The 123,664-nt window shown below is 44.5% G+C and overlaps 1 protein-coding gene across 1 annotated transcript; it reads left to right on the forward strand.

The window, feature by feature from the left end:
• The first annotated feature begins 34,559 nt into the window (after nt 1-34,559).
• On the forward strand, nt 34,560-115,049 carry LOC115312077. Its single transcript, XM_029970990.4, has 3 exons — nt 34,560-34,622; nt 107,313-107,598; nt 114,844-115,049. The coding sequence occupies exons 1-3, from the start codon at nt 34,615-34,617 to the stop codon at nt 115,003-115,005; spliced, it is 456 nt and encodes a 151-aa protein (XP_029826850.1). The 5' UTR covers nt 34,560-34,614; the 3' UTR covers nt 115,006-115,049.
• The last annotated feature ends 8,615 nt before the right edge of the window (nt 115,050-123,664 follow it).

Genomic DNA, 123,664 nt, shown 5'->3' on the forward strand with positions numbered 1-123,664 from the left:
ACCACTTCCCGGACCAATCACAGAAGGGCGTCTAACTACGTCACTGCCGCTTCCTGGCATTTCGGCCAATCGGGTGACAGAACACCCATTACGTCACCGCGTTCTTCTGCGCTTCTAGCCTCTTTCGCAGTTCAACTCGAGAGGCGCAATAGAACGCACCGTAATGATTCATTCCTTAGGTGTTTCTTTTTTTCACTTAAACGCCGGAAGTGTAAGTGGGCTTCAAACGAATGAAGAGGATGCCTTAGTTCGACGTGAGCGCGTTGGTGAATCTAACCTCATAACTAAACGCAGAAAGTTTTTTCTTATTTATGATGCATGATGATGAATGATGGTGTACTGTCCCCTCTGATACGATTTCGTAATCGGGCGAAATCTTTTTAAACTGTACTTTATTTTACATTCGCGCGCGCCGCAACTTTTTTTCTTCCGCCTATGCTATACTTGGACTCGCATCTTCGACGTCGCCAAACCCTGCGCTTTTTTTTAATTCTTTCTGACTACAAGAATGCAGACTTGTGCGCTATCCATTACGAGTAATACAATGTATTTTAGTCGATCACTTTTTGGAGTAATTTTGTAATCGTTTGAACATAATTATTAGGAAAGTAATCACGAGAATAATTTGATTACTTTTGGACCTACTAAATTTACCTGTGACAGTTACTATTTCTTCCTTCGTTTTCTAATTGCGTCCTTTGTTTCCAGGAGTTTCTCACAAATAACCCCAGAACCAAATCTTTGATAGGGGGATGGTTTACCAAAATGAGTGAATTAAGGATATGAGTATCTTATAATTTGGTGATGCAATTCGGATAACTGAACCGAACAGAAGACCAGTTTTTAAACCGGCAGAAAATCTGTCGGCCTTAAAATCTGAACTAATTGGAAAAGAATCGGTTGTACTTTTCGAGTAACGGCTTATTCATTTTCTTCTCAGTTGTCAAATATACTAATTGGACTCTTTTTTAACAACGAATAATTGTAATTGTAATTGATTTTACCCTTTTTGATAACGCGTACAAGACTACAAGAATGTACGTTTTCGTCAGGTGTGTGTTCGTGTGCTCCTACACTCTCAAAAAAAGGCCCGTGCGTCTACTTTCCCGCACAACACTCGGAGAGCCAATCACCGCAACTTACGGAGGCAGCTCAGCGAATGACTCTGCCGAAACATAAGTTTAGACCAAAAAACGCTTTCTGAATTGTGACATTAAGCAATGCAAGCGTGACGTTTTGCATTGCTTAATGTCACAACTCAGACTGCGTTTTGTGGTCTAAACATATGTTTCTGCACCGTCATTCGCTGAGCTGCCTCCGTAAGTTGCGTTGATTGGCTCTCGGAGTGTTGTGCGTGAAAGTAGACGCACAATATTGTTTTAGAGTGTATCCGAAGACGGTTTCAATAACGCTTCCAAGTTCATCTGCTCTTTGCGCCCCTCGTTTGTTTGCTTACCCCCCGACCTCTACCAATGACGTGCGTACCGGTTCCTACGCGTCCTCTATGTTGTTCCCTGATTGGAACATTCCTCCTTGCGTTCCGATACGCGAAAGACGCATTGTAGAACACTTGCTCGCCGTATGCACCCTTTTCGAAAGTGCGCGCCGTCTGGTGGCTGCTGCGTCAACTATCCTAGTCCGCCATTATTTGGGCACGCATTTTGAGCGCTCAATGGAGACGAGGGCAGGGTCACGTGGTTCGTGGCCAAGAAATGGCAACCGCCAGTGTTGCCTGACGGACTTTTGGTTGGGACTTTCGGAAAGGGTAGATTCGTTACGAAACTCCACGACTTATGCAAGTGAACCGAAATGTCGAGCTCACAGAACAAGGCTGGACGGATAGGCGGGACGCTGCAAAACCTCAAAAGCATCACTCATACAACGATATCTCTAACGGATCGCCGTATTTTTGGAAAAAGAAGTGCGCGATTGAACACGGCCGACAAGGTCGAACCAATCGTCGGAGCTCGAAGTTGTGACGTCACCACAACCCCTGCACAAGAAGCAGACGAACTTGTGGAGCGCAAGTTCGTCTGCTTCTTGCATGGGAACAGACGAGGAGACCAGCTTTACGAAGCGATTGCGTATGCGCATGCCGCCTTCCACAGCTGACGTCACCACCTTGACCGAAGTCTGCACCATATTGGTGCATAGACTTCGGTTTCGTATGAATGTTAGCCAGTGGTAAGTCTGTCTGCTTCGATGTGCCGTTGTTGAGGTTAATATCTTGGTCAGTTGACTGCGACCTGCTATTTCCGTGGCCCTTGAGGTCCGTCATTTTTTTTCTCTCACTTTTTCTGGGTTTTTTATTTTGCTAATTCTTACAACGCTTATGCCATAATCTATTGCTATTTGAAAGATTTGTGGGTGTCAGCCTTCCGTTCCTTTGTATATTTTATCGGTTCCATGTTTGTATGTTTTATTGGTTTCGTGTTTACAACGTGCTGTACCCTTTATCTAGATAAAAGAGTTAAAGTCTGAGCGTGGAAAAACCACCGTCTGACAAGTGCCCGTGTTAAACGCGCAAACACTTCCATTAACGCGTCCTAATAGAAGGCGTGACCCAAGCAGATTTAGTTGTTTTCTTTTATCACAACAATTAACTACACATTACAGAACACTCATTCTCCGCCCAATGTAGCCCTAGCGGTCCCAACCAGATGCCAAAGTTTCAGAACTAATCGTTACCTTGATCAAGCGTTATAAACGATTTTCAAAAATTTTCAATGATAAAATGGCGGCCGATGTACGTCTTGCAATACACAAAGCTCTATGGCGTCACTTACCGAAAATGTGTGAAACTTGGCTTCATTTTCCCATTGAAAATTTCAGCAAATCACTTCTGGTGGGGATCTTTCAGCAAATCCCTTCTGGATGGGATCTCTAGCGTTATAATTGGGCGGAGAAAGAGCCTTCGGCGATGCATAACTAAATTTTGCGATAAAAAAAAAAGCCTGTACATTTTTTTTAGGGAGACACCCTGTACACTTTTCTTCAAACGTTTTGAAGGTAAGTCTGGAGCTATTAAATAAGCTAGGTACGCTTTTAGTTTTCTTGGGGGCGCCGCCATTTGGGGCATTTTGGTGCTTTGTGCACAGCAAGCTAAATTGGCGATTGTTACAATTTTTAAATTTTCGACTTTCCGAGCTTTACATATGCGGTATCAGGAAGCTCCGGCGATACTGTTTTAGCATTTTTTGGAGGACGCAAAACCGTTTCTTGCGATTTCGAACAAACCTTCACACAACGTGCAACAGTGCTTTTGAGCAGCTAGGTGGCGCCAGCTACCGGCCGTTATAAACGAAGGAAGGAATTGACATGTATTGAAAATCGGGAGCCCTATACACAAGCCTACATCCTAACATTCAGGTTGTCTTTTCGTGCGCCGCCGCTATAGCTGGTAGCCTGCGGGATCTTCAAGGAACTCCCGTGACGTTGATTCCGATGGTAATTGGAAGGCCGATGAGAGAAGACGCAGCGCGGCAGGCTCGGGGAGCCAGAGGGGAGCGCTAGCCTAGATGCTGAGTCCAAGATGGTTCTCAGGATTCTGGCCCTCCCCTCCGCGTCCCCGGTCGGGCAAGCCAACTCCGCCATAGAGCTTGATCTGTCCGTTACTGGCAGACGCTCGATGACGGTCCGTCGAAGTGCTGCTAGGGCTTCGCACTCCCATACCTCGTGAGAGAGCCCATGGGGATGGCTCCTGGCAGCTTGCAACGCTGACATCCAGGATTGGGCAGGACGGCGTAAGGGCCACAGTTTATCATACACAGTTTGCCCACTGTAGAATAAGCCTGTGGTAATCGCAAACCACGTGATCGAGGGCCTTGTGTGAATAAAAGTACATTGTAGAACTAAACTCATTACATATTACTCACACAGTATAAATTATATTGATAACCTAATAATTCAAAAAGAGCGAAAGTTTCTTAAACAATTATTTAAACTCGTAAAAGCGCCCTCTCACCACGGATGGGGTAACTAACCACATTTTATGCTTCGTTTTTATTGTTTTGCTTTTCAAGATGGCGGCCCCCATGGCATTTTCTGTACCCGGTTCTCGCGTCCGCTTGCGTTGCGCTTTCGCTTTATTGTGACGTGCGCACCACTGGACGACAATCACAGGTAATTTATTCACACAAGAGTTATTTCAAGCAGGCAAATGTTTATTTTCGCTCTACATAGTACAATTTATAAGAAAACTTTACAAACAGCACATGCAATGATGCGGTTGCTGACGGGTATTACGAACATACACGGTAGTACAAACAGTTTGAATGTTAGCCTTCAAGCTATGTGCATAAATAATGATAAACCTAAGGTCAACAAACATAGTCTGAACACGTAGAAGTAAAGTCGCGGTAAAGGTATTTCAAAACAGCTATTCATAAACAATGCAAAAAAAAAAAAAAAAACTGCACAGACGCGAGTTTTACATAACGAGTGCGATTACAAACCAGTTCCTTTAACAGTAACTGCAGGCTAATGTGGTAAAGAATAAAGCTGTGCTTGAAGGTGCATTTGACCTGCCTGTCCTTTCCCTCCCCAAGATGAATGTTCAACACACCTGGGGGGTATGTTCGACGACAAATGTTTCGTTTCTCCTAAAAAGAAACGGAAGTGATGGAAGTGAAGATATTGCGTCTGATTGGTTAGAGGCTCAAATGATGAAAGTTCCCGCTTTCGTCGTTTGAGCCTCTAACTAATCAGACGCGATATCGTCACTTCCATCACTTCCCTTTCTTCTTGGGAGAAACAAGACATTTGTCGAACATTGCCCGCCTGGTCAGTTTTCTATGAGATATGTTGGATCTAGCCAGTCAATTTTTTCAGCACAATGTTTAGCTGTTAGGTTCGACGACAGCGCGCCTTTACAACTCTCCGTCTCCTGATCTGCCTAACGGGGCTACTGGCCCTTCGACAAAAATATCACCTATCATCGACAAACCGCAAGCACCTAGAATGCCACTTTCCGACTGCAGCATCACCATTGAACATTGTAACCCATGGAAGCAACCTCCTGGCTCAGCATTCTTCACTCATCGCCCTCGCCAACCTCACCTAATCTCGTTATTGCTGATCACTGGTGAAGCACACCCGCCAGCAATATGAAAGTGAACACCTTACCTGGATTCTTGCCCGTTTTACGGCTCTCTAAAGCTATATTAACTCTCAACGTCTCAAATAGTATGTGGCTTGGGGTCTAAACTTTGCGTTCTAGCCCTCTTCTGGAACAGAGCTTGTTCCAAAACTTGCAGGAGCGTCAAAAACAAGAAGAGGGCTGTTCACCTTCATATTGCTCACGGGTGTACCTTCAAACTCCGGCTCACGTCCCACCTGCCCCTGCCCGTTTCCTGTCTGTCGACAATGTCGCCACTCTCCAATGCGACATTTATGATTTGTGGTTCCACCAGAAATGTGAAGATGTATCTCTCGCTTTGTACAGACGCCTCTCGTCATTATCAACTGAGTGGCTCTGTGCGGCGTGCCAGCTCCCACCCCTGGCCGATGACCTCTTTCCATCCCCTCAGCAGCACGGAGCCCCTGTGTACCCCACGATCATCGCCAATTCTACCAAGTAGTCCTCCGACTCGCCTCCGGCGAGCGACATCGGCAGCATTCACCGTTCGCATGACAACTCCGCGTTTGGCATAGTTGTCGTGTGAAAAGTGCGCGATCGGGGTCTACAGACTCCAATCCCGTTTGGTTTTCCAACATTTGCTTCCTAAAAAACAACCTTCCTGACTTTAAAGCGCTGAAGTAATCTTTCCCGAATACGATATTCGCTGTGTGCGAGACATGGCTGGACGCCTGTCTTTGGTGGGCAATTAATGGGGAATTGATCAATCTCGCACAATTCTCTTTATTCCAGCAAAACTGTCCCTCCTTGTGGCGAAGGAGTCCGTCCTCGCCACGCCATAATACCTGCCCTGCCAACGTCTCGACCACCTCACCCCTCCGGGTCTAGAAGCCATCTTTGTCGAGGTATTTTGTAAACATGGAAAGCTTCTTCTGGTGTCTACCTACTGCCCACCCTCCCTCCGTGAACAATCGTACGCCCTTCTCCAAAAGAGCCTACAGCGCGTCGACCCCAGCAAGTTCTCTGCACTGTTCATCTGATCCACTTGATGACATGCTGTAAGACGTATTGGAAACTGCTGGCCTCACCCAACTTCATGATGCCTCATTCTACATTTCTCAAAACAGCAACGCTACATTCCTCGACCTCGTCTGCACCAATAATTCCACCTTATCCTACCGCTGCACAGTAAAATCCAGCCTACCAGGCAGTGATCGCAGTGCTCTCCTCACCAATATCCATTGCCCTAAGCGAGGTGATCAAGCCAAGAAGTTCCAGCAGTTCTACAAAACCGATTTCCCTCATCTCAATCAGCTCATCCACCTTGCTCCCTGGTTCATCGTGTTTGATCACCCATCGGCTGACGAGGCCGACGACCTCTCACTCAACATATCAGCAATTCAGCACAAATGTGTTCACCCTAAAGATCAACAGGAGGCACGGCAGCCTTCCATAGATGACAAAGGAGATTGCAGTCTTAATCAGACGTAAACACTGACTATTAAAAAAAGTGCCTCTAAATCCCACTCATCTTTACCAAGCCCACCAGGCACGTACCGAAGTCAAGCATCTCATTCATATCTCCCATAACGATTACCTACCAACTAAGAGCAAAAGCAACCTGCCAGCCCAAACTCTTGGGCATGTTTTCACTATAAAAAAAAAAAAATGTTCCACGCGCCGGTCTTCACACATCACGGCAGGCCCTATTCTAATCTTGACAACATTGCACAGCTCTTCTCTTACCACTTTTCTCGGGCTGTAGCATTACTTGACCCTACCGCACCTAACCTTTGTCCCACCCAACCCACAACTCAGCCAATCTCTTCCTCTCTTCCATAGTCATTCTTCAAAGTGAAACCTACGAAGCCCTCGCCTGTGACAACTCCTCTCAACGCCCTGGATCAGACAGCCTCCACCCTGCATTGCTTAAATCCTGTGCTGGCTGTATCTCCCCCGTCCTCACTCGCCTCTTCAACGATTTTCTCTCCCACAGCTCTGTTCCTAAATCCTGGAAAGTTGAGTCAGTAACGCCACTCAAAAAGGGACACGGTCTAACATCCACTTGTGACGGAGTGTTTTACGTGACGGAGTGTGACGGTGTGTTTTCTCAAGTCTAACATCCACTTGTGACGGAGTGTTTTACCGACTCATTCGGTGCTGTGCGTGCGGGCACGTGTGTGTGTGTGTGTCGCACCGTGGCGTTCGCGCCAGATTACAAAGAATCCTTGCCTCGCGGCCAGGGGAAGAAAAGAGGACAAAGAAGAGGGACAGCAAAAAAAGGGCGGTTCAGCCATCGCAAGCCTTCGGACGGAGAACGTTGTAGCAGTTGTCTGTGTCGCGAACTAGTCCTGGGTACTGTCTCTCCTCAACGTCGGGGCCCGATGTTAAGGAGAGACAGTACCCAGGACTAGTTCCGGCACATAACTTTATCTAAACTCTGCTTGAGTTCGCGACGCAGACAACTGCTACGACGTTCTCCGTCCGAAGGCTTGCGATGGCTAAACCAAACAATGGAGCCCCCGCCAATATGGTTTCCGCCCGGCAGGAGCTGCGAATCGGCCCTTGCAGCTTTCACTTATGCACTCAGCACCAGCCTCGACAACCGAACTCCGTGCGAGATCGTCCAGTTAGACTTCAGAAAGGCTTTTAACAGCGCAGACCACAGCTTGTTCCTATCCAAACTCCAACAGATGGGAATCTCCGGCATGAGGAATTAAAAATTTACATTTTCACACTACCTTATTCTTCAAGGGCTCTTTTCGTGATTTAGCACAAACTGGAAACACTACTAACAGGTAGGGTGTCCACTGAGCTAGGTTATGTGTGCCATTGCATGTCAAAGGGGCTTTGAGAAAACTAATTGAAGAACACTTTGTCCAAGCTCAAGAGAAAAAATCTTGTTCTTGACCACTGGCTAACACAACATGATGGGAGCAACTGGTTATTGTTTTCTTCCGGTGACTTCAGAACGAGGTCTACTGGCACGACAACCAGCTGTGGTTGTCGTGCTGATCTCTAAGACAGATCGTGATGAGGAAGAGCTAGAGATAAAATTTAAAAGCGCAAACAAAGACGAGGACAAAAAGGAAGGCGAACAGGACGAGCGCTTACTCTCAACTGAACATTTAGCGCTTTTAAATTTTATATCATGAACCAACTAGCCCGCTTCGCCCCTTTAGTAAGAGCTAGAGCCCTCCCAGCCACTGTTTTTCCCAGATATGCAGAACTACCTTTACTGCACTTACCCAACCATTTGTTATATGAAGAGTTGCAGATTATTGTCAAGTGACCACTTGTGGCTGCGACATTCATGATTGCATAAGAGATCATAGAATAGATGCCAGAACCCTCATAAGGAATGTTATGCCGCAATGTCAATTTCGGTGGCCCTATTACAGCTATAATCTGTTTCAGCCTAATTTTACAAAGAAAAGCACTGCAGCTTTTTGGAGCTAATCAGAGCAACGAAGCAAGTTTTGTGAGAGCTCTCCGTAGGAGGTGTATACTCCCACAATATGTTGTCCCGTCCCTCAGCCAAAAGTTTCGGTTGTCTCGTTGGTGCCGTAGCTTCGGTAATGCCCTCTAAGCTGCAGAAGGATGAGTCAATCTAGTTCCAGTAACAGTTCACCTCACGTACGAATATGACCAGAAAATGCTCATGCCACCCAAGGATGAGGGTCGACAAATTTCCCAGCGTACTGTCTCCGATTTTCTTCTTGTGGCCCAGATGATGAGCTGCCTCTTGAGTTTCCTCACTTCATCCCCCTGGTTACTGATGGTCCTTGTCTCTGGTGTCTGGCCCTTGCAGCTTGCCTCCACACGTTTGTCGCCCTCGTGGTATTCTCTGTGATTCTCCGAGGAACCATCGTACTGGAACAAGAAAGTAACAGTATACAGTGAATGGACGAAGCGAGACACACCTTATACTCAGGGGCAGATCCAGAACTCCGTTTGGGGGGGGGGGGGGGCAGAAAGTTTGTAAGGATGCTATTCTCCCCTTCTTTCGTGTGCACCGGGGGGTCCAGCCATGTCAAATTGCCCTCCGAGATGGGGGCAGGGGGGGGTCGACTTTGTTTGGGGGGGGGGGGGGGCGGGGCGGGGCGGGCGGGCGGCCGCTTTTGTCGCCCCCCCTTGGATCTTCCCCTTGGATCTGTCCCTGCTTATACTTCGAAATTAGATAAGTACTGTGGGTCTTACTGCATGACGTGCCAAGCGGAGATAAATAATGTCTGAAGCTTGACGGGGGGAGGGGTCTCGACGCATGCTGGACGACAGGTGCCAGATGCTGCCATTCCCACAGAATATCCTGAGCTGCCAGACGCTGCCATACCCACAGGGTATCCTGACGAGAGAGAGAAGACAGGTGTGAGTCCAGGAAATTGGCATGTTTGAGCAACACCTTTTTTAGAAGTGGTTTCCCGTTAACTCCCTTCAAGGGACATCCATCTGACTAGTTAATTTAGATATATCTTCAATGTACCCAGTCAACTTGCTTAGCCAAATGCAAATATATAACAAGTGGTAAAGTCACTTTTTATAATGTTGCATGTTTTTTTTTTTTTTTTTTTTTATATCTTATGCTATGATGCCAACTTCTCTTTTATGATTTTACAGATTAGCAAATCCAAGGTTCGGTCCTGATCCGCGTCATTTGCTACGATATTTATATTTTTCCAGTTAAGTGGTGTGAAAGTTTCGATACATGGAGGTTGCGCGTGAACAAGCAATTCATTACGTTCGACCGTTTTACAAGTCACGTCCGACGTACATACGACTAAGAAATTAATCGAGTCACATACACTGCGTTGGAGAAAAGACGATCGTGCCATGGCCTGACGCGAAGGACAGCACGAGCACTTTAAAATTTCGAATTTTTTAATATTTAAAATGTTTGCACTCACCGGCAACGAACTTGAAGCGGAATCCCCGGAATCTCGAACGGCGAAGTGAGTCCCCGGCTTTTTGGCTTCTTGCCTGAGCAGGCCCATTTAGAACACATTCATAGCGCGATTCGGTAACTCACGTGACATTAAAACGCCAAGCGAGGATCCAACCGAAAGGGAAATGTACTAGGAAAGAGAAATTCGCAGAACAGCAACACCGACAACGCCGACAACGCGACCGGCGACATGGCTTCGGTTAGGGCAATGAACTTTTTGAAGCTAACGGTCACTGCTCGATTTTTTATTTCCATGTTAGTTTATCATTATTACCTAGCTTATTATGTTTTCTAAAAATATTAACATTAACGCACTCAACTTAGTCAATTGCGATTCTTTTTGACCCTGTTTTTTTGTTTGTTTTTGTTTTACAACTTCAGTTGTCGCCATCCGGCTTGAGGAGCGCTGTGTATGCGCGATTACCGGAAGTGGCCTTGAGTGGGACCACTGGTTATGATTCCACTGTGGTAAGGGTCAATACTCTCGAACTCAGCACTCTTGAGAGTGCTGAGTTCGAGAGTATTGATCACTCGAGGGGTGATGGCCCCACCCGTCCGGATCCGGTGGAAGGTGACGGTTTCGCGCCGCCTGAAGCTGTTGTCTGGGATGGGATCGTACGTTGGCTGCAAGGGGGTCTTAGGACTCCCGTTGTCTTCGCAGCTATTCCCTTCTCATTTCTTCTCTCGGGTTGCATTCTTCTAGGCCGTTATGTCCGCCGGTGTGGGCTGGTGGCTAAAAGGTGGGCCGGTTTTGAGATGCGTCTGATGGCCAATTCGTCTGGGCTCGCATCGCACCGGTGCAGTACGGTTCGTGGTACAGGGAAGGCTAAAGGGGAGAGGGGAGCTTCCTTCTCTCCCCGTTAGCCTTCCGTGTACTAAAGTGGAAAGAGCTTACTGCACTGGACGGGGGTGGTGTGCCCCAGATGAATAGGCCATGAATCTCGTTCTCTCGATGTGCGGGAACTCACCTGGTGTCCAAGGTCAGTTCATGGGACCTCTGCAACCGCGTGGCCGAGGCGTACAGCTCGTTGGTGGTGGCACTGCACGTCGTTCTGTGTTTTGGGTGGATGTAGGACAAACTGGTCTCGGACAAAATGGCCCCGGAAACAATGGTCCTGGTCAAAACGGTCCCAGACAGATTGATCCCGAGCGCAAACCCGAACAAAATGGTTCCAAGTGATTTGTTGACACTTTGGGCGCTCTTTGAAGTGCCACTGAACTGCTGCTCTGAAGCTTTATTCAACACATGCGTAATATATATATATTAATGTATTTTAGGTTTTTTTGTTATATATATAAGGAAAGAACTAAAGACGCCCAAAAGGTAATTTGAGCTCTATTATCGCTCACTGGGCTCTATGGTTTCTATTCGCATAAGTCAAAGCACAGTTTGACATGGTGGGTGGGAGTCAGAGCATTGTACAGTGCTGAAGCTCGAAAGTCACTACAGAAATGCACACGTGCACACTAAAAGCGCAAGGTCGTGATGTACTCTGCGATTGGTTGGACTAGCTGGTAATAACATGCACAAAAAGTCGACGAACTTCATTAGTACGTTTTGTTTTCAGCACTGCTTGGTTGGTCCTATCAGCTCGAATAGCGCCGGCCGCATTTTGACTTTATAGTAGAATGCGCCGTCTAAGAAATGCCTGCGCGTCGACTTACTCGCAAAACACTCAAAGAGCCAATCTCTGCGATCTACAAAATCAGCTCAGCAAATGATGAAGCGGAACATCCGTTTAGACCTAAACATGAAGTCCGCGCTGTGGCACTACACAATGCAAAGCGGCATGCTTGCATTGCGTAATGTCACAGTACAGACTTCATTTTGAGGTCTAAACGGATGTTCCGCTTTATCATCCGCTAAGCTGATTTTGTAGATCCCAAAGATTGACTCTTCGAGTGTTTTGCGGGTAAGTAGACGCACTTGCATTTCTTAGAGTGTAGTGTTAGCGACGGGCGCGACCAGAAGCGTCCCTGTGGTCGGCATTCGCGATTGACCAAACCATAGCTTCCTGTATACTCATAATGCTTCCCCAATCGCCGGCTCACGGCGAGGCAAATCTGGCCAATCACAGCGAGGCAGACTTTGGTCGTGACGTCACGAACGGAAACCGTAAGAGGGCGCCACCGAAACATCTCAACGCTAATAGGTGCGGGAACAAAATTTAAGAAAATCTGACATTTTTTATAATATTGGATTAGCGCAATATGGCGCTGCAAGAAAACGCATGCACATGATAATTCGGGCATTGTCATGCACAGACTACATATTTCTGTCGGCGTGCATGCGGTCATATGTCGCTACTGCGTGATGAACGTTAAAGACCCCAGGCAAGCAGTGGTACTTCACTGGCAAAGTTTCTCATTTATAGCTTCATCCAGTGTCGCCTCTCCTCAAAGGCAGACCGGCCTTACACTGTATAAACACGAACATTAAACTTTCTTTCTTTTTTTTTTTTTTTGTGATGGCGTGTTATGGAACGTTTTTCTTCTCGTGCTGATTATGTCAAATATTATAGACACATTATTTGCTATATGGACTTATATATTATTTCTGTAATGTGCTTTTCCATTCTTGGCTCAGCTACTGGCATGCAATCTGTCTTGCATTGAATATGTAGACTTTAAAATGGTTATAGCGTTTCATAACGTAAGTCTTCAGCAAAGCATCTTATTTTTTATATTACATATATATATCAGGGTGTCGAACCGGAACCGAACCGAACCAAAAACCGGAACCGAACCGGTATTTTTTCCGGAACTGAACCCGAACCCGAACCGTTATATTGTTATCGCGATGAACCCGAACCGGAACTGAACCGGAAAAAAATAACGGTTACCGGCTCATGTCAAAACGGTTCGGCCACGCGCTGTTGACAATGAATGTGCTATCAATGCCATTTGTTTTTTAAGTGCCGTCAACCGACACACACCTCGCTTACATATTTTTCTTCTCCACTCAGTCTTAGGAATATAAACGGTGCATCCATGAATCTTGACAAACGCTGCATCCATGAATCTTGACATGGGAACCTGTATTGCGCTGGTCGCGGCTTGCACGGAAAAAAGAAAATTGGAAAGCTGTGCAAAAAAAAAAAAAAATCGCGTCACGGGATTTCATTTTTTTACTATCTCGCAAATCCTAAATGCTGCTGTGTGCTCATTTCATAACACGTTTCCAGAACGCGCGAGTTCTTGAAGCTTGCTTCCATCGGAATGAGAAAAGAAAAGGCTGTGGAGTTTGATAATAATGCACCCGGTTTCGTATAGGCACTTAGAAGCTAACATATTTGTGAGACAGCGAACTCTTCTATATTAATATTTATCCTACTACGTCCTTCTGGCGTTGCGTTCGGTGAAGCGTTTTTTATATTCCGTATCTTGTTTAATGAAAACTTCTTTAAGGGCCTAATTTGAGTTACCGAAGGCTAGTTCAAATAAAGAAAGCTGTATTTTCTCCCACTGTTCCTTCAATTGCTTACACGCCGAGGTGGCGGGATAGTTAGCGAGTTCTACTTGTAAATGGGTTTGTAAAGAGGTCGCGGATTTTACAGCTACCGCGGCGGACCCAATTAGATGAAGTCCGAATGCGTAAACGTCTGTGAGGTAACCTTTGAGTGCACATAAAAAAACCATTCCTGGTAGAAATCCCTGAGCCTTACACTACGATGCATCTCGTTTCGTATGTGCTGATTTCAGATGTTTTACTTGTAATTTATTTTGATGTTGCAATTTGTCATTTATAATTTCCGAACCGGTTTGCGAACCGGTTCGCGGATCGAATTAATCGAACCGGAACTGACCCGGAACAAAATAAATTTACCTGAACCTGAACCGTAACCGAACCCGTATTTTTTTCGGTTCGACACACTGACATATATATAAATAATTTGCAGAAAGTGCAAACAATTGACTAACCCCCAAAAAACAAGCGAATTATGCCTCAAAATTTCCCTGAGACCATTTTGTCCGGCTTGGCGCTTGGGACCATTTTGTTCGTATCCCGTTTTGGGTACAGTCGTTTGCATCCATCCATCTATCCATCCATCCATTCATCCATCCGACGGATGAAGTATCGTTACACTGAAGCCCAGCTTATTTAGCGCCTCTTGGCACGTCTATTCACAAAAGTGGCGCCCAATCGTGGGTGAGAAAGATACATTTTGCATGTCACAAAACGTCAAAACGTGATGTCGACTACCAATTTCAGCATTTTGCGAAAGACCCAGCTTACTCACAACCACTATGTTGTCATAAAGTAACGACGACACAATGGGGAATCAATAAAAGTAACGAATTACGAGAGAGCTTGTTGAAAGTCGTAACGCCTAACGTTAAAATCCTACACAGGTCATACGGTAACTCCGCCGACGCGAGGGTCTTAACGTACTGGCACAGACGCTCGCGCAGGGAATACGAAACAAATAGAATTGGAAATTCCGCGCCTAGAGTGTTATTGCTACCATTAGCTCGCGAAAGAATGCGCGTGCAAAACGAACAAAGGCACTTGCTCAACTATCCGAACACACGACCACCGTGAAAGGTAGACACTGGCACGATAAAAAACAACAACAACAACAACAACAAAAATACACTACACGAGTTGACGAGAACAATAAAAAAAAAAAAAAAAAGAGATTCGTTTGAAACGAAAGTCAGAAGAACCGTTGAAACAAAACAACCTGACCGTTATTTTTAGCAGACGGCGGTGTGAAAAAGAGGGAGCGAAAAGCCGTCTGAAGGAGTCACTTCCTCTTTTTAACCTCCACGCGCAGAAAGAAAGGGTGAAGGAAAACATAACCTCTCAAAAAAACTAAATGAAAAAGAAAAGAAACACGACTGGAAGGCGAGCAACAATGGGAAAGAACTGGCGCTAATCGGGTGAGCTGTCACGGCTAGCAACCGCGTGCGACTCAGCAGCAGCGCTTCCGTGTTGCCAGCTGTAATTTGTTTTGTAAGCTGCCTTTAGTCGGTGCGTCGCGGCTCCCGCTTTCATTTAACATTTCCCCTCGCTTATCGCGTGTGTTAATAATTTTCCTTTGCCATTGTAGTGGCTGCGGTGTGTTTCGCGCGTTTGAATGGGAGCGGGAGGCGTTTTAACCTTGAGTTGACCTTGGGTGACCTTCAAAACGAAAAACTTGCCAACATCTCTTAGGGCACGTCAGATTCAGGATTTTCGCGGACATCACTTTTAGACTTCACTATTTTTTCATGAACCATAGAGTTGTGGGCTGGTTCTGAACAAAGTATAATTTGTGTGTTCAACCCATGCACTGTGTGTTCAAGCCTAGGTGTTCAAGCCATAACATAAAAGTTAACATACATAACATAACATAGCAGTTAACATAACACACATAACATAACAGTTAAGTTTTTGCCGTTAAAAAAAGAGAACTTGGCAACGTCGCAACACCAGCAACACGGGCCGCCCGCGTTCATATGCAGCAAACCGAATCGCTACAATTTGCCATCATCATCATTAGATTTTAATTTCCTTGCGTTATTTAGACACACGGTTACCCGCTATAAACGTATTTGTTTTTAAATATATATTTAAATGGCATTAAGACTACTAACTAATCTTTCTGAAACGGTTTATTCCCTAAAAACAATCCACTTCAAACCAGAACCAAGTCTTTAGTTGTCATCATCACCGCCAGAGGGGTGTCACGTGAAAATATCGAGTTTCTGATTGGCTGCTGCCACATCAAACGTCTCCGAGCTGCTTGTCCGTTTCGAGCCGGATGCGATCAGAGGGAAATTCGTGTCGCAGCGCCAGGATCTAGGGAAAGCTAGGGAACTCGCCAGCAACACCGAAATCACTGGGGAAGTTACCCCGTCTAAAGCGGTCGTAAAAGTGCGCATATTACGCAAAGAGCAACAACATTTTACCAGGATTTAAAATCTTGTATTCATGCTAAGAATAACAAGCAAAAAAGCAACAACTTGACATTGGACAAAATTGCTGCACATATGGTGACGGTCAACTCGTCGTGAAATGTCCTCGCTAGCTATTACAATGACGTTGCTTGTGTATTTGATGAAGGCATCGGACTAATTTTATTTTCCCAGATAAAACAAAACAAAAACAAAAGAGTTTAATGTCTTCATCACTTTCTTCTCCTTCATGATCGAAATGCGTATCTTAAACAATTTCTGCAGTGGGTAGCCTACCACCTTGATGGGACATAATGCAGCGTGTTGCCATGGCTGGAGTTCAGTCAACATACCACTTAACATCGGGAGTACCGGAACGTTCAGTCTTAGGACCGCTTACTTTTCTTAGTTTCCTTAAATATTATCACAAGCGGAATGTAATCAAATATATACCACATATCTGGGAAATTACAGCAATCTCGTCTTCGCCGAACAATGTCAAGTTTAGTCACGCAATGAATATAGCGAATACAATAATTTTTTAAACGGTCAGTTTTCACAGTACGAGAAAAGTGAGACTGGCTTGTTAAATTTCTGTGCATAAACAACGCCGCCCTAAGCGTAATTCGTTGCTTGATATCGGCAAAAGTACGAGTTAGGGTTCAAAGACTCCTGAAGAAGTTTCCATCCTTTTCGCATGAAAAGAAGCTGCAGGTACACTAGAAGCCTTTCTTTTCTTTTATTTCCATTTTTTTTTATATTTCCGTATTATAATGCGCGTAAATACAAGCCACGGCAGGGGGTGCGTACGTCGCATGCTGAATATCAAATCTTTTTAAAAGTTAATGGCATACGGGGATACAGACGCACGCAAAAGCCAATGAAACCAAAGAAAAGAAGAAAACCTGGTCTTAGCTCGACGACAAATATCGGTATTAATTTGCCGTAATTAATCGCAGCAGGAACCTTTTCTGGTTTTCGGTTCAGCTCCCGCTCTTGGAGGTTGGTCTGCAATGAGAGGGCGTGGCTTGGACGACGCCATTTTGGGACATCGCAGACGACCTTTTACGGTGATTAGTGGCCTTGACGACGAGCAGACGGGAAAGACAAAATCGATTCAGTGGATTTTGAACGACCGGAGCACTTGCTTGGCTTGACTTTTTTTTTTTTTCGGTTTCTTCGACTGTGCGATTTCTCTTCGACTACTGCGTTTATCCGGTCCCAGCGTATCTGGTTCCACGTAGTTTCGCATCGTTTTTTTTTAAACGACGGCAGAATAATGAGTGTCGCGTCGTCTGCAATTGAGCATTTCGATTAATTGTGTGTTTTGGCACACGCAAGCAGACAAATAAAAAAGCTTCGACGAAAGTTAAAATCCAAGTATTAATTAATGACTGAGAGTTCTTTCCGTTTTGTTTGTGGTGGATACGTCGATATATATATTGGTGTCTGTGTATTTCTGAAATATATTCATTCGCAGACGATGCGGAAAATTATGTTCGCGGTATAATCATTAAGACATTCCAACGTAATGAAGCAAGGAGATCCAGACTAGTCTGGAAATGCGCTGCCCGCATCTCATGGGGGAGAGGGGGGGGGGGGGGGGGAGAGTGGAGTGAGGGCCGCAAATTATGTAGAGTTTTTCACGGCGTACTGTAAAGTGGTCGCGTTAATTCATCCAGTGAAACTTGCACACGCCATTTATGCCAAGAAGGAAGATATGGTCAATAATCTGCAAACTCTCCTCATCTCTGCCTTACCTTCGTAACCAGTTTTTACGTTCACTTTTATGTACTTATTAAAGCGATAGCTTTTAATTAAATGGGAAGCCTAACGGGCCTTGCTTGCTCGTGTTGCTGTTGGTCACACTATAGCACAAGGCCATGGAAGAGAGTATCAGAAACTGAGCGGCGGGCGCCCCACCGTTGGTCTGACGTCATAGCACATGCAACCAATGGCGTTGCGGAGTGAAAGGGAGAGGGGGAAAGCGGTGCGATAAAACTTCACTGTCCCTCCTCTCCCGCCGCTGCGTGGGAACGCGGCCTGCGTAGTAGGAACTGCGTATTAGGGCTGTCGCACCTCCATTGCAGTGTGCAGAATGTCGAAGTCAGGCGATTTTCGTATTGATTTATTTAATTTAAAGATCATTTCTGGGATTACATAGCGGAACATCTTCTAGAACAAAAACAAATGTAGGTATGTGCAACATGGTAATGAAAAACAGATAAACAGATCTGTATTGTTATACTTTGTTTCACCTTAAGTCCGGACGCCGCCGACGCTAGGAGTCAATCAGACAGCATCATGGTGTTCGTCATGTTTCTGTTCGTGTTCTATCATCGCTGAACCAATCACAAACAAAAGAAGCCCAGTGATTTGCGCTTTTGATGCTGCTTGATTGGTGTCATTAGCTCGTATACTCAGTTACAGGTTAAGAAAAGTACTCGAGGGAAAGGAGGGCTGGGCAGGAGGAAGCAAACGGAATGCTGGAGAGGAGAGAAGGAAACCTCATCCTCTCTCCAGCGTTCCGCCTGCTCCCTCTTCCTTCGAAAACTTTCCCTCGAAAATTTTTCTTAACCTATAACTGACCATAACGTCGACTGCCTCTAAACTGAAACTGAAACGAAGTGTAGTTAGGATCGAAACGCTTTATCGCTACGCTTGCACCTTGCGTTTTGGAATGTGTAACGAGTTTAATTTGGAAAGTGTCTTTTTTTCCCCTAGTTTAATGTTAAGGCTCGAGAAAACTGGTCTTTAAATAAAGATTCAACAGCAAAAAGAAAAAAATGTTGGATACCCCGAAATCTCCTATTCCTTTTTATCAACTGAGGGAAAGTCGTAGCAACATGACTTACGGCGTTCACGCGAACGCTACACAGATATTCCCGTATACACTCACGATATATGCGTGTACCGCGTTTCCCCCCCCCCCCCCTTCTCCCCTCCACCCCCCCACCCCCCCCCCCCCCCCCCTCCCCCCCCCCCCCCCTCCCCCAAAAGAAATTACGTTTTTTTTATTGCAAAAACAAAGTACACACCCTGCGCTCAGCCTCCGCCCTTATGTAACGCTAGCAGTCGGAGGCAGATGCCAAAATTTCAGAACTTGTAGCTTTCTCATTCTAAAGTTATAAGGGATTTTTATAAAAATTTCATACGTGAAAATGGGCCCCGTTTTCGGTAACTTGCTCCATTCAGCACCGTGTATTCGAGCCTCGAGGGGCTCTGTCGGCTGCCATTTTCTCATTGGAAATTTCCGGAAATCGATTACAACTTTTGAATAAGAAAAAAAAAAACTTGCTCTGAAACTTTTTGCACCTGGTTTAAACCGCTGGCGCTACGCTTGGGCGGAAAATGAGCCTTCGGCAATGTTGCGGTGAGAAAAAGGAAAGCAATTGTAAATTTTGGCGGTACATTTATTATATTTTACCTCTAATTGTTTTGCCATTACTTCCACTCGTGTTTAAATGGCTTGTTTCTTGAGTCCCCTAATATATTTTCTTAAAATTTTATCTAGGCGTTTGTAAGCAACCACGCTTCAGAAGCCAATCTGGCCACTGTGAGTGAAAAACACTTTGTGCACCAGTCTGGCAACAGTGGGAACGGCTTAGCAAGGCTTGGCAAATCAGAAGATCTACACGTACACACTGCAAGATGGCGGCGCCCAGAGACCGCACTTGCAAACGTCTAGAGTTCCATGAGCTTTCGAAGCAGACGATCTGTGCCGCTCTTTGTACTGCTTCTTTGGGTATTCAGTGGTTTATTATTAGTAAAGTAATAAATTAATAAAATGTGGCGCTTAGAATTGAGGGAACACTATTCGGTATGTGTTTAGACGTTTTTTTTCCTTTCCTTTCGTTCTGAGCAACGGAGGTTTCGTATCTGGTATACGGGACAAAAAAAGATAATAAAACGTTTCAGCCTGGAATATGCGAGAAAATGTGGGTGAGGCAATACAAGAATGGGTGACAATCACGCATTTTTTGTGAACGCCTTTAAGCGGTGTGGAGAGGCCAAAACGATGTTTTAACGTATATCAGAAATGACGACATTCAAGATGGCTGCGCCCTTGTAGAAAAGATGTATACATGCAGAGTCACTCGTGTATACGTAGACGAGTAGTTTCAACTTGGGGAAGTATACTAGCCATGTTGGAACACTCACGCAAAAACGTGCCCAGAATTACAGAAGCACGACCGAGCACTCTCGTTTGGTACGTCAAAAAACCCCACGCGCACATCGAAACAAAGTTAACAGCGGTTTGCCGTCGGAAACGAAACCAAAACTAATTTGTTCGTCCTGTTCACAGCAGCAGCAGCGGCAGCGACAGCAGCAGCAGCAGCGCTCACAAGCAAAACAAAAACAAGATAAGTGTCGTCTCAATCGGCAAGGACCATAAACATCGCACGTCAAAAAAAAGAAATAAGAAAAACAAAATCGCCAAGAAGGAAGACAATATCTACAAGGCACAAGAACTACAACACGAACGAATCCTAAACACACGCACAACCCAAAACGCAAAACAGTAAAGATAACAACCCGGAAATTACTACAGCAAGTAGGATGTATATTCACTGAGCGAGAAAAAACCCGAAACGACGTATAACTTTCGTAGGCCATTTTCTTCGCGCGTAACCTTCAGTATTATTTCTTCCTTTTTTATTTCTTTAAAACCTTAGCTTCACTTTCGCATTTTCCTTCCCGCTCCCCCAACACACACACACACACACACACACACAAAAACACACACACACGCACGCACACACACACACACACAACACTTTCCATACTTGCACCGTCTGCGTTGGTGCCGCAAAATAATAATAAAAAAAAAGTTATAAAGCATACTTCGTTTAATTATCTAAGTTGGACCTGAGTGAAAGTTGGGAGTGAGGCGCCTACATATAACGGCGTGACGTCACACTGTTTGGACCCCTCTGAGTGTTTCCGCAAGCTGGACCACGTGCTGACGCTAAATAATGACGAGCTCTGATTGGCTTCCGACGGGCTGGCAGCCTTGAGCGCGGTTCAAGTCACGCCGGATTGCAATTCACAGGCGTGGCGATCTGTCAGAAGGTGCGAGGGCAAGGAGAAACGTTTTACGAATCGGCCACAAGAGAGTAATTAATCCGAACGAGCGCCTAATTCGTTTCCGAGGTTCGAAAATGTTTTCCAATTTGGTCGTGACTTGTCTCTTCCGACTTCCTTGGAGTAATCTACAGAACTTGATCCTAAGAATGATGAAGCACGGTTCCTGAGAGATAGGCTTGCCCCTGCTTCGACTACCTGATTCCGTTCAATTCAAACTCCGCGCGTCTCGTCACTTGCAAGGGTAGGCTTTCGAATCCCAATCTCGCTTTTAAATTCGAATAAGGCTCGTCCAACCCCTCCGCTTCCATTTCTATATGTTACGTTTTGTTTGTTAGTTTTACGTATGGCCGTATTTAACGGACGCGGGTTGTATGTTCGATGATTTTATTGTGTGTGTAAATGAAAAATGAGAGTGATAACGTCATATAGACAGAAATTATGTCTGAATGTTTTGCTTTGAATCCAAGTGAAGATTGAGAGTGATGATGTCACGTGGAAGAAAATCATGTCTGTGTGTTTGTTTGTGAACAAAAGTCACACGAATGTTTGTCTGCAAGCAAACGTCATGTTTAAATGCTTGTCTTTGAGCAAACATCAAACCTGAGTATTTGAGTGCGAACAAAAGTCATGTTTGAGTTTGAACAAATATTATGTCTAATTGATTTTACGCGAACGAGCACCATGTCTGAATGCTTTCGTGTGTACAGGCATCACGTCTGACTATTTGCCCCTTCCAAAAATTGCCTGAAGTTCGCCTGCGAATAGACTTTATCCACGAATGTTTGTTTCTGAACAAACATTATGTCTGAATGCTTTTATGTGAACCAAGATCATGCCAGAATTTTCGTCTGAACAGAAGTCAATTTTCGTCTGAACAAATTCGTCCCTGAATATTTCTCGGTGAATCAACCCATTGCATTGATGTCGATCGTTAAAAAACGTCAGGTCAGAATCTTTTTTTTTTTTTTTGAACAAAAGTCATACCTGAAATTAATATGTGAACGAACTTTGTGCCTGCATCTTTGTCACTGTGAACCAACACCATGCATAAATGTCCGTTTGAACGAAACAGCAGCTATGAATGTTTGTCTTTGAACAAACCTCATTTTTGAAGTTCATCTGCGAAAGAACGTACGTCATTCCTGAATGTTTATCTGTCAGCAAATGTCATGCTGAATGTTTGTATTTGAACAAACGTTATGCCTGCATGTTTGGATGTGAACAGACCTCAGACCTGTATGTTTATTTTTAAACAAAATCCAATAAGCCTGAAGTTCATCTGCAAAACAACTTCATTCCTCAGTGTTGGTCCCTAAACAAACCTTATTCCTGACGTTCGTCTTGAATTACCTTCATCCCTGAAGGTCTGTCTGTCAATAAACATCATACAGAGTGTCTTATGTAAAAACTGTAGTGTCTGAATCCTCCTTCCTTCGTTGAATATTGTATATTCGCCATCGGCACTTCTAAATGCTCGTCCGTACAAAAACGACGTGAGTTAATGTTCGGCTGTGAGCAAACGTCATAAATTAATATTTTGCTTGTGAACAAACATTCTGTATGAATATTTGTTTCTGAAGGAAAACTGGGGTTTCTTCACGGTCTAAGTTTTAAACAGCAGGGAAGATTGTTGGTACTAACTTGCGTCCCCTCACCTACTCTTAAAACGATATTTGGATACATTTTTTTTTGTTCACACTTTAAGTTAAAAACGCCAAACGCTATAATAGAGTGCACTCTTCGTTATTGAAATGATCTCCATGTGATGATTTAAGCGCCCGTTCCTTGTCACTTTCCGTCAAGTACGCGTATCAATTAATCTTCTTTTTTCGTAAAACATCACGCCCTTCCTGTCAAGTTATGCGAACGCAAAGAAATTCGCAAAAGCATGCGGTCATTTAACACAACTCCCGTTCAAGCAGAATCCACTAGAGGACACAAATCAGACAAACCGACCTCGAAGCAAACGCGCACCTTCCCGAGGTTGGCGAGGCGCACCCTATGCGAACGCCACCTCTTTCTCAAAAATACTGACCCATAAAATCCAGTCGGTCGCTTTTAGCCTAGTCCTTACTTCGCCCCATTACATTTTCTTTTCTTTTTTCGCTTGCCTCTGTGTGTTCATAAAATCATACCTGCATCGGGTTTGGCAACGCCGACTGTTCTGTCAGCGTTGCCCGCATGGCTGTCCCTACAGCATCACGTGCAGAAGGGGCGACGAAAAGCTTCCGAAGGCTCACTCCGCCTCTGCGTGTGTTAGGGGAGAAGGGGGGGGGGGGGGGGGCGGGGAGGGGGGGGGGGAGGAAGGAAAAGAAGCAAAAGGCAGGGCGGGCGCATAATAACGCCATGTTTTCCTGCACGAGGGGGTGCTGATCATTCCTTAGCTTTCCAAACAAGGAAACGTGTTAGGGCGCCGTAACGGATACTTTATTCAACAGACAGCAGATAGAGGTTGGCGGGCATCGGCAGGGTAGATCCTATTCCCAATACCACCCCAAATTGGTCCATGCACTTTGTAGACCATTTCAATGATCGCCTTCCGCGCGCGTCCATCTTTGCCTGCTGGGCTGAGGAACGTGCCCCGGGTGTGGTGTGCTGAGTCGCTCTCTTCTGCGTCGTTAGAGAAGCCTCGCATGAGTCCAAAGTCCACCGACTCGCCGTTTTTACCTGGTTGATAACCACTGGAATGGTGTATATATATATATATATTGCTTTCTATTGGGAACAGATGGTAGCCCGGATGGGAGCTACTTCTAAAATCTGGTTCACACAGCACCGCTTCCTTGCGTTTTCTTACGTTACGCATAAGTCCCCGAGATACTCCTGTCTCCAATGTCGCGTGCCAGGCTAGCTCTCCCAATTGGTAGCCACGCTTAATGTAAAGCACGGATGTTCCGGGGACGTGTACGAAAGCTTTCGTAACGTATATAATGTAACGTAAGATAACGGGGCTGTGTGAACCAACCTTTATGCGTATGCAACTAAGGTTTTTTTTTTTTTTTGAGTTGTGTGAAGATTAAATTACCCAACATATGTCACGACTTTGCTCATGACTCGCAATGCAAAGTTCTGGTGTCACGATGTAGCGATGAATGTGAAGCCGTGGTTCAATGGAATGTGACGTCACGTGACCGCTTAGCGTTAGGTCAGGTTGCGTGGCATGGCGTCACGAACAGACAACGTGAGCCACGCCGTCATGGAAGCAGACAGAAAGGTTTGCTTCGATTCCATGCTTACTCTTATACTTTTACTTACAAAGGTTTGCAGATTGCGTTACAGGCGTCATTTTTGTTTCCAAATCAAAGCAGGCGATATTTGGTGACAAATCTGCTCGTGCTCGCTGAAGTATTTTTAAAAGACTCTCATAAGAAACTACCTTCGTGTTGCGAGTTATTTTATGCAAAAACAGGGGTTTTGAAGCACGGCGACATTAATTCGAAACAGTCGAGCAGACAAATTCTGTCGATCTACAGACGACAAAGATTGGCACTCTTTGACTAATGTAGTGACCTTTTGAACAGTTACTGACGGCTGCAAATTCTGTCTTACTATTCCTGCAAAAAAACCCTAAAGTTTCTTTACAGTACACTTTACACAAGCGTCACAAAGGTCAGTTTTATTCATTCCTCCCATACACCTGCGTGTACTGCCTAATGTCAAGCAATGGCCGCCGGCGGTGCCACCGTCGGGCACCTGATCCATTCGACTACACTAGCTATCAGTGGGCGCGTGCCACTCGACCCATTGGCGCACTAACCACGTGACCACGTAATTCATAGTTATGCCATATTCGGCTAAATTTATCAGAAAGTTGTCCCACTAATTTGAGCTGATGATGGCGCGGTGCGCCTACGCAAATTCTTCCTTCGCTACGTTTATAATGCACTCTGCATCAATAACAGACAGCGTAATCCTCGCTGCAGCCAGTTATTACTGAAACTGAGCCAGCTTGGGTTGTCTTCATGATAACCACCTGATTCTTTCTAGCCAATCCTGGCGATGCGGTAAGGAAAAAAAAGTTGACTATGCTCTGCCAGCCAAAGCCTCCGTATACGGGGGACTAGAACCACTAAATAAGCTCCATATCAGAGTAATGACACTTACCGAAATAGGTGCTTAAAAAAACATGGTTAAACTTGAGGAAGAAAACGAGAAAGGACGGACGGACGTTTTCTTCCTCAAGTTTAACTATCCATACCAACCCGCTCGTTCTGTCCCCAAAAAAACATGGTTGCCAGTTATCTGAAGCTTTATCTGAAATCACACGAAACGCTTTTCCGTCCTCCACGAATGTTAAAAAGTTTCGCGACAGAGCAAAGTAATATTGCATGAGCTTACTAACATCGAATCTAAAGCTGAGGAAGTCGCACTTTTGAATCGATCGGTAGTTGCGTCTGCTTTGTACTAAACACCAAGATGGCGGCGCTTACAACAATTCCGGGAACGGAGTGCCGATACTCTAGCGTACCCCATTTATTGGCTTTATAGGTGGGACCGATGGAAATCGAAAGCCTCTCGGTTCATTAGCCGTGCTCTCGGAGGCCATTACAAAAGCCGTAAATTCGGAAGTTCCCACCTGCTTTTTTTGTTTTTTCGCTTACACCTTTCCTGCCTTTATAAACGGCAATGAAAAAAAAAAAAAAAGGAAACAAGAGGAAGAAGGCTGAATGCGGTAAAGATTGAGCACCCCGAGCTCGGAGAAAGTTGTTTATGACCCTATCGGAAAGCGGGCGTTTGTTAAATTTAAAAGGCCATTTGTTGTGGCCGAGTACCCTATTTGCATATCAAGGGCTTCCGCAAGGGGCACCAAAGTGCTCTCGGCTACCTCATCGCAGGATAGATGTTCTAGTCGGCTCATGGCACGCTCGATTTCGCTGTTTGTTTTCTTTTGTATGATCTTTCTTCTTTGTTGTTGCATGACGCTTATTCTGTTTTACCCTTAATTCTGGAGAAAATGTTTTTTTACTGTTCGTGGCAAGTTAGCGCCTGAAGGCTGCGAGCCTTAGTTGCGTATCAATGAACTACCCTCTTTTTTAGCACAGTCTAAAAGGGTGTAGCAGCTGATTGTGTTTTTTTTTCTTTTTTATTGGAAGAAAGGGGGGGGTATTACGAAGCTTTTGATTAAGCCTAACGATTGTAAGGTTCCAAAAAATACTCAAGAAGAGCTTGTCGCCATCTTATTTCCTCGTCTTCTTTCTGATTTTTCTCTACTTCGTCTTCTTTCACACTGGTCTTCTCCACTGATTCCCATTCATTTTCTTCTCTCGAATAAAGATCGAGAGAAAAAAAAAACAATTTTAGGTAGAAATCTTTTAGGGCTATCATACTCTGAAGTAGAACGAGCTTTTAGCATTTATCAAAACACTAAAGATTTAAATCCATAGACGACGCTATTTCTAAAGACATGAAAACAAAACAAAAAGAAAGCGTGATCGGATCCTTTTCCTTTCAAAGTGGGTTAGAAGAAAAAGTATGATCCTTGTTTCGAAATTGTGCGTTACTTGAGTCTTTCCTTTAGAGAATCTTTATAAAAGACAGCCGCTGTTGCACATCCTGTTCCTTGTTGCGATACATTACGCGCCAAGATGTAGTTCCTGGATTGTCTCAATAGGTGGACAAGTGTAAAATGCGGGTGGCAGGAAAATATACGAAGTCATCAGGAAATAAAAGGGATTTTATAATTCAGTGAAAAATTCAGTGACCGAAATGTGTCTAAAGGTCAATTACATAAAGAGAGAGTGAGTGAGGAAAGGAAAAAGTGAGCCGAGAAATTTTCATAATGTTGTAACTGGATCTGCACAATGGCAAGTTGGCCGCGCAATATACGACGTGTATCGTGTGTTTCTCTTTGACGTTTTTTCTATTTTATAAAGTTGTGACAGACTACCGCTAAACTTCATCTCACACAGCTCAGCAGTGCTGGCAATGGCGCGAGCGCGAGTGTGTGGCTTTGGAAAGTACCTTCTTTGTGCAAGTTCTCGTTCAAGCGAACCGCTTAGCAGAGTTAAGTTCCCGAGCTTGTGCCTTGTAGACTATATTCAGTTGACTGTAGACAGTATATACTTTAGACTTGTCCACTGTAGACGTTGTATGCAATGTAGGCAGTTCTGTGACACACTATAAAGCTACGGGTCAGGAGGCTCAGCTACGAGTCAGTTAAAAACCATATGGTGTATAGATCCCAATTGAGTATCACATTATTTTCAGGCCGGTATGTGCAAAGCCCGTTCGAAAGTCAAAACCGTAATGAGTTGTATTGTGTGAGCAGCAACGTCTACCCAATCTGCCACATGTCTAAATTCCGTTTCCGTTTGAAAAGAAGGAATTATTAAAGCCAGTAGTAATCGGGAAAACAAAATACTGTCTTTTCAGATGCAATCTAAAGCGTCAATTTCTAGTGCAAATTGTTTGTTTGTGTAAACCATTGGAATATTTTGTACGCCGCCATCTTTGTGTGCAAGGCCGCGGATTACCTTTAGAGTATGCGCTACATTTTCTAATATATCGTACGTTGTGCACGTATCACCAGCTTACTGCATTCGCGTAAATCGCTGGAAAGAAAGTAACCCATTTTCCCAACTTTCTTTTCCAGATGACAAATGAGTTTAATCGCTGCTAGAACATTGCAGACCCAATTGGCCCGTTCACTCGATATTCTTTTCTTAAAGAAAATAGTGTGTACGTCGGCGCAGTCAGTATATCCTCTGATGATTTACCCTGGCGAGAGAATTACATGAGTGTATTCTTTGAACATCCCGAACGGTACAAGTACTTACATCGTCTATAATTCGTGGGATTTTTGGAATGTTTATTGGAAAAATGGTGTTTTTTTACTTTATTCTCAATAAGGTAATATTTACTTTCATTTTAAATGGATTTCTCTCGCAGTTAAAGAAACCCTTTTCAAAACCATACCAAGCAACCTTGTCGGGCGCCATTCTTACGCACGAAGCCTGTGATTGGGTCCCAGTCCTTACCGAGCGCTGACGCAAATATCATCCTGTTCCGGGTGCGTGTCCAAAAAAATGTGGAATCTGGATGACTAGCGAAGCAGCTGCCAGATGGTGCGCATTTCAGAAAAGGTTCCATTACCATCGTCGGAACACTACATCTATCATCCTTATATGTTACGCTATGTTTATTTACTTAATGTTCTGATACTAAAAACAATTATTCAAATTATGAGATTCATTTACTTCTCAGGAAATTCAAGGTTGGTCACAATCTGGTGCCAAATCCTTTCTAAAATTTTGTACAATAAAACTATGCAAATGTTTCACGTGTATGGAATAAAAAGTCTGCTTCGAAAAGTGTACTGGGAGAAAATTTTGAGTTTAGAAATAGTGTGTTAAAAACACCTCTGACCGTGCAGTCCTGCGCGTTCTGACTTGAGCACCACTAGACAAAAAGTAGAGGGAAAGTATATTTTAAAAGTATGCTCGATGATTCAGCAGTACTTTGCACATTTATAAAAGGGAGCAGTCAGTATACTTTCGGGGATTCGAAAATTATGGCACTTCTGAATATTCGTAAAGAATTATTGGTAAAGGTGTATAATCAGAGTGCTTCAGGCATTCAATCAATATTGCAGTTATATGTCAAGTGTAGTCTTTGTTCTAGAAGTGCACGATTAGTATACTTCAAACGGTATTTCATGCCTATTGCGGTTGAAAATGTACTTGTTGTGTACTCTTCGTTTTATAAAACACAATTAGTATAGCTCATGTATCTAAAATAGTGCATTTTGAAATATACTGTCAGCGTAACTTTTGTTTCATTCAAGTGCGAAGTTGATATTCACCAGACAGTCAAATAATACTGCAATTTACTCGAAATACCTCTTAATTATAAATTTCATAAAAAGGACGAAATGATTATACTTAATGCACACTGGACTTCGTAAAAGTGCATTAATATTATATTTAAGAATTCAAGAAAATGCACTTTGAAATATGCTTCATGAGTACTTTTTTATTTAATTAAATTCAAACATTTGTTTACTGAGGTATGCAATGAATACTGCAAATTACTCAAACTATATTTCAATCGCAATTATGTTTAATGAAAAGTCGCAATTTTAATATTTGAGACATTTAAATATGACTTGAAATATATTTCGAATGTACTTTTGTCTTTTAAAGCCGCATAATTATAACATTTCAGGTAAGCATAACATAATGCACTTAGAAACATACTTAACGTGAACTTTTTTGTACATAAAAGTGCACTTACTATAGTATACATCAAGAACATTGTAGTTCGACATGCACCTTGTTTACATTTGGTTACCTCGGAAAGGGCACTTAGTATAATTAAGGTATTTTAGACAGATTGCAGTACAAAATGTATTCCACGTGTACTTTGCACAGTGTATACGCATCGTTTACGTTCGGTACTCAGTTACTATTACATTTCAAAACATATTTCAGATACACATTTCATTTCACCCAACAGTGCCCAATTAGCATGCCTAAAAGTCAAATTTGGGGGTTTTACGTGCCAAACCAACGACGGGCATCTGGCACGCCCAAGCGGAGGACTGAGGATTAATTTGGACCACCTGGGGATCTTTTGACGTGCAACCGAAAGCTCGGTTACACGGCGCCTCTTCCGCAATAAGCCTCCGTCAGATTGCGGGCACCTCAGCCGGGACTCGAACCCGCCACATCGGGATCCGTAGGCCAGCGCTCGCGCCTCGGAGCCACCGAGGCGGCTAATTAGCATGCCTATGCTTCAGGTATTCAAAAATACTTTAAGCGTAAAATTTCGTATGCAGAAGCGCAAAATTGGTATAATTATAATGATTGCGTTTTGCCAAGGATGTATTGCCTACCCGGGAGGCCTGATTGAGCCCTACGTCTCGTGTTACCTGGGCCGGAAAACTAAAAAAAATAAACAACCGCTTCGACCTTGTAAAAAAAAATTGTTTTTTTGTCAAAGCCGCCAGTCTGTCGCCGGTATACATGACAGCAATTTGGAAAGCTACCAAAGCACTCGCCGTAGAGACGGGACACCGGAAGTCTTTCGCTTTAGGCATGTGTCGTCCCTCGCGAGACAACTTTATTAACCCGATCATTTGCATTTCGGCGACGTTTATTTACATTGAGCCCGCATTTGTACCGGCACTAGGGACGCGCACCAATGTATTACAGCGAGTTGCAAGAAAACAGCAACAAAAACTCCAATTACGCCGTTAATCGAAGCATTAAGGCAATTTGATGGGGGTTTCGAGAGACGGCACATCCGTGTGCAAACATGTCTTGTGCCGTTCGCACGTGGGCGCGAAAATGTGGGCACGTGTTGTTTTGTTTATTTTTGGTTTCTTTGGCGGACCTCGTTTAGCACTCCTTGTTTTTTTAGATAGCGATCGACACCAAGGGTCTTTTTTTTTTCTAATTTTTATCGGCATACTATATCACTTTCATCCTCATGACTTTGACGTGCTAAACACTGGTCACTTTTCTTTATTATTATTTTTTTTTTAATTTGTTTACGATGGTCCTTCGTTGGAATTCGGGAGGTTTGCTCTTCCGGGAGAGAGTTTTGTATATTGTGTTTTTGTTTTGTTTTTTCTACCGTCGTCTGCGGGTGGTCGTTAAAGCGACGATTTGCTGAATGTTGACAGCACTTCTCGCTACTTTATGACGACGCTGACACACACGGTTGCGGGTTTTAGGTGCATGGCACTGAGTGTTGTGATGCCATGGTTGAGGACATTGGTGATGCATATTATATGTGAATTCAGACATACAACTTGAAAAGCTTAGAGGTTTATAGTTGAGTAATATTATAAAACAACTATTTTGGCTTGTTCGTAACTGCTCAGTCAAGTAATGCTAGGACAAGGTAAAAATGAGAAGCATTAGGTTTGCGTATAGCCGGGAATAACGTTCCAAACTTGAAGAACGTGGTTAGTTCCGATAGATGTTTATTTCTTCTCACTCGAATATATTCACTGAGTGTTTGAACGAATGGTCATACACTCAGCCTTCAAACAATTAGTGTTCAAACCCCCAATGTTTGGACACTCAGAGCAAATGTCCAAACACTCAGCAAACCAAGAAAACTCAACGTAAATCATAAAAATAGCGCAACGCCTTTTGTGCACCAGCGACAGTCTCGCAACAGTTGTGATTGCCAGACGGGATGCCAAAAAGCACGCCGACACGTCAAACGAAAAACAAAAAAACTCCTGGCATTCCGCTTACCGCCAATTCAGTGTTCCAATAACTGGCTTTAAAGGGAATTTCGGCGACCTTGCCAAGGCCGTCGGATAATACGTCGTCACCTCCCTTTCCCCCGTCTCGTAGCGTCATTCGCCGATTACCTCACACTCCTCTCCACGTAATCACCCAGGGTTCGTAACTCACGGGGAGAGCCGCCGTGTTTTTGAAAGTCCCCGCCGAAATTGGCGGTAATAGCCGGTGGGGAGGTTGACGGCAGCTCTCGCGCCCGCGTTACTTGTTTCCACTTGGAGTGGCAGGCGGCGAACTTTACAGAACAAACTTTTCTTAGGTTTTTTTTTTTTTTTTCTTTTTTTTTCTTTGTAAAGTTGATGTCGACGGCGTCATAAGGCAGGCTATACTTCGTTTCACCACAAGTGAGAACGTAGCTAGCCAAAGGCCAGAGGGCGTACAAATGTGGACGCACAAAGAAAACAAAAATGCGAGGTCACCCTCATTGGTTTAGCCGTAGTTGGCAGACTCACAGAAAGACGACGAATGGCGTGACGTTGCACTTTTGGTGCTGCTAGATTGGTCGCATCGACTGGCAAAATCGGCTGCGCTCTGACTTCTGGAATCCGAGACCTTGAAATCTCACTTAAAAAGAAGGCCGTTCTTACCACAATCTTGGGGCAACACTCTGGAATTTCGCGTGAGGGGCAATTCTTGGGGCAATCTTGGGAAACCATTGGAGTGCTGGAGACATCACCCGCGGTACCCAAACTTTGCATTATTTGTGTTTCATAAACGTATTCCTTGCGTTTATTTTTACTATTTTCTTCTTTGTGTATCCGCGTGACGTCATCTGTTTTTCCCCATGTAGACCTGCCTGGAAGTATCAATTCCTAGAGCAATCTTGGGGAAACACTGGATGCTTCAAATATCACTCCAGTGTGCACAAACCTTGTATTATTTGTACTTTTATGAACGTTCTGTGCATGTTTTGACTCTTCTTATTGGTGCATACGCGTGATGTCGATGTTTATCTATGTAGACTTAGAAAGCTCAATTCTTAGATCAATCACGGGGAAACACTGCATGCTTCAAGTGTCACTCCAATGTGCCCAACCCTTGTACGTATTATATGTGTTTGTGTAAATGTTTTTTTTTGTGTGTGTGCGTGTGGGTTTCATTGTTTTTTTATTGGTCTGTTGCCGTGTCGTCGTCAGTTTTTCAGCTATGTAGGCGTACTTGTAGATATCAATTCTGAGAGCAATCTTTGGAAAACACGGAATGCTTCAGATGTCACTCCAATATGCCAGACCCTTAGAATATTTGTATTTTCAAACTTTTTTTGCGCGTTTCTTTGCTCTTTCTCTATTGGTTTACGCTGGTGTCGTCGGTTTTCACATATATAGGCCTATTTGCAAAGATAAATTCTTAGATTTATCGTAAAGAAACACCGGATGCTTGAAATTTCACTCTACTGTGTTGAAACCTTCTTTCATTTTTTTTATTTTTCTTAACGTTTTTGTTAACACTATTGGAGTAAGCGCGTGGCGTCGTCAGAACGTATCACATATGTGAACCAACTTGCAAGATCCAATTGTTACATCAACTTTGAGGAAACATTGGGTACTTGAAAAGCCACGCCACGGACCCAAACCTTGTATCATTAGTATTTTCTGGAACTTTTGGTACGCTTTTGTTTGCTCCTTTTTCATTGGTGTATGACGTTATCAGTTTTCGTCTGTATACTTGCACGTAGATAGGTGCAAACTACTTTCGGGGTGGATTAACTTCATTAATTTGGAGTAGCTGAACTGAACTACTCTTTGACGCAAAGAAAGTTCAAACCGCCGATGAACCTACATTTCATTAAATGAATCTCGACCATTTCCCTTGTTACTCTGAATTATTTCAGTGTTTTAAAGTAACATAGCATCTGGGCATTTTGTGCAGTAATTAACACACGGAAATACACAGGGCTTAAGTGCGACTAGTCTATTAATTAATCAAATGTATTTAATTTTCTGATCAGCTAGTTTGTTTAAATTTGAATATATCAATTACGCAAATGTTAAAGTAAAACGAAAGTACAGAGCATGAGCGCTAACTTATAAGTTTGGGACAATAAAATGAAAGTGAGGAGCAACAGAAACAAAAAAAAACAGACAGAAATGAATGAAAGAAAATTTGTTAACTAATGCAAGCACCACCCTTGAATATAACCCCCTGTGCTTTTTCTTCGATTATAATTTTGTTTGGTAGCTATGCAATCAAAAGAAGAACGTCCTCGTTAATTTATATTAGCTCAGAGTTCCACAAACAAAAGTAGCCCAATAAATTTAAAAAAAATTCTAGCCTACAATTGATACACCCAGTGTGTAATCTTACATTTTTATGTTCAATTAAGAAAGCAAGTTACGCGGAAATAAGCGTGGTTAATTGGGACAGTTTTATTACATTAATAGAGGCTCGTGGTAAACAAAACCGCCCAAAACATTTTTTATATTGTGAATTAAGATCGCAAAGCCCAACGCTTGAAAATATTTTCGGAAAAATAATTCCGTTTCAGACAAAGATCCAATGAAAGCTGTCTTCAACGATTTAACATGAAGGGCTTCGCCACATTATTTATCTTTTTACTATACTCAATTCTTATTGGGAGTGACATTGAGCAGACGTTGATAATTGGTGTGACACTAACCACAGCGTACGTCCCAATCCTTAAAGAGGAAAGATTAATATCTTTGCTGGAACCATATCGATTGCTAGGAAACAAAACTATTTTCGTAAAAAGACGGGTTTGAGAAGTTTTTAAGAACTTCACCTGTCGGCAATTGCAGACGTAAAAGCGCTAACTCGGGTTTGTTGCAACTAGATGAATAGTGTTGGTTTCTATTAACGAAAGAAGGACATTAAAGACAAACAGAAAACACATGCTTTCGAGCCCGTGTTGCCTGTGTTATCTGTTTGTCTTCAATGTCCCTCTTTCGTTATCTTAAATTAGATTAATAGTGGTGCATTTTATCAAACGAGACGGCCGGATATCACGTTGCTGTCACTTTTGAGATATCGCCCAGCATCCAACGGGAGCCTTCTGGTTTCGGTTTCGAACTTGGCTACCTAAACGGGAGCAGACGAACTCGATCCGTGACGTCACGCCACGACCGGTCCAATGGGGCGATCCGGTTTGAACGACGGGGCTTGCTGATTGGTGGGAGAGCTGGGAGAAGACGCGGAGAGCGTATGAACGAAGAAGGGTGAGGAGGATGACGGAGCTGAAAGCGTGTGGTCTGCTCGAGCAGAGATTTTTCGCTACGCGCTTCTCGAAGGACTAGCAACGACGGTGGCTGTGTTGTTGTGCTTTCTGCTAACGGAGCTGGTGTTGCGCGCGTGCCTCGAGATTTGTTTTTCATAGCGCCGTGCAAAGCGGCGAAACCTTTGTTGGAAAACTCAAAATGTTCAGGTAAGTCCAATGTTCTTCTTTTTTCTTTTTTTACATTTGAAAGTGTTAGAATTGTTAACATTTCTTACAGGTGTCTTCGGGCATAGCGCACTAGTAGTTTCGAAGTGATATGTGACATTAGTTACGTTAAATATGGAAGACAGAAAACTATTTATATGAGCTGCTTTTGGTAGGCACATTCTTTCGAAGGATGCATTTTCACAATTGATTTGTGCAACTATTTCGAAGTTTATAAAAGAGTTCACTTATTGCTGTGGCTGTTTTATGTTTCATGAAAACGATATAAAATCTCAGGGCCTTACTCACCTGGATAGATATTTGTTGCCGCATCTGTATGAAACGCGAAAAGTAGGCATTATTGCACTCCCAAAAGTTAGCATTCTGCATTTGTGTGATTTCTTACATGCATTTTCAAAGATAAATTTTTTGTGTGTGTTTCTATCGTTACACAAAAGTGTATTTTCTACTTTGTGGAATTGATTCAGAAGATGTCCGAGTGGTGCAGTTGAAGCGAATTTGTAGAACCTTATTGTCATGATGACCGATGTTCACTTGATTCACGATTTTTTAAATTAAATTATGTTCGTCTTTGTTGTACTTATGCAAATAGCAAATTAGACTAAAGGCATTCTTTCATAGACCTCCTAGTTTCTGGCATTCGTAATCGCGTCCAATAATTTTGAGATTGCAGTTCTTCCCTTGCTATTTCTTTTAATTGAATGTAGTTTAGATCATGTAAGCGTCGATTACCACCTGTTAATAAATCGCAAAACCCATCATAATCGCTTCTTCGACCTAAGAATCTAAGCCTATCAATACTTTTGAGTGAAGCTCACCACGTCTCATAATATCAAGGAGTATCGGAATTTGTGTGGACTTGCAGTGTAGGCCATCTCGGGATGTGGACTTGGCGAAACGCCGCTATGGTGCAAGCACAATTTGAGGATTTTGAACGTTCTCTATTGTCAGCCGTTTCAACCTGATGTTTTCGACTACCACGCCACGTTAGGCGATTCGGTCCGACAATTTCTGTGAAGTTAGCTGACGTCACGGCATTGGTCGCCGAGTGTGAACACGTCAGTTGCAGATGTCCAAAAAGGGATTATAATTAAACTTATAGCACAGACGTCGCCTTTCATCAATGCGAAAAACTGAACATTTCAAAACAAGTCATGAGTGTCGCTACAATTATATTTAATATGCTATTATCACCGACCGATGTTGAAACGATATCAAACTGAAGTGTTACGGCGTAGGTATTGGAGGAGTTTATAGTGTAAAATGTATCTATTCCTGGAATGTGGAACCAACTGGCATATCAGTTCGTAAAATTTTGTGGGTTATCCACAACAAGGCTATGAATGTAGTGTTAATGAAAACACACTTTTCGCCTTGATACAGATGAAAGTTACTCCAAGAGCCTAGAGCTTAATTAAGTCTGAAATATATTTGATACTGGTCACAAATGTAGCGTCATATTTAAAAAAAATGTAAGTTGCTACAGTTGGCTGCTAAAACAATTGCATTGCTTTTTTTCCATAAAATTATAGCGCGGTACTTTCACATTTTGCTGCTCTAAAACTTAATTCATAGATGAGGTCGGGTCAATCCAACCTATAATTCAAAAGATGAAATCGAAAGGTGAGCCAGATTATGCGAATTGACGATATTTACTCAAATCGTTTGAATATCAGATTGCTTTGAATCTAACTGCACAAGTGCATTTTCCGTCATTTTTTTTAGAGTAAGTATTGTTTTATTTGTTTTGAATTTTATAACGTTTAAAGTTTTATATTAGAAAAGAAAAGAAGGCGTTCTCGCACGCGCACTCGTGCCCAAACAGTTCAACAAAGAAGTGCGCAGAATCAGTAACAGTCAAACCGTTGCCTTGAATTTCGTGAGTTCAAACGGAATTGGATGGATGCTTCACATTCCATCGTCCGTCTTGGGAAAAAAGAAAACCTATTGTCGGTTTTTTGGTTGTTGTTGCTGTTTTTGTTTTGTAGTTTATACTATTTTTTGAGGTGCGTGGTTCGTGGGAAGCGTGCGATCCGATTTTCACTGTTTACTTTTTGTGTGGTTTACTTGCCATATTTTTGTTTTTTTCTCAAAAATGATCAGATGTTACCGAAAAAAAAACAAAAAAAGAAAAAAAACACGCGCAGGGGTAAACAAATAATCGAAGGATACGCCGTGGGCCTTTGGGATCTATTATTTATTTTTTTACTCCGGAAGGCGGGTCTTTAGAACCGTTATTCGCATCGACGCGAAAACGATATAACAATAAGAAACTTGGACCGATACCTAGATGAAAAAAGAAAGGAAACAAAAATTTGAGATGTGCAGTGGTGATTGACGGCAAGAGGTCACGGGAAGTGCTTTGAAATGGAACCGTTGAGTTGCTTGTTTCTTCGTCAACTAAAATTTCAGACGCGTTTTATTAATATATATATTTTTTGCGCTCGGTACGTCTATCGTATTATTTCGAATGGGCTGTGTTTTTTTTTTTTTTGTACCTGGGTAGTAGGTAACAATTCCCCCGCACAGGAAAGCGTTCGAAATGTCGATATCCTTACGAACTCTATTTTTCTTTTTATCTGTCTATGTTTGCGTCTGTTTGAACTGGAAAGGTGACCGAGGGGGAAGACGTTGGGGATCGTAGGAGGCAGTTCTCCGTAGCAGCGCAGCACAGTGCCTGAATATTCCGTCTCTTCTTTTTTTTTTCTTTTTACGCATTTTAACAGAGTCACTTGGAGAAGGTGCTTGGTGCACGTCGAACCCCCGAATTCTTTTTGTCCATGATTGCGTATATGATATCCTATGAAATTACGCAATCTTCGTTTTTTTGTTTTTTTTTTATGCGTGCGTGGTTGTAACAATTAATGAACTTGAGAAGAAAAAAAGTCGCGCCTGCAAGCGCCTTTCTGCGGTTTGTCATGACTGTTTGTTGGCTGTACCACGTCAAGGTCACGTTGCGATTCACTAATATCTATAATTACCGGCACTCTATTGGGTAAAGCACATCTAGAAAGTACTTGAAGCAAAGTAGAAAGTAAATGGCAGGTTGGTTATGTACTTCAAGTAAGGTAGTAAGTACACCGGGCGCAATGTAATTGAAGTTAGGTATAATAAATACAATGTACTTGCAAAGTAAAGTACAAGTGCTTTTACACGCAATCTTTCATAATGCTTTTTCATTCCCTTATACCGTGTGTGTGTGTTTAGTATTTTTTTTAACTGGTATGCATTAATTCGGGGAAATCATCAGTTATTTTTGGAAATGGCGGCAAATATTAGATAAAGGTCAAGTGGTCCCAGGGTAGTTATTTTACTCGCGTTCATAGACTATTTAAAACAAACAACTCACAAGGCACTAATTTGTATTAGTCTTATAACCACCATTACTTCACTCTGAAAAATTACCAGATGACGTCTCGAAAGGTGATAGCGCGTTTTCACATCACAATTAATACGCAATTTTGGTTAAAGGTTCACAAAGAGTAATTTCGTGACACAAGTTTTAAAAGTCGAAATTTGGGGAATGTGTTTTGAAGTCGGGAGATATACTTTCCTCAGAAATTACCGGAAAAAAATACTGTAGTAAAGTACAAGTACATACTCAGAAAATGCACTACTTCAAGTAAAGTATAAGTTTTCTTAACCTATTTGAACTAGTTCTTTAAGTACAATGTACTTAAAGTACTTCCCAACACTGCCTCCCTTGTATAACACTGTGCAAGGGCAAATACACTTGGTTACGCACGTGAGCCCATGGAACTTTGCTGAAAATTCACGTGCAGTTTTCTGGTCATTGAACTGTAGACCTTGCTGCTTTCACGTTGTAAAAACAACATTTCATGGACTTTTGTTTAGACTTGATATTCGTAAAATATATGCTAATGCAACGAAGGACTGCACGCTTTTCTTTTTTTTTTTTTCGTTGTGTGCTCAAAGCTTTCTATTACCTGTGTTAATTTTGAAGTTTGTAAAGGCCAGTCGCCGAATATTTTTTTATTGCTTTACTGACTAACTGTAACAATTTGCGAAAAAAAATGTTTGGCGATCATTTGTAGAAGTAAACTACATTTGGGAATGTGAGCGAGATGGCAATGATTGTTTAAATTTGTGTTTAATTCGAAGAAGACCGCGAAGATAGGGTTAAGTGTATTTTTGTGCGGATTTCCTTCATACAGAGTTCACGGAAAGTGAAAAGAGCAAAATAAAATCTTATCGGCACATAAATACAACCTTACATGCCTGAACAAAAAGCTTTCAGTTGACGTTTCAAAGCTTTTCGAGATGTGACATCCATTAGCGCAGAGGGAAGGTTGTTAAAAGTTTGAGGTACGTAATATAGGCGAATGCATTTCCCAAAATATGTGTTGATGCGCATCGGTGGTGAACGGTGTTGGATCTCGAAGGGCCCGACATACATTGTTGGGGTTTTTAAAAGTGTTATCCCAGTAATGTCCGATTATTATCTCGAAATGTTGGTAGAGAGAGGTCATTAAACAGGTTATCAGATGATTGGAGACTCGAGCCGTATGGCACGCTTCGCAAAATGCCTTTTAGCAAAGAATTCAATTTAGAGTCTAATTGGTCCGTTCACTGTCCGAACACGCCATTACCGAAGTATGCTACACACGAGTTCATGCGCCAAAAGTCTTCTCGTTGACATGGGAAGAAACATGCGCAGGTTGCAGAAAGCGGCTTGTAACTTTTTAAGATGTAGAAAGCGTTAAAGTTCCACTATAGATCACAATCAAAATGGATTCCTAAATATTTTGTGGTGTTGACATGGTCGATTGGCACGCAGATGCACGATACACAGTTTGACGCGTGCAATACAAGTGGCTTGTCTAAGAGAATCGATTTTAGCGGACTACAAAAGCATAACAGTTGCGTTTTATAAGCGTTAATAATAACAATAATAATCATTGTTTATGACTTGGTGCACCAGAACAACCGTATGATTGTTCTGGGAATTTCATTTAAAAAATCAGTATCTCACCGAGATTCGCGTCCTAAACACGGTACAGCCCATAGTCAAGATTACTCTTGATTTCATCACTTCATTAAAACATGCTAAGATGGCGAGTCTAGATCTTTGGGATAGACTTGCATCCGGGTTAACGGCGTGGTTCCGTTTTTAACGAAATAATCACTTGCGTAACAGGATACCTGAGGGGCAAAACGCGACAATCCGGCATTCCATAGACCAACACGCGGCTTTGACGTCACGCAACTGCGGTGGTGCTGTCGACGACACGGCGCATGCGCAGACGTCTCACTTCACGCAAATTCAGTTTCTGCGCACGCTCAGTGCCCACACCTGGTGTGGGCAAACGCGGGCTTGTTTGTAAACAGCGTGTCGGTCTATAGATGACGCACGTGACATGGTCCAGCCGGCGCGTAAAGATTCACAGGGCCCAAAAGGTCAGCGTTCACGGAACCGTTACTAACTTTTTACAAAAATAAAATGTCACGAGAGAGTCTTCGCTTCGATAAGTTTTGTAAACATATATAGCTTTTTAAGAATGTCGTCCCAGTCGTAATATCACCTTTTACCAAGGTACTAATCGTAGACAAGACAAATAAAACGCTTCTGCCCATTTTTTATCCGTGACGCATCCGTGGCATTCAGCGAGTTCCATATCACACTATCAAACTCAAGTTTTGTACCTACGAGAGATCAAAACATGTCTACAGTGCGTAGTGTTTTTTTCTTGCTGTTTTCTAAAATTGGTCGTTTATATACTGAACACAAGGTGTAACGCGCATAAGATGAAGCAGGGTATCTCAGACAAACGATTTGTACAATTGTTTTTTTATGTACGAGGTTAATGTTTTTTGTTTTTTTTTTCACGCATGAGGTTAATGTTTTTTCGTTCTTTATGCTGAATTTTTCCCTTTTTTTTTAGTGGATGAATTTCCTCGAAGCTATCATTGACGATTTTTTTTTTCGGCCAGGGTTAATGCCTCCGCTATGTTGTGTAATTCTTTTTTGTTTGTTATGTAGGTTTTTGTATATTTAATAACGTGACATATCTATATGGGCGGTTACTTTCACTTCCTTTCGTTCTTATGAGACACTTATCTCTTCCATAATATGAGTTCCCGTTTTATCCACGGATTATCTCAGCCTTTAAAACTTATCCCACACAGCATTCCTCTGCCAGGTAGATGCAACCTCCTGTAGGCCACGGTTCATCTAAAGATACCTTAAAAGTGAATAAATTAACAAATACAAGAACAAATATATTTGTACTTACTCTTTAAAAAAGAACTAAACAGAACTTTTCGCTTCACTTTGGCACTCAGTTTTAGCAGTCTGCTAAAAGCGATATCTCGTTGGTCCTGACTGGAGAGGGCAGCGTTTGCAATAAAATGGCGGACGCGAGCTCCTGCGGAGAGTGGTCTCAACTGCGCATGCGCTGCGTTGTCGCGTGGCCAATAGGACAGCGGGTTGAGACACTTACAGACGATCAACGCGTTTTCTGCTGCCCCGTGTGCGGCGCGGAGCGGGCGCAACGGATCCGTTTTTTCAAAAGTCCGTCAAGCAACATTGGAGCGGTCGCCATTTTTGGGGGCACGAGAGCGTGCGATTGGTTCCGAGTCCTCACCGAGCGCTGACGCGACCCTCGTATCCGATATACGTGTTCAGCGTGCCCTCAAACAATCCTCAACTCGGATCATTGGAACAGCAGCTACTAGGTGGCGCGCGCACTTTTGAAAAAAAGAGTCTATTAGCGATAGTTACCATCTATGTTAAACTCTTAATTTATAATGCATCGTTCAATTTGTGTATATCCTTTTGTCGCCTAGTGTTGGCAATCACGATAAGTACACACTTTAATCAACTTTTTTTTCTTTTTTTTTCATTGCGGAAGAAAGCAATCCGAGTCGTAGCCAGCCTGTTGTATTACGCACACACTGATCCCTTTCTTTTTAAAAGCATAAAGTAAAAAAAAAAGTCCGAGAATACTACAAATATAAGCTTGCGACAGTATACGCGGTATCCCTAAAACGTTTTAACCACCCATTACAGCGGCTTTCTAAGCTAAGTGTTAAAAAATATGGTATATGGAGTGCTTAGCGCCGGATCCCTGAGTGTACCTCGTCCTAGAACAAACTATGGTCTTCAAATGGTACAGTGTACACTACCAACAGTACTAAATTTTCTTTTTTTTAAAGACCAACATGTTTGTATTCATGCACTTAATAAAAAAAAAATACGGGAAATGTTCGCCTCTTATTTTTAAATATTTCTCCCGCCATAGCACGGCCTGTTCCTTTCATTCTTTAAAATGTTGCGTGAACTTTTCCTGCCCGCCGACCTCCGGTTAGGGAGCGGGGGCTTCGTCCAGCTGCACGTTTTGCAGCTTTTTTCCCCTGTTTTCGTCACCCGCATGTAAAGAAACGAATTGAATTGAATAGTTATACGATTCCGAAAATACGACTTTCTCCCGAGCGTATGTAGACACGGGGTCAGGGGGCCGCCCAAGCGATATATGGATTTGTTTTGTCGCGTACTTTCTTGACATTCCTAAAACAGGGAAGATCGTTTTTTTTTTTTTGCTATTTTAAATAAAGTGTTGGATGACTGACGAAAATAGCTTTAAAGGGCCGCCAAAATGAATTTTGAGATTTTTTTTATGGCGCAATCTCGACTTACGCGACTTGAGCCTCCTAGAAAACTAGAAACTTCAATCATGCGTGGCATTTTGTTTTCTTCTTTAAAGCGCGAACAAAGGCCCAACACCCCTATTTCTAAAATAAATCTTTGGGGGAAAAAAAGGAGTGGGGGAGGGGGCGTTTGGGATGTTTGGTCCCGTTTTGATAAAGAAAAAGGTCACAAATAACTCTATCTTTTTTTTTTTGTAGGGTTATTAGGTCCCGTAGATTGATGGCCTTTGCATCATCAAAGGACAATTTTGAAATCCACCTTCAATGTCCGTTTCGAGCCGCGGTCTGCCGATGTTTCGTCTAAGGCACGGTTCTTCCTCGTATCACTGTCATTTTGCATTGGTCATAGAAACACTGTCTGCAAGCACGTATTCCATGCACTCCTATATATGTACGAGGCAACAATCAATGCTTGGTGCTTGTCCGCAAGTAGTTCTGTCATCGTGTCCGGAGCTAACAACGTGTCATTTGCGCAAACTACGAGCAGTGAGCTTGGCTAGGAATGCGTTTAGTCCTTACGCAACATTACTTGCGCAAGAGGGACCCAAATATAGTCACACGCATTGCCACTAATCAAAAAGCCTTTTTTTTTTGTCCTACGTAATTTTAAGAATAGAAAGCGGATGTTCTTTTTTTGTTTTTTTTCTCAGTCTCTCCTTCGCAAAACGAAGATGATGTGTGGAGGGGATCGTATTGTTTCTTCGCGTTGTCGACGACGTTATCTGCAGGACTTGGACATCATTGAGCCTTTCGCGATCCCTATGGATGTCGATGTTTACACGCGGCTCGTACAATGTACGCAAGCATTAGATTTGGGCTCGTGACGATCAGTGCCTCGCGACAAGCATTTGGGTAGAATAAACTCTGCTCGGTTTTTCTCAATTTTTCCTTTCTCGCGACTGCCAATGCGTAAAAAAAAACACAAAAAAAAAAAAAAAACAACTAGCGCGTATTTTAAAAGTTATGAATGTCAAGGAATAACTCTAAGCGGTATTTACCGACAGTTCGAGGATTGTTGTTGCATCGTCCCTTTACGCAGCGCAACATGGCTCGACTGGTGTCGTTACCCTGAACCGCAGCTTATTTTGTAACTCTGGTTCATCCATATTCGGTGCACGTCTTCCTCCTGTCAGACAGCGAACAGAACGGCTCGATTTTTGTTTAGCTTACTTTTTTTCGTATGTGTGTGTATGTGCGCACGTTAGCACGGCGGTGCCGTGCGCTGTTCCTCGGCGGCGAGAAGCCAAGCGGAACCCCAGCGGAGGAAGGCAAGCGCTTCCGACGCTCGTGGCTTTATGGCCACTGCAGCCGTGACCTTGACCGGGGCGCGCGGTGGCCATTCCAACTCCTGGGTGGTGCGACGAAATCAAAGCAACTTTCGAGGGATCGCACAAACAAGAAAACGCTCGCTAGGACGCTGTAATTTGGGTAGTACGTTTAGCTAGGTGACGAATTCAACTGCTTGAGAAGTTATGATACCGAAAAACACGCCTGACTCATCGACAGTTCCACATAAAAATTATACGTTTTCCTGGGGACCGACATGAGCCTAAGTGTTTTTCGTGTCAGATATTTAAAAAAAAAAGAACTATTTTGGGAAATCATTCGGATTTTCGTATAATAAGAACGGGAAAGAAAGGGGAACGAGTATTTCCAACTTTGTTCTTGTATCCTGGTTTGTACAATACATTTTGTTTAACGGCTCACAGAAACATGTTTTACTTGGACAAACACACACCCACAAAAAAAATCATCACTTTATAATTAAAACAAATCAGATTTATTTTTAATTTACGTCAAACCTATTTGATTTACAACAGATGACTTGAATTTAAATTACTGTAGCGAGACTACATTGACTCTTCCTCGCTGCATGTATCTTTAAGAATGATCCATCAATCAACTGATAACCACATGAAAGAAAACATTATTGCAAGTTTAAAGTACAGTTTAACTAATAACTTTTTATTCATCTATCCCATGGCATACTAGAGCAAACAATTTCCTGGGTTTCGTATAGCTGGAAATCTTTACTTGATTTCCTTTAGTGTTTTGATTTGGTTGCAATACCGAGCGCTAGTTCGTCTGATTCTTGCACAGGGGATTGGGCTGATGTCAGAACGCCAAGTTCTTATTGGCTGGTTGCAAAAATAAAAATAGTGGGTAGACCCGATTCCCGAAGGCATTGTGGTGTACTCACTATCATTTAGTCGGAGCCAATCATAGCTCGGCGTAGTACTGACGTCACCGCCATTCCTGCAATAGAAGCAGACGACTTGCACTCCGAACGAAGTGTAAGATAGAAAAAATCTCGATGTTTCGATTTGCTTAGAAGAGAACTTCTTTCTGCTCGCGTTCATCCTGATGTAAACCTTCCTTGCTTGGCGACTCTTTGATTTGAGTACAAAACAAATGCAGATAGAAACCGATCAGCGCAGATTCTTGGACGAGTTGTTAAACTGGGTATTCAAAAACATGGTAGCGCTTGAGAAGAGGACAAAGGAGCAGACTGAACAACACGGAGAGCTGACTTAAATCGTTTAATGATGGTGAATTGGGAAGTGTATATACACTGCGATCATTGCACTTTCAGTCAATCACAATCGAAGCAGACGCGATCAAAGATCTGGTGCAGGTTGTGTCAACATTGCCTTCATTGTCCCGATAGTTAGAGATATCGTTCTTTCAAGCGGCGGTGAGGCCTGGGATTGGCCGAAAGTGCAATGATTGCATTGTATCTACTTCCCAATCCACGATGAAGTCAGTGATTTGCCGTTGTCCAGTCTCTTCCTTGGTCCTCGTCTCAAGCGCTACCATGTTTTTGAGTGCGCAGATACAGAGCATCAAATTATAGAAAAAAAAAATCACTAAATAACCTCTATTTGCGGGCAATGTTGATTTAGATTATCATAGTAAAACTGGTATGATACAAATCGCGCCTGAAATCATGATTTAAATAATCTTCATGTATATTCTCCACCTTGCCTGGACATAAGAAAGGATCGATTCCATGTCGGTCTGTACGTAGGAATATTGTAAGTATGATAGCATTTCTCTCGGCCCTTCTTCTGGCCACATCCCTCTGTCCGCCCGTCCGGCCATCCATCCATCCATCCGTCCATCCCTATCCATCCATCCATTCTACACAGGCAGACGGCAAACCTGGCGTTTTTGTACGCGCACGGGCACGGTAGTTAGTGCTCAAATAACCGGAAGGCCATAACCGGTTAGTTCCGCCTTCACTAACGCGCCTCGGGGTGTCGTCGATGGTAATGATCTCCTGATTGTTGCCCCCAAACGGCGAAGCGGAGAGTTCGCGAACCCCGAAAGTAGCAGACGTAACTCGCCCAGTGTTGACGGGCTTCGGGATGGAATTCCGTTAGAACCGGCGCGATCGCCAATAAGACAAACAAACAGACGATTGGAGAAGCTATATAGCCGCGCATGCATGCAGGCGGAAGACGGACGAGGGGTAAAAAAATGGAGAGAGAGAGAAAAAAAAAAGGAAACTGGCCGCCGCTCATCGGCGTTCGGTCCGTAATAATTAATTGCGTAGCTCCCGAGATTGCCGTTAATATTCGTGTAGCTACTTTCGGCAGCATCCGGACACCAAATTTGATTGTTTTTGTTTTTGTTTGTTTTTTCTCACTCGTGTTTCTGTTTTGATATTGTCTTCGGTCGTGCGACTGGGCGCTCGATTCCATTAAAAGGGTTAATGTAAAAGAAAGGAGAAAAAAACGAAAGAGCAAAAACTGCGTCGTCCGTTTTCGATTAGTGCACACTGTGTTAATCGCTTTCTCTTCTTCTTTCCATTCTAATAAAATGGTATTAGATCTTGACTGGTCCGAGGAACTGAGAAATGCATCTTGAGCGAACTAAATCATTCTCGACCAATTTCCTGGGTGTCGAGCCTACCTTGAAGCACGCCATGCTCCATGTTGCCTTTTCCAGGCGAAAATGATAAAATCCAGAGGACTGATCGCACTTCAAGATTAGGTGGCGAGCGGAGCGAAATTTTTTTTTTTTCCCTTCTTGAGGTCTAGATGTCTGTTTCTATATTCGTATATACCGTCCAAATAATTAAATAGCTTCGATAAAAAAAAAAGTGGTCTAGCCACCGAAAGCAAATTTTCATTGCATTTCCCTCGCAAAAAGCAATACACGAAACGTATACCAATTTTGTGGTGTTATGAAAAGAAATCTTATACATTATATTTTTAGAGTTCACTGTAAAACAAAGGAGTATCACCTTACACCCTTTTGTCTCATAAAATACACCCCGAAACTTCAATTCGGCGTACAGCCCAGTATATTCGCAGAGACGGCCCCAATTTTTACGAGGGGCTTGATAACGGTGCAAATATAACTTATTAAATAGCTAAAGTACGTATCAAAGGCCACAGAAAGAAAACATTGAGGTTTTGCAGTAGGGCCAAGAAAACCCCGATTTTTTTTGTTGTAGTCAATAACATGAACATTAGCTATTTTAATAAGAGGCTTGATAACCACACGGTTATCAAGCCTCTCTTTAAAGTCGGTACCGTCAGATATACGTCAGTGCGCTGTGCGTCGAACTAAAGTTTTGGGGTGTATTATACGGGACAAAGGGTGTAAGAATACACCTTGTTTTTCTGAGAGTGTACCATCAATACCTGAAGTAGGGTGGGCTGGAGAGGGAGGTGTGCTCATTGCCTGGTTCGGCATAGGCTGGAAGCGATGGTGGGGGTGTTCTCTGCTTTTCCGCATTGTGCCAGAAACGGCACTGTTCATGATCCGCACGGTGGCGCTGATGCTATCAGTAAGTCTTAATGTCAACTGGTGGGCTAGTTGGCTATACATCCTGGTAACATTAGCGTAAACACAAGGGAGGGAGAATGTAGAGATCAGATAGAGCGCTTGGCTATACATCTTGGTAAAATTAGCGCAAACACAAGGGAGGGAGAATGTAGAGATCAGATAGAGCGCTTGGCTATACATCTTGGTAAAATTAGCGCAAACACGAGGGAGGGAGAATGTAGAAATCGGATAGAGCGCTCTTTGCTCTACGTTCTTCCTTCTTTTGTCTGCGCTAATTTTACCAAGATATCAGTAAGTCACTTGTGGTACGCGGCACCTTGTTCTAGCCAATTAGGGAATTTGTTACCTAGGATCAGAAAGAAAAGGAGGAGACGTTGAAGTTGTTTTGAAATCAGGTGAGCTCCGGATCGGTTTACTTTTCGACACCTGTTGTCGACGTTGTTGTCTTTCTTGCATGAACATAATGAGCAGCTCAATACTGTTGCATTAGGCTCATCGCATTCGGGCAGGCTTCGGCTTATCATGAATACCGATGAACCCTCGCCCAGCAATGACCGCACATTTCCGTTTAGCCCAATTCAATTTCAGCACAATGAGACAAATAATCTACAGCTTCGGGACAAGGCAGAACAAGTGTGGGGGCGCTGGGACCGAACCTGATGCAAAATGTTATAGACCTGCTGAGCCAATCATATACCTGAGCCGCGTCCTTGCTTGTTTTGACATGGACGAGCATCGCAGAGGTGTGCGGTCGTTTAATCACAGCAGCGTGGAGCACGCTACAGATCTCGGGTTAAGACACAGACCACACTGTCTAAGTTACCCCTAAACATCGTCGCACTATGCCACCGAATCTTCGAGGCAGATTGTCCTCTTGCTATGTAAACGTTCACGAAGCTCCATTTGTTTACCTCATTCAATACTAAAGTGAAAGACGAGGAAAATTACGGAATGCTATGTACGAGTGCGTGTTTATGATAATTACAATATACTTTTCCTGATTAAAGGACGTTTGAAAGGGGAAAATACTATTCAACGCCACAGCTCCGCGTCAGGGTGAAAGCCCGGCCACCAAACCTTACGGGTAAATTTTTCTCTTCTCTTCACAAAAAAAAGATCCGTCTCCAAACCTGGAAACAAATATCCTCGGATAGCCATTTTGACATCAGTGTGCGAGCTTTCTTCTAAAAGTCGTTTTTAGTTTGGTTTAATGTATTACGTTTTGCTAAGGGTTGCGGGGTCGTGTGGTCTACATTTGTGCATGTCAAGTCCACACCTTGTGGACTTCACGTGGTTCAACATAGGGGTGTGCGTTAGGGTCTGGCAACGTCCCCGTCTTCCGAAAGTCTGCTTTTCAAACGTCATCGCTATCGCGATGTACGCCATTGCTTGATTCCATATTTTGAGCTCGTATTGGACCCGAGTGTGACGCCAGCGTTCGGACAGAACTCGGATCCAATCACACGCTACCTGTGCAAGCCATGGTGACCGCCAATGTTGCTTGATGAACTTTTGAAAAGCGTCTATAGTTATAACCATACTATATAGTTATAATAACCGTGCTATAATTATAAATTACAATTATGCTATAGTCATAAGCGACATGAATCTTCTGCCGTCCCGTCAATGCTGTGCCTCTGGCTATAAACCAAAGCATGTGCACATGCTCCATTCTATGAGTGACGAGCTGCTCCTTGTGCGCATCACTTGCTCGTTTATAAACGGTTACTGAATGTATAGGCAAATGTCAAGATTTCAAGGAGCACTTAAGAAGGTATATACATTATACGTTATGTTTATAAAAATGATGCCATTATGACTAAACATTTTAGAGTTTTTTGTGTTTTTTTTTTAATGGAAGATACAACACAAAGAACGACCAACAATCTGTAAAGTTTTAACCTTTCATGAACACAAACTAAGGCGAAGCTAATTTAAGGAGGTATTCAACCCAGAATACCCAGAAAGTAAAATACGCGACACTACTAGACAAGCATGTAGGCACGAATTTAGCGTACATGGGAACGCGGAAGTGGCCACACGAGCAGGGAGGGAGGTGGCCGCTTTAGCAGACGAAGGAGAAAAAACAAGACTGCCCACCCAACGTTGACAGACGTCGATCCGGAAATCCGTCAATATCTGAGCCTCCGGCGTTTTGCGTAGGCAGGGCGCTACAGAGATCCAGCGCTTAACAAAGTACACCCTGTGCCACTTATAATGAAGGTGAAATCTTTTAGACGTATCGTTATATGACGACGGTTTATATACACACCCGTACCGTAATAGGCCCCTTTCGAAATACTAACCTCTGTTGGCAGGTGTGAAATCTATGCAAAATGGCGTACACAGGCACGCATCCAGGGGGGGGGGGGGGGGGGGGGGGGAGGTGTCATGGGGGCCCCGGGCGCCCCCCCCCCCCCTCCCAAATCTTCCATTTTGCTGGAGCCTTTCTCCGGCGCCCCCCCCCCCCCCCCCCCCCCTCCCAATCAAAATCCTGGCTACGTGCCTGGGCGGACATGATTATGAAGCATGTCCGCCACCTTAACGTCACGGCACACTTAAAAAAGAACACAGAAAAAGGTGATGGGTGCAGTGACGTTGCGCTTTCGGTGCTGTTTGATTGGCTCGTTGGCTCGTAGTAGTGTTAGCCGAACTCCGATGTTCGCTATTTTAAGGGATGACTTGCACGTTCCTCGACGCAGTTGTTCCGCCATTGTGCACGGGTTCGGACCTTCTAACAATCGGCACGTGACTTTCGAAAGGGGTATATACACTAGGAAATATAGAGGAATTGTCAAGTATTGCACTCATTAGAAGTTAAGTACAAGGAGCTTATCCACTCAACAAACCAGAAAGTTATAAGCACCATTATTTTTTCCACATTTACTATTTTTTTGCGACAATGTTGGTTAGTTTTCCGCGTTTTCTGAAGTCTTATTTGTCGTTTCCTTTCAATGAAAGATCTCAGAAAGTGACGCGTTCCATTCATCATAGTTCCGAACGAGTTCCGACCCAGTTCTCCAAAACCTTGCACCGGCTCCGAAGTCAGGTCAACATCCGTGCAGGAGCTGGTAACGAAAGCAGACGACAAGGGCAGGTGAAAATCGCGGTGCGGTTTCTAAGGATCTCTTGCTGAAATGCCTGCCGTGTTTAACAAGAACCCTGCAACGGAGGGGACATTTTCTTTCATCGTTGAAAATAATGTTGCTGTGGTGGAAGCGGAAGCGAGATCCAAACACAGGGTAGAAATTAGCTCGAATATGATATTCCGAGAACGCCTTGCGCGCCTGCTCCCGGAGGTATAGCTGTGTTAAATGTTAAAAAATTGGTTCACGTAATTTTTTTTTTTTTAACTTGTACTATGTATTTACAATGTTGATATTCTGGTTTAAAGACACAGGAAAAGTATTACACTCTTGTTGCTCCTGGGTGAGCACTGATGACTCGGACGCATTGCAGGGAGCTGCGATTTGGTACACTTGCCTTCGCATATGCCCCCGTCCCGTAGTCGAGCATTATACTGCATGCTTTGTCCGTTGGTATCTGGGGCCGCCCACTAACGGGCCTGGGAAAAAACGCCGAGAATCGGCATTGACTTGGTATACGTTCCACACGGTCTCTCTTGAGAATCAGTATAAACGCTTCGACTGGGACGTCAAAGTGACGGTCAATAACTGTTATGGCCGCAAGGCGACGCTCTCGTCAGGCCTTCATCTTCGAAGTGACCGCGACCGTGCTCTGCCACCGCCAGTAACTCCCGCCGCGAAATCATCCTGACGCCGCAAACCTATATCGTCGAAATGCGAAACCCTAGAAACTTAGAATTAACATACCATCGCTACATCAATGTAAATTATAATGTGGTGCGTACGCAGTCGATGGACAGGAACGCTTATGAAAACGATAGGAAGTGAACGGTAACCGTAAAAAAAAGGCAGACAGAAACGCATTTCGTGCTGAATACGTTTCTAGAACACTAGAAGAAAGAAACATTCACAGGAAAGCAGAGAAACGCAAAAGGGGCTCATTGAACCGCGAATAATTGAATGTAGCGTTCTTTCTCATGTACAGTCCTCAACAAAAGAAACTCGAACGACGGAGTGACAGCGTCCCGTCCCCTTTTACGTCACTCGACGGTTGTCAGAGGAAGCTGTCGCACATGCCTGTAATGCGCATCAATGAGAGTGACGGCGCGAAGTGGCAGACCTTTTCGATAAATGAAATTCGCGCCTATTTAATTCAGTCTTGAACCACATCCGGCGCTAATCGCCAAGTTGCCAATGCAGGATGCGTGCTTCGGATACCCAGTGGTATCTCAATAAAATAAACCGCGTCATATCGATATTATATCATGATTTTCGCAGAAGTGTGTGACTGCTAAGATATTATATTTGTGTGTCACCACGAGGCAGTCAAAATGCCTGCCTCTGCTGCATTCTGGACACGACGAAGGCTTAGAGGCGCATGTTGTGGGAAACTGGGGAAAAAAAGAGTCGAAGCAAATCTTATTTACCGACCGGTTAATTGGCAACTTTCACTACTCTCGAAGCGCACCACAAGCTCCGAGAGAGCTTCCACTGAAGAAAGTTGAGTGCTGCGACGAGAGCGATACGCTGTCTCTGGACGACGTTCGCCTCTCTTTCGTTCGAGACTGTGCATTGCGCTTAGTGTCTTGTGTCACGGCTATTGCATTAGTCAGCATTAGTGTTATCATTCTCATTCGTATTTTTGCACAGCATGAATATGCCCAAGTTCCCATGCACTTTCTTTTACGCCTGGTAAGTTGTCTTGGCCACATAAGTGTTCCGTAATGTCATAATTAGCTAAATATTAAATTTCAGAATGAAGTATGTGCATCAATCCACCTTGTTTTTGGTTTCTTTTTCTACTTACTATCACATTAATATTTGTTTTTAAACGCTTAGCTAGGTTTATTTTATTACGTTTTTCTTCGTTTATATTTCCACTATGTTCCCGGCCTAGAGGAATACCCGACCGATTGTTGTAGTCGAATCTCCGAGTTAAATTGAATTTCCACCACATGACTGTGCCAGTTTCCGAATCGTCGCTTAGTGGTCTCAACCGACATGATCCGAAAGTTATACAGTCCTGGATAATAGAAAGATTCGAAAGTTATACAGTCATGGATAATAGAAAGTAAAACGTGCCAGCGCAATATGAAACCGCAAACACTCGCGTGGTTGTTTTGCCACAAAACATCGCATACGTTGACTCGGTACAACGTGCTCCAGTCGGTCCACCACGGATTTGATTGTATCACATGTCGAAAGGCTATGGAAAACGACACCTGGCTTTCGTAATAAGCGAGTGTTCGCTATATCCGATTGACGCGACTACCACTAAAATACTCGCGTTGTTGCATTTTTCTTTTGTCGCAAAACAGCTGAGGCTCGGGCAATGTGCCTCGCCATTCCAGCGCAAAGTTAATCGTATCCCAGCCGAAATTTCGCAAGTTTAGAAAGCAACACCTGGCGTTCGTAGTAAGCGCAAGTTCGCTATAAGCGATTGACTCGATCCCCATTACAAACACTCGCGTTGCTGTAGTTTATTCTTGTCACAAAACACCCGACGCTCGGGTTTAATCACATCACAACCGAGAGGTCATTCGTTATTTAAAGCGACGGGCGTTCGTAATAAGCGGAAGTTCGCTATATCCGAACAACGCAACTACCGGTCGGCGGCGCCCTCGGGAAATACTACGGTAACGATAACAGCGCAAAAAAAAAAAAGGGGACGAGGGTGTGAGCTTGGGCAAGTTCGAAGATCGAAGCATCGCTTTCACCGCTTTGCTGAACTGGCGCTCACGCGCCGTTGTCCGCCATTAATGGCCCGAACGTTCAAAGCTAAGCCGCCGCCTTGTCGGCGCACGATGGGACACGCCGCGGAGTGTTTGTTTTTGGTCGTTTTGGATTTGCGTTTCGTGTTCCTCTTTCGCCGCCGTCGTTGTTTACGGAGGGGCGGGAGGGATTATTTATACAGGTGCAGGTGCGCTATTGTAATAATCGTTTATCTTTTTCCGCCTTTCCGCATTAGAGCTCGCTTAGTGTATGCGGACGGCTGTAGTCGGTCCATTCGTTTATTAGAGATGGACGTCCGTTCCGTTCTCTCGCTCTCTCCCTCTATTGTGCAAGCGATCGGGCATCGAAATTTCTCTACTGGAACTGACTCTGTATACGTAAAGTCCGGCCCGCAGCCGACACTCTGACGGAGCCCGCAGTGCAAAAAGCGCATCGTCATGACGCACGCTCGTTGTCTTAGTACGTTTGCTAGCTGAAGCAATCACGTACGAAAAACAAAAAGACCACGACGCATTCACTCTGCGGGATTGGTCTATCGGTGCTGCCAAACGCAGAAAGACGGTTTTCTGGGCACCGGGACATCGCCGCCTGTTGCGATTGGTTAGTCGCGTGGCGCTGGCCAATCGCAGCAGGCGGCGATGTACGCGTCCTTTTGTATTGCCGGGCATTAAGGAGTTTCAGCGAATATAGGGGGCGCTTCGATCGATCCAACATGGCGGACAAGAGGGGGATAGGTTTGCGACGCCCGTAGACCCGTAGCGTATGAATAAAACAAAGCGTGTCGTTCTCTGTTTCTTGTCGTGTGCGAGACGATCATCATTTCAACCAAGACCTACCGTGATGCTACAGATCAAGTGTTCAAGCCAGTCGAAGGCAAGAAATCTTGCCATAGTCAAGATATGTGTGCAAGTGTTCGACATGAGCTTTCACGCTGGTGCAGCTGTCATCAAGTTGAACCGAATGTATGCGGGTCCAAAGAAAGGTACATATCAACAATGTTCGCGCGTTGAAACTATGACGCCGTACTTTATCTAAAACTAAACTTATCGGTCTGCGGCTACAAACATTTTCGTTGACGTTGCTTAAATGATGTGACCATTCAGGCCTCGCATTAAAAGGTGTTGCGAACTCTAAGGCCCGCTTCAGACGGGGCAACTTTTCCAGCAATTCCGGGGTTGCTGGCGGGTTGTTCCCTAGCTTTCCCTAGATCGACACGAATTGCTGAGATCGGGTCCGACTCGAACGAGCGAGCAACTCGGAGCAATTCGAAGACGTTTGAAACGGCTGCAGCCAATCAGGGACGCGATATTTTCACGTGACACCCCTGTGGTGGTGATGATGACAGCTATAAACTTGGTTCTGGTTTGAAATGGATTGTTTTTGAAAATAAACCCTTTCAGAAAGATGAAATAGTATTCTCAACACCATTCAAAGATATAAAAACACCTTTTTAGCGCGTAGCTGTGCGTCTAAATAGTGTAGGAAAAATCAAATTTCATGATGATGATAGCAAGTCGGAGCAATTCGGTTGCTGCGTGTGAACGCGGGCGGCCCGTGTTGCTGGAGTTGCTACATCAAGTTGCTGGGCGAAATTGCCCAGTCTGAAGCGGGCCTTAGGTTGTTCTAGTTAATGGTGCTAAAAAGTGGTTGGATGGAAAGTATGACAACTACAGCATACAAGGGACGATTGAGGTCTTTATCCTGCGTTCTATGTATCGAAATATCGGTATCCTTGGTGTTATATTGCGATCAGCTGGTTGCCGATCGTCCCGTTTTTACGCATAATGTAAACAAGCCCCGGAAGCGCCAATCTCATTTCGATGTGCTTGTGCATCCCTACAAGCCTCGTTTTGGCTCTTGTGGAAAGCTTTATTGTAATAGCAATAGTCTCATCGGTCATTCGAGTTATATGTGCCACGGTGATATGTGCTGTGTGTGATTTGCTGACAAACAAGTCTGTATTAAATGCGAGGAGGATAACGAAGGTAAAGCTTTTTTAACTGTTTTCTTTATACAGAACAGGGCAAAGCTTCTAAAACAAGAGCAACCTAAGCCGATATTTGAGTGTGCTCAAGAATAAATTGCAAAATGTGCTTATGCTAAGTGGTAGATGTATGCAGTTTATTTTCTGTTTGCTTCTGAATTGTAAATTGGAAGATATGTATCAGGCAGAAGACATGTGTCCTTTTCAAAATGTCTTTTATTAGGGCACATAGGTTTTCATGCACAACCGAAGAGTTCGCAACACCATTTAATTCGAGGCCTAAATGGTTACATCATCTAAGCAACGTCAACGAAAATGTTTGCAGCCGCAGACCGATAAATTTAGGTTTAGATAAGTATGCGTCATAGTTTCAGCCTCAAACACGCAACATTGTTGATATGTACCTTTCTTGATGACAACTGCACCAACGTGAGAGAGCCCACGTCGTCGAACATTTGCACACATATCTTGACTATGGTATGGCAAGATTTCTTGCTTGAAGTGAAGATCATCTTGCTACGACTAGCTACGACCACCCACCGCAGCGATGCAGGCATCGAAGGGGCGCAACGCAGTCAGTCGCCGTCACCCGACGCTGCTCGTTTGGCATTCAGGGCTTTCCGCCCAGGTGCTTCGTTTGTCCTTGGCACCGAGTGTTATTTTCTGTGCTTGTGTGTGCTCAGTGGCTAGATATGGGCTTCAAGAGCTGTTCTTCAGGCTCAATAGCGTTCGCCAAAGAACTTCTCAAGAAAATGCCACACAGGAAAAAAAAAGCACGAAGACGCAACGCACCAGCTTGGCGAACTATGCACTGGGTGCGGAAATCGGGCCCTGCGAATTATACACCAAATGCAAACTATCTAAACAAAACAAAAACATTTTTAGGCTCAAAATGGCTTCTGCGGACTATACGCCTGGACACTGGTGCCTATTATGCATTGTATATTCACTGCTGTTAGTTGTGGCTTGAGAGTGCCTTCCTGTAATGATGCAGAGGGGTCCACTGATCCTTGAAATATATTTAAGCACATCTAGATGCATTGTCCCTTGAAGCCAGATGGTCAGGGAAAAGGTGTGCCATTACCTAATTTGCCAACAGCACACCAATGGTCACGATCAAAACTCACCGAGTCAATGGGCAGTTTTCCACCATAATATTTATTGCCGTGTAATCACCAATTTGGTCCATTAAAAGTCTTGAGCCTGTAGCCTATAGCACATCCATTCTGGATCTGCAGAGCTTATGCTGTAGACATGCATCAGCACATGAGCATGTTTCTTACCAATCTTAAACGTGAAACGCTAGTTATGCAACGACATTCCCACATCGCATTTTTAGCAAATTGTATGGTCCCACCTGTCACACTGTTAGCTTTGGAAGTAAACCAATTCACAATACCACCAGTGGCATACATCGTGCCAAGCATTAGTGCCGCATGTGGTACAAAAATGTCCTAAATAGGGAAGCAAACTTAATCGATCGTGTTGATTAAAGCACTTAAGCACGGGCGAAATTATCAATCAAAGAATGTCACTCGAAAAGGAAGTTTTCTCGCTGAACGGATATGACTTTTTATTGGGAGTTCCGTAATGTAAGGCCGAAGACTCCGTGATAGGTACAGAAGCATTTTCAATCGGTCGTGCGTGCTAAAAACAACAAAAACAAATGTGGATTAAGAACGCGATAGATTCGCCTTTGCACGGAGTACTTACGCTCAAAATCATGTCAACATAACGCGACTATGGCCCACCTTGCTGGCAGCAATCTTAAAATTTATCCGTGTAGTCGTCGCACCCATGCACCAACCGAAAGCGTTGCTGCAAGCCCCTGCGCCGTCAACTTTGAGTCGCTGTTGAGTCTGAAGAACTGCTCTATGAGGTCCATATCCAACCACTGAGCACATACACAAGCACAGGAAAAAACACTCGGTTCCAAGTGCAAGCGAAGAACCCGGGGCGGAAAGCCCCGAATGCCAAACGACCTGCGTCGGGCGACGGCGACTGGCTGCGTAGTACACAGGTTGCGCTCCTTCGACGCCTGCATCGCCGCGGCGGGTGGTCGTAGCAGTTCGTGTCATCTCTGTTGCTCGTACCGGAACGCTAGAGCCGCGTAATATTCTTGCTGTCGAAGTTTATAAGCCTAAGTTCGTGGCCAACGCATTTACACAGAGCCAACGCCCAGCGAACCTATCCCCCTCGTTTTCCTTCGGCGACCGGCCGCCAGGGCGGTGACACCGTCGCTGAAACTCCTCAATATAGCTTAGGGGGCCCCTAGTAATGACGACATTGCACTTGCAACGAGGGCGCGCTACGAACACCTCCTAACGGTTGGCGTCAGGTTAAGAAGCCAGCAGATGCTCCGCCCCGAGTGTGAGCGTTGTGACATTCAAAGGCACCAGTATAGTGCGCGCTACGCGGAACACGGTAATGGTTTGCCAAAAGTTCCTAATAACACCTTGTCGCACGCCCATCCGGAGGCCCATGGAAGCCAACGAGCACGTGCAGGAGGCGGAGCTTCCACCTATTCTTCGAAGGCTTCGTGTGTAGACCGCCGGGGGCTGTGAATATCGGATGCGCTCGAGGAGGCTCGCGACTACCTGCCTCTGCAACCTTCTGTTCTTGCCGCCAGGTGCTGTCGATTTCCCTGGAGTAGCCATATGGTGACTATACTAGAGCCACTAAATAAGCTACGCTTAGAGTATCGGCACTCTGTTCCCGGATGTTGTTGTGGGCGTCGCCATTCTGCCGATCGTCATGATTCAAAAGTGCGACTTCCTCAGCTTTAAGTTCGGTGTTAGGAAGCTCATATAACATTGCTTTGCTTTATCACGAACTGTTTAAATGTTTGTGGAGGACGTAAAAAGAGTTTCCTGTGATTTCAGATAAAGCTTCCGATAACTGGCAACCATGATCTTAAGACACAATATGGCCAAGTGTCGTTACACTTAAGCATAGCTTAGTTAGTGGCTCCAGGCGACTCTAGTTAGCCTGAATTACAGAGAGTGTCCAACTGCTCGACTAGGGTCACGTGGTTTAAACGTGCCGCGTTTGCGATCCTAGTTGCGAGGAGGTGGTGCCAAAAGCGTTGGCCGTCTGCAAACACCTCCGCCTTTCTGCCCGCTTTCCTCCTCGCCAGGTGATAACGCCGCGCATGCGCATTTGCGACCAGTCTCCACAGGAGGTGTCCGCCATTAAACTGCAAAACGCTACCCTTGGTATCAGATAAACCGCTGTCTATACCATCTAGGTTCTCTGGGTGACTCCAGCGAAATCGACGCCACCTGGCGGCTAGAACAGAAAGCTTTGGCGGCCAGTCCCCTCGTTCAGCCTTCTCGAGCGAGTCATATTCGCAGCTCTTGGCGGTCTATGATGACAAACCCTTGAAAGGATATAGGTTCTAGAAGACGGGGTGAAAGTCGCCAAGAGGAGAATCAAATTCCCTGCGTTAGCATTTTGACGCCATCACGGTGAGATCGGGCGTGGGTAAAGATCGGACACGAGTATGCCGCGTCAGCGTTCGGCTGGGTCTCGTGACCAATCAGCGCGTCGAATGATGCTCGACGTCGGGTTCGGGCCCAATCGCTGAGTTGACACCATCCGAGTGTGATGACGTCACGCGGGGGTAGAGGAGGCTGTTTGCGTGCTTTGATTATTCCAGTTAGTGTTGTTGGTGCCATCATCCTTTCCCGTTTCCGTCCTAAATCACATAAAAAATCTAATCAAGTTTCTTTTTTAAGCTACACAGAGCATTTAAAATTAGTAATCACGGATTAAAAAAAAAACTATGGGATTAACTTAAATTTTGTCATTTTTGGCCCCAGGTTATACTCCCGCGTGGACACTAAGTCCAAGCATAAATCGTAGCCGTCAATATCCAAATTCACTGAAATTAATTAACTTTTCCTAGTTACTTTATGTGTGGTATGTATTTATATTAGTCATATCCCAAGAATGTTCCAATTTTCAGAACTGTCGTATCTCGTGTTCCGAGATATGAGTCTCCATGTTTGTCCCTCGATCCGGCTAATTAGTAATTACGCATTCAAAACTGCAAAGGTCGGCGCAAAAGCTACATCTTCGTGTGGCGCGGGTCCTTGCGTAATAATAATATTACTAATATGGTACTATTGTTTATTTTATGTGCCCCAAAACAACCGCGCGGATCTTCACGTTCGCGCGCACTAGAAGGTAAGAAGAAGAACCGCAACATATGCACAGCATCTAATGTACAAATTAACGTGGCTACAAATAGTGGGCACCACTTCACATAAAACATACTACATATAGTATCAACTTTCAACTAGAGTCTTCAAGTCCCGGCGAAAAACTGAGGGATATACGTGAAAATGTCCAAACTATAGGATGCGATTCTATTACATTAAATTTGCATACGGGACAATGGTGAGAGTTTAGACATGGATTGAACGTAAAAGACAGTGAAATGTGTGGTAAAGTGACAAGGAGCGGGAAAATCGACAAAACTCAGAAGTTGGTTAGCATCAATCCGACCATTTACCAACCTGACAAAAAAAGAAAAGCGCTAAAAATCTTTTGTTTGATAAGGGCCTAAGTAAAACACTGATATCCCAGACTGTAACCCGCGGACTATGCCTGTTTGAAACTTGAAATTTTACGCGGTACCGACTATCTGCGCATGCGGGCTATACAGTAATTTTTTGCAGGATCGTTCATTATGGCGAGACGTGACAGATGTTGTGACGGAAATAGTATGTTAATGACGATTTGTGTAGAATACAAGCTCCTTTGTGAGCTATGAAAGCATACATTTGTCAATCTGTGCCGTGTATGAGAAGGTTTCCGTGTCGAGAAAGCACCAGTTGCGGACTATGCACCGGGTGCGGACTGTCTAAGCAAACGCCTTTATCTTTGACCCCAAATTTGCCCCTGCGGACCGTACACCGGTAATAAGAAAACCATATTCATAATAAAATCGACACTGAAAGTGTTATATCCCTTACAAAAAATTTATATCTGGCCAGATCTGAAGATTTCAGATATGGCCATATCAAAAATTGGCCACATATAACCTGATATGGTATATCTGCCAGATATAGCCTCATAACGCCAGATATAACCTGATACCCCTGGCCAGATATGGAAATCCCAGATCTGGCTAAGTAAGGAAATTCCAGATCTGGCCAGGCATTTCAACAGTACAAAAGCCTGAAATCAGCACTTTATATATTTTTATTGTCTACAATTCTCCCAAGTGCCCCGGCCCGCACTCGAGGAGTTATGGAAACGGTGATCCTTCAGCTCCTTAGTGATCGCTACTTTTGACCAATTCCATGATTACGCAGTTTCGAGTGTAATTCGTAGTCACCGTGAACAAGCGTCCCATAGGGCTCAAGTACCTATCATATCACTTTTAAGTTTTTCGTCAATGGCAGCGTTCAGGATATTGTGCATTCTGGCCAAACTTCAACCAGGCTGAGCCGCCGAAATCTCTTAACATATTATCATTCTCGTGATTGTTGTTTTAGCAGGAATTACTTAAAAGCTGAGAAATCACAACAACCAAAACCGGGATTTAGCTCGGATTCCGCGGAGCTGTTTATGACATTTTTAGCGTTTCTAACTTAATATCAGCGTCTTTGAAGCTGTACGAGAATGATAATAATGTAAGAGATATGTCTGCAGCTCACCCAGGTTGAAGGTTGGACGGAATGCACAGTACTGACACTGGCGGGACATTTTAAAAGTGGTATGGCCGGTATTTGGGTTCTGTACAGCACGTGTTCAAGGCGACTCCGAATTACACTCAAATCTGTGTAACCATAGAATTGCTCAAAATTTTCGATCACTAGGCAGCTGAAGAAACACCGTCCCCATGATTCCTCGAGTACAGGCCGAGGCACTTACGGGATTTAGCAAATTGTCTATTCGGGCGTAATTTTAACACTTTGAAATAATTAAGCTACATTGAAATCCTTCGAAAACTAGCACAAATAATCTTAAACTTAAGCTTGTCGAAGCTGAAGTGTGGAATTATTTGTGCTAACATTTAGGTCGCGAACAATAAGTCATTCAGAGTTTTCTAACAAAGAATTTTTTTTACTTTTTTTAACTTTTTAATATATTGAAAACCGGCCGCCAGATAAGTCTGTATATACGCCAGATAAGTCTGTATATACGCCATATCAGGCTGTATATATGCCAGATAAGACTGTATATACGCCAGATACGTCTGTATATACGCCATATCTGGCTGTATATACGCCAGATAAGTGTGTATATACGCCAGATAAGACTGTATATAGGCCGTATATAATCATATAATGTTTGATATGGCCAGATATGGCCCAGATATAAGGTTTCCATACGGGATACAACGCGTATCATTTATTTTTTCACCGACTCAATGCTTAGAGACCGTTTACTTAAAAACAAAATCAGCGCAAAGGCGAAGACACAGTAAAAGTTAACCGACAAAACCTTCTACTTTGTACCTTTCTGTCTTTGATTACCTGTTTGCTTCGTCCTCGTCTTTGCGTTGTTCCGTTTTTAATTATGTCTGCATACCAACTAGCCCAAACTTATATGTTAATCAATTAGAGGCAGAGTACGTGAGTGAGAGAATTCCAAACCACCGAAGCCAATTCAAGCCTTGAAGGAACTAAACCACGAAATAAACGAATCATACGAGCAAGATGCGATACCAAGAGTTTTCATCGCACGGCATGTATACATAAGGACACATGCACGACAGGTACCTAACGCGTTACAAGAAGCGGGTTACAAGAAACGGTTACAGAACAGAACGAGTAACGTACCTGGCAGGGGCGGATGCAGGAATTTCCTGAGGAGGGGGGGGGGGGGGGGTCACGTGTTGGCCAGCGTACTATTTGTTTAGAAACCCCCTCCCCCTCTTCCTCGTTCGTTTCACGCCCTAAATTTTACACATGCGGAAATCAAGAGGGGGGTCAGGACATCCGGACCCCCCTCCCCCCCTCCTCTAAATCTGCCCCTGGTACCTGGTTACTTTTAAGCTACCAGGACAAAGGACAAATACGGTGTTAAATGTGTTTGAAAATTTGTGTTTGTCCTTTGACCCCTTGTTCCCCTCCTCCAGGGATTATTTTTGTCATTCTTGTCCAGCTCGCTTGCACATTTGCATTTAATTGGATGATCACCGTAACCTTAAAATGCAGGCTCCTTACCCTTGCTGGTGTTAGACTGGTGGCAGCTGTTAAAACTCGTTTGCTTTACTGACGTCTAACTCCCGGTTAGCTCAGTTGGTAGAGCGCTGCGCTGGGGGTTGAGAGGTCCCCGTTTCGACGCGAGAACCAGGCGGATTTTCTCAGTCGTGCACCAGTCCCCCAGCTGTATTTGGAGATTCGTGTTTGTCCCTTTTCCTCCGTTCCCCTTCTCCAAGGAGGATTATCGTTACAATAAGGTTCGTTGGTTGAACCTTCTAAAATCGCGTACAGACCGAATATAAACCCCGAGGTTGCCAGCACGGGAAGGCCCAAAACCCATTGTCAACTTCGAACTCTATAGGAGCAGACAGAGCAAAAGAGAGTTTGGAATCCCAGACGTGGGCCTACTTTAGGATACGTCGAGGGGGCAAACCACTAAAACACGACAACTGATTTTTGTTTCTTTTTTTTTTCTTTTTTTTTGGGGGGGGGGGGGGGAGGGGGGGTTAAAACATCTTTCCTTCCACTTACGCATCCAGAATGAAGGCTGGAAATTCCGGGTTGGATAGGGCGACGTATCGCGTCAGTAGAACGAAGCTTCAGCATTGCCAGAGACTCATGAAAGCGGGGAAACATAACTGATGAAAATTTCGAGAGGCCGCTACTGCTTAAGAGCAACGACTACTGAAACGAAAGCAATAGACCATGAAACAAAAGCAGTTGTGTCGTCAACGTAACGAGAAAAGTATCTAGCTACTTTTGAAGTACAGTAAAGAGTTCCTTTCGAGAATCTGTAACGAGTAACATGTTTTGTTACTTTTTTGGGGTAACGTGTATATGACTGCGTACAACATTTCAATGACAACGGGACGGAGCTGGTAACGGCTCCTCTATCACTCACAGCTGACGAAGAAGGACGGTTATCAGCTCCGCCTCGTTGTCATAGAAACGTCATACGCAGGTGTCTCTCTTTTCGCCAGACATGTACAGGCTACTAAAAATATTAATTCAGTTAAGTTATAGAGCATCGGCTCCAAAAGTAATTTGAGTAAAGTAGAAGCTACAGAACTATAAATTAATTGAATAAGCTGCTATAACTATACCATAAAAAAGTAGCACATTAGTATTGAAGTCACTTTTTATATATTTTTATGGTAGCAAGGAAGAAGAGGTTTTGATCCGTTAGAAACTTCCGTTAGCCTTATAGAAATGCATCCATTTTTTACTTGTATTTTCTTTAAACTGCTTTTTTAGCTCAAGGAAGCAATTTAATCTCAAAGTTATTGTCTGGAGGTTCTGCTTCTGCGTGCCTTAGTGTTTTTTTTTTTGTTTTTTTGTTTTTTGTCTTTGTAGATGACGTTTTGCGGATGTGCCATTTCTACTTTCAGGTTTTGCACTGTCTGAGCTTGGTTTTGAAGACAATGTTCGCTCGTTTATTTACCTTTTTATAGAAGAAAGTAATGCTGGGGTATAGGGTTTCTCGAACGATTTTCAAATATTAAAATACTTGCACATTCTGAGTTCTGAGAGAAAAGGGCCACGCAGGAATGTCATCCTTGCGTTTCTTTTTAGCACACGATTCTTCAAGTACAGCACAAATTTGCACAGGAGCGCCATGCGAGCTTCGGAGCGGGCGCATGCATCATATGTTGCCTCCTTCGTAGAGGATGTAGTGGGCAGCAATGGCAACACTGACTGTAATACGCGCGCGTTACTGCACAGTGGAGTAGAGGGGACGAGCCTTTTTCTTTAAATACGCCAGGTGCTTGTCTTCGGGAGCTTAGAGACACAAAGAAGACCAGTCTTCGTCGCTCATCCCGTGGTTCCTCAGCCCCACTGGAAAACACACTCGAAACACTGCTTCACGTTTTGGGTATACGGTTGCAACTCTCGTTGAGGCGAAAGGAGAAGCTTACCAAAGCCCGGAAAAGATATCTTTCTCCCTGGACTGTAATTCACTTGGGGGTCTTCCCCCTCTTAGCGAATATCAGTCGATCTTCCGGCATCGATCTCCTGTAGTGCGCGAATGTTCGTTGATAAGTAGTCAGTTACGAAAGTAATTTGTAAGTGGAGCAGAAGTTACTCGGAAAAAGTATTTAAAGTAAACTACACTAATTACCTAAATATAAAAATAGTGAATGAAATTTACTAAATTATTCATATGAGTAGTTAAACCACAATAGCTTGAGTGGAGTAGTTGAATTACGTACGTCTTGCCGAAGGGAAGCAGAGTGACATTTGATTATGCTACACCCAGATCCACGACCATTGAGACACGCTGTAAGTCTGTACCCAATGGCCAAATATTATTAAGATATTTCCGATTAATAAATATCTCGCGAAGCGTTCAGACTTTCTGTTGTTCGTCAAACTTACTTGGCGAGTCGACCAAAAAAAATTACTGTTTAGCTTTCTTTGAGGGAGGATCAATATTCTAACATGTTTGTCAATAGTCTAACATGTCACAAACGCATTTCCGAAAGACATTTCCATATACTTGGTTTCATTCTGAGTCGTACCGCAGGAGGGAGCCAGTGAAGGAGCTTCAAAAATGTATTGTCACGACGCTCGTCGTCTTTCTGCGTTTTCTATCACTGGCATGAGCCAATCACGCACAGTGATTGGTTCAATCAATGATAGCAAAGGAAGGATGAAGTCGAGCGTCATGCGATCCCCTTTTCGCGTTGCATGCAGCACTCTAAGAAATAAGGGGTCTAGTGCTTACACCCCATCGTCCCATCTATATTTATATATAGATAACATCCCAAAACTAAAATTAGAGAAACCGTGAGACGAAAAACATGTCTTTCCTTTTACAGTTTTTCTAATTGGTAATTGTTCAGCTGACCATATTCAAGTGTGTACCAACTAGCTCAAGTAAAACCTGTAGTCCCAAAAATACATTTCGACGCTCAGTCCACTAACGATACCAACTTTTGCGAGCGGCTTGATAGCTGCGTGATATAACTTACTAAATAGCTAATGTACGCTTCAAAGACAAAAAAACAACAACAAGAAAACTAAGGTTTTGGCAGCAGGGCCAGCAAAACCTTGAGCGTTTTCCTGTAGTATTTAATGCGTAGATAAGCCATTTTAATAAGCTACTGTATCACTCGAGACTATCAAGCCGCTCGTGAAAGTTGGTATCGTCGCTTGGACGTCAGTGGACTGAACGTCGAATTGTATAGTTTTGGGGGCCTTATACATGGGACGAGGAGTGCAGTTAGCACTCCCCCTATATTTGAGAGTGTTATCAGATCCTATAGCGTCAGATGCGGCCTGACTGAAAGTGAAACGGATGGTAGCTTTGTTTGGCAGAGGCTGAATATACCAGCATTCTCGGTCAGCGAACGAACACATTTTGAGAAATACTTTTTAGCAATCTTTCAGTTGCTTTAATGTTATTGAACGCTGCTGTCATTAAATGGGGCGATAAAACGATATTGGGTTGGAATGTTCGCGACTTTGCGGAGGCGTATTTGATCCTAATCTGGCCCAAGTATGCTCGCCCAGCAAACCGCTACTGACGCGGAAGCTTTTTTATTGCGGTGAAATAGCGAGGATTAAAGGGAGCTATTGCTTTCAGTCCTGCCTTCGCGAAGCTTGACGACGTAATTGTGGGATCGAAAACCCGCCTGACGACAGTCGAGCGCGGCTCGTGGACTGGACTCGAGAAATGCGTGAGCACTCAACTTCGCGGCTCTTAACAATCAATGCTTCGGCAGACACTCGGGTAATGGCTCGTGTCCAACCACTGTGGTGATGAAAATAGCCGAACTCTAACCATGTTGAGCACAGCACGCGTTTTATAGATTGTCGACCCCAGCGCGTGGCTATGATTAACGTTAGCGGCTTAGGATAGGCACTAGGCCACGTGACCGCTTGTTCTGACTCCGAGTTGAGGGGATAAACAAAGCTAATATTTCTCGATTTTTTTTTTCTTGCGATTGTCATTGCTTGGGAAGAAAAAACTAAGGCAAGTTTATTCAGTAATTTACGTTGGAGAGTGATTCTAAGTAGTATTTAGCGAAAGTAGAAAAATCGTTTCGTGGCTTCTTTAACGCAGTCGTAAATACTGCGGTAGTCAGTGTAGGCACAAGACAAAAACCAGTTCATGCATGTGGCTTTGTACCAGTGTTGGACAAAATACTATATAAAGTATTTAAGTTAACTTACTAAATACCTGCCTCATGAAGTATTTAAAATGCTACTCAAGTTACTTTCACCGTAAAGTATCTTGAGTAGAGTACAAATTCTTATAATTGTAATTCAATTACTTTTGAATTACCTCCGCATTGCGTAATTTGCATCGACGTCAGTGACAACCACAAATATAAAGCTGCGCAAATCTGGGTTACCAGAATGGTTTATTAGCTCGCAACAACAAAAAAACGAGAGAAAAAAGTATCGAAGGGCTATTTTATGCAGTCTAACTACAAGGAACAGGATATTGTCACGAATGACAAATGATGAGGCGGCGGATAACTGAAGAAACTAAACGGTTAATGGGGCGAACTTGCGCCCAAAACAAAATAGAGAAAATAGAGAATAGAGATAGCTGGTGCAAGCTTCGAGCTGCAGACTAGGTCATGCAGCTCCAAGTTGAAACTTTAGAACTACACGAATGGGGACAACAAATAACAATGACTCAGCGCTCGACGGACAAAACCGAACGAGGAGTCAGCGTTCGGTTGGAGTCTGTGTTCTCCGGTGAGGTAGAGGAGGGGCTCTTCTGTTACCACTCCGGCCTGCATGAACAATGCAGCATTGCACGGTGCCCAGCTCAGCACAAAAGCCAAAGTGGGTCAAGCTCGCATCCTCTGACAACTGCTTTCGGGAGAGATGTGGCACTTAACGTCACTTCACTAATTGTTAGTATTTTTACATTACACTGTGACCCGCGCTCTATTAAAAAATATCTCATGAACATGCCCACAAGGCCTGTAGGCATGTGCACAAGCCTTGTGTTGGGTAAACACCGAGGTGTGGGGGAAACAAACGGGTCAGAGCGCCTCGCCAATAGTGACATCGCTGAATATCACGTCCTGCGGCGCACCCTAGACGCCTCATTTAACTACAATCCATATTTCCTATATGGGGAGTTCAATATAAACGAACTTGGGATACGAATATGAGTGAATGGATAACAAAGAGAACCCACATAATAGCCACAGCAGTGGTCGCACCTTCTTAAAGTAGGTTGCATTCAGAAAGGCACTCAACGTTGGGGACACTTTGTTGCCATTTTGAGAGGTCATCCAGCTCGTAGTTCGTTTCCTGTCCTGTTCTCTGCTTATCAATGTTCGCTTACAGACAGTGTTCGCTAGAGCAATAAGTGACGGACTGACGACAAAGAGAAAGTGAACAAAAGAAAATCTTGACGTTTTGCATTAGCGGGGTCAAATATACAAAAAGCAAAACAAAAAATCATGCAAAAGTTTGTGTGTGTCCACTTTTCATTTTATACTATTTGTTTATTTTTTACACTCAAGTCTGCATTGTTGTCGGAGGTCGTTTCCCAGTCTACGTTGCGCCTCAGTGTGGCAACCTTACTGCCGTAAAACCACCCCTTTTTTTTAGGATATTTTGGGGGACACTCTAGAAAACAGAGGGCTCTTTTAGGATGGCGAGGGAAAAACCTTCATTTTATGAACTTTGGGCTGAGATATGAGTCACAATCGGCAAAAAAAGCGATGTTTGCACGAGCTCAGTCAAAGTTACCGTAGCTAATCGGAGCTAGCAACAGGATTTGGTTGCTCGAAAGAATGCTCACGTTTGCTCGTGCCACGCCCACGCCACTTCATACCGAAAAACTCGAAAAATAGCGGAATGTCAAAAATGTATTTGAGATAATGAGTACAAGATACTCAGAAATGTAATTAAAATAGAGTATCACATACTCTCGATCAAAAGTATTTGGAAGATACCAAGATACTTCAAAAAGTATTTGAAATACAGTATCTTGAGTAGAGTATTTGAAATAGGCACAAGTCTGCTTTGTACGAATGAGTGTTGTGGTATTATGAAGGTGTGTTCCGTTATTGTTAATTCATTTTCTAACTGCTGCAGCGTAAGAGCTTGATTATGCTATGAACTGGCGTATCTGAACCACTAAACTTTATTGTAGTAGGCTGGATCGCGTATCGAGGATTGTCTTGCAAGGGTTGAGAGATACCAAAGGCAGCCATCGCTTGACACCAGCTAATGCATGGGACCCTATGGGAGAAACGGGGCAACTGCAGTTTCTTATACCTTAGTAGGTTGTTCTCGACGATGAAACTTGTATCGTGTTTTCCGGGAATGACAATCAATATTCTGGGTGCAAATGTTAAAAGTGGTAGAATACCAATTTTTTTTTTTAAATAAATGTTTTGTGGTTAGGGGCCGAGGGTTGTGACTTTGTTAGGCGTAAACTGCGATGCGGTTCAATGAGACAAGGGTTGCCTAGAGTCAACGTGGAGTTGTTCGTGATCTCGAAGTCATCAGAGCTTATACTCCGTGTCACTATAGTTCTGCGCCGTGCAGGCGAAAACAACGCCAGGCGACGAAGGGAAGGGCGAGCACTATAGGAAGGCGGAACGGGAGAGGAGGGCACTGGATGGCGAGGGGAGAAAGTGGGAGCATTAGGTACGTTAGGAGAAAAAAAAAAAAGGTTTCTCTCTTCTACCCCGGTCTTTCCTGTGCTTGCCCTTTCTCCCCTCGCCTGGCGTTGCCTTCGCCTGTGCTGCACGCAACTAGTGACACGGAGTATAACAGAGGATAAGTTAAAAGGCCTTTACTGGGGACGTCGTTTCAGGAGGTTTTACTGAGTACTTCTGGTGCAAGTTTTTGCTTGGAACGGCAGTTAGGGTTTCTGTGACGAACTGAAACTCAGAGCGTGTCGTTCATTCGTTGAACTTGTCATTTCTTTAGCAACTGAACCAATCAACGCCGGAACAGTCGGTGGTGCTTCGGCACATTTAATTCTTTAATCGGCGTTCGAACGCTTCATAATGACCGATTCGATCGTCAAACACCCGATAAAATGATCGCAGCACATCATAAAATACTCGCCTTTGACCACCACGTATAAGCTTCAGTATTCCAACTTCTGCGCGTTTCGCCCATAGGCTTGCATGTATGGCCTGGGGCCCTAAACTCGTCAAATACAAAGTTGTAGCCGAAAGTTGGCGGAGCGTGCCGATTGGGCGTCGGAAAGAAAAACGCGAAGTCATCGTCGTGATTGTCCAATCGGCGCGCTCCGTCAACTTCGGCTCCAACTTTGTATTTGACGAGTTTAGGGCCCCAGGTGTAAAGCAATGGCCGCCGGTTGTACCGCAGACGGACTCCCGATCGGCGATCCAGCCTTCTGCAATAGAGATCGTGATCTGGACATCCAGTCTGAAAATTGTGTTGCGCTACGACAAAAACGCTGCCGAATGTTGTACACTGTAATGGTCGTGAGGTGATCTTCGAATTGTGAATTGAAATTATTTTTTAGTGACACTGACATAAACACGCCGACGTCAATAAGCTCAAACTCCCTGCGAATGTGACGCGGTCGGTTGAGATAGAAAGCGAAAGTTTGATAACATAACGTTATCTGGATCAAAAGATAACTAAGAAACACGAAAGTTTCCCCTGACCCGACGTCCACCTAGGCCTGATATCGTCGAAACAAGAACTGACATTGTGGAGACATGTGGGATTTTTATCAGTGAAAACTACTTGCCAGCAAGAACGAGAATAGTGTTTCCATTCTTGCTGACAAGTATTTTTTTTTTCTTGTGGTGACATAGACGCTACTGGCGCAATGTCATTTTTTTTTTTTTTTTACGATATACGCCTAGGTAGATGTTGGCTTTTAGAAAAGTTTGTTTTTTTCCTCAATTATCTTTTGATCCAGGTTACTTCATGTTTTTAATCTTTCCCGTTCTATATTCCAACCGCAAGCGTCACATTCTCACATATTTTGAGGTTTCTGCGACGCATAGATTAGCTACCCGGGTCCACAAACACGGCTGTTTCATCTCGGGAACGCCCTGCATATTTTCGAACGTGCAAACGCTCGCTGAGAATTTGCGGTTAAGACGTGATAAACGCTAACAGGACATTGGCCCTTTTTTCGAGCTTTTTCTTTTTCTGAGACAGGTTACTGACGAACACCAATATTTGCTCGCCTAAGTCAATGCCCGAATCACCATATTCCGGCGTACAAATAGTTCTAAAAAAAATAAACACGAATGTAAAAAAAACAGCGATCCCATGTTTTCGCTAACCGTGTCGCGCACTGTAAACTAAGTATGTAAGTGTAACGCTGGCCCGCCGACAGAATGTGTCAGCGGGAAGCAGGCGTCATTTGCATACGCCGCGTTTCGGCACCAGGAAAACTGCCTAAAGAGCACTCAGTTCATCCTTAACCTGGTCACTCGCTTGAAGGCGGACGCGCCTCAAGCGCACGTATACCAGTGGGGAGGCTCTGGCTGCTAAGTACCCCTTGCAAACACTTGGGCCATAAAGGCGGTTGAAGGAAACAACTCAGATTTCGGTTTTCTTCCCCTTTAGCCAGAGACTAAAATAAAAGATTAATCATAAAAGAAAATATATATATGAAAAATACGTACTATATATACACAGCACTAAAAGTAACTGTAAAATAAGATCAGAGATGAATAGGAACAGAACGAACTTGGCGAGGTCTGAATGCGCTCCGGAGAGTGAAAGAAAGCAGACAAGCGTGACATTATGGTAACTCGCAAGGCATGCACCTCGCCTCTGGCGGTTCTGTTTTCTAGACCGTGTACTTATATATAGAGTACATACCTCACACGATGCGTCGAGTTTTTCCACTTAGTTTTTTTTTTTTTTTTTGCTTAATTTTTTGTATGTTTTTTTTTTTTGTTTTCTCGTCGTGGACCTTGAAGTGACCTCCTAATACGTTTGTTTTCTTTCCTCAAGAAGCCCCACCCACTTTATTGCGGGTTTGTAGGATGTATGTGGCGATTATTGTTTTTTGTTTTGAAGTTTTGTTCTTTAGGTATCTCGAAATGTTGGCACTTAGTTGACTGGCGGCCCGAATCGCCGTCGTATTGTTTTGATGTTTTACGTAACGCACTGATTATCTTCATTTGAGTTTGGTTTGGTAGATTCTATTGTTATGCATAATCCTCGACCGTGTCTTCTATCGTTTTCTTTTTTGTTTTTTTAATCTAGATTTGTCAGGTATAATACAGGACTGTTTTTTTTTTCCTTGGTTCGGTTGCAGGACGAAATTGTAGTTTTCAGCATTACTTTTTCTATATGTTGCCTTTTTTTTTTCTATGTCGTCCTATTTTTGTGTATTTACCTTCGATCAAAACACGAGAAACTTGGAATTCTTGGGTCTGTGATTTAAGCGTTATGTTTTTTTTTTTTCTACCGTTGTTTAGCACCATCGCATAGTATATTTATCGTTGTCGTAATTACATTTGTAAATTACACTGGAAAATACGTGCATAATGTCATATAGTGTTTTCTAGAAGAAACGACAATATACATTACACATCCGAATTTCTCAAAGTTGAACTTCCGAAAAAAACTGAAGCTAATGTTTAGCGACACGCGCGAACACAACTCAGCTTGCTGTTCAGATGTACACTAAATACGTTGGTGTTTACGACACTTCTATCATTACATTGAATGCTCATACTGGTCCCAATATATCACACGTAAATTTAACGCTTTATATATTTATTAATTAATGACTTTCCGACAGCTATTTGTGGCTGGATGGATGGATGGATGAATACGGCTGAGCCCTTTGGATCGGGCGGTAGCTTACGCCACCTGGTGGCGAGAACCTTGGGTATCGCCGCCTGGTGGAATTTTTTCGCAACCCAAGGTGTGGATCCTCCAACTTGCTCCGCTGGTGGAAGCACGTGCAATGCTAAGCATCTATGCACTATAAAAACTAAAGCATAAGCGCGTGCGTAGCACCTGCACCACCCATGGTGAGGAAAACACACGCGCCTCCAGCGAGCTTCTCACAGCGAATGCAGCGCGCCCTTTCGGGGTTTTAATGTACGAAAATACACATAAAAAGATTGTTTTAAAAACTTTAAATTCACTATTGTGTATGAAACACTTCTTTGTTCTAAACTAGATTATGACTGGGGCTCCATGTTTTCGGGTAAATCTGAAAAACCTCCGAAAAACACCCGCCGGTAGAATTTTGGTCGATTGGGATCTATCCGATAAACACGAAAATGTTATGTGCCATTGCCACACACCCCTCCCCCCCCCCCCCCCCCCCCCACACACACACACACAAAAAAAAGCTTTGTTTTTTGTTTATTATTTGAGCAGCGCAGGGTTAGTGGTCCTGGGAAAATGCCACCATAATTTTCTTTCAAATCTCAGACCGTTGTCAAAAGGGGTCTTACCGCTTGTCTCGTCAAGGTTGATTCAGGGCAACAGGTCATTGTACAGTCGGGGACAAAAGTCTCCAGGACGTGCGAGCTGCGGCTGAAACGCATCGCTCTGCCATCTGCCGGCGGGTCGCCTGGTTTCGAGATCACACAAAAGCGCATGCGCGTCCTACTCTGCCTGCAAGCATGTCTGTTTTCCCGCTCTTCTGCGGCACAGTGCCTAACTCGGAATCGGGCGCGTGGTACCGCCTCGGAGATAGCGCTGGCGGCTGACGAGCGTCTGCTACACATTCCAAAACTCGAGATACCGCCTGGGGCATTGAGCCGCATTTCGCCGTGTCAGCGCACCTTGCTTTATAACCAGTTGAGCTTACGGCTGACGAGCGTCTGCTACACATTCCAAAACTCGAGGTACCGCCTGGGGCATTGAGCCGCATTTCGCCGTGTCAGCGCACCTTGCTTTATAACCAGTTGAGCTTATCGCTCAGCTGAGATGCCATGACTTCTTGCTTGATAGGTGCCATGTCATTAAGCGCTATCTCCGAGGCGGTACCACGCGCCCGATTCCGAGTTAGGCGCCGCACCGCAGAAGAGCGGGAAAGCGCACATGTTAGCAGGCACAGTAGGACGCGCATGCGCTTTTCTGTGATCTCGAAACCAGGCGACCCACCGGCAGATGGCAGAGCAATGCGTTTCAGTCGCAGCTCGCGTGTCCTGGAGACTTTTGTCCCCGACTGTACATTCGGGTCACGACAAAAGACACTATTTTTGGTTTCCAGTTTGGGCCATGCGATTTGTGATTTAGAGTTGGGAGAGGGTATGTTTTTGTAACAGTGAAAGCTGTGGACCAGAAAGATAGAGATAGGGAAGAGGGGCAGTTGAAACTTCTCTATTACATCCTTAACCACTCCACCTCGCCCGGCCGCGGGCTAGATTGATAAACTAGGATATGGGATGACTACGAGCTTCCTAGCTACTACCTCTGGCAGTTTATTAATTTTAAGGTATCGATGTTTATCGAAGCAACACTTGTGTGCGACTTTTGTCGTGGGACAAATTAGTATTGCCAATGGCAATGGCACCAACGCCGAATTCAACTGAAAAACTTTTAATCGATACAAGGGCGTTTTATTTTTTATCTGGCATGCGTTTACATCCGGTTATTATTTATGTATTTATTTTTAATAGGAAACACTGCGAAAGTAAACTCCGAATTTCAGGGAATCGGGAATCAAACAAATATAAACTCCGATAAACTCCGAATCTTCGACAAAAAATAAGCCGACTCGGTGGCTCCTGGATTCCACTTCCGGCCGCCGCAGCGTACGGACGTGTCAATCATGAGCTCCCCCGGAGCGGTTTCAGCGGCCGCTGGCCGCGGTAACAGGAACTCGGACGCTGTTGCCCAGGAATACCAAGTCATTCTGCCGCCACTTCCAACAGGTACTACAGTTTTGAATACAGTTTTTTTGCATGCCGACGTGAGTGCAAGGCCCTACCGTCTGGAGCATTTTCGCGAGGCCCTTGTCAGCGCGACACTGTTCGCCGAGGTGGTCGCCATGGGGGCGTACCAATACAATCACGTGTGGGCGGTTACCCTCAAGAGTGCCGAAGGGAAAAAGAAGCTGCTCGCCGCCGGCGAGCTGGTCGTCAAGGGGTGCCGGTGTATCGTGGTCGACCCGAGCAACCAGGACACACGCCTGAAGTTACACTGGCTGCTGCACCACGTTCCCGACGATGAAGTGCGAGTGGCCCTGGCACCCTATGGCAAGGTTACGGAAGTCGTCAGAGACCAGTGGCGGGCCGCGGGCGTGTGCTCAACAACGCGCTCGGTGTCACTCAGGCTCAAGGCTGGAGTCACGGTGGACGCCCTCCCACATCAACTGCGTGTCGCCGGCGACCTGGTCCTGGTGGTCGTCCCAGGCAGGGCACCGCTCTGCCTTCGGTGCCGGGGGAAGGGGCACATACGGCGGGAGTGTCGTGTACCGCGTTGTGTGCTCTGTCGACGCTTCGGTCATGACGAGAGCCAGTGCGTTAGGACCTACGCGTCCGTCACGGGGCCCTTAGGAAACGAAGATGAGGCTGAACATCTTATGGACGTGGCCGAGTCCGAAGCAGCTGCCTGCGACGAAGCTGGTGGACCACTTCCAGGGGCAACGCCCCCTGACCGCACCGCTGGGGATAAGAAAGATTTTGAGGGTGAAGGAGAGCAGCGCCTGCAACCTGCAGAGCCAGTAATAGGCGACACCCCTTTGGCGGAGGGCCCCAAGACCGCAAGTTCGGTCCCTGCGACGACGTCCTGCAAAAAGCCGGAAGCCATGAGTGTCGAGGTGGCAGGCACCAGCGGCGCTGTCGCCAAGCGAGCTCGTGAAGAAGGCGTCGACGAAAGACCCAACTCCGGTGAGGCCCTCCCCGATGAGCCGCCCCCCAAAACTGCTCCAGTGCGCCGGGCAACCGTCAAGCCGAAGCCCAACATTCCGCCGGAAAGACGTGCGTCGGTGATATCGCCCCCATAGCAGCGAGGGCCCGCGCTCGGCTAGGCACCGCTTATCGGACTGGAGACCGACGTGACTCTGACAGGACGGCGGCTTCGCGTCTTCATGGCGAGGCATGTAATGAGGTGTTTGGCGAATCCATGGGTGGGTGCACCGAGCGACGCAACAAGACTGCGAGTCTGTCGCCGTTCTCAGCGACCCGAGGTAAGTACCATGCGACCCGTTTGCTCTAACTCTTAAATGGCAGTGAACCTTACGATACCTCTCCGCGTCGCGACGTTGAACGTGCGGGGCCTGGGAGCAAGGCGACGACAGTACCAGCTCAGCCGCCTTTTTCTAGAACACGATCTAGACATAGTCGCCGTCCAAGAAACGAAGGTTGAAAGTGTGGAGCAAACGGACCGCATGGTGCAGCCTTTCAGAGCTCGATACAATGTCTGCGTGTGTCACTCTGTTGGAACGTCAGGAGGTTGTGCTCTGTTTCTGCGCAATTCGTTGGGTATTGTTGAAGAGACAGTAACAGTATGCGAAACAGGCCGTTTAGTTGTTTGTGACTTCTCCTTTTCTGGCTCACAGTGGCGGGCAATATGTGTTTACGCGCCAAATCGTGAATATGAACGAAAAGTGTTCTTTGAACGTGTTGAATGTTACATAAAATGCGAAAGACTTGTCATTTTGTTGGGTGACTTTAACTGTGTGTGCGCAGCAGAAGACAGAGTGCGCAGGCAGCCTGTTCGGGATCAGAGTGCTCTATTTTTGAACCTGGTAGTGCAAGAGAATAATTTAGAGGATATTGGCTGTGTGTTGTCCCATACTAATTCTCCCCAGTTTACGCACTTTCAACGTGACAGCCACGCTCGCTTGGATAGGGCGTATGTCTCTGCGTGTCTTGTTCCACTGTGTGAAAACTATGAAGTTAAGAACGTATCTTTTAGTGACCATAGTTTAGTCCTCTTTACAATTGGGCGAAAAGAAGTAAAATCACGGTTTAACTGGGATCTTTGGAAATTTAATGATACGCTTCTGAATGATAAAACTTTTACGAATGATATGAAAGAACGCATTGGACAAATGCTGGCGTCTGGGACGCGAAACTTTGCTGAACTTTGGGAGCAGTTCAAGAATGACGTTAAAATAAGAGCGATCGAAAGATCATGTATTTTACGCCGGCAAGAAAAAGAGAAAGAAAAAGAGTTGCAGTGTCAGCTAGATTTCGTTTTAAGCATGGAGAGCGCGCAACCCGGGAAGTTTACAAAAGAAATTAAACAAGTTAAAAGCAAACTGGAACTTATTGATGTAGAAAGATACAAAGGAGCTGCGATAAGAGGCCGCGCTGAGCGTCTGTGGTTGGGTGAAACACCGACCAAGCGCTCGCTTAGCGATGAAAAGAGATACGCATCACAAAATAACATAATAGAAATACAGTACGGCGCCTCCATGACTCGCGAAAAAGAACTAATTGAACGCGCATTCGTGGAACATTATCAAGATCTTCTGGGGCATAGTAAGCGTGTAGAAGAAGGATTTGATCGCGAGTTTCTACCACTCATGCCCAAGTTAGATGCCGAAGTTAAAGCGAGTCTCGAGGTACCAATTAGTCTGCAAGAAATTGAACGGGCAATCGATGAACTAACTCCTGGAAAGTCGCCTGGGCCCGACGGCTTAGGCGCTGCTTTTTACAAAGCATTCAAAAGCGATGTAGCTGTGGCTTTACACCGCGTGGTAATGGAAGCGTATGACAAAAAAGAGCTGCCACCGTCTTTCCGTAAAACTCATATCGTTTTAATTCCCAAGTTTGACGATCCAGCGAAGCTTTTATCGGTGAAGTCCTACCGCCCTATAAGTCTGACCAACGTAGATTATAAAGTGTTCATGAAGGTTTTAGCAAGAAGGTTGCAAGGCGTCATATCATCAATTGTTGGGCCTCATCAAACATGTGGAATTAAGGGACGAACAATTTTCACCAATATCCATGTCGCGAGAAGTATTTTAGAGTGTTGCGATGCATTTCAAGGGCGAGTAGCCATGCTGCAACTCGACTTGGAAAAGGCTTTCGATCGCGTTGTGCATGATGTTCTTTTCCGCATTTTAGAGCACGTCAATGTTGGCTCGGTAATTCTAGAGGGGGTTAAGATGTCTTACACGGACTGTTTTTCAAGCATTATTATTAATAGGGAAGTTAGTAAAAGTTTTCAAGTTCAGTCGTCGGTCAGACAGGGGTGCCCGTTATCACCCCTGTTGTTTGCTGTTTACCTCGAACCGTTTTGTTTAAAGCTTTTGTATAATGAACGGATAAGGGGCTTTCGGTTAATGTCGAGTGAAGTTAAGGTTCTTGCCTACGCGGATGATATTGCTGTTTTCTGTGAGGATACAGAAAGTGTTAGAGAAGTCGTAAGGGTGGCTAATTTATTTTGTAAGTTGTCAGGTAGTGTCGTCAATTGGGATAAGTGCGTGGGATTTTGGCACGGCAGCTGGGAAAGTGCACCTCGTGTGTTCGAAAATATTCAATGGACCCGTTCACCGGCAAAGTACCTCGGGGTGCCACTCGAGCATTACCGTGACACCACGGAGTATTGGAAAGAGGAAATAGAAGAGGTCCGAGCGAAAACACTCAAGTGGGGGGGTCGTGATTTGTCAATGTTTGCTCGCTCGACAGTTTGTAACCTTTTTGTTGTGGCTAAAGTCTGGTATGTACTTCAAGCGCTCTGGATGACGAGGGCCAGCGTTCAGAAATTGCATAGAGTCTTTGCAGTTTTCGTTTGGGGATCAGGATGGGAACGCACTAGTCGTACCAACCTGTTTCGCTCTGTGCAAAGTGGGGGGTTGGGATTAGCCCATTTGTTTCTTCGGCAGGTTGTGGCCCGTTTTATTTTCTTGCGTGATCAGAGGGATTTATTTTTGAGGACTGTATTGCAAGTTCGCCTCTGTTATGCACTACCCGATTTTGTTGTCTCGTCCAGTAAGGTTGATTGTCCTGGGGTGCGTGGTTTTCTGCATGAAGTTGTCCGAGCCTTCCAGTTCCTGAAGGTGCGTTTTTCATTGGAGTACCTGAGTGTTGTATCGCGAAAGCGTTTGTACAGAGACTTGGTAGATGTGGTGTTGCCTGAGCCTCTTTACCGATCTTCTTATTGCGCTGGCCCTGGCAAAGATGTTCTCAAAAGACTGAAAAAAATGCCTGTTAGGCCATCTGTAAAAACGTTCTTTTTTCAACTGCATAGTGGCACACTCCCTGTTAAACCCTGGCTTGAGGAAAAAGGAATATTTGTTCCCTGGTCAGTTAACTGTCTGTTATGTCGAAAACCAGAAACTATAAACCACATCTTCTTGGACTGCTGGGATGCAGTATTCCATTGGGACATTTTACAACGAACTCTGAAAAAGGATCTGCCAATAACAGAGTATGGCATTCGTTTCCTCCCCATCAGCAGTGAAGGGGGCGTGCCCTATGACATGTTCATGGTATTGAGCCTGCACAGTATGTGGCGAACAAGAATGGCCGTGCGACACGCTGACGCAGATGCCCGTCCCGTGAGGGACTATTTTATTGAAAGTGTTGCGTACATCAGGGAAGTGTACAAAGCCCAAGATGAGCAGCCTGAATGGCTGCCTGTGATGGATACTCTGGTCGCCCTGAAGGCATTTTAAACCATTTGCACCGGCCTAAGAAGGACGGGCGTTTTTTAACATTCGTGTTCGGTGTGTTGCATGTATTTGTTTGGTATGCTAAGCAGGCAATAAAGAAAAAAAAAAAAAAAAAAAAAAAAGACTCGGTGGCTCCGAGGCGAGAGCGCTGGCCTACGGATCCCCATGTGGCGGGTTCGAATCCAGGCCGAGGTGCACGCAATCTGACGGAGGCTTATTGCGGAAGAGGCGCCGTGTAAACGAGCTTTCGGTTGCACGTCAAAAGATCCCCAGGTGGTCCAAATTAATCCTCAGTCCTCCGCTGGGGCGTGCCAGATGCCCGTCGTAGGTTTGGCACGTAAAACCCCCAAATTTGAATATTTTGACAAAAAATGAACTCCGAAAAACATCCTCCGAATTTGACGAAAAATAAACTCCGAAAACACGGAAACCCTAATTATGACGCATCAATCTGGGACCCAGGTCTCGGACTGCTGTGGCTTCAGAACCGAGCCTTAGTAACAAAATGGGCGGAACAGGTTTCGTATTTTTGATCTCGCACGACATACAATATACATACAATATACAACGATATACAAACGCACAACAAAAAAGGGGGCGTGACGATGCAGTTTTTAGCGCTGCCTGATTGGCGGCATTGGATTGTAACGGAATATCAGCCATGCAAACTAATTCATATCTTTCTGGTCTCTTAAATTATATGGACAAATATTTTACCCCCGCGATTTTAATTAAATGTATCGTTCGAACACTTCGCTTGCAAACAAAATATTATTAAGCCCCTCTTTCCTTTTTCCACGTGTCGATAATCAATTTCAAGCTGACATTTTTCATTGCGGACGATCATCTGCATTAACATATTCATTCCAACAACGTCGGCCGAGTCGAAACAAGCCTCCCGCACGTTTAGAAAGTGTGCCCTTCAATTATTTACATTAAAAAAAAAAGATGTCGACTGCCTACTTTCGTTAATATTACGCCTTTATGTTAAATTTTTAGTGTGACTTCGTAATTTTTGTTTGCATTTTTTCACATTTTATATATGTTTGTGCACTTTTTGTTGCTTAGATTTCTCGTATTTCGCGTGTATACCCAACTCGACAAATAAATACGCGCAGCTTCCCGCAAAAGATATGATACAAAGCAACTATGCGAGAGAGCAAGTCGTCTGCTTCTTGCTCAGGAGCGGTGGTGACGTCAGAACGAGGCCGAGCTCTTATTGGCTGATTGAAAAAAAAAAATGGTGGGTAGACCTCAATGCTAGATGCCTCGATGTCTACCCACTATTTTATCCAATCAGAGCTCAGCGTCGCTCTGACGTCACTTCCGCTCCCGTGCAAGAAGCAGACGACTTGCTCTCCGGATAAGGTGACTTTACGTTTTACGTTACCTTTCGACGTAGCGTAACGGAGGCTGCGAACCATCGTAGCCAATCCGTAGCTCGGAGCCTGTCACGTGACCCGCCATTTTGGGCGGGCAGACGCGCGGAGCGTGATGTCACGTGGCACGGGTGATGTTCGTTACGGTAAATAAGGCGAAAGCGAGCATAGAGCTATGCAGTGCAGATTGTACCTATAAAAACTGGACCCTAATCATAATTATTTTTTTTTTTCGGAAGTGCCAGTTTATCTTTTTTAACTCGTAAAAAAAAATCGTATTTTTTTTTTTTTTTTTTTTTCCTTCCAGGGACCGGTCACACGTGTAGAGTGCCTTAACCCCGCCTGGATTAGAGGTTCGGGTGTGGCCAGACTAGTTGGGGGATTATCTCCGAGCCCTCCTCGGGTTGGCCCGTCGTCTCCACGAGCTATACTTTCGTCTACGCGAACATTCTCTCATCCCATTTCCCAATTACACGCTGAATTCCGCAGCAGCTTATCCTCACAACTCCTCCCTGCAGATTGCCAGATTCTCTTGGTTTGGTTGTTGGCATTATTATTCTCGTTCATTCGGTGTACTTTTTCTCTTCGTTGCTGTTGTCTTTTTTTATGTTCCAGTCGTGCAGTTCATACTAAAACCTGATTATGAGGATGGAAACAAGTCTTCGGGAACCACATTCTGTCACTAACGCTTATCGGAGCGTGATCTGTCTCGCTTTTATATCTCTCTCTCTCTATATATATATATATACACACTTTGAAGCCTCACGCTGGTCTCTAGCTCTCTATGCTCTTCGGTCCATACGTAAATCCAGTTGTCTTGTTTTTGTTTTTTTCGGCATTTTTTTTTTTCCGATTTGATTCGTCTGCTTTCACTTTCACCCTGAGCCCTGCCGCTCTTTAAGATCAAGTGGTGCCGTTCCTGGACCCGTGCAGATTCGCGAAACGGCCTTGTTTTATAGGCAGGGACACGTGTTTATCGCTTTTTACTACGGCCTGGTGTTTCTGTGTTTTTGTTTTTCGGTCTGCGTGTGTATGTGCGAGTTTGTTTTTTGTGTTTGCGCTGTCGCACACGCCGCCGCGCGTTTAGACTTTATGTAACTTTGTGCGTTTCGCGCGTCAGCGTGGCGTCGTACCTTCGACTTGTAGTTTGGAGAGGGAAAGGAAAAAAAGGGACATAAACTCGATCAAAGACTTTGAAGTCGAACTCGACTTCAAAGTCTTGAACTCGTAAAGAGTTTCTGAAGGCAACTTGGGAATATACGACCGATTCAAGTGGCGCCCCGGAGGCTTTGTTGCGGTGGGCGTAACGTTGTGTGTGGACAGCCTCGCTTACGTAGTGATAATGGTTATTCTTAGGTTGCTTTTGTTGAAACAGTGCCGAGCTAAAACCGCGACGGGAAAAAGCCGATAACAAGAATTTTTGTTCGTATACGGGCGTTTTATACACCGAGAAGTCAGTCTGATTTTACGCGTTGCGGCTCCTAACCAGCGATTGGGAGTAAACTGGTTCCTGAACCGCCGATTGGCCGCCCCCAAATTACGCCAGCTGTGACGGTCACTTCCGGCGAGAGAAAGCGCACCTAAAGTGACGTCACTTCTCACTGCGATTACGTCACTTTCTGTACGTCATCCCAATACGGACGTCACCGGAGGTGATGTCACTGATGACGCAATATTTGACATCAAATCAGCGGTTCAAGAATTCTTCCTCCGAATCTCTCGTGGTCTTGCATCTCAGCTGTGAGTGAGTGTAGTTGGGCCAGTGCAGTATAGGCTGTGCCTTAACGTGCACCTCCAAGTACACCGGTTATAACGAAATCGGTTATAACAAAATAGCGGCTATATCGAAGCAATCACGATTTCCCATTCCCTTTTGCATTTCGTTATAACCCAAATCGGTTATAACAAAATAGCGGCTACAGCGAATCAATCACGATTTCCCATTTCCTTCTGCACTTCGTTATATCCGAACTCGGTTATAACGAAATAGCGGATATAGCAAAGTGATGCTCGATTTCCGTTGACTTTGTTTTAACCGGTCTCGACAGTGGTGATTATACGAACCCGGCAGGAGTGGTAGGTCGAACTCCTGGCATCGAATCCCGAGGCAAGAGCGTCCAGTCCACGCGCTCTCGATGTGAGGTGCGCTACGTTACACTTGTTGCCTTTCCCCTTACTTCCCCCTCTTGTACAATGAACACCTTTTTTTAGCCAATGAAACGTAATTATTTTTTGTATATCGATGATCAATTTTTGTTCATCAGCGTTTATTGGAGCGAACCGGGAGTTCCCAGTAACGAACGACAGGTGTCTCCCAAAGGATTGCTCCTCCTTCGCTGCTGGAGGTTCTCCGCCCATCCGACGCGTGTGCAACGCGTCACGTGCAACTCCGTTTCATATAACCCGTTACACTCCTTACGACGGTCACGATTAACCTCCCTCCAGCTGATCTAGAAGCACGCCCTTGGCTGCTTGTGAAGAAGCGTCTACATGACAACAATGCGCAGCGTTCTTTGCGCACCACCTAGAAACAAATTCCGGGCATCGTATACCGATTCATTATGCGCACTAGTACCTCCCTATGTCGGTCGTTAGGGAGTTGTAGTAGATCGTTTTTCTCCTCCGCTACGGTATCCCCGAAAAAAACGCCGCAGCTGCGCATGCGCGCCGCCAGCCTTGTCTGCATAGTTCAAGGTCTTGTGGCGGATTATACGGAGCGCTATCCGGGTGCTTAGCGGGCTGCGGGAACGGTCTACTACAACTCCCTAATGTCTATTTCGGTTTCAGTGCGCACCATTAGTTGCAGACTTGTGTTGGGTACGTGTTGCAAACAAACGAATTACTCGTAAACTATTACTTTTTGGAGTAAATTTAGGATAATTTGACTACGGTTATTAGGAAAAAATCGCAACAGTAATCGGATTACCTTTGGAAGCACTAAAGTTGCTTGTAACCGTTTTTTTTTTTTTTTTCTTCTCCCGTTTCTCGGTGGAGCTTTTTTTATTTCGTTACTATCTTCCGAGCCAGGAATTCTCGAACCATATCTTCAACGGGAGGGCATGCTGTACCAAAAATTGGTGGATTTAGAAGATATGTAGTTTTATAATTCTGTGGTTCTATTCTAATAATGGACACTACGAAAGACCCGTCTTCAAACCGGCAGAAAACTGCCGTTTTAAAAATCTGAATAAGTCGGAGAAGTATAACGGTCACTTTTTCAGGTAACGGCCAATTAATTTTTGTGTCGAATGATCGAGTAAATATAATTTAATACTTTTTTGAAACGAGAGTCATTGTAATTGTAATTCATTACTCTTTTCGAGTAACTTGTACAAGACTGATTATTTGTCAGTTTAACGGCTAATGGCAGAACTTAAAGAGGCTCTGTTGGGTTTATTCTTAGTTCTTTTTTTTTTTTTTATAACTGATACGTGTCCGTGCCGACACTCAGCAGGAATGATGGACCTGCCAACCAGAGTGGAACATAAATTAGATTTCTGGATAATCTGATTCAGTCTTTCATGCCAGACGCCTGGCGGCACAGAGCAGGTACCAGACATCTTGTAGTCTAGTAGTCGAGAGCGTATAGATCGTTCGCGCCGTCGATAAAGGCTGATGAATCGTCTTTATCTGATTGCCTGGCAGGTAGATAAATCTACGAAGCCGTTAACCACAGCGCGTAATTAAAGAGGACGCGACTCGAGACACTCTATCGACGATTACTAGAATTTGAATATCAATAAGTCGCCTCGTTGTTATTTATGGCCGACAGGTTCCCGCGATGCTCATTTAAGTAAAAAGTTATCACACTTTATATATATTTTTATATAAGGATAAAACGGAAAAGGCCGAGGTCACAGTGTATGTTGACCGTGGGCGTATAAATTTTGATACTACACGGTCAATTTTTTTGTGTGTTTTTTTTACGTAAAAAAATTGCATGAGTGCATCGCGAATTCCCCTTATCTCCGTACATGCAAAAATTAGAAAACCGTTTTAACAACTGGGAAAAATTGTCGAGACATATTTCCTTCTTCATTTATATCGCACACCCCCGAAGAAAAAACCAAACATATAGCAAAACAAATGGAAACGGAACTGGTCGCCGTCTAGATTACTTCATCGCACAGCTTCGTGCGAACCGAGACAGCATTTCGTGGGAGACTGACCCCGCGATAGCACTGCGCAAAAAGAACCGTAAGAAACAAAAGAACGCTCATCAGTTACAAGCCGGCGGAAAACAGTTATTACGGGACAGAGAGAAAAAAGCTCTACGCAGGGGTCGTAGCGTTGATCCTGCCAGTTATATATATACTCTCGCGTCGCCGGGATTTTCCCCGCCTGTTTAGTTCTTGCCCAAAGTACAGGGTGTGCGCTAGCACCGTTTACCGTTTTTCTTTTCCCCCCCAATGTATTGCGTACGCTCAAACTACTATAGACGTACTGCGATGGTACTTGGGTCTAACGTATAGGCCTAACCATGCGGATGCGATAAGAAACGTCTCACCACCACGACGTTAACCGAAACAAAAAGTTAGGGGTGGGGGGGGGGGGGGGGGGGGGGCAGATTCAGAAATGTCTTAATTAACGTCCTTCATTGTTCCCGGACTCGCGTTCTGTTTCTTTTCGCGTTCCCCGTGAACGGCTCCGGAGAGATCCGTGTCTCAAAGCAGACGATTAAGCCCGCGGACACGCTGCTAACAGGTCGTGCACAAGACAGGATGCGGACATTGTCTGAAGAGGGTTTCAACTGGCCCAAGTCTTTTTTGATTTAGGCTAGGTGGCGCAAGCTACCGGCCGTTACGAAGGGTATAGACATTAACATCCATCCATCCGCCCATCTTTCTTGTACGACTTTGGTCATGCCACATTGGTCACGCAAAAACTGTCTGCACGCATTTTCGAAGTATATATGGAAGCAAATATATGCGCTTCGAACGTGCTTTGATACGTGTCCGCAAATGTTTATGCCATCGTATCTGCAGAAAACTCCGCGCGTCTTTTGTATGATGCCCAAGCAGTGCGACTTCGGCATTATGAAAACAATTGGATAGTTAAAAGTGTTAATATATATATATTTTTTTTTTCCAATTACTTAGTTGCGTTACGGGAATATGAAGAAAACGTTACTATGACTTTACAGCAAAGCCCCGAACAGCCATTTTTGTTCTCATTGGAAGCAACCCATCTGCAGTTGCGGCAAGCAGCGGCGTAGGCTTTCCATTTTCCCGCGGGGAAGGGGGGGGGGAAGCCCCCCCCCCCCCCCCCGGAAGCACGCTGGGATTTTATTTTTCATGTATTTTTTCAATAAAGGCAACGTAGGCATTGTTTTGTTTACATGCCACCACTAGAAACTCGTTACATGGCACGTAAACAGCGCCTCGGTAAGGATTATAAGCCTGGGACCGGGGGGGGGGGGGGCTCCACCCCCCCCCCCCCCGGATCTCATTAGGGGGTGCACAAGCCCCGATGCCCCCCCCCCCCCCCCCCCCGTAGTCTACGCCTATGGCAGCAAGCATTTGTGTCAACGGCTGTATTTTATTGCTTTCCCCTACGAAGGACCGCAGAGGGTGCTGCGCAATCCAATGCCGTATAATCAAAACGGATTTTTTTTTTTGGGGGGGGGGGGAGGGGGGGGGGAGGGGGGGGGGGAGGGGTGTTACTGGACATTCGATTCTCGGCGTCATTGTCATTGACCATACGCCACTTCGTTACTTCTAAAGCCACGGAATTAGTTAAGCTTCAGCATATCGCTACATCAGCCATCTTGGTGCCCAAACCCGTTCTTACGGGTCTCTGAAGCTCCCTCTGAAATCGCAGAAAATCTATAAGAAGGTAACTCCGGTACATTTGCCCGATTCTAGGGTTACGACTGTTTTCGCTGCAGCTAGTGTCCCTAAATTACGAAGTGTCAGTTTTTTTTTCTTTTTTGTTTTCTTTCGGGGCCTTCTGTAGTTTTGTACATATCCTATGTCAAAGTTTTGTTTCCTACGGCGAAATCGAAACTATACCGACAAGAGCATGATGGCAACCTTGTCATCATCTGCATGGCCGTCGAGTGTTCCAAAGCTCGTATTGTGGTACCGCAAAACGTACGACTGGCCTAGTCGCGAGAGCAGTACCGATTGGTCAGGTAAGATGCTGCGGCTGTTTTAGTGCTTCGCCTCGTAGGTATCGAAAATCCGGAGCAAATATCAATAAACGTTCATAAATTTGCCGGCCGCAAATCGAGTTTGCCACGACGACCACAGGCTCAGTGCAGGCTCAAAACGAACCCACACTTATCTTCTGAGAAGCACTCCAATCTTGCTGGTATGAAATGCACGTTGCAGAAGCGTTCTGCCAAGTTCATCGTATAAGCTCGCGTTGAGCAGGAACGGGCTAAACTATATGGCTGCCAGCAAATGCCACCTTCGGCACCACGACGCGCTCAAGCGAGCAAGGAGTCAATAGGGAGTATTCACTGACGGCCATAGCTGTGTGCACGAATGCTGAGAGCGTGCTGAAGGCGAGCTTCTGCAGTTCTTTTGCAACGTGCATTCCGCACCATCAAGAGTGCCGGTCTTAGCAGCCTATTGATGTGAGCTCGTTCTGAGCATGCCCTCTAAACAGCACCCACAATAATGGCGTCCAGTGAATACTCCCTATAGTCTTCGTGCGCGGTCGCTGAGAACTTACAAACTGCGGCCGCTAAAACAATCCATGTATCAAGCAGAAATCGTCCGCTCGGACGGCTGGAAACGCAACGGAAAGACACGGTGAAAGAACTTGAGCGCGAACACGACATCGGGGCACAGGGTTGCTTGACAAAGAGCCGACCCGCTGATTGCCCGGAGAGATGCTGGTGGTATATAGCACTTTTAATATCGGTTTTAGAGTGGATCGCGGTTTTCCATGTGCGTAATATTTTTGCAGTGCTCGTATTTAGTCTCCGTAAATCGATGTCAGTCATTTATTTTCATTCGACTTTTGATCGGAGTTGCCTTTCAACGGTTTTTCTGTCCTCCGCAAATGTTGAAACAGTTCAAGACCGAGCAAAACGATGTCCCCTGGGCTTCCTGGTGGCGTATCTAAAGCTCTTGAAGTTGCATTTTTTTAATCGTAACGGTCATCTACGGCGCCCGTTCTGCGCTTAGCACCAAAATGGCGGCGCCCACAAGAAGGATCTGGGAGTGGGGTGCCGACACTCTATGCCAAGCTAAAGTAAAGGCTCTACACTCGTTTTCAACTCAAAAAAAAGAAAAAAGACGTTTTGCGCATTGTTCCTACGCCGTGCTAAGTAGTTCTTACGTGACTTAGTTCTCGGCGGAAGAAGCGATGATTTTGGCGTTTGAAACGTGAACGTCTTTATAAGACAACAACCTTAAAATGCACTCTACATAACGTGGGAAAGTGTTAGTAATAGTCCTCGAGGAGTCCAACTTTTCCTTTTAATTACTGTAAAACGTTTTCTTTCGAGGTCCATTCCCTTTTCGATTCCAGAACGACGGCAACGGTAACCGTAGTGCGGAAACGCTACGTTATAAAGCTCGCCATTGTGAAGTTTTAGTACGTACACTCTAAAGAACTCATTAAAGGCAACATAGGGACGACCAAGGATTTTTTGAGAGAGAACTTTATTTTCTATTGGTTCGTAAGCGATGCCCGACCCTCTTTCTGGGTCATCCTTTCCCTCCCGCTGAGTCGGTTGACGTGAAATTCGATTCGGGCCTGCTGTCTCTATCCAGAATTAAAGATGCGTACTGGGTTTTATTTTAAGCACGCATGATACCACGATTTGCATGCTGGGCACACGCGGAAAACGACGTCGCTTTCCTTTTATCCATCGGCTCTACTAATGACCTGAGTTATAATGATGAGTAACTCCACTCTAAAGTAAGTACGGAGTATTTGAGTTGTTTCCACCTTGGTTCCTGTATTGTGTTTGATTGTGTGCTCACCATTAGCCTTGACTTTGTTGCCTTAACTGTCGCCTTAATTAATATTTCTCGGCCTGCCGCGTACTATTACCTCAATATCTTGCTTTCCTAGTGCGCTTTCTTCATCTTATGTTGACACCCTTCACATGAAAATTTCACCCTTTTTCCTCGATTGCCCTTCATATTCTAGCTTCCCTGCCTTCGAATGATGTCTATTTATTGTTTTGCCATGTTCTTCTTCTAGACTAGCCTAGCCAATCCTCGCTGCAGTAGTTTTAGCTTTGCTTGGATGTTATGGTGTAATACGTAAGACTTTATTTCTAAAAATGAAGCATGGCCACAAGAGCTTTTTTGAAACGCCCTTTACTACTCTGTATGTACTGTAGTCCCAAAGTGCACTAATCTTTATCGTGGCAGCTTGAGCCATACTTTTCATTCTCACTGAGGTATACTGTGCCTTCATTTATTCATACCCTTAGGTACTCCTATTTATTCCGTCTCAATGATTTATTCGTGTACTCCAGCTCTCTTCACCTTCGTCATCATTCAAAGTTGTGATTGCTGGTTTGTTTCTGACCGAATTCCGGACCTACTCTTTCTTCTTCCGGACCACGGATATGTATATTAATTCCCGCGAATTCATTCTTTTGTGAATCATCAGCACTATGTCGTCTGCGTGAATCAGTCCTTGTAGTGACTCTTCAATATTCTGGTCATCTCTGTAGTATTAAAAACCAAAGCAAAGGTCAATATTCTCGACTCTTTCCCTGTAATCCTCGTAGGTACTACATGAACAGTGAATGCAACAACAGGCATCACTGTCTGGCATCTTGTTTTATCTTCAGTGACCCTTTTTTTTTCTTTTTTACTTTTCTGTTAAATGTACTTTTTAGACTCGGAAAATATCCTTTAAGTGATCCGTTGTTCTAGCGTTCACTTTAAGCTCTTCAATGTGCCACACAGATTTTTTTGACTCACATTGTCGTAAGCTATCTGGATTTCCCAAAACGCTGGCCAGAGGAGTGGATTTTTATTTCCTGCAATATTTATACGCGGCGATAAAGATAATAAATTGTTCTCGAACCCCCTGTCTCTGAAATCCATTTTGCAGCTCTCTCGACGTCTCATTGTTATCTACCCCTCCTTGTTACCATATATTAAAGTCCGAACAACTTCTCTTGAAACACCTGGCAGGATTCCTATAATAATAAATATGCTAATATTTTGAAGAGAAGATGGGCAAATCCAGGGACGGATTTGTTGAGCGACTGCTCTTGGGAAACTCCAAGAACAGACGCGAACGCTCAATAGGGTAAGAAGTGGTTATAAAATAATTAAGGACGATAGCGAGAACCAAAATTATGAAGATTAAAAGTGAATCTTGTTCACAATATCTACTTCGTCTTTCTTTCTTTCATACATTAAACTAATTTTGCTAAACCTCTGGTTTTTTTTAGAGAACATCTTCCATGATGCTTATGCTATCTACCGTCGCTACTAGCTACTAGCGTCACCTTTCGTCACGGCATGCAAAGCCTAAAAAAACTGTCGCATTCTATATTTGTGCACAGCGTTTCGTATTCACCCATATTGGCGACGTGAGCGATCAAAAGCGTCGCTGTGGTCGGCCCACCAGAATTGGCCGAATGCTGACTATGACGTAAGCAAAGGGCTTATCATAGGCGCAAATAAGAGGAATGTAAGAACTTACATTTTGAAGGTATTGGCAACGTTGCTTTGAAAGCGCTATGATTTCAGGCTTCCACCATGTCCATTACAAACATCATCGAACTTGTTGTTCACAAGGTAATGACGTCATGAAAGGTAACTAAACGAGGGCGCCACCGAAACATCTCGCCGCTAATACTCGCGGTCAGCTTTCTGTGGCAATCCGAAGAGAGGAGGAAAGCACGTGTACAGCGTTTGGTGCACCCTCTCTCTTAACATTGTCTGCATTGCCACAGAAAGCTGACCTCGAGTATAGTAAAGTATTGGGTAACAGTGCGAAGAGGACCATACAGCGCATCCAGATGATAAAAAATTAATCCTTTAGACGAGCTGCTTCGAAAATTCGTTTTGTTTCTCGGCTGGCAAAAAACAATGATGTTTGCTGGTCTGGTGAGAGAAAAAACAATGTCCAGTCTCTGGCTTCGGCAGTTTGGCCACCAGAATCTTGAACAGCTTCTTCGCCATGACTGCCGTTTGTCATATCTATTACGCCGGTACGCAAGCTGATGTTCTTGCGCCACCTGGCGATGGCGCCGGCTGTCAGACGCCGCATGTGCGCTCTTACAAAAAAAGCAAGGCTACGCGGACTGCTTGGACCTCCCGTGGGCTAAAGCGATTGATTACAAACAATGGGAATTGGTCTATAGAATAGCTATAATTCAAATTCGGTCGGTAGAAACTCGCGACCTATATCAATGCCGACGTCCCAAACCGACACATACAAAGAAAGCAAATTTTTTTTGTAGTCCTTTGTTTTGTTTCATTCAACTTCAAGCAGTCTGCGATTCATGCCATTGATTGATAGCTTCACGAAACAACAGGTTTCGGAACGGCAAACGTATACGATTACACTCGCGCATCTTTCGTTTTTCTTTTTTTTTTTTTTGCCATTTTTCATTGGAATGAATGTTTGTTTGACAGAACGCCTATTTATCTTTGTCACTGCACACTGTTTATCGGTGTAATTTCATCTCGCCCTTCAATTTCCGTGGTCCGAGTACCCGGTCAAAGTCTTAGCCTCGTTACGGCCTGCAATCAAATCGGCTTTGCCAATTTCATTTCGAGCAGCTCGTCTGACACGGTAGCTGGAAACCTGCGTGTGAATATCCTTCGCGAGACTTTGGTTCACACGCAAACCTCTGGCATCTGCCTTTTTTTAAAATTTTTTTAGGCAAGAATAGTTTTGTTTATTTTCGGCACACTTCATACTCTGCTCGTGTTACGGTACCACATAACTGTCGTGGCTTCACGTGTTATTGTTTCTCTTTCCCCGTGCAAGCTGTTATTGTTTTTTGAGCCCGTCAAAGATTGTCCTTAATGGTTGGCGTGCGTCTATTGATGGTACCCAGATCGTGCCAGTCCTGGCCAAACAGTAATGATGCGGATAACGGTTTGGGATGCGGGGACCAGCGATACGAATCATCGATTCTTCCAGGGTTTACATCGCGTTTTTTGGTTTTGTTATATCTTTGGAGGTTGAGGTAATTTTTTGCCGAACATAGTCGCCTCTCCCGGCCCACCCTGCTCTCGTTTATGAGAAAGCCCCCCACGGTGAAACAAATAGAAGCTAAGACTCCCATCTTGTTGTCGTCTGCCACGCTGCTGGTCGACGCCATTTTGTTGTTCGTATAAGGTATTGGTTCAGTGTGCACGCTCGTGACAAAAAAAAAATAGAAGAAAAAATGCCGTTGGGTGAGTGGTTACATATTTCAGGTGCTCTGAATCACCACAGGTAGCCACGTTGCACCATCGCGGCAAAGCAAAAAAAGGTTTAGACTTCTATTTTGTTGTCTGCTTCGACGCCCGTCAATGCCATTTTGTTTTACTTATGTGGTTTCGTTTTCAGTACAGTGGTAGGAACCATACATAGAGTTATTATAATGTACGCTCGAGGTTCAACTAGCGCTAGTGTGCTGTCGCAAATTGAAGCAGACAGGAACCAGTCGAAAACTGACTTCCGGTAATGCATTTCTATGGGGGAAAAGGGAGGGGCATTTTCTCCCTGCGCTTCATTATAAAAGCAAGTATCCCGAATGCAGTAATTCGTGCGTACTAGGTAGCTTGAAACCCTTCTCAGTCGCCAACACAAAATATTTGGTCACTTGCGGAGTTTCTCTTTCAACGGCATTTACGTTTAAAACGAGCCTAAAACAGGATCGTACATGTATTTATGTGCACTGTCAAACACACTTAGCGCGAACACGGCGTCGGCGCTTTTCAGCATGGGGGATATACGTGCCAAACGAACGAAAGACATCTGGAAAATAAAGAGATGCGGCTAGAACTACGCAGTAACACTGAATCATAACTCCCTTTGCATGTACGATCAAAATAAATTGAAGGCCACGCAATATAGTCCGATTTTCAGTAAGTAGGTAGCGCTTTATTCTTTCTGCTATGTGCAAGGATGCTTGTTCTACTTTCAAAACATCATCCGCAAGCTCGAAATCTTTGAGAACAACTACGTGATAAAAGCTGCCCGGCATAGAAAATAATAGAGACACCTTTCATAGTTCAAATACTTTATTCTTTACGTTTTGAATGTTTCAACCACTCGTAAAGATACAAGACCGGGTCATTTCACATGGTGACAGGACTGCCATATTAGCAATACATAAGCGTCACCGGAATGCTGGCGAGCCTTGAACACGCTTTATATTCCTATCGATTATTATTTTGCTTGGAATCGTCGCTTGTTTTCAAACACCTGCCGCATAACACAAGTTTTGGACTGAAATGTATACGTTAAACATTGTACACTGATAAAGAAAAATGCGCTAACTAAAGCAATTGCACTTTTACCGTGTTAATCAAGGTACATACTATTCGGTACGACCCAAATAACAAAAGTGTTTCGTGTTATTTTCCGGCGAAGAGACCAAATGCACGCGCGTCTTCCCATGGGAATGCGCGGGAGCACCGCAAAAGTAGACTGGTTGCTGTCTGCTTGAATTTGCCTCAAGGAAGTCGCATAGACACTAGCGCCAGTTGAACCTCCGGCGTACATTATGATAACTTTATGGCGTCCGGGAACACGTCTGCGACTGGTGTGCTTAGCGTCGCCTATGCATGCTGCCGCACCACTGATCTCTATGACAATTGCTGGATCGCGCTTCCCCGCTTGTTCGCTGCAGCGCAAGTGAAGCCACTGGGCTTCACTCGCTTGGGATACGATTTGCCGTTTTTGCTAGCCTTTGCTGCGGTTTTCCAGCGTGCTGACGACACGTTTTCTACTCGTTCGTCGTCATTCGCCGAAGTAGTTTTTTGAAGACTCTGTGTATTGTTGAGACTTGCCGTCGTGAACACGTGGAAAATTTTACGAAAGTGCAGTCTCGCAGGAAAAAGGCACAATGCGTCGAAAGGAAGGGCTGGCGGCGTGTTCAAAGGTTCCTTGGCACGCCGAAGTGCCGTGTCTCTGTGCCTTCGCACGCTTGGATACCGACCAAGAACCGACGCCATGTGTATGTGTTCAGCGAGTGCAATGTGCGTGAAGCTGTTCGTGCCTCTGGATCAGCGTCTTTTCCTCTCGCGGTTTAGGAACGAGCTTAATCCAGCGTCCACTAGCGACGGAAGATGGGGAGAAGGTACGTCTTTTTTTCGTCCTTAGACGATTTACACAATACCGTGCACAACAGCTCCTCATCACTGATCAGTGCTGGCTTATTATCAACCTACTTAATTGTACTTGACGTTTGAGCGCGGCTCGCCTAATTGTAATTGGTCAACAGATTGCACACGACCATATCGGCCGCGCTTCAAAGATTTTCATACTCGCCGTCTTGTACTTTTGCTTTCGAAAACCCCCCTGGCTCCACAACGTTGCCCTATTCGTGCTCCCACGGAATCTATTAGAGTAGATTTGGGACATAGCCATGGTTAATATAGTACATAAGAACAGGTACAGATCTCCCCCTTTTATTGATAGCAACTCACCGGAACAGCTGGACGATCCAGAACTCCGTGGCCGATATATATAAATGATCTAAAGGCATCTACGCGCGACGCACGTTCAGAACTTTGGCGCGGCGTCAATTCTTGACCGGTATCCAAGCGTGCGAAGGCACAAAGATGCATCACTCGGCGTGCCAAGGAAGCTTTGATCACGCCGCGACACCGGCGACACGTTTTCGACGAGTTGTACCTTTTGATACGGCTTCACGCACATTGCACTCGCTAAACACATTCACACGGCGTCGGTTCTTGGTCGGTATCCAAGCGCGCGAAGGCACAGAGACACGGCACTTCGGCGTGCCAAGGATGCTTTGAACACGCCGCCAGCCCTTCCTTTCGACGCGTTGTGCCTTTTTCCTGCGACACTGCACTTTCGTAAACTTTTCCACGTGTTCACAACGGCGAGTCTCAACAATACACAGAGTCTTCAAAAAACTTCTTCGGCGAATGACGACGAACGAGTAGAAAACGTGTCCACAGCACGCTGGAAAACCGCAGCAAAGGCTAGCAAAAACGGCAAATCGTATCCCAAGCGAGTGAGGCCCGGTGGCTTCACTTGCGGGAGCGGCAAGCGCGATCCAGCAATTGTCATTGAGATCAGTGTGCCGCACGCCGCGATCCTGGTGGTTAATCGTAAAACTTCCCGCAAAAAAAAAAAGTACGCGATCGTTGTTGTCGTTACGGCTTTCCAGCCCCTGGATTCTTCAGCTTCAGTGAACTGTCAAACTGGAGGTCAACCTGAAGCAGAACAGGCGTCTGTTGAATCCACCTCGTGGCCGTGCCTCCGCCAGGATCGCGGCAGGCTACTGCGTGACAGCGCCGTCTATTGGGAGAGTTTGGACAATAGGCGGAGCAAAGGCCGCGCCAGCGCCGAATACTGCCCCCGCGGTTAGAGCGTAAACTAAAAGTGCGACACAGCGTCGACCAGTCAGCAGGCCGCGACGTCACAATATTGCAAACGACATCTAAAGCGTGAAATAGAAGCGTTCAATCTCGGCGTTTCGGTGACAGTTTGCTCTGGGCCGGCTTGGTAGAACAGCGTCTTAGCTGAGACTGGCTGACAGAAAACAGTGTAAAGGCTGGAGCGCGCGAGCGTCTCGAGACGCGGATTGTGTCCCGCTCAGCTCGTGCGCTGGCTTTGGCAGTGCTTTCTTTTCCCCAGTCTCAGCTGAGAGGCTGTTTCTAGCAAGTCGGCCCCGGTTTGGAGCGCACGTTCGTTCATTCTGCCTCACATGCGCCAACTTTCCAATCACCAAGAGTTATATCTTTTCACTCTAGCGATACTACAACAGCTTAAATTAGTCGTGTCACATATGTAGAGCACACGACCACCGCTCGGGGCTGTTTCGAGCGACGTTATTAAAACAACTCAGTTCTGGAACTCCGCTCCGAAGGGGGTCCCTTTGCGTGGCGCCTGTTAGAGGGCGCGCTCCGCATTATTACTCGCTATCATCATCATTGACGGCGCGCTTGTGGCCGTTGCCATAGGGATCGTACATGGCCGTTGCATCTGGCCTATTGAGCTTACGGATGTTCGTGGCGTTTTTTCTGACACTAGCAGACGACTTTCAAATTGTTTCTGCTGCAGTTGGCAGTCATTGGCACATTTACTATTACAGTATGTACGAACTTGCCTTGGTTGTAGCCACCGGATTGTGGCGCCGACGAATTTGGGTTGTTCGAAACGCTTCGCGCTGTCAGCACAGCTAAGGCAGCAGCATTTTACAATAATGCAAAGCGTATGCCAAAACAGTTGTAGCGCTTTTCATGCTCAAATCGTAATTTTTACTGGCGAAAGAGCAAAAATTAACCAAAAACCATGCTAAACCTCGAGAGGAGTCGGGACTCGCAAGCAGCCGCAGAGCAGTGGCAGACGAAAACGCGTGGAAGGATGGATGGATGGATGAATGCGGCTGAGCCCTTTGGATCGGGCGGTAGCTTATGCCACCTAGCCATTTTGTTTTACCATTTAAGCTTAGAATATATAAATGTGAAATCTATATTCACTCCGCACTGCAAAAAAAGTGGGGCTATAAAACCCCCTTGCCATCAGTTAATAAGAAAATACCTAGTTTTCCCTCGCTTTCTGCCACCATTCACTTAATCTTTGCTTGGTAATGTCTACAGTCTTGAAATCCACTCTCCCTTCGCTGTCTCTAAAACCCAATGACTTTATTAAATCCATGTTGTCTTCGGTAGGCATAGGGTGAAGCCCTTTACAGTAGAGTATCAAGTGCTCAGCCGTCTCGTCCTCCTCCCCACAAGCAGTGCACACTGCATCCATTTCCTGGTACCTCGCTCTGTATGTTCTGGTTCGCCGAACACCCGTCCTTGCCTCAAACAACAATGAGCTTCCCCTAGAATTGTCATAAATGCTTTCTTTGGCAATAACTGTTTTGTTTAATCTATAGCTTTCCAGAGCCGTCTTTGTCTGCATTCCGTCTAGCCACCGATCTCTTTCTGTGGCCTTAACTTTCTTCTTAACTGAGACCTGCTCTTCCGTATCTCCACTATAGCCTAAAAACTTTCCTCTTAATTTCCTAGTGCGCTGTCTCCACTTTGTGTCTATGCTCCTCATGTATATATAGCTGAAAACCTTTCTGCCGATTGGTCCCCATCCATTTGCCTCAACCGATCCTCAAATTCTATCTTGCTCACCGCTTCCCTGCTCTCAAAAGACGCCAATCCCATGTCTCCTTATACTCCCTGGTTTGGCGTTTTGCAATGTGCCCCCCGTGGAATAATGCGCCGGCAGCGCCACCTAGCTGCGAAAAAAATGGGACATGGTTTCTGACCCCCTCCAATGTACAGCGTCTATGGGAAGTTCCATAACTGAGTTGATCTAGTAACGTTGGTTTCGAGACCTGCGGTTGGACCCGAGATGCTCGCCTATTCAAACCAATGTATGGCCAAACTCTCCCCATAAACGGCTCTGCTTCGTGACGCTTTTATGACGCCACCAAGGGGAACTTCGAGGTATCACTAATGTGAACGAGGCCAACGCGGAACTCTTTAAACAGTCGGAGTCGTCGTACCAGGCACCATGGGTAGGGCTCCTGCGCTGAAGCTATGAACAGACCATGGCGCCCTCTCGATAGACGTTTAACGACCTCGCTAAACTTTCCTTTTTTTTTTTTAGTGTTGAAAGACGGGGAAAAAAAAACTTTCGACGTCCGAAATCGGCTAGACTCCACGCCGTACAACGATCAAAAGTGTGAGATTCATGCCACCACCGCTAGGGTACGCGGTCTCCTATCTCTGAGTGGCGAATGTCCAAACATCTGGCATCGCAGCGCTTCTTTTTTCCTTCTTTTTTTTTTTTTTTTCTTCGTTTTTGCTTCGTGACGCATGAAACGGGGTCACTCGGATCACGCCTTTAGCGTTTAAGCTTTCACCTGTGCCGCGGCAGCGTTCACGCGACGAGAAAGTGAGGGAGAGGAGGACACGAGAGGGGAAACCAGAACGCTGAGCTCTGATTGGATTGATTAGTGGGTAGGCCGAAAGCTATAGCTGTCCTTTGTCTCCACCGTACACGTCGAACGCGTTAAAATGCGAAAGTCAAACGCCGGACGCTGGCGTTCCGCTTTCTAACGCGTTCGACGAGTGCTGTTGAGACAAAGGCTTTAGGCCTACCCCCTAATCGGTCCAATCAGAGCTCGGGAGTTGTGACGTCACCTCTCACCTCCTCCTCTCCTTCAGATCCTAGGCGCATATATTTGTATTTTTTTTTCCCTGGATCGCGATCCGCATAAAGCGTGTTTCACATGCAGCGATTTTGGCCCTAGAGCGGCGCGATTTCTGCCGTCGCGGCGCTCGTGCCGCTCAACCGCTGGTGCTGGCCAAAGCGCCGCGACGGCAGAAATCGCGTCGCTCTAGGGCCAAAACCGCTGCATGTGAAACACGCTTGAGAGACTCTTTTACGCGCGTGGCGGTTTGAGACGCGCAAATATATATGCTATATATACTCATTGCACGTTAACAAATCGTGTTTCGCAGCGTCCCCTGGGCAACGCAAGAGACCTATGGTTTTCAGGCTCGCTTATGGCCACGACTGCAATTCACATCTATGAATTCGGGGATCAGTGTTGCCAGAAAGTAATAATTGCAACGCGATATTTGTTTTTTCATTCTGTTTGACATACGACAATGCGGCAAAAAGAGTAAATCGGGACTCAACCACGCAAATCACTACAGTCCTAAGTGAGCTGTCGTGATGAATCCTCCTGACTCTCATGACCCATGCTTTGAGGGAGGCCATTTTCACGCCCGGTTTACCACCCTTTGACACTTGAGTCTGGAACTTAGGTGAACCTTTTCTTGCATATTGCGTCTTCCAGTAATTTTCCTTATAGTACTACTCGAAATAACTGGGAGTTTTCGAAGTGACAGGAGACGGAACAAACATTTTCTTTTGATTCGTATATGGCCTCTTAGACCCAATTTCTCACAAAGGGGCGGACCGTTCAGGTGTCTACGTACATATATGAATAGCTAAGGTCTAAAGCATGTTTTTTACGGCTCTGACTTTTCAAATTAGAACTCTAGCTTTTTAATTCAAAAGCTGCAGAAAAAGCATCTCGGAATCGACAGAAAGTTTGTGCACTTTCTGCTGAAAAGAGGGCCAATATTCCATACAAAGTCAGCAAAAAATCTAGAGAAAGGCAAATGAACAGCGGTTAACATTTTATATCTTCCGATTACTTCTCTTAAATGCTCTCGAACAGAAAAGCACAACAATTATTTTGTAAGAGAAATCTCAATTCACAATAAAGGTTCAAATATGGGTATAGAACACCTGGAAAAGATGTGGTAAGTTATTCTTCTATTACCCATATATGACCTATCTGACCATGACTGCACAAATGTTTTAGACGCCCATATGTGCCCGAACAAGAACATTGTACAAATCGCTGCGAATGAGTTCTTCATATGGTGAAAGCGACTTTTGCGCGTATTATCCCATCATCGTCGTTTCTTGCGGTGCTCATAAACAACGCCCGACGTTATGCACTCAACCGTACTCAGCACTCGAAAGGTCTGTTCACTCATGCAGTAGCGTTTCGGTACGTTCGACTCTGCGTTGAGGAAACATACATTCGCGTTTCAGTATGATTGACTGCATTACGTCGAAATACGAACGCGAGCCACTTGGACACACGTCCTTCACATACCAGCTATATACTCCTTGAATTACTCGCCACGCTTCGTACGGAGCACGGCGGTCTCGGTATCTCCTGGGGGGCTATGTTCGACAAATGTTTCGTTTCTCCTAAAAAGAAACGGAAGTGACGCAAGGGACGATATTGCGTCTGAATGGCTAGAGGCTCAAATGACGAAAGTTCCCACTTTCGTCATTTGAGCCTCTAGCCAATCAGACGCGATATCGTCCCTTGCGTCACTTCCGTTTCTTTTTAAGAGAAACGAAACATTTATCGAACATGGCCCCGCTGGTTACACATCGACGCAAAGTGTGAAACGCATGCCAGCAAAAAACCGCGTCACGTCACGCCGCCGAGCGGCGTAACCATAGCAACCGCCGCAGGCGCCGTGAAATGGCGCCGCCGCATTCGGCCACGTCATAGTGTCAGCGGTTGTTGCTATGGTTACGCCGCTCGGTGGCGCGACGCTGCGCTGTTTTTGTTCACACGTGTTTCACGCGTAGGCCCAAGCAACGCCGTCAAAAGGCGTTAGGATCTCCGTGCTTGGTATAAATCGTAAAACCAATTCAGGGACCTCGTAGTGGTATCTCAACGTAGTCAAACAGAGCGAAATGCTGCTGGCAGAACATATCTTTATCGATTCCTTCTTGTTCTTTAATGCGTGCGCGTGCTTCCATGCGTGCCTGACGGCTTGTACTGGTCAGTACCGAGTACGAATTTCGGTAGCTTCGCAAGAGTGCCCCAAAACCTCGTATAGGGTGTGAAGAATAACGAGGACTAAACCAAAATATAGACGAAAAATGTAAAATATTTCCCACTATTTGTTTGGAACTAAAACCAAACTAGAGAATAAAACACACATTCAAAACTCCCTAGCTCGAAAAACTTGATCGAAAGTTGGCGTGAATGGCAGCCCCGGATGAACGCACAGCAGGTAACCCCTCCCCCCCCCCCCCCCCCCCCCCCCCCCCCCCCCGCCCTCGCACACATAACAACACCTTGCCAAGCGTTGTTATCTGTTATAGTTATGGTAAAAATTCAAAAAAAAAAAATTAAAAAATCGCGTTTTTTTTTTCTTTTGGTATAACGGTATTATTAACTGGTCGCGTGTGCAGTTGGCCGGTTGTGCTGGTTCGACAAGTTTCAAGGTCACGAGGATGGAAAGAACCTTCTGAAGGGTCTTGCATTTCTTTTTTCCTTTCGCTCCGAATGGGTATGATATAACCACTCCATCTCTCAAGACGCGTCTGCCATAGGGTTGTGCCGCGTTCTGTGGGTGGAACGAGACAATGCCACCGGGTATCCCCCTGCCCGCTCAGTTGGCAGTGACGACGGCCGACGACTCGGGTTGAATGGTCCGAGCCGACGCACGTAGAGGGCCAGTGTCCATCGGGCGTGACGTTGCGGGCAATAAGCCATAGCAAAGCGGTGGACACCGGAAAAATAATTGTAACAAAAGTAAAAACTTGTTTTTGTTTGTTTTGCGGTTTGGAGGAAAAGAGGGAGGGGGGGGGGAGGAGTCGGACAGTGCACTGAAGGAACCACTTTGTCGCCAGCTTTCGACGGTTGAGTTGACGCAGGTCAGTTTAAAGTTGCCAGACGAGATGCTGCATTTGACGTTGTTGTAAGGGGCGTGGAGCTCTTGGTGGGGCGACGATCTGGCATGACGGGGCTGGTTTTGAGAAGAAAGCAAAAATGGCGGCTTATCTGGTCCGTTGCAATGTAAGAACCGCAGAAGAGGCTCCGCCTTCTTAATTATCGGAGGGAAATGACGTCGCTTCGCGGTTGCAGTACGAGCGCACCATGTTTCTGACGTCACAGAATGAGAGGGGCATTCGTCATGGTTCTTTTAACGCAAGATGTGCTTATGGACTGGATCATAACGAAGAGCCGCTCCACAAAGGCCAACGTAACATAGAGCATACATAACGTATAGCGGGCGGTGCATAAGACAAAACATATAGAAGAAGCATACTTAGTTTAATTAATCAAACTTCATCATAAGTAACGATATTCATCAAGCGGCGCAGCGGGAACCGAATTCATGGACTGCGGCATCCGCAATCCGACAAGAAAGAAAACGGAAGCCTACCAAGCTATAAATTAATTGCTACTCAAGGGAGCCTGCGATAGTGGACGACTGTCGGCTAGCGAAGTTGGCTTACCACTGACTGCTTCCCAACGACTTCCCAACCACGTGATCTCACAACGCCACGTTTCCTAAGCAAAGTTAAACTTATCTTTATCATTCTGATTAAGCTGGGGAGCACGTGACTTTGTCTGAATGTCACGCATTCGAAACCACCCAAAGCATTCTATAACCAAGCGTACCGAATCCTAACGCACGCGAATGCATGCCGGGCACAGTCTGTGATAATCGGTTTATCAGGTTCATCAAGCTGATTGAGACTAGTTCAAGGTTTTCTTATGATTGACGCTCACTGTTGGGTAAAGTGCATCTTAAAAAAGTAACTGAGGCACAAAGTACATGAAGGTTATGTATTTTAAGTAAAGTAGTAAAGACATCGGGCACAACGTACTTGAAGTAAAGTACTGTGATTACAATGTTCTTTCAAAGCAAAATTACTTTTTTAACATAATTTTTTATGACGCCTATACAATTTTTTTAGCTGATATGCGTCACCTTAGGGGTAACCGGGGGTGCATCAGTTATTTTCGGAAATGTCAGCAAGTATTGGATAACGTCAAGTGGTCACAAAGTAATAGTTTTACCCTCGGTGACAAATTTTTTTTTAACAGAATCAACTTATAAGGCACTTCTTCGTTGACAAAGCGTCGTTTATGAGGCAAATTATACGAGACCAAATCTGGGGTATGTAGTTTGAAGTCGGGAGTTTTAGTTTCCTCAGAAAGTACCGTAAAAAACTCTAAGTAAAGTACAAGTTGTAGGCAACCTGGGGATCCAAAACGTTGGACCAGGTCGCCTGCATTGCAAATCGTCCGTGGTAGTTTTCACCGCGAGGGGGCCAAGGGCAATTGGCCACGCGATCGGCGCTCCGTAGCTGATAAAAGGCCGTTGCAGTGTATGCGCGAAGGCTCTTTTTGATTTTACTTATTTATACTATTGGTTCTTGTTCAGGACCGTTGTAGGAATGGTACATAAGTAACAATACACAAACAAACACAAGTTCAAAATGACAAACAATATAAATTTCGGGAAGATAGCATGTCACAAATGTATGGAAAAAACACGTGGGGAAAAACAAAACAAATACCAACAAAAAGATACGGGCGAAACGAATTTAGTATTCACTCAATGTTGAAGTGTTCTCTTTCATTGTTTAGTAATCATGTTAAAGAATCGCAGTTTACTATTTCAGTGGGAAGGTTATTCCAGCCTTTGAAGGTGCGAGGAACAAATTAATACTGGAATATACTATTATGTGGCAATGGTTTTACAATATAATACTGATGTCGGCTACGTGTATTGGAAGGATCAGAAGATATAATGTACTTCTCCCGACGGATGATGATCATGCCGTGAGTTACGACAGTAATTCACGACGTGGTCATCATTTACGATTATAGTACAGTAATTTCTGTCAAGGGTTTTTATGATATTAAAGGTTGGCAGGTGTGATTTATCAAGGAAGTCGGTAACTGAAGCTAACCTATTATATTGCCCAAAAATCAATGCACGCGTTTTTTTTTTATACCATAGTCTATTGATGTTCGTTTTGGTGTACGGACCCCAACTTACACTTATGTATTCCAGGATAGGGAGTGCAAAAGTTTTGTATGCTAGTAATTTAGTATCAGGAGCTGCCTGTCGTAATTTGCGTCTTAAGACCCATAGTTTTCTGGAATCTGTATTTATAACAGGAGCTATATATTTGTCTGATTTTAAATTGTAGGTTATGCGTAGGCCTAGATAAGTGCATTCGTAAATCAGAAGCCGTTGAAGTACGATTGAAGTTAAAGCAAGTAGGAAGGCGAGCTGGTTAAGGATAGACGTGGTAAGCCTGGAGCGGGGGGACAAAAAAGGGACGTACAGACACGAAACTCCGAAACTCCGAAGTTTTGTGTCTGTCCGGCCTTTTTTGTCCCCCCCTTCTCTCTCCCTCCCCCCCCCCCCCCCCCCCCCCAAGGCTATTTTGTCTGGCCAGAACCAGTGTTTGTTTGCCGATGTGGTATGTAAAAGTGAAGGTTGTTTCTTATGGGTGATAGACATAAATAGTTTTCTCTTTGTTGGGTACCATTTGCCAATCTTTGCACCACTTTGATATTGTCACGAATGACAAGTGATGAGGCGGCGAATGACTGAGTAAACTGAACGTTTAATGGGGCGAACTTGTGCCCACAAATAAGAAGGAAACAGACGATAACAGCAGAGCGTCGCGGGCGTTGAAGTCAGCGTAACAGCAGCGTCGAACGCTGGGACGAGACTGACTCGACAAGGTCGCGGGCGGCCTCTTATCTAGAGTGCGTCATTATCTCGAAGATTTGGCAAAGAAGTCTCGAGCATCGCGCGCTAGGGGCGAGAATGAACACGCACTTTATAAAACAGAAAGCAGAGATAAATGATAGAAGTTACATCCGGAGCAAGAATAAACGAGAACCTTCTAGAAGTCCGTGACCGAGCGTTGCTTTCTCGGCCCTGTCCGCGGCAATATATCCTGTGGCTCTAAACTCGTCAAACACAAAGTGTTTGACGAGTGAAACTTTCGGCTCCAACGTTGTGTTTGACGCGTTTAGGGCCCCTGGAGGCTATTATTTAATTTGAGATTATCATCTGGACTTTTGATTTCATGGTATAAAATGCAATCGTCGGCATGCAATCCTAAATTAACATTAATTTTAGTGGCGATATCATTAATAAATAACATGAAAAGCAGCTTTCCCAAGACAGATCCCTGTGGTACCCTGGATTCTACATTTGCAATATGAGATGCAGTCTGGTTAAACATCATGTACTGCCCCCTTCCCATCAGAACATCCCCAGTCTAGTTTACAATCTGATCGTTCTTAAGCGTCGCGCTTAGCTTTAACAGGAGCTTCGGGTGAAAAACCTTATCAAAGACTTTGGAAAAGTCAAGGTAGACGACATCAACTTGACCTCGGCGATTGATGATTGAAGAAAAATTGTGCACTGTTTCAACTAACTGGGTTATTGTTCAAAACCCAGTTATAAAGCCATGTTGTGCATTTTACAATACTTCATGTTGCGTGACGTATTGAACAATATGTTTAGCAATGATATGCCAAGTAATTTACAACTAATACACGTTAAAGAAATGGGGCAGTAGTTAACTCCTTAATGAGGGTCGTTTGATTTGTATATGGGCTTTACGATCGCAAGCTTCCAATCAACCGGCAATCTCGAAGTTTCGAATGACGTTTTGAAGAAACAAACAAATATTTTGAAACTCATTCCGCGTAGCGTTTGAGGAACATCTGGGGATACCATCTGGGCCACCGCATTTTTTAACATCATAGTTACATAATAATGGAAAAATACCTGCGTTGTTGGCAGTAGTGTTCTCGAGACCTGGTAACTAAGAGGCTGTCGTAGTCAGGCACATTGCCATTATCTCTTGTAAACACGGAATAAAATTGATCACCTAAAAGAATAGCAATTTCAAATTCATCATCAACTACACAACCATTGCTAACAAGAGAGGAACAATTTTTTTTATCTATTGGGTGCACTTATATGCCGCCAGAATTTCTGAGGTGCAGTTTTTTATGAATGATGAAAGAGGAACGATATAATACATTTATTTTGATTCGCGTATCGTTTCTTCAAGTTTCCTGCTACAAGAAAGATAGAATGCTCTGGTGGAAAGGGGGCCGGATCGCTTCCAAGGTTTCTGCGATCTGTTCACTTTTTTTATGTGTATCACTTCCCTCGTGATCAATCGGTTATGCTTTCTTATTTTATTTCACTTTTTTTCGATAAGCAACATATTTTGAGGCGCATCGAGTAACAATGACTAGAAAAGGTTTCCATAACTCATCTACGCAATCTGATGTCGCCGATAGAGATACAAAGTCCTCATACTCAAAAACCAATTCGTCAATAATGGCGTTATCGTCGGCACTATTGATGTTCAACACTTTAAGGTTTGTTTCTGTAGAAAGCACAACGTTATCAAAGTTAGTAACACCGCCATATGATCGGATAGTCCGTCAACGATGTCACATTCGTATCCGTCAGCACTAGCACCGGTTGACAAACAAATTAGGTCCAAGATTGAACTGCAATCACCAACTGCTCTGGTATTTCTGTCGACAATCTGACAAAGACCGTAAGAAAAATCATTATCTGTTAGTTCCTCGCGGTTTTTAGCCTCGCTGCCTCCATGCGTTAGACAGGCGCAATCAATTCCTGCCAAATTAAATTATCCACCAATTATGCCTTTTTTCTTTCTTGTTAGTACCTTATCGATACACATTCTTGGTTCCTCTAAAACCAAGAGAGGTAAATTTGCAGATCTATAAACGGTTGCAAAAATATAAGACGAGTTTCCGAATTCGACACTGCACCAGACAGATTCAGTAGCGTTGGCGATATGAACCTGCCGGTAAGTGATACCAGACCTCAGTATAGTTGCTACACCTCCTCCTCGTGATCCCTGAACTTTACGCATAATATTATAACCCGGTGGTAGGATTTCGGAATCCTGAATTTTATGATTCAGCGAGGTTTTTGTTAGAATAAGTATCTATGGGCAGTATTTTAAGTAGTAGATGTTCCAGGCTCAGTTACTTTGTTCACTATTCTGTGGGCGTTAAGAATCATGATGATTAGCGGAGTCGAATTGCGTTCCCGTGCTCGTCATTGCTTATCTCGAGGCGAAATATTTACTCTCTCTCTCTTAGCTTCGTTTACACCAATAAATCTTGTCATCGATTATTAATTGATCAAAACTGAGTTTTGCTTTATTGTTAGCGGCCCCGTTTTCTGCTGAACTACTCCACAATTTCTTTCGGAGGTCTTGAACGTTGCTGCGAGAGCAATCATCCGACATTGATATCCTGGAACCTTTGCTTTCAGTTTCTTTGCATTATTAAAAATTAAGCTTTTTTCCTTGTAGTCAAGCAGCTTTAAAATGACCAATCTAGGTCTTTCCATTGTCCTTCTTCCCAGTCTGTGGCATCCCTAGATACCAGTGACGCAAACGCCTAGGTTATCTTTAAAAATCGTGAGGGTTTCAATATTACGCAGACCTTCGGAAGATATACCTTGCTCTTCCTGGATCCAAGTCTCAGGAAGACATCATCGTGAACGGTTTTCCAAGCCACTAACTTTTCGAGCAAGAAAAGCAGCAGTTTCCTCAAGTTCGGTTACCTTGCCTTTAGTTTCCGTCAACTGCTCAGTATAGTCTTGTTTAGACGGCCGACCTTGGTCTCAATTGTTGTCAGTCTGTTTTCAGATGACGATTACTAGCGATCGATAGTCATTTTTTTTTTTAATTTGGGCTATTTAATTTGAAATTGTTTTTTGACCTTCGATGAGTTCTTTGATTTCAGTAAGGGGTCCAGGGTTACTTTCAATGTCCCCACAGAGCGAGAGAGGTTCGACAAATGCCGAACAACATTCTCTTAAAAGATCTGCACACTTTTGGCAGAGGGCAGCATCACAAGGCTCACATTATTACTTCTGTAACTTCAATAAGGCGCGGATCTCACCTGAATGAAGAACATACACCGTTTTGGCATCCTGACATGCTTGCTGCCACCTCACCCCTTCTTGGGATCGCGGCGCGGGCGATAACGGTCATTAAATGACTATGTATTGTTGAACCAGTGCGTTGTGTCATTCTCCGAGATGGCTAGCAACAAACCTACTTTAAGTAGTACTTCGAGTAAAATGTACTTAATGTACTTCCCGGCTGCCTAAAGCCTATTGTTTATCGACGCAATAAAAATTTAACTCAACATTTTTTTTTTTTTTTTCAGTGGAGGAGTGTTCCAGTTTTTTGTGCGCTTGATGTAATCGAGCCCACAATAAGGTTTTTGAGAGATAGTGAAAGTGTACCTGTGGAAAAAAACAAAACATGAACCAATATTTTGATGGTGTTGCTTCAAGAAAACTAATAAATAAATGTTAATCACAAGAAAAAACAGTAAAAAAAAGACACGAGGACAAGTAGGCGAAAGACACAAACACTGCCCTGTTTGTGTCTTAGACATTTCAGCCCTGGCGAGTGGGGACAAGGAGGACAAACACGACACTGTGTCGTGTTTGACCTCCTTGTCCCCACTCTCCAGGGTTAAAACGTCTATATTCAACCAGCTCGTCTGCACCCTTGCTTTAACTTGTGTCTTGTCCGAATCGCGTGTCTTTAGACTCCCGCATCTCTGCCACAGGTGCCGCCTCGGTGGCTCCGAGGCGAGAGCGCCGGCCTACGGGTCCCCAGGTGGCGGGTTCGAATCCTGACCGAGGTGCCCGCAATATGACGGAGGCTTATTGCGGAGAAGGCGCCGTGTAACCGAGCTTTCGGTTGCACGTCAAAAGATCCCCAGGTGGTCAAAATTAATCCTCAGTCCTCCGCTGGGGCGTGCCAAATGCCCGTCGTAGGTTTGGCACGTAAAACCCCCAAATTTGACTTTCTGCCACAGGTGCAAGACGCAACTATGGACGCTGCCGGCGTCGCTCCTCCTGCTAGTCCTCTTGGTCCGGAGTTCTTCGGCAAACAGTCTGATGAGGCCCGACGCCCGGATGCTGACGTCATCGTTCCTGCGGTCCTTCTGGAAGAGGGCGTCACTGCGTGACTCCCCAGTCTACTACGTCAGCACGTTCCTGAGGAACAAGAGTCCTGCCCCATCACAGGCGCAGGCGGCGTCCATCTTGTCGCCCCTCTTTAAGCTTCCCATTGAGTTCATGTCCAATGCCAGGCCGCTTGAGGTACGTGCAATTGTGAGCATGCCTATTAGGGATGTGCAACTGCAACACAATGCAATACCACTGCTTTCATTTCTCATCAAATTGATGGCGCAAAGCAGCGTGCGAAAAAAAATAAAACTAAAGAGAGATTATTTATATTCTTCGGTATTTAAAGAAATGCTACGATTGCCACAATACTACACTATTTGATTCGAACCACTCTTCGCACACTGTATTTTTGTCTTTTTTTACATTTTTAATGACTCCAACGCGAAATGACAGCCATGGCAACATACCGCAGACTTGAGTGGTAGCGACGTGCCTAGGTGGCGCTAGCTACCGCCCGTTATAAAGGGTACAGCCGTTAGCATCCACCCATCCATCCATCCATCCCTCCAAGTCGACTGCTCACGCAGTGATCGTATATGTCCCAGCCGTGAGCTACTGGATTCAGCTGACATGTTTGAGTACCGGCGATGAACACCTCCAAGATAATAAGACACTAGTGCTGGGTTTCTTGCGTCACCTAGCGAAGGCCTTCGGCTGCGACACCTCGTGTTCAGTTAGTGAGGACTGGAATCCTCCGGCGCAGCATTCGTGTCGAATCTGCGCCCCGGGTTGGCCTTCTTTGGGTGACGTCGAAAGTTCACCACCGCGGCTTCGTTATCTAGGTGTTGGCTTCGGTCGCCTCCACCCACATGTAGCCATTAAAGCTCAAGTACTGCTCACTTTCCGCCTTCATGTTTGCTACGCGACCAGACTTGTACTAGAATCATTACGAGTAATCAAATTACTCGTAATCGATTACTTTTCGGAATAATTTAGTAATCATTTAAATGCATTTATTAGGAAGGAATCGCGAGAGTTATATGATCACTTTTGAAAGTACTAAAGTTACTTGTAACTTACTAGTTTTCCTCTCCCTTCCTGATGGCGTAGTTTGTTTGTACAAGTTCCCCAGCAAAAGATCCTTGAACCAAGTCTTCCATAAACGAAGGTCTACCAAAATTGGTGGATTAATGCCCCTGTCAGGACGGCACGTTAAAGGCCTTCAGCATAAACTCCTTTAAAGGGAAGCAGCTCGCGCTCTCGCGCCTAACGGCGTGCGATGATTCGCCGACCCTTTAAAGAAGTTCGTTCTGAAGGTCCTTCACGCGCCCGTGTGACAAGGGTATTATAAGATGGGCCGTTTATAATTTGGTGATTCTAATTCAATAATGGACGGCAGGAAATTCCCGTTTTCAATACCGCGCGTGAAAAACGTTTCGTTTTGAACATCTGATGTAATCGGAAAAGTAACTATTACTTCCTTCAAGTAACCGCCAGCTACTTTTCTTCTGAAGTAATCGAGTAACCTAATTAAATACTTTTCCTCAAGAGCAATTGTTAATGTAAACAATCACTTTATATCGAGTAGCCTGTACAGGATTAACTACGTCCCTGCTGACTGGTGGCGAGACACACGCGCCTATCCGCCGGCCAAACAAATACCAGCCAACTGGCTCGCTCCTCGGCGCGGTGGCCTACCCACCGTGACGTCACGGAGCAGACGCCTAGGTTTTATCTTTCTAATGTATAGCTTGTGAGTTTCCTGTCCTGTACTTTATGTTCCCCGTTCGGCATCGTGCGACATCAAAGCTCCTATAAACAATTCTTTGATGCTACCGGCTTGTTAGCGTGCACGAGCGAATGGCCCACGTCAATTGTCACCGCGTCGTCGACTAACAATCGTGATGGACGCTCCAGGCGCGACCTCTGCACGTGACGTCGTCGCGTGTCACCTCCCGCTTGACCGTGACACCTTTCGAGTCTTGGAGTGTCGGGGTCGTCGCTTTCGTTAAGCGCTTCTGTGTTTCTCTCGACACCTTTTGTATCTCCGCGAGCGTTCTGGCTGTATTCGCGCCATGTTCTCCAAGGAAATGCGTTGAGGATCGTGGTGTAGACTACCTCGAGACCGAAGTAAGGTACACAGAAGATTAAGAAGTGGAAGAGAACAATGTGACGTGTTTGGCTAGTTGGTTTGAGGTGAACATCTTGGGAAGCGCCGTCCTGTCGTGTATGTTTCTTTGCTCTTGTCCAAGTTTCCTTGCCGCTGTTTCTTCCCAAGATGTTGAAGTGGAAGAGACTAGGGCTGTGCATCAATTACAGAAACTTATGACTGATTGATAGGTCATTCTTATTCGATTATTTCATAAGTTAGCCGGTATAACCTCAGAGCCGATAGAATCGCTGAAGTATTGCGAAATTATAAATCTAGCGCTACACATTCGAAGAACACGAATGCTGGGATTCGTATAGAGCAGCGATGCAGAAACCGGACCTGTTCATGGAGCAGTTTAATATTTTTTGCGTAATTAAAATGCCACGGGCTGACGGCAAAGAGAAGAGAAGGAAATGCTAACACATCTTTGGCCGGTATCGAATTGCCAGTTACCAAGCAATGTATTGAAGTAATTGAAAATAACGAGTTACGGAACAAAGTCTTAGGAACAAAATTGACATCAAGTGGAAATTACTTTTATTTTATCCACTATTCTCACAGTTATAGCAACGGGCATTCGAAAACGTGGCGTTGCGGTGAAGCAGAAGTCTCGTCACTGAGTACATTCTTGGTGTTTGATTGGATGGTGACGAAATTAATGCTCGTTACAACCCTACAGAAATGTCTACTTTCGTCCGCGATTGGTCGGTCAAGACTCCGCGATCCATGCATCGATTAATTCATTGGCAGATCAGTCGATTAACTGGACAGCCCAAGGAGGTACTGAGATATTGGAGAGTCAGACAAACAGACAGATGGTCTGTTTCTCCATACGACTTTATCTGTTTCTTTTCTCAGACATTTTCATGTTTGAACTTCTCGTCTTCCTCAGCCCAGTCTCAGGTTATTATTCATCACGATAAAGTTCCACCAGCTCCCCTACATACTGCACTGTTTTTCTGTTGAGACTGTTTTGCTTTATCTAAGCCTCAATACGAAATCAAATCCAAAATTCTTATTTAGGAACTGGGGCTTGATTAGCTTCGCTGATTTAAAAATAAAATGGAGGTAGCTGTATTTTTTGTTTATTTGTTTACAAATAGGCTTACATCGTTGTTAGGTATTATTGCAGAGGGGTGGGGTTATAAAGAAAAAAAGAATGGTTCGTCAACCTATCTGAAATGCAACAAGAACAATATATATATATAACCTCATCTAGCATAGAAGCATTATACATAAAAACCACATTGATTAAAAAAGACAAAAAAAACTTTCCATCCACAACGACTGGAACGCGTCTTCCTACCGAACGCATGTCGAACAACCGTATCAGAAACAATTTTGAAAATTAGTCAAGAATACATCAGCAAAATAGGTTTTGCACGTATTATATTTTCGAGTAGTCATTGTGGAAACCAGAGCTTCGTCTGTCTGACTCTTTCAAACTGGTTTTCCACAAGACAAATGAAAGCGAGGTAACGTTATGAAGAAAAAATATATTAATAAAAGACTCGAGCATAAAGACAAAAGGGAGAGGTAAACGTTTCTAGGTGTTTACTTTTTGTTTTTATGGGTGCCCCTTACAAAACACAAATATGTGGAGAAAAAAAGTAGCCGACATAAATAAGGAAGCATCGGCCCATAAAAGCGAGCGGAAGTATGGAAATACCACCAAATCTTTCGATTTTTTAGCCTTTCTGAGTACCCAGATATTAGACATAAAATAATCATAATCGCCGAATGATTAAAAAAAAAAAAGCTGTTTTAATTTCCTTTTTTTTTTTTTCACACCGATCCGTAGGAAACTTATTTATCGCATACTAAATGATCTTTCTCCGTAAACATTTCAATTCAAAATCCATCAATTTAACAAACTGTTATGGTTTTTTTTTTCTACTTTCGGAAGGAGGCGCTGGTTATTTTGGTAACTCACTTCTGCTTCAGAAAAACGCCAGTGAAATTACTATCGTGCCAAAGGCTTAGGTAGTTATCACCCGAAACATACCACTTTGCAATCGCTATTTTGGAACTAAGAATACGTTGTGAATACATAATACCGCCTGGCCGTTAATCGCCTTGATCCGTAACGACCCCTCCGTAAATCACGAAGAGCCACCGGTCATCGCATCCCCTTGCAATAGACCACAGGCAAAGCCACGAATCGCCAAGTCCAATTACGAGCCACTATTAAAAAAAAACGCTTTGTACGTTGTTTAGACGCGCACACCGGAGATACGCACTGATACGCACGTTGGAGCAATATACCACGTGGTTTCTACACTGACTCGTAATTGGACTCGGCAACATGTAGTACCTCAAGCCGTAGCAAGATAAGGCGAAGTGTAGGAAGTCACGAAGCAAACCGGGAGCGACCCAAATTAGGTAATGACGCGGGCGGTGTTGGAACGTCGCGGCCTTGTATAGATAGCCTGGAGGAATTCTCTTCTATTCTAAGGCCTGCTGCCACAACATCACTTCGTTCAACACCTCTAGAATCCGGGTCCCTCCGAAAAAAGAAAAGGAAACAAAATTATTTACATAAGCGGCGGCTTCGCTCGTTTGGTTGGCAAGCCAAACGACTAAGAACACATCGTCGCCAGCCACCCCGTTCAGCTCTAAGCTGACAGTGCGATGGGAGGAACACACCCGCCGGACCAATCAAATGCCTCCCTTGCCTACCCTGCCCCACTCCCTGATGGAGGAGAGCGTGATCATGTGGCCTAAGACGACTGTTCGACGAACACATGTAGCTCAACCACACTGTCAGCTTAGCGGAAGAACGGATAATATATGGTGGATGGTGCCTCGCCGAGGATATATCCTTGAAATCAACCGGGCGGCACAGCTCGCGGCTTGTCCACGAAGACGCCCCAACTAAAAGCTGCGTGCTGATGAGTGCCTTTCTAATGGCGCCCGGTGAAAAAAAAGAAAAAAAAAAAAGACTCTTTTTCTTGTTTTACTATTCACTGGCGCTGCGTCTCAAGCAATGCCGCCCATTGATTACGTTGTGCGCTTTGTTCAGAGCGCGTCGACCGAACGGCCGTGGTTGTGCAAGACGCGTCGACCTGTCTTGAGACTAAAACGGACCTCAAGGTCTTTGAGCAGCGGCCGAGCGCGGTTATGCAGCGTCTAATCGGAGGAGACGGTTGACCGTGGGCTGTCGTATGGCACCGACGACCTCGCAGATTTCAGCCGCTTCCGGAGTCCTTAATCCATCTTTTCTACATTTCTTTTTTTTTTTTTACTTCTGGCAGCCTGGCAACTTTTTTTTTTTTTGTCTATATGCGAGGTGAAACTTTGGCACATGTGTAGAATCGTATATGCTCTGCGATGGAACGTTACTTGTTTTCAGCGGTTGGTTCTGAGAGATTTCGGCATCATAAATGGGCGCAGTGCTCATTACGTGTACATAAAAAACGGCATTTATCGGCATATATCGGGGGTTATTCATCATATCCCCGAAAAGGCAGCGCAACAAGTGCCTTAAATTTCATGCTTCCCGTGTCCAGGCATTTTTTTTTTTACTTAATTGTAGTTATTTCGCCGCTTTTGGTCATCCTGAAACATTTATAAATGGTTTGTCACACGACCAAAGGTCAGCGGCTATCGTTATAACCTGTTTCGAAAAGCAACCACAAAGTTTCCGAAATTCTTAACCCCCCCCCCCCCCCCCCCCCCCCCCACCTTCCCCTCGTCCCTTCATCGTTCTTTCACAATATGAGCTGCAGTATTCGGTCTGAGCTTTTGATACGTCTGTTGTCCACAGAAACTTCATTATGCCTTGATTTCTCAAGTGTTCCAAAGAACGCCATCTAAACTCTGTGGTCCAGCCCGATCTCGCTCCAAAGCTCGTCCAGAAACTGTCAGATGTACCAAGGAAGCATGTAGGACTTGTTGTAGTTCACCATTAACCGCAATAATATCTTCATTTTTTTCCTTTCTTTATCGATGGCATTGCGAGAGACTTTTTTGTGACATCGGGAAACATTTTGTTTCCTTATTCCATCTTTCACGTAAATACAAGTTTAACAATCTTCTGCAAAATCAGCCCTAAACTACCAATAAAAAAAAACACCGCCACATAAAGATTCCCTCAACAACCAAGGGGAAACAAAATTTATTTATTTATATACATCGAATATTAGTTCCCGAGTGTAACACAAAACAAGATTGTAAGAGTCAGAGGTATTTGCAGAATGTGGTAGGTATTTATGTACTCGACCCGTGAGTGTCCCCCCCCCCCCCCCCCACCCAAAAAAAAACAAAAAAAACTGTGGGTTTTTTTGTTTTTTTTTTTGGGGGGGGGGGGATAAACAGGCTATGCATCGCAAAAGCTCAAACTCCGTGAGTGAGAATGTGAAGCTGGCGGTTGAGATAGAACGCGAAAGTTTGAGAATATGACGTCGCCTCGATTAAAAGATAATCAAGAAAAACTAAATTTCTCTATGAGCCGACGTCCACCTAAGCCTAAGATCGGCTAAACAAGATATGATATTGTGAACCAATTTCTATGAGTGTATAAGTAACTTGCCAGCAAGAAATATAATATTCTTTTCTTTTTTTTTTTCTTTTTTCTGACAAGTATGTTTCACCGAAATAGACGCTACAGGCGCCCACAATGTCATTTCTTTTTGTTAACGAAATTAGACTTAGGTGGACGTCGATCTATAAAGAAAATTCGTTGTTCTCGGTCATTTTTGATCCAGGTAACGTCGTGTTCTCAAACTTCCGCATCCTGTCACAACCGCTAGCGTCAAGTGCCATTCACACATGCAACCGAGTAAGACCGAGAGAGTCCAGATCGGTTTTTAAGCCTTTTGCGACTTCTTACTACCGCATGCGCTGCAGCGGAGCTGGTCTTAAGACGTCGCAAAAGGCTTAAAAACCGGCCTGGTCTCTCTCGGTCTTACTCAATGGCATATGTGTGAACGGCGCTTCACATTCCCATGGAGTTTGAGCATTCTGCGATGCATAGTTTATTCACCCGGGCCAAAAAACACGGTTCTCGTTTCTCGGGAGCTCCCTGTAGAATTCCTCACATTAGCACATTTCGTTTTTCCTGTTCGACGTCTGTTACAATCGTCCTACCCACTATGATCCCTGACAGCTCAAGAAACGCAAGGTTATTATGTTCGTGCTTCGTGATTGGCTCGTTGGCGCTCTCATCGGCCTTCTCATTGGCTGCAGGGTGATAATTAGATGCTCGGGGCGCTCTACGCCCTGCGTTACCTAATCTATCAGTCACATTTCTAGCAGAGTCATGGTTCTCTTCGTTCCTCTCGCAGGTGGTCAAGGGCATCAACAAACCATCGTACGGAAAGCCGTTTAGGAAGCAGTCCCTCTACCAGACTTCCAAGATGTTCTTCATGCCCATAAAATTTCTGGCCAATGGGAAGCCACGCCGACGTGTTGTCATCAAGTCTCCGCCCCACTACTTCCGGATATAAACGGATGAAAAACGGAACAACCACGCAACGACGACATATTGATCCCCTAGAGCCACGAAGAACAGTGAACTTTGCGAACTGCCTGCTTAGTTCCCTAGCGTTGTGAAGAAGAAAAAAAAATGGACAGCTCAAACGTGTTGGTGCGGTGCCTCGACACAACCTCTAATGGAGTCTGGTACACCGAAATGGCGTTGGTGTTCACGAGCAATTGAAGGCAAGGCAACAGGAAACCGCCTGTGAAGGGGGGACGAGTGCCTCTCGAAGAGTATTTGCGTGAATACCGCAGCAGCAGTTAGTGGGCAAACCACCTGTGAACCATGTGGGCCCCATCACCTGTGGTACTTGGGTAACCACGTCCAGGTGGCGCTGTGCACCTCACAATTGTGTTACGCATCTTTTTTCTTTTGTTATCCTCTTTCTATGGACTATTTCGATGGACCGTAACTTTCCCTGTGTGTCGCGTTATGGAAAAAGGGAAGCAGAGTTTGTAATCTTTACCATAACGTCAACTGTCATCACTGGTCATCCTAAGTGACCAATATTGCTTAAATCAACGGAGTGGATGTCCTAATCTCTGGCTCCGCGCACGTTCCTCCCCCGAATATCTCTATACATCATTCGAGCGCTTATTACTTGAGCGAGAAATGTCGAACCAACGGGCTGTGAGCGCATGCAGTGACGTCTGACATGTTGCAGAAGAAAGATACTGCCTCCGTTCAGAACGCTTCCTACAGTCAAGGCGATTGTTGGAATGGTCTATAGCTGCGCGGTCTTAGCGCTAACTTTTCGTCTGCGGCTACGGACGTGTCGCTTTCGACATGTTTACATGTAGTACCTACGCCGACAGCCAGGAAAGGTGTCTTGCAGTTACATTGATGTGGTTGTGCCCGTGCTGAATTGATCGCGCAGCCGCTAGGGAAAACATGCCTAGGGCCTGTTGCCTAGAGTGGCCGGAGAACTGCAATGTTTAAAAACACATTCCCTGGACTTTTTTTTTGCGCGTCCACGCGTGACTTTGTATGCGGCAGTTGGTGCATTTGCGTGTTTGTATGGAAGGCTCCTAGATCCACATGTTGGTATGCCTGTTTGCGCGTGTGTTTAGGTGCGTATGTGTGCACATGCTCATGGACGATCGAAAAATGTGAAAATCAGCTATTTTCAGCTCGCAGATTCCATTTTTTCTTGTAGCTTTTGTCCAGCGAGTTACTTTTGTTTCCTTGTTCTCGAGACGACAGTGAAGGTTCGACTTACTCATGGCAAGTATTTCTTTGTTTTTGTTAATTAGGTGTTGATCATCAACGCGTATTCGTGTATGCCTTGTACTATTAGTCTGCTATTCAATGCGCGAGAAGGACGAACCCATCCTTGGTGATGTGAATTTATATAAGGATATTTCGTTTTGTTTTTCAGCAATCTCGTCTAGCTGTGTAACGTGTTTTTTCCATGAAATACTGCCCTGCCAATACCTCCTAAAGAAAAAAAAAAGGCCGCGTTGCTGGACCTTTCTACGTCACATAAAGGAGGCCAGCACGGTGCATAGATTGGACACGAAAGCGACGTCAACCGTTCGGCCGGGGCTCGTGTTTCTTCCGGGCGAACACGAGACCTCGCCGAACGCTTATATGATATTCGTTCCAGCCTGTGCCTCGCGCTGGCCTTCGGCGGGTGAAGTGAGAATGATCAGCGCAACTGATTGTTATCGAGGTGTTGGCCCTATTCGAGTTATTATCGAGTGGGTAGTACGCAGAATGAGAATTTTTTTCAGGTGAAACAAGTGTTGATGTCCTTTTCCACACCAAGAAAAAGTCAAAATGAAATTATACTTACGCTTTGTGTCATCATGATTCTCATGCTCAACACTTTAAGTCTTCAACCATACTCCTGCTGGGCGTTTGTGTTACGAGACTGCATTATATTTTATAGAAGTTTACTGTGCCTTCATCATTAAATATAAAAAAAATGCTGTGAGAGACTTTTAAGGGATCGAAATAAAATGAACCTTTCCCTCATGCCTCCGTCGAGTGGTGACAAGGCTGCTGCGTGTACATATGGAAGACGGTGAGTCCCCCTGTCCAAGTTCATCGCGGATCATCAGATGCCGGAACTATATACTGAGAACAAATGCCATTGACTCCCAGGCGATTGCAAAGGCCGTAAGAAGAGAAAGAGAGCGCGCGTTTCCAGTCCGGCCGTGAACAGACAAGGCAGGCTCCCTAAGCGACCAGAAACAAGTAATGTGAAAAGGCATTGACGAGGTCGCACACTACCCAGAAGGAGGAGTGGGGGAGGAAACATCCCCAAAGAAGGGACATGGTTGTCGCGAAACTGGGGGGCCACAGGAAGGGCATCGCGCAACAAGTGCAACTCCGATTGAAAGGGCAGACGCTAACCATCAAGATCCACGGAGTTATTTTCGAGAAGACGGCTCAAAGCACCAAATGCCTACTCGAGCTGGCAAAGACCTGTGACCACGGCACTCAAAATCGTCCGAAGAACAACCGGAAATTTGGGAATGGCCGATAAAAATGGCGTCAGAATCAAGATGGGGCACTTCTACATTTGAGAAAAAACGCTTTAATTGCGTTCATTTGGCCTTTAGATTAACAGATATCAAAATTGTATTTCACTGCGACGCGCCGGAGAGCCATACGAGCAATTTCAAAATAGGACTGAAGCCCCGCCTCCCTAGCCTTGGGCAGCCAAAAGAGCCGTCGATGACGTCACGGACAGCGACTGTCTTTCGCGTTTTTCTCGCGTTTAACAATACTTACGCAGCAAATGGTTTGGGTATTCGGGTTCACGGGGTAAAAATACACTAGAATTCACTTCTAACTCATTTTTTCCAAGAAGCTCCGTAGCTTCCCTTTAAGCACTCGTCCTCTCCAAAGCCGTATCTGTAGTTCTAATTGGGTTAACCCAAACAAGACCCACTGGGAGACGATGGAAAGAATCAGCCAGCGAGCTCTCGCTCACGCTCGTCTATGAAACTATCATTATTAAGCCATTGCTTGGAGCTGTTAAACGGCCTCCTTGTCTCGTTTATCACCTCCATAAAATGAGTCGAAGAAGCGTGCACGAAAGGAAACCGAGTTGCTTTCAGGCCCAGGTGATACGTTGCAACAATTTCCTTTTCAGTTTCATTTTCGCGGAAATTAGCAAATGATGATATCGTTGTTCAGCCTGTGCTACTTTCTTCTGATGAAGCAATCAGAGTATGCCCCTTAGAGATGAACGGCACGCGCAGATTAAAAAAAGTAGCTATGGCAATTAGGACCGTGTTCTTAAGAGTGTTCGAAATGGAAACGCGGAAGCCTGGTCGTTGGCGCCTCTGCTAATGAAAAGGCGACTGCTGGTGGAAGGTAATCGTACGCGTCTTTTCCTTATCTTCAGCACGCCGATTCAACGTTTTTTTATGTTGACTGGAAACGGTCAAGCACGAGAGTCAGTTACTGGCGGGCATTGACCGCTATCAGAGACGTCAGGCAAATTTGTCGTCAACATCATGCGGAAATCGTGTCTTAATTAAGAACAAATCTGTCCGAGCCTAAAAAAAAAAGCGGTCAAATTAATTCTTTTCTTTGAATATTCCTATTATTCTTCTAAAACCTGGTTTATGCATCATAAAATTCATACCACTGACAGCTTTAACGAGAAGTTCCCTAAGACCTCAAGATACTCTTGACTAAATGTGTACATTCCGTCGTCGGCATTCGTTTGATTATAAAGGCTAGTTGGTAATTCGTGCAAGTTTGAACATATGGAAGCTATGTTGCGCCACCTCGTGACAGCGAGCCTGAGACCGCCTTATAGGCTCGAAACACCAGGGGGCGTCTCTGAAGCCTATCGAAGCATTGCAGATGGCTGGTAGGCACCGATTAAGCCGAGTGAAAGGAACTGGAGCCACATGCCGCACGTTCAAACAGAAAGGGCGCACGCAAAGGCCAGAGCCGTTAACGTGTCACTCAACGTCCCGACCGTGGACGTCCGAAAGCCTATAATCGTAACTCGACGATCGCGTTCCAACAAAACTAACAACAACGGTCGTCACACCTAGGCTATGATTAAAACCGGAAAGGCGCGTACCGCGTTCAAAGAAAGAAGTGTGTAGAGGGAGAGTCAAGGGACTTTAGTACAGCCGCTTCTCGTGTCAGCGTGCAGTGCTGCTGAAGCTACGAGTCAATTTACGTCGCCCGGGGTGCGTGCCGGCTGGCGAGCACACGCGGCGTCATCGTCAGAGGCGCTCGAAATATCCTCACGTCAACATCCACCCAGTGAACCCTTGGGAGAGAGGGCGTATAGCTAGTCTTTCACCCACTGCTTAACTAGGAGGAAGACCGGACACTCGCCTTGTTTGCAGGAGACTGAACTATTAGAGGGACACCACACCGAAAGATGGCGCTAAGTTACACAACTTAAAACGGCCGCGTAGGGAGCCTTTCTATCTGGGCGGTGTGCCGCGTTTTTCTCCAGAGGTCTGTCACAGTTTGGTGTGAGTATTCTCATTGACTAAGGTCAACAGGAGGAACAAGGGATATTCCACGGCTACGGTGACAAGGTGGAAAAACGATCCAAATCTGACCGAAATGTTCGATCATCTCCGTCCACGACTTCAGCGGGGATATGATACGCCAAAATATAAAAATGTACGATGAACAAAATTGACTTTTCTTTTACTTGCCTAATGCACAAGGCTCCAATATATTCAATCTATTCTATACACCAATATGTTCAATATATTTTGTACACCAGGGGCCCTAAACTCATCTAACACAAAGTTAGGGCAGAAGTCTACGAAGCACACCGATTGTACAATTGCCATGATGACGCCGTGCTTTTATCGCCGAAGTGCAATCTGCGAGCTACGCGAACTTTCAGTTCCAGCTTTGTGTTTGACGAGCTTAGATACAGACGCAGCAGTCGCTACGAGCTGATGGGGCCAATCAGACAGCGTGAAAAGCGCACCATCACGATGTCCATCATGTTTGTGTACACGTTCTACACTCTAAAAAAAAAAGGAGTCGACAAGTGTCGACTCGACTCTTTTTGGAGAGTATCTGGGTTGTCGCAAACCGCACTCTCTATGAAGAGTAACGGTTACCCTTCAACGACGAGAGTCAGCTTAACTCTCTCATGCGAGTGTTCACTTAACTCTTCTATAAAGAGTCACGCCAATACTTTTGCAAGAGTCAGGACTACTCCTTTGATGTGTAAGTGTGAGAGTTAATTTCACTCCTTTGTGTAGAGTAACTATAACTCCATAAAAAGTGTTGTCTAAAGTCTTTGACGAGAATTAATATCACTCCCTTGTGTAGAGTGACTATAACTCTATCAAAAGTATTGCCTAAACTCCTTGTTAACGAGTTAAGGATGCTCTCCAGGCAGAGTTACCTGCACTCCTTCATCTAGAGTAACTTCAACTCTATTAGAGTGTTGCCTTAACTCTGTTTCAAGAGTTACGCGAACTCACCAGGAAGAGTTACCTTCAATCCATCGTGTAGAGTAACTACAACTCCATTAGAAGTGTGGCCTAAACTCTGTATTCGAGTTAAACATACTCTCCCTGAAGAGTTTATTTCACTTCTTTGTGTAGAGTTACGAGAACTCCCTTAAAAGTGTTGTCTAAACTCTGTAGTAAAGAGTTAAAAAAACTCTCCAGGAGTTGATTTCACTTGTTTGTGCAGAGTAACTACAACTCCTTTAGAAATGTTGCTTAAACTCCGTATTAAAGAATTAAGCATGCTCTCTAGGAACAGTTGTGATGACCATTTTGAGGAGTAAATACAACTCCATTAGAAGTGTTGCCTACACTTTGTACTGAAGAGTTAAATATGCTCTCTAGCAAAAGTTAATGTCAAATAACAGCACCCTTGAGCAGTTTGTGCAACCCCTTTTCAAAGAGTGCTTAACTCTTTAATAAAGTTAATTACTCTCCACAAAGAATTGTGTAAAGTACACCCCTGTTAGAAGTGGTGCCTTAACTCTGTATAAAAGAATTAAACACCCTCTCCAGGAAGGGGTCACACAAACTCTGCTCAATTATACTGTTATATGTTGTTTTTGATGGGTGAAATTTAACCCAGTAAAAAGTAACACAAACGCCTGAAAAGAGAATTAAAAGAACATAAGTGTAAAATTGGCTTTGTTAATAAAAAGTTTGCTGGGAAAAACTAAAAAAAGAAAAAACTCTACTGGCAATTGGCATTCCTAGCCAGTTGAAGTGCGACCACTGTACTTTTCTTTTTGCAATTATTTTATGAATGTCAATACCTCCCTTGATTTCACTGTAATGTGGAATACTTCTGGCCTTATTGCAGGAGTTGTTGCATACAACTAGGTACAACTCTTTTGCAAAGAACAGTAGCCCTAAAATCTAAAAGCGGCTATGTACATGTTCACAAGATGGTTGCATAGGAAATCTGGAACGGCACATAGAGCATGAGCCTGTACAGAGGCTACAGGTCTTCATGAAAAGTCAGCATAGAAAGAATAAAAACAGTAGAAAAGAGCTTAATAAACCAAGACTTTAATTTCAACACATGGCAAAAAAAGCAAAACTGGCACCTAAATACCCTCTGGCTAAAAGTTTCTAACTCTGATATCAGAACCAAAGCCAAAACGGACTTTATCTTGTACTTCAAACCAATCAAGTGCCCAATCACTGCGAGTGACCGGCTTGCTTTTTGACGGTATGATATGTCGTGGACCCAGTGCAGCGCAAGAACGAGCGCAGCACCAGCCACAATATCCGTCACCTCAAAGAAGTGGTCCTCTGCCAGCAGAGTTATGGCACTTGAGTCCTCTTCATCAATGCGCATCACCGGACAGGTCGATCCGTCGTGCCCCTCCTCCTGTGAAGAATGAATGCATAAATGTAAAGTCAGCAATATTAAAAAAAGTAAACAGCTTGCTAAGTGCCCTTAGTTAATACCAGCGCACTCATTTGCAAAACAATAGACCATTTTCGAAAATCCCAGGAGCCATTTATAGGATATACTTGAATAGTTGGCTGGGACTTGCTTTTTTGCCGATTGAACAAGAGCCCAAACCGAACACTTAGGCAGCACTCATGGCTAGCTCGCTCAGCCTTAACCATCCAAAACCATTAGTACCCCTTCTGACATGAACACGTAAGAGAAAGATAATCCACCATCTCTCTCCCTCTCTCTCTATTTTCTCCTTTGTATGCAATGGCAGCCATAAGTGGTTGCATTCATTTATGGCATCCCCAAGTTAGCACCCCCCAGGCACGTAGCCAGGGGGGAGGCCTGTGGGGCCCGGGCCCCCCTCGAAATCTTCCATTCTGCTGGGACCTCCTATCCCCCCTCCCCCTCATACAGCATTTTGTTATGAGCGGGCCCCCCCCGAAACAAAATCCTGGCTACATGCCTGGCACCCGCTGCCAGTGGCAGGGGGTACAGGGTACAAGGGGAGGGGGCAGTTGCCCCCCCCCCCCTTTTTTTCGTGACATTTGAAACAATTATAGCAGACAATATAGGAGAGGGGGACAGTGTTTAGCTTCCCTGCACATCACCCCTCCACCTTCCAAACGGTAGCAATTTAGCTGGCCTCTGCCCAGAGTGGCAAAAGACATAACTCTATATTTATACAGACTTTCCCGAAGGGTAGGATGAATGCAATTTCTTAACGTCTGGATTTGTCCAAGTGGAATTGTCAAAATTTTATAGATTAATTAGTGTGAACAATTTATTGTGTTTCAGTGCTGACTGCAAATACAATAGAGTTTATTTTACAACTTTACACAAAAAAGCTAGCAAATGCATGTAACATCTCAGTTTGGGGAGACCATTAATTAAATGTAATTTCAGCTCTACAAGGAGCTAATTTGCTATAAAGTACCATTTAACCTTAATAAAAAAAAAACAATTATACACACTAAAATGCACAAATTCTAGAAAAAAAAAAAATATATATATAAAAGTAGCCCAACCCAAGAACACACGGGCTTTGGTTCGCAAGAGTTAAAATAATTGATAAATGAGCCACATGACAAAACAAAGAATGCATTGTGGCATGCTTAAGCTCCCATCACAACCAACACTACTAGATAGTCAGCAAGCTGTTCATGTGTGCCACTTCATCATGCAGCTGGCTGCACAATAGATGTGGCCTCTAAATTTCTCGTTGCATGTGAATGAACTGGTTGCACCACTCTGAATGCAGGTGCAGGCACATGCATTGCAAGGTCGAATTTAGAGCTCTTTTCTTTTTTCTTTTTAATAGTAGGAAGGTGAATCTATAAATTGCTTAGGCCTACTCTCGCAACATCATAGTGACCCTGAACTTTTCATCTAACCTTAAAGAGCCTCTGAAAAAAAAAAAATTATTTTAATCAGTTTGGTTGGTACGCACGTGTCAAAAAATAAATTTTATGCGAAAAAAAGAAAAGTTTAGAGCAATATTGACGGCAAAAGATTGATTTGAAATTATGCGGGCAAAGTCCATGACATGACAGAATGGTCATTTGCTCTTTCCACCTCAACGAGATGGTCATTCGTTCTTTCCACCTCAACGTGAAGGCGAAGCCGATCCACCTCTCCTCCACACGCCCGAATGCCAAGAGAAAAGCAGTTGAAAGGAGGTGACTACTGACTTAATTGCAAGGCACCTCGCGCCATCAATATTTCTCTAAAATAATTTT

This window comes from Ixodes scapularis, unplaced genomic scaffold (assembly GCF_016920785.2).
Source record: "Ixodes scapularis isolate PalLabHiFi unplaced genomic scaffold, ASM1692078v2 PGA_scaffold6__148_contigs__length_123643588, whole genome shotgun sequence".
NCBI classification, from domain to species: domain Eukaryota; kingdom Metazoa; phylum Arthropoda; class Arachnida; order Ixodida; family Ixodidae; genus Ixodes; species Ixodes scapularis.

Bases quoted from the DNA above. Each gene is read 5' to 3' on its own strand.
- LOC115312077 (XM_029970990.4), top strand. The intron at 107,599-114,843 runs GTACGTGCAATT...TTCCTCTCGCAG, and splicing joins CCAATGCCAGGCCGCTTGAG to GTGGTCAAGGGCATCAACAA.